The sequence below is a fragment of the Chionomys nivalis genome, chromosome 24, assembly GCF_950005125.1.
Source record: "Chionomys nivalis chromosome 24, mChiNiv1.1, whole genome shotgun sequence".
Classification (NCBI taxonomy): Eukaryota; Metazoa; Chordata; class Mammalia; order Rodentia; family Cricetidae; genus Chionomys; species Chionomys nivalis.
In genome coordinates, this window is record NC_080109.1 from 42,159,080 (window position 1) to 42,303,258 (window position 144,179).

Consider the following 144,179-nt stretch of genomic DNA (forward strand, 5'->3'; position numbering starts at 1 on the left):
CGGTGGGGCTGCCCTGAGGGTCTGAGAGACCAGACACTCCAAGAGGAGTTGTTTCCTAGGTAGAGGAGTCTGCAGAGCCCAGAGCTTCTCTACAACTAAAAAGGCAGGTCTTTTTTTTTTTTTTTTTTGGTTTTTCAAGACAGCGTTTCTCTGTAGCTTTGGAGCCTGTTCTGGAACTAGCTCTTGTAGACCAGGCTGGCCTTGAAATCACAGAGATCCACCTGCCTCTGTCTCCCGTGTGCTGGGATTAAAGGCGTGCATCACCACCGCCTGGCAAAAAGGCAGGTCTTATGGGAAGATGCTTTTAAAAAGTGGACTCATGAAATTGGAAGGAAAGATGACTGAGCAGAGCTGGGCACTTGGTACAGACTATTGAAACTAGAAACTCTGTGGCAAAGGGTATGGCACAGGGCCTCCGAGAGGTTGGCAGGCTTGGTGCCCTATAAGCCTCAGGGCAGGGCACCAAGGACAGGGAGGTGTGCAATAGCCTGAAGTTTGCAAGGATCCTACCCAGGTCAGTCACCCTGCCTAGCCAAGATCACCCTGACTCCAGGCAACAGAAGGATATCCAAGATGAGTCCTAGTGCTAGACCAGAACTGACAGTATTCAGAAACCCTGAACCTTACCGATGACTTGTGGCAATGAATATTTGCAGGTAAATTTGTTTGGCCAAAAAAATATACTGTGTGACACACTGCAGTTTGCAATGCCACAAATATGCGATGGAGAGGAGGGGAAAGGGGGGAATGGAGGAGTGCACATGCGTGGTGGAAAGAGGTGGAACTAGAGACGCAATGGCAGTGGCGGCTGAGGGAAAAGGCCGAGGTGGACCGGAGAGCACATTGTTGCCAAGTAGGACACTCAGGGTGCGCAGCAGCCTGGAGCTCACTTGGGCACCATTACCCTGGCTCTGAACAACGATCGGATGTAGAAAGATGTAGAATGGTTCATTTTCTGGATTGGGCCTCCTCCAAAGATGTCCATGGTCCATGCTGCCCCCAGAGGACATGTTGGTATCTGTGGTTCGAGCTACAGTGGGGGCACATGCTGTGGTGTCCATGGTCCATATGGCCTCCTTATGTGTCCTAGGACCTTATGTGTCCTGGGACTCACTGTGTAGCTGAGGATGGCCTTGAACTATTGATTAGTTGCCTCCACTCACAGGTGCTAGAATTGCAGATGTGTGCCACCATATCCAGCTTCATTTCCTTGTTTTAAAAGTTACTACAGATGTGAGTTTGGGGAGCGCCCAAGTCGGCCTTTTCTGCCCACTCACACTGCACTGTGCTTTCTGAGCTGCTAGTAACGCCCTGTCACCAGCCACCCACTGTCATGATCATCTACCGGGACCTCATCAGCCGTGATGAGCCGTTCTCTGACATCTACAAGATGTGGCAAAGCGCAGACAAGAAGTGCCTGGAGGTGGCGGGCCAGATGGTCAGTAGAACAGAGGGTTAGCGTCTGTGACTCACTCATTGACGGAAATGCTTCTGCTAAAGAGGAGGGCGAAGGCGCTGAAAGCACAGTAGTCACCCGTGTTGATGTCATGAGTCATCGCTTAGAAGAAACAGCTCTACCAAAGAGGCGACAAAAATCACAGCAAAGATTACACGAAATCACTCAAAGGAGCTGCAGAGCAGACTAAGCACATCCTTGCTGATTTCAGTAACCATCATTTTTTATTGGTGAAAACATGCGTCCAGATGGCATGGTTGCCCTCCTGGAGGGCATGTGAAGATGATGTGACTGTATTCAAGATTTTCTTGTGCAGCGATTGGGGGCACGTGCCTTTTATCCCAGCACTCGGGAGGCAGAGGCAAGTGATCTCTGTGAGGTCAAGGCCAGCCTGGTCTATAGAGCGAGTTCCAGGACAGGCTCCAAAGCTACAGAGAAACCCTCTTTCGATTAAAAAAAAATGTTCTGAGTAGGGTTTTTTTTTTTTTTTGGTTTTTCGAGACAGGGTTTCTCTGTGGTTTTGGAGCCTGTCCTGGAACTAGCTCTTGTAGACCAGGCTGGTCTCGAACTCACAGAGATCCTCCTGCCTCTGCCTCCCAAGTGCTGGGATTAAAGGCGTGCGCCACCACCGACCGGCTAGGTTGTTAAATCTTATTTCCCCAAACGGCACTGTATAATTTTAGTGATCGGTGAAATTGGCAAGGAGAATTGACCAGAAAACAGAATTCAAGTTGCGAAGAAGCCATGTTTCCAGTGCCCTCAGATACTTAAGCTGAGTAAGAACTTCCATGCCTACAATCTCGGCAAGCACGAGATACAGAAAAAACGCGGCTCCCTATACTTAAGAAACAAGTCCCAGAATCCCACCGGGACTCCAAATCCCAGAAACCCACGCAGGAAATCATCCAGGAAGCATAGCCGACTAGCCGCGGACGCGACCAAGTACAAGAATGGGGGGATCAACCCTGAGCGTGTGTGCCCTATAGGTTTTTCCATAGGGATATTTCCGTTTAAAAGCTTTATTTTAGAATTTATAGTGAAATTCCAAGCGCTCCCCATTTGAGAGCGTCTGGCGGTAGGCCGGCGGATCCCGTTCCCTCCCCCGTGAGGATGAGCGCGCCGGGCTCCGCAGCTCCGACGCCCGCCCTGCCGCGGAATGCGGCCTCGGGAGCGAGCGTGGTGGGAGGAGCCGCGGCGGGAGGCGTGTTGTGCAGCGCGGCGGGAGGAGCGTCGGGGTGCGGGCTGTGGCGGCGAGGCGCCTCTTCGCTCAGCGCCGCGGGCTAGGCGGGCAGGTTGGCCAGGCGGGCGGCCACGGCTTCCCTACAGGCTCGGGCGGCCAAGTCCCTCGCGGCGTCCGGCACTGCCCCGGCCCCCTCGGCCTCCGGCGGCGAGGCGAGGGAGTGAGGAGATGCCGACCCAGAGGGACAGCAGCACCATGTCCCACACAGTCGCGGGCGGCGGCGGCGGGGACCATTCCCACCAGGTCCGGGTGAAAGCCTACTACCGCGGGTGAGTGGCCGCGCGGGGCGTGGGCGGCCTCGGCCGTGGTTGGCGGCAAGGGTCCTAGCGATGGGGCTCGAGCGATCCCGGGGGCGGCGAGGGGCGCGGTTGGTGGCAGCCGGGACCAATGAGTGTAGGTCGCCAAGGAGTCGGCGGAGAAGAGTAGGTGCAACCGGAGGGGAGAACAAATCAGCTGACCGGGAGATTTGCAGCTGTGTCGGGACTGGGTGGATTGAGGATTTCGAGGGAACCTTCTGTTCACCGGCTGCTGTCGTTTCGGAAGCCTGAACTGCTCCAGTTAGCTGGCTCTTCCCATTACCGACAGGCCTGAAGCCTCCGATTTTTTAAATCAGATTTGTATCTGTCCTTCGCAGTGGGGAGAGTTCCTGAAGTGAGTCTGGACTACGGTCATCCAGCCAGTATAGGAGATAAACTTAGTACTGAAGTCGATGCTTTTTAAAAGGATGTTCACCGGCTCCTTAGACACGGTCAGAATTAAGTGGCAAATGTGCTGGTCCACATTTCGGAAGCGCTTAGTTAGGGCGAGATATCGAAAGGCGAGAAGACAGAGCTTTAAATCCTGTGAGCGTTACTCACTTGATTACCAAACGTTCAAACTAACGTGGCTGCCAGAGGTAATCCAGTTCTGAGATCACTGTGTCAAATAATTTTCTAGCATGTCTTGTAAAGCTCTTCCCTTCCTTGAGATCATTTCGGAGCACTGATGAGGTGAAAGGTTAGCGTGGACATGGAGACTGGAGAGTAGGGATTCACAGAAAGCCCCAACTACTTGTCTAGGCAGAACTAAATTGCTTTTGCAAATTTCAAGTACCACATGGTTCAAAGTGCTGTGCGTGCCTGTGCATTCCTGAGGGTCAGTGAGGATAGCAGACCTTCAGGTCGCTCTCTCTTCATTTCAAAGAGAACTGGAGCTCCACATGCCTTCCTGCTTCCATTGAAGGCCTTAGGCTTGTTATCATTCAGCCTCGGTAAGGTCGACTGACTTCAGGACTAATTTGTAGGACTTACAGTAGACATTGTTATTTTTCTTAAAGCATGGGTAACAGAGGTTTTGACTTTAAGCCAATCCCACCCCCAACACATTTTACTGTACTTTTTCTTTGAATTTTGAAGAAATTGGTAGTTTTCATAATAACTGCTTTGGCCATTTTGGTTCATGCCATGAACAAACTTTGCAAGATTTGAAAGAACCACAGCCCCCCCCACACACACCTCCAAGAACAAACCCTACAACTTTCTGATAATTTGAGAGATATTTTACTTTAGAACACTGGTTCTCATCCTTCCTAATGCTGTGGCCCTTTAATACAGTTCTTCATGTGGTGATCCCCAACCATACAATTATTTTCATTGCTCCTTCGCGACTTTAATTTTTCTATTGTTATGCATTGTAATGTAAACATCTGTGTTTTCTGATGGTCTTCTATAACCCCTATGAAAGGGTCCTGTAGCCTTTCAAAGGGGTTGTGACCCACAGGTTGAAAACCACTGCTTTAAAGTGTGTTCTATTTTCGAAGTTGGCAGCCCATGGCTATTAGGTGTAGAGGGTGAAATGCAGTGGATTTTAAAGGAATTGTCTGATTATTGATAGGGTAACAAACTAGAGTTAGTATGAATCCCTGCTCATAATAGGAAAGCACACGTTGTGTACAGGTGCAAAATAAAGTGTGGCTTTCCCTCTCTGTCTCCACGGGCTCTACTGTTGATGGTTAATTTGTGGTTCTTCTGAAGGTTGCATTTTTATGGGTCTGGAGAGCTGGCTCAGCCACTAAGAGCACTTGCTGTTCTTCCAGAGGACCCAAATTAGGTTTGAAGTGCCTTTTTGTTTATTTATTTTTAAAAATAATTTATTTAATTCTATGTACATTGGTGTGACAGTGTCAGATTCTCTGAAGCTGGAGTTATAGATATTTGTGAGCTGCCATGTGAGTGCTGGGAATTGAACCCTGATCCTCTGGAATGGTAGCCAGCGCTCTTAAATGCTGAGCCATTTCTCCAGCTTCTGGTGTGAAGTATCTTTATCAGGTGGCTCTCAGTTTTCTGTAACTCTAGTTCTATTGGACCTACTACCCTGTTCTGGCCACTGTGGCACCTCCATACACGTGACACACTTGTACATAAATAGAAATAAATCGCCAGAAAGTTGTATTTATGTTTTTTGAGGTATCATCTTTAGATAGCATTTGTTGATTACTTCCACTGAAAGATGAAAATTATAGTGTATGTAATTCTTATACTGTATACATCCTGTCTCCTGTGTATCTCAGATTTCGGTTGTTTAGCTATTGTTTTTAGTTTTTTACTTACTATTCTTAGCCACAGTGACTCAGTGAAAGAGGAAGGGATTAATGCTTTTTCATTTTCCCCATGTTTTTAATAATTTGACAAGTGCAAATAGGTATATCATGTAAATAATGTCCAGTATTTCTTTGGAAAGAAGTCAGTGTGTTGAACTCTTGAAATATAGGTATTCTGTAGGGATTTTCTTATTTATTGCTCTAATTATTTAAAAAAGAAAACACGAAAGTATGCATATGATTTTTCTGTTCAAAATTTCTTGAAGACATTCTAACTAATATCTTTTAAAATTTAAGAAGTTTTACTGAGGAAAGACACAAATAACTACATGCCATTAGTGCTTCGTAGTCAACAGAAACGTCCTCCACGCCTCCTCTAAGGACAACCTCTAAACTGTACCATTTTCTGTTCTCTGAGTCAGCCATTAAGATTATATGTTTATTAACAATAATCTAAACTGGTGATTATTATTCCAGCCAGCTGCTTATTAACGTTGATGAGACAAAGATGAATCACTAGCAAGGATAGTTAATAAATAAGTTGACAGCAATCCCATACATGATTAGAAAGTGGACTCCCCTTCCCTTATATTGGGAAATAAAGGAGGCCTTGCATTTGAAAAATGTTTTTTGGGCTGGGATATACTACCCTGTTGGTGCACTGCTTTCCTAGTGTGCCTGAGGCCATAGGGTGCATCCCCAGCTGCATAAACCTGCTGTGTGGTGCATTGGAACCCCACCACTTGAGAGGTAGATGTAGGAGGATCAGAAGAGTGAGGTTGTCCTTGTTGCATACTGCATTCGGGACCAGCCTGGGTTACACGGGATTTTGTCTCAGCAACAAAAACTACCCCCGAAGAAAACCGTCTTTTCATTAGCTTTTTCGAAAGGCCATATTCCTCCTAACAGGGTTACTTCCCAGTGAAGGCTGAACCTTTCTTTGAATGTGTTCAGTGGGTGAATAACCCTCTCCTTTCAAGTGTGCATGTAGTGTACTTAGTCTGTTAAACTTGATTTTGACGGAAAGTGTTTTCTTTTAGAAGAAGCATGCAATTTGAGTTTTTTCAGTTTTTAAAGTAGATTTTTCTAGATTTTAAAAGCACTGACAGTCTGGTTTGACTGGAGACCAACTAAGAGTGCCTGTCTCGTGGTCTGAACCCCTTTTTCCCCAACATGGAAACTCTTGTCGGTGGCCCTTTTCAGTTGTTGCATAGTGCTGTTGGAGGAAGAGAAACAGGTTTTTTTGGTTAGTGATAGACTGCCATTGTATGCTGATCCTTATGTAAAGGTACTTGTGGGAGAGAATTTAACCAGGTAACGTCTGGGCTGCTCATTGTTTACACTGTATGTGTACAGGAGTCATCGAAAGCGCTCTTTAAGCTGTGGTTGTTGTTTTTGAGCCGTTGTTCCTTCAGTGCACGCCAGCTGTTTTTGGCAGTGCAGGGGATCATACCCGCTCTTGCAGCCGCTCTCCTACTGAGTTATGTCCACAGCTCAGGATTGACTCTGCACATTTGGAATGTAGAGCTGTTTGCATTTTTTTCCTCTTACAGTGAACAAGCCCCGTCAGGTCTTCTTTTTAAGAGTATTGCAAAATTATTTTAGCTGTGTACTTTTGGGCATTGAAGCTGAGGATGTAATTCAGCTGGTGGAGTTCTTGCCCAGTGTGCACAAAGACCTGGGTTTGATCCAAGCACTACATTAAACCAAGTGTGGTGGTGCCTGCCTGTAATCCTGGTATTGTTGGTGCTGGGGAGCTGAAGGAATTAATGAGGCCCGAGAAGCACGTGCACACTGAAGGGCTGAAGAAGAAACAGAAAGAAGCAACTGTTTAGAAAATTCTCCCCAGAGGGAGACATTCATCCCTCCTTCCCTTCTCCTCCCCTTCTTGATAGTCTGGGCAGTTGGCTGGCCTAAAACTCACTGGTAACCCAGGCAGGCCTTGAACTCTCCATCCTCCAGGCTGTGACACCTGAGTGCTGGGATTACAAGGTGTTTGGTAACACCTGTGTGGTCTCTCTCCTTCTTTCCCTCCCTCTCTCCCTTCCCTTGGTCCCTCTCTGTTCTTACACAGGGTCCCCACTTGGCATATAGCTTACTCTTTAAGAGAGGGTGACTGAGCTTCTAGTTTTCCTGCATCTCTCTCGAGATGGAAAAACAGGTGTGTGCCACCACACCCCGCTTTTATGACAAGCTGGTGCTCTAACCCAGGCGCTCATGCATACCATGCCACCATTTCACCAAACTTAGTTGGTTTTCCAACCTATTTTTCCTTCTGATTTGTTGATGGGGCATTGACATTTTATTAGTAAAGTTGCCAGGCATTTCTCAGTTTTTCATTTATCTGTAGATTTTTCATTTTGTGTAATTAAATCTTTTTCCTCCTCTATATGTGCCTTCCTGGTTTGTTGCCTTAAGTAGATGCCTTTCTCATTTACAGGTGGTCTACAGTTTTGCTTGTGCAGGTTTTAAGCAGTCACCTTCTCAGTACTTTATTTTGGGGTATACTCATCAGTAGTTTTCTGATACAACTTATGTTTTAAAATTCTACTAGCATTTTTTGTAAGAGGTCTTTCTTTCACTGCTTTGAAGTAACCATTACTGCATTTCTCACAATGTACACAGATAACTGTCTATTCTCTACCACTGATTTGGGTAGAGATCTGTTTAGTACATAACACAACTTGATTATTACAGGATATAGTTTGATTGCGTTGGTAAGTCTTATTTATTTAATCTTCTATTCCCAGGGTTTTTGTTTTGGTTGAATATTGTGTATTTTACCAAGAAGTTCTTTCTTTCACAAATGAGAGCTTTGTTTCCTCTTATTTTGCATTGCTGTGACCAAAATAATCTAACAGAAGTACCTTAAGGAAGACGTTGTTTAGCGCATGGTCTCAAAGGGTTCAGCTCGTCATTCTTGGCCCCATGCGCGCAAGTATGACATCAGGGTGGCAGATGCTCGAGGCAGAGGGCAGCTGCTGACTTTACAGTGGACCAAGAAGCAGAGAGCAAGACTGGAGGTGATGAACTGTCACACAGGCCTCGCTGTGTAACCTACTTCTTGGCGGGGCCTCACCTTCAGTGTTTCCAGCAAAATAGTGCTTGCATGTGTGTACTAAACATTCAGACAGCAAGCCTGTGAGGGACCTTGCAGGCTTATTGTATCCTTTTATATTTTATTATTTTAATTGGAGTCTTGCTGTGTTGCCTTGACTGTGTTCCAGCCTCAAGTAATTCTCTTGCCTCAGCTTCCCTAGCAACTGGAATTACAGGGTGTGACGCTGTGCTCATAGGTGGTTCACTTTTGAGTTTTGGAGGAGCACACATTGATACCCCTGTCAAGTAGTACCACTCCTAATGACAGCGCATTTAAATATGTGAGCCCAGGGGGTCAGTTCCATTTAAACCACTACGTCCATCGACAGAGCAGTTGGCCGTCCCACTAGCTGTGTGTGAGTCTTCTTTCCACACACCCTGACAGTGTTCGTTGTTGCTTTTTTATTTTTTTATTATTTATTTATTTATTTTTGGCTTTTCGAAGACAGGGTTTCTCTGTGGTTTTGGAGCCTGTCCTGGAACTAGCTCTTGTAGACCAGGCTGGCCTCGAACTCCCAAAGATCCGCCTGCCTCTGCCTCCCAAGTGCTGGGATTAAAGGCGTGCGCCACCACCACCCTGCTTGTTGCTTTTTTTTAACATTAATTTATTGCTGTTTTGTTTCGTTTTTTTTTTTGAGACAGGGTTTCTCTTTGTAGCCCTGTCTGTCCTGGAACTCACTCTGAAGGCCAGACTGGCTTTGAACTCACAGAGATCCACCTTCCTCTGCCTTTTGGATGCTGGGTAATTTATTTTCATTTTATGTGTGGTAGTGTTTTGCCTGGATGAGCCCATGGAGGTCAGAAGAGGTTGTCAGAGCCCCTGGAACTGGAGTTTGGGATGGTTGTGAGCCGCCTTGTGGATACTGATGGGGACCTCTGGAAAATCAACAAGTGTTCTTCACCTCCAAGCCAGGCTGCTTGTTTTCTTAATGGTGGCCATGCTAACGGGGATGTCTGAGACCTCAAAATAGTTTTCATTTTCATGATGGCTGAGAATGGTGTACACTTTCCATGAACTTATTGGTCATTTTGATTTCTTCTGAGAACTGTCCGTTCAGTTCGTTAGCCCTTTTATTGATGGGGTGATTTTCTTGAAGTTTATTTTATGTTGTTTCTTACATACTCTAGATATTACTCTTCTGCCCAATGTGTTGTCAGCAAACAGCGAAGCTGCTTTTCCCCCATTTCGTGGGCTGTTTTTACTCTGGTGATTGTTTCCTTTGCTAAAGAGGAGGTTTTTAATTTCATGTGTCCCTGCCTGTCATTCTTGGGATTATTCCTGTGTTACTGGTATCTGTTTCAGAAAGTCCTTGCATTTCCTATATTTTTTTTTAAATATTTATTTATTATGTATACAATGTTCTGTCTGTGTGTATGCCTGAAGGTCAGAAGAGGGCACCAGACCTCATTACAGATGGTTGTGAGCCACCATGTGGTTGCTGGGAATTGAACTCAGGACCTTTGGAAGAGCAGGCAATGCTCTTAACCACTGAGCCATCTCTCCAGCCCGCATTTCCTATATTTTGAAGTTCTTTTCTGTAGCATTTTCAGAGTTTCAAGTCCGCTATTAAGGTATTTCATTCATTTTGAATTAATTTAAAAATGGTTACATTTATTTTTTGTTTGTGCAGCACATGGGGGGCACAACTGCTGTATGGTGGATGTGTGGAAGTCAGCGGACAACTTTTAGGAGTTGGTTCTCTTTACCATGTGGGTTCTGAGGATCGAATTCAGGCCCTTAGGCTTTGCAGCAAGCACTTTTACTTACTGAACCATCTCACTGGCCCCCATTTTCAATTGATTTTTATGCAGAATTACAGATAGGGATCTTACTTTAGTTTTCTACTATGTACTATATATTACTGTATACTAAATGTAGAAATCCAGTTTTCCCAGCATCATTTTTAAAATTTTATTTTTAAATTAAACTGTAATTACATCGTTACCCCTTCTCTTTACTCCCTCCAACCACTACTGTTTTCCTCACCTCTTGCTCCTTCTCAATTCCGTGATCTATTTTCTTTGTTACTGTTGCACACACACATATTCATATGCACACATGCATGTACAGATATGTGTATATGTATATAAATGCATAAACATATAAGTAGAATGTGCTGAATCTATAGAACGTGTTGAATCTGTCTAGTGTTATTCGTATAAATATGGTTTCAGGACTGACTGCTTTGTTTTGGATGACCAGTTAGGGGCTCATCCTTGGGAAAACTTAATTTCACCTCTCTCAGCCATCCTTAGTTGCCTGCAGTTCTTTGTCTAGGGTGGGTTGGCATGTCTGTGTGATGTCCTTCTTTAGGACTTGTCTGGTCAGCCATATTGTCTGAGGTGTAACGGGCTTAGCGTCCCTGTCATTTCTAGGAAGCAGTTTCACAGCGGTTCCTGGTCCTTTAGACCTTAGAATCTTTCCGTCTCCTCTTCTGTGGTGTTCTTGAGCCTTAGGCCCAGAACCATTTGTTAAAGAGGCTATCCTTTTTCTAATATGTGCTTTTGACACTTTGGTCAAGAATTAGGTGGCTGTATGAACTTGTCTTTATTGTGTTCGCTGATCTGCCTGTCTGTTTCTGTTACCATGACTGTAGTATAGAACTTAGAGACCGGGCACTGTGATACCTCTGTCATCACTCTTGCTGCTTAGGAATGTTGTGTTTCCATATGAATTTCAGGATTGTTATTTCTAGTTGTATGAAGAGATGTTACTGGAATTTGATGGGAATTCTACTGAATCTGGAGATTATTTTTGGTAAATAGCCAGTCATCTTCTCATTATTAATTCTGCCAGCCCATGAATGGAAGGCCTTGCCATTGTTCTCACGCCATCTCCAGTGCTTTAGTCTTTGCTGGAGAAGTCTTTCACTTTCTTGGTTAAAATTATTTTTAGGATTATTTATTTATATATTTATTTTTAAGCTACTATGAATGGGATGTCTTTTTTCTCCCAACTTATTTCTGCTCAAGTTCACTGGTATATAGAAAAACCACTGACTTTTTTTCTTAAAATCCTACTACTTATAGTAGAAGCACTACAATGGATTTGATTTTGACTTTCTGCTTTCCTGTTTGTGCCACTTTTTTTCCCTTATGGCTCTAGCTTAAAAGATTGAAAATTACTGCGTTGGAGCAGTGAGAATGGGCAGATTTGTCATGTTCTTAATTTTAGAGAGAATGCTCTCAGTTTCCCCCTTTAGTGGTTTGTCATATGCAGCCCTCTTTTATTTATTTGTGTGCATGGTGTATGTGTAAACGTGTGTGTGTGAGAGTGTGCTCACCTATGCGTGTGCACGTGGAGCTGACAGCATCAAGGATCTTCACTGGCTGGTCTCCATCTCAAGTAAAGGGTCTTACTGAACCTGGAGCTTGCCATGCTGGCAAGACTGGTTTATCAGCGAACCCTTAGATCCTCCTGTCTCCCAGGCCCATGGTGAGGGGCAGGAACAGCTTTTCCAAGTGTGGGGTGAGGGCTGGAGGAGGGGCAGCTCTCCCAGCTTTCTCATGTCAGAGTAATTGGGGTCCATTATCCCAAGGCCTGCGAGGGACAGTGTCAGCTCTCCCTGGGCCAATGAGGGGTGGAGCCAACTCAGCAAGGCCCTTATATTTTAACTCATGGTTCAACACATGGTCCAATACATGGTTCAACCCTGGATCACATGCGCCCCTGTGGGAACAATGGGCAGTGGTGTATCGTGGTACCCCGGGCCATGGACAATGGTATAGACCCCAGCTGTGGTAAGATAGTCCTCAGCAACTTCTTGAGCCCAGATGTCACTATGGCACAGGGTGACTGCACAGGCCCCTCAGATCGGCAAGGTGGCCCCAGGTGACAACCCAGACCTCGTGCAGCTGCATGGCCTTCATTGGTACCAGGAGCTGTAGATATTAGCACAGACCCTGCACAGTAGGGCCACAGACCCACTGCAGCCCAGGCCTGGGCATGGATGCCACCATGCCTCAGGTGTAGTTTATTCCGATCTGTATGATCCCTGTGACAACATGACCCTCAGGTCCCGATATGGCCTCTGGTATCCTGGGCATGTGTGCGGCCTTCGGTGATAGTAGGAGCTGCTGGCATCAAAATAAACCCTGGCTGTGATACGGCATGGAGCCAGACATGGCCCCTGATTGCAGTTTGGTCCCAGTTGGCACCCTGGCCATGGGTGGCAGTGTAGTCCACTCAAATGTCCCTTGTGGCAGATCAGAGCCCAGGCATCTGTGTGGCCATTGGACCCAGGCCGTGGACATCAACACAGACCTGGCTGTGATAGAACCATGGACCCAGACGTGGCCTTCAGCAGCAGCCCGAGTCCGGATGGCACCCCGACTGCAGGGTGGCCCTCAGACAGCAGCATGGCCCCAGGTGGGGCCCTAGATACTGGGCTCCCACCCAGTCCTCAGTGGTGACAGACACCTTGGCTATCAGCACAGATCATCCTGCCGTAGGGCCACATGTTCTGATTTTAATGAGTATTCATGGCTACTGACTGCCTTGGGTTTCCTGGATGTCCTGGAAAGTGCTTTCGTTTGCATTTGGTTCTAGAATTTTTTTTTCCCCCGAGACAGGGTTTCCCTGAAGCTTTGGAGCCTGTTGTGGAACTAGCTCTTGTAGATGTAGACCAGACTGGCCTCGAACTCACAGAGGTCTGCCCACCTCTGCCTCCCGAGTGCTGGGATTAAAGGCCACTACTGCATGGCAATTCTAGGAATTTTTAAACATCACCTAGATTTCCTCAGTATCTCACTGGTCCTATAAGAGTGTATTGCTCAGTCTACAAGTAATTGAGTAGTTTCTGTAGTTTACCTTGCTGCTGACTCTGCTTTCTTCCATTGTGATATGAAAAGGTAAATACTTTTGCCTTTTCTGAGACCTGCTGTGGTCTAGATTGTGGTCCGTGTTAGGGAAGGTGCACAGACTGCTGAGAATGTTTCTTTTCTTTTGGACAGGCTACTCTGTACATCTGTGAAGACCATTTGTTCTGTAGTCTAGTTTAACTGAAGTTTATTATTGTTATGTAGTTCGGATGAACTCTCTAAAGATGAGATTCAGTAAGTCACCGTCTGTTACTGAATCAAGACTTGTGGGACCTTTTATGCCCACTAGTGTTTTTTGCTTTTGTTTTTTTTGGGGGGGGGGCGGATTTAGTGCATATGTGCTTACAATTTTTACATATTCTTATGTATCCATTTAGTTATTTTAATAGAATTTCAGGTATCCCAGGGTGACCTGGAAACCTCTTGTGACTGAAGGTGACCTTGACTCTGATCCTCCTGCCTCTGCCTCCCCAGCACTAGGGTTACAGGCTTGCACACCATGCCTTGGTTTATGTGGTATTAGGTACCAAATCTAGGGCTTTAAAAACTATGCTTTAAAGTTTTATGTGTATGAGTGTTCTGCCTGTGTTGTGTGTATGTACACACCACGTGTGTGCCTGTCATCCAAGGGGAGGCCAGAAAAGGATGGTGTCAATCTGTGAATCTGTGAGTCCCTGGTGGGGGGTGCTGAGAAAGAGCAGCACAGCTCTTAGGGTGGAGTGCTCTCTCCACTCAGGGCTTGGTGCGCGCTGATCAGCTTCATACCCAGGCTTGCTTTATCCTTTTGATGATTGATTACTCCTTTTCCTCATAGGTAGTGCCCTTGTTTCTCTTTAGTTTTCTTTGAAGTCTACTTTCTCTGGTTTTGGAATCACTGCACCCGCTTGCTTTCAACTCTCATTTGCTTGTTTTAGGTCTTTGACTCGGCCTGTGGGCTCCAGCATCTTTCTCAGTCGATAACACTTGCATTCAGAGTGGAGCTGTGCCTTAGCAGAGCCGCCTGCTGCCTGCATCTTTTAGCTTGTCAGCCAGCATCCAGCTTCCAGCTCTCCACAGCTGAGTCCTGGGTTGTGGCAGGTTAAATCCAGGCTCTCTGACTGTGGTTGTTCCCATTCTCTGGTCTAGGTCCCCAGGGTAACTCAGTATCAATCAGCAATTTCCCTCTTGAGATGGCATCTCTCTTTGCCCTCTCAATCACGTAGACTGCACTGTGGAGTGAGAAGGTGGGTTTTCTCTCGGTGACTGTCCGCTCACCTGTGCAGACGAGCCTGCCTGCGCTGGTCTTGAGGCGGGGCTTTCTGCAAGAGCTGCTGTCTGCCCGTCCTGCTGCAGTGGCTCTCTTCTCCTTACTCTCAGCCTTGAGGAGGTTTTACATTTTATATTTCAGAAAATAAGATCATTGGATTCCGAAACAGTTGTCTTTTGGAGATAACTAACAAAATTAATGATGCCCCCCTTTTTTTCCTTTAAAAATTAAGTAAAACTACCTAAATTTGCCACTTAGGGACTCTGGTAAAACACAAATCTGTTGATCATCCATTAAGAATTTATGCTAACAACAGAGTAAAGCCAGAAAAACCGTGTGTGTAGATTGTGCTTTCCCTCTCCTGAAGGCTGTGTGCTCATCCTCAGCTCATGTTTCATTTTGTTATTGTGATTGGATCTGTTAATTGTGGAATGTTGTGAACAAGGTGCTTTCCCAAGGAGAAAAGTGTTTGCACAAACGCTCCCTAAATGCTTCAGCTCCTGGAACTTAAGGAATGGTAGTTAATAAACCACCCCTACACTTAGTCTCTTAAGGAAATATGCACTTTGGCTTTTTAAATATTACACAGATATTTCCCCAGCTGTCATGAACCCTAGATATAATCCTCTGACTTGGGAGGCTAAGGCAGGAGATTAAAAAATTCAAAGCCAGCCTGGGTTATATAGGAAGACTTTTCAAAGCCAAAAAAAATAAGTTTTATTTTTAAGGTTCTGCTTTTTTTTCCACTCATGAAAAATAAAGCTTTTCCACTCATGAAAACTCTAGAACTGTGTGTGCTTGACTTGTTTATTTTAAGGTACATGATGTTTTCAGGGATTGTGATGTATAATATGGGTAGGTTTTTTTTGTCTGAAGAATAGCCATTGTATGTTATATAACACTTATCCGTTCATCTGGATGGACGCTGTATTCCTCCCACCTCTTGGTTGTCATGAACAATGCCGCTGTGAATATGTTTTGAGGCTGTCGTGGAAGGTGTTGCTTCCTAGATTTCTTTTTTTAGTCAGTTTGTCATTTGTTTATAGGAAGCTACTGATTTATGTGTGTTAATTTTGTATCCTGCTTATTAGCTGTACAAGTTATTGGTGGAGATTTAGGGTAATACACTGCTACGGTCTGAATATTTGTGCCTACTCCCCGAATTCATATGTTGAAATTGACTCAAAAGATAAAATGTGGGGGTTGCATTGCCTCTGGTGAATGGGATTAGTACCTTTGTGAAGTGACCCTAGACTAGCCCTTTTTAAGGCCACAACTAGAAGTTTCAAATCTTTGAAACAGAAATTGGGGCTGAGCAGGCAGTAAACCTACAGTACCTTCATCTTTGACTTCTGTCTCCAGGATGGACAGATGGACATAAATTCATTCCTTTTGTGTGTGAGCTATCTCATGTGTAGAATTAAATCAGACTGAAAGAACCAAGATATACATTGTCTGGCTTCTGCTGTGGAAAGCCATAGTTCAGAGTATGAGAATGGGTGAGGTTTATTCAGGAGTAACAGTTACAGAAGAGAAGGGAAGAGGCTCTGTGAATCTGTTTGTTCTTCTGTAACAATATTATAGATAGCATAGTCTACAAACAGATTTGGTGTGTCTAGTTAAAGGTCTGATTTCTTTAGTCAGCATTGCTCTGTTTCACTCTGTTCTCCAACGAAGGCAACGACCCTCAACATTAGTGGAAGGGCCAGAGCGCAGAACAGGGCCCACGAAACCCTGCATAACTTAATCACTGTTCCTGGAGGCTCACTTCTCTTTTTTTCTGTTCATTTGTTTTCTTTTTCTTTCTTCTTGTTTTATTTTTTATTTTTTTTATTATTTATTTATTTATTTATTTATTTATTTATTTATTTTTGGTTTTTCGAGATAGGGTTTCTCTGTGGCTTTGGAGCCTGTCCTGGAACTAGCTCTGTAGACCAGGCTGGTCTCGAACTCACAGAGATCCGCCTGCCTCTGCCTCCCGAGTGCTGGGATTAAAGGCGTGCGCCACCATTGCCCGGCGTTATTTTTTATTTTTGACAAGATAAGGTCTCACTATGTAGCTCTGGCTTGCTTAGAATTTACTATATAGACCAGGCTGACCTTAAACTCAAAGAAATTCACCTGCCTCTACTTAGTGAGATTAAAAGCATGCACCACCATGCCCAGCATGGCCCCTCTTCCTCCTACCACCACAGTGATTAATAAATAGAGATTAAGTTACACCATGAGTTTTGGAGGGGACACACAGTCAAGCCAGAGCACAGGTTTAGGTAGAAAAACAATCAAGCTACCCTGAAGTTGAAACTGAAATGTCAGCATTCCAGACCCTTACAGGATGAGCTGGCGCACCTAAGGCCTTTATATTCCCTACGGTTGTTGGAGAATGGGGTGCATCTGTGTCTGCAGGCAAGGATCAGATTTTGAAGGGGCTGATAATGGATGGTGTAATGATGACAGCAGAAATCATCTTCTCCAGTACTGACTGGGGGTGGGAGTGCGGTGCTGGATGCTGAGGAGAGCAGCTCGGAGCATAGCATCAGTTACAGGATTTTTTAGATTAAGATTTGAAAATGAGTCCTTTTGCTACTGCCATATACTGTTGTGACTCTGTGATTCTTGTCTTTCAAAATCTGTCAGGTGGGCCTTAATGTTTAGATTTATAATTACAAAGTTTGAATAAGACATGGTTGCTTAAACATATGTGTATATTGTTGGATATGGTGGCCCACACCTTTAATCCTAGCACTCAGGAGGCAGAGTATTTTATGGAGCAAGTTCCAGGGCAGCCAGGGCCACTTTGTGAGACCCTATCATAAAGAAACAAGATGAAGTGTTTTGTGAATGTTTATAATAAAAAAGTATTCCATTGTCAAAAGTGTATTTGATGGAAAATGATTTTCTATAGAAACTTTTATCATTTCCTACATTACTACAATACATTCAAGCAAGATACTTGAGCTTAGGAGTATGAAGCCAGGTAGTGGTGGTGTACACCTTTAAACCCAGCACTCGGGAAGTAGAGACGGGTGGATCTCTGTGAGTTCAAGGCCAGTCTGGTCTACAGAGTGAGTTCCAGGACAGCTAGGACTGTTACACAGAGAAACCCTGTCTCTAAAAACAAACAAAGAGCCAAGATGAATATGTATCCAAGAAGTTTAGCTTTTAGTTGTTTTTTTTAACTTAGTTGTAGATATATTATTAAAATATGAATTAAGTAAAAAGAATGTAAAACAGATTTAGAATTATAAGACATTGTGTGGTTGATATATTTGTGATGTTGAAAATGCTTCTTATCAACTGTCAGGATTAGACTATAATGTAGGGTTGTGAGTAAACTAGTGTCTGTTGTAGTTATGTGTATTGGGAATGTATGATCAAGTTGAGAAAAGAAGTTGGAGCAAGGTCTAGAGTCTAAAATGTGACAGTAGTAACACAGAAGGTGTGTGGAGATACGGGCAAAGCGTAGAGTGTGAACTAAGTTCCAAAGGTGCTGTGGGAGGAGAGGCCAGATGAATATCTCCGAGAATGTCTTGTGTCAAAATGTAGAGAGCAAGAGACTTTGGAACACTCAGTTCCAAAATGGGATGTCTTTATCAAATTCCTCCCTTCAAGGACCAGACGAAGTGGGTGAATCCAAGGAAATTGTGTCTTCCAGACATAGCAGGACTGACAGAGGCACACAAAATCTTAGCACAGAGGAGGGGAAGTGGATGCAAAGTCCCACCCCAATTAAGAAGCTATTTACAGCTAATAACTTTTGAGAAAGGGAAAATTAGTTTTCTCCAATGGATCATTGCCATGGGGTCTGTCAGCCATACTCCAGGGCAGGCCCCATGCCCCAGAGTAGCTGGCCAAGCAAGATGGACTCTGTGATTGGTGTTTGCGGGCTTTTTGTTTTGATATTTCATCTTAATAGTTTTTTATTTTGTTTTGTTTTGATTTGATTTTTTTTTTAATTGTTGTTCTGGAGAGAAAAAATGTGAAGTTAGGTGGGGAGGATGTGGGAGGTGTTGGGGATGGGGGGTTATTAAAATATATATAAAAATCATCTATTTTTCTTTGCTTGAAAATAGATTTTTTTCATACAGTATAGTTTGATTATGGTTTCCACTCCCCCCAGTTCCTCCCCAGTTCCTATCCAGACCCATACCCTTTCTGTCTTTCTTTAGAAAATAGACACCTAGCCAGGTGGTTGTGGCACACACTTTTAATCCCTGCATTTATGAGGCAGAAGCAGGTGAATCTCTTGAGTTCGAGACCAGTTCTGATCTACAGAGCAAGTTTCAGAACAGGCTCCAAAGCTACACAGAGAGACTCTGTCTTAAAAAAACAAAAAAGAAAAAGAGAAAAAAAAAGAAAGAAAAAGAGAAAAAGACAGACATCTAAAAAGTAGATAGTAATACAATATAGTAAGGTAAATAAAAAACAAATCAAATATGGTAAAACAAATATGAAAAAGAGCCAAAGAAAATGCTGAAGAAATGCATAGATGCACACACACATGTTGGAAGACACAGGGATCCCATAAAACCCCAAACCAGAAGCCATAATATGTACACAAAGGACCTCGATTTGTTAGTCTTGTGCTCAACAAATTGCTGTGGGGTCGACCCTAAGAGTAGTTTCCCAGTGAGACTCCCCTGGAGAAAACTAATTTTTGGTTTGCAAGTGGCAATCAGAGCCTGCTTCTAGGTTAGGGGTGGGGGCAGTGTGTCCACTTCTTTCAGCAATAGGACCCCATCTGGTGTAGACCTGTGCAGGCCCTGTTTGTGCTGCCATAGTCTCTGAGTTCCTATGTGTGCCAGCCCTGTTGTGCCTAGAAGGCCTTGGTTTCTTGATGCCTTCCTACCTCTATTTTTCTTACACTCTTTTGCCTCCATTTCCTCAGTTCCCTGAGTCCTAAGGGGAGGGACTCTGTAGTAAATGGAGCGGTGGGCTGTGTCCCACAGCCCGGATAGCTTATACCCCGAAATAATACACAAGTTGTATTCATTTAAACACTGCCTGGCCCATTAGCTCTAGCTTCTTATTGGCTAACTCTCACATCTTGATTCAACCCATTTCTAATAATTTGTATGTCACCACAAGGCCGTGGCTTACCGGGAAAGATTCAGCATGTCTGACCTGGCGACTGGCTCCATGGCGACTCTCTGTCTCTGCCTTCTTCCTCCCAGAATTCTGTTCTGTCTACTCCACCCACCTAAGGGCTTCCCTATCAAAAGGCCAAGGCAGTTTCTTTATTTGACCAATGAAAGCAACACATAGAAAGAAGACCCTCCTATACCAGGATTTTATGGAGACGTCCCCTTTTAAGGATTAGTGTTCCAAGGTCTGCCACTCTCTGCCTAATGTCTGGCTGTGGGTCTCTGTATTTGTTCCCATCTGCTGCGGGAGGAAGCTTCTCTGATGCTGGCAGGTCCTGAGAGGCCGCTTGATTTCTGGGTCTGCCTTGCTCTCTGCTTCCTTCTCTAGATGACTGTAGCTGTCTCTTCTTTAGGCAGATAGCTAGTGGCTGCTGTGTTAATAATTACAAAAGATCCTTTGTGTTCTGTATTTCTGCTACCCAGTCTAGTCACAGCTCCCCTTTATTGTCTTTTCCTTTTCTTTACTGTCTGAGTTAAAGTTCCTAGAAAGAACAGTACCTTCGCCGGGCAGTGGTGGCGCACGCCTTTAATCCCAGCACTTGGGAGGCAGAGGCAGGCGGATCTCTGTGAGTTCGAGACCAGCCTGGTCTACAAGAGCTAGTTCCAGGACAGGCTCCAAAACCACAGAGAAACCCTGTCTCGAAAAACCGAAAAAAAAAAAAAAAAAAAAGAACAGTACCTTCCCCCAAACCTTCTACAAGCCTGATCCCCTGGTGAGGTCTTGGGTGACTGGAGAGGTTGTCATGTTGCAGGTCCAGAACCTAGGAAGAGTTTATCTTGGGCTGCTTTTAGCTCCCTAAATTGTTGTAATAAGAGCAGCAGGGCTGCGTCCCCGGCACCCGGCTGCCCGCATGGCTTTACCCAAAATAATTACACGGAAACTGTATTCTTTAAATCACTGCCTGGCCCATTAGTTCCAGCCTCTTATTGGCTAGCTCTTACATATTGATCTAACCCATTTCTAATATTCTGTGTAGCATCACGAGCTGGCTTACCAGAAAAGATCTTAACTTGCGTCTGTCTGGAGTGGGAAAATCATGGCGACTCACTGACTCGGTTTCTTTCTCCCAGCATTCTGTTCTGTCTACTCCGCCTACCTAATTTTCTGTCCTATCAGGGCCAAGCAGTTTTCTTTATTAATTAACCAATGAAAGCAACAGATAAATACAAGACCCACCCCCATCATTTCCCCTTTTTCTGTTTAAACAAAAAAGAAAGGCTTTAACTTTAACATAGTAAAATTACATATAACAAAACAGTTATCAAGCAAGAATTACAGTTACAATATTTATATCTACTTTATCTTTTATCATAACTAAGGAAAACTATAACTATCTATTTATTCTTCAACTCCATCAAAGACTCCAGAAGGATATAATATTACCTAAGTAAACAAGAAATAAGAAAACTCTAGAAATGACAGAGACATCTTGTTGCCTGGACAGTCATCCAAAGTTTCTCTGTACCGTTGGGACATCCATCTTCAGCCTACAGGCCCATAGTTTTCAGTAGACATTTTCATGAAACAGGAAATTTTAAAGACAGTTTAGTCACTTTCTGCTGTGTCCTGCAGAATGTCTCGTAGACTCTTTCATGAATCAGAAACCCCGAAAGACCAGCTCACCTTTAGGCAAGTTCAGCAGTCCTCTCTCTGCGGGTTCTTTGTGTCCAGTTTATGCATCAATCCATGCAAGAGCAGTTTCTTGCCCAAATGGCTATCAAACTCCTTAAGGAGCCTCTTTGGTGCCCATCTTCCTCTTGAAGTAGATTGGTGCTGCCAGGAGCAGATGTGTCTCATTATCATGAAAAGCCCTAAGTTATTAAAACATTAAATGCCATATTTTGCAGTCTTTGAAAGATACGAAGAATGCCTGTCTAGCTGAAATATATCTATGCACATCTAGAAAATCTAACTAACATGATTAAAAGCTTGACAATTATCGATGATTATCCATTAACAACCTATATACATTTTTAAATGAACTATACAATCACAATACCTTAATCAAGACTAGAAATACATATACATATAACAAAATTGACCTTAAAATCTATACCAATGCAAATTATTCATATCTATATCATATCCCCCTTTAAATGTAAAAGAATATTTATAAACAATATTTGGGAATATGGACGCAGTTGGGTGCCACTCTGTTGTAATAAGAGCAGCGGGGCTGCGTCACCGGCACCCGGCTGCCCGCATGGCTTTACCCAAAATAATTACACGGAAACTATATTCTTTTAATCACTGCCTGGCCCATTAGTTCCAGCCTCTTATTGGCTAGCTCTTACATATTGATCTAACCCATTTGTAATATTCTGTGTAGCACCATGAGCTGGCTTACCAGGAAAGATCTTAACTTGCGTCTGTCTGGAGTGGGAAAATCATGGCGACTCACTGACTCAGTTTCTTTCTCCCAGCATTCTGTTCTGTCTACTCCGCCTACCTAATTTTCTGTCCTATCAGGGCCAAGCAGTTTTCTTTATTAATTAACCAATAAAAGCAACAGATAAATACAAGACCCACCCCCATCACTAAATAACCACTCCTTGCCCATCTCTGTCTGACCTAACATCCTGGTGTCTAACAAATGAAATGTTTTGAAATGTATTGAGTGGCCGCTACGTTCATGCCGAAAGCTAAGTAAAGAGTGTCATCAGCGAGCATCTAGGCTGACAGCAGAGATGTCCGGCTTTGCTGGGAGTCAGCTCTCTGATGTCCCACCAGTGTGTTTGAAGTGTAGATTTGATTTAATGTCATGAAAATGTTACCATGTTGAACATGGGATTTGGGGTAACTCGAGTCTGTGTTTCGTGGTCATGACACTGATATTTGTCTCTAGAATTGTCTATCCTTCCCTATGTTGGGGTTCAGAGCTAAGTTTTGACAGTTAGGTATTCATCCTGTCCTGCATTGCCCTCAGGGATATCGTGAAGAAAATGTCTCAGCATTCGCTTTCACCAGTTTAATTGTACTCTGATTGGGACAGAGGGCAGACTAGAAACACGTGCTTATCTTACCCGTGGGACAGCTCTGCGGGCTATAGACCCGGATGCAATACCCTGATAAAGCAACCTAGGGGAGAAAGGGCTCCTTCCAGCTCTCTGCTTCACAGTCTATCCCACCTCCTCAGTCAGTTCTGCCAAGAAAATCCCTCCCAGGCATGTCTCCAGACCAACCTAAGCTAGACTGGTCCTCAGGCCTCTCTTCCCACATCCACAGCCAAGCTAACCATCCCAGCTACCTAGGGACATTAACTCTGACTCTGCATAGTAGACGCACTTGGATTTGCAGCAGGAAGTCATGGACTGTGTTAATTCTATAAAAACCTTAAAGCTAGTCCAGCACAGAGTGCTGTGTGGAGAGGCTGCCTAGAGGGGGAACACCAGACCTCTACTAGAAAACACTCAACAGGTTAAGTGATTAGCTGCTTATTGGATTTAAATGGTTCATCTAGTGCTAATATATTAATGCAATAATGGATATTGTTTACTATTTTTATATATTTATTAATACTTTTATTAAAAGTGTATTCCTGTGATTGTGGAGGAAGATTACCTATACTAAAGGAAGTTACCTTAAAGCTATTTTTGGAAAACAAGTTTTTTGGGGAAAAACTGAAAATGAGATAAGAAATGTAGAACTCATGCCGTACAAAGAATGATTGACAGGTTTATGGTGGGTTGTTTGTGTAAGTCAAGGCTAGGGGAGCCAGGGTAACAGAAGGACAGTCTCTAAATGAACGGTAGACTTTTGGGGGTAGGAAAATCTGGGGATGGGTTTGAAGTAGAGTTTAGATGAGAGCAAGGCAAATGCTTGCAGAGCGTGGTTGTGGAGGTGGAAGGCCTGTGAAAGTGGCGGAGCAGTGAGCGCGGCTTTCTCAGTGACAGGACACTGACTTAAGGTTTCCTTTAAATCTGTTGTTTTTGTATTGTAATTTTATTTCATTAATGTTTTAATTTTTCATGTACACGCAGAATAACTAGTCCGTCATCAGGTGTTCCGTCACATGTAGATCAGTATGACTTTAAACATGAAACCTTTTCTTTTTCAGGGACATTATGATAACACACTTTGAGCCTTCCATCTCCTTTGAGGGACTTTGCAGTGAAGTCCGAGATATGTGTTCTTTTGACAATGAACAGCCGTTCACCATGAAATGGATAGACGAGGAAGGTGAGTGACTGGGGGAAGGGTGCTACCTGTGTGCGCATTTGCTTTTAGATGAAGTAAGAGTCCCAGGAAAGTCGAGAGAAAGATAAAGTAGAAATTCAACGCCACGCTTGAGTACTTAGATTAAGATACAAGATTTAAATCAAAGTACACAGTCTTTGCCTTTCCCTCTCCAAAATGAAGTAAGGCAAATGTTTTATTGGTGTGACATTTTAACTTAATTTTTAATTTAAATGTCTTATATTTTAATATAAGAGTTTACTTGTTCTTAACTGAATGTACCGTAAAGAAAATGTCGGAGCAGTCATAGTGATTGTGATCATTTTACTTCAGGGCAATGTTAGTGACTTGTACCCACGAAGCCCCATGAACTGTTTGAGGATAGACATTGCTTGTCCTCACACTCGAGGCTCATCGCAGTGTTAGACAGGGTTCTGTTAAGGACCAGGGCTGATAGAAGGATAGAATGGGCATCTTCCTCAGGTCGAAGACATTGAATTCAGGCTTCTCACCCTCCTGCCTACATGTGTGCCTGGTGCCTAAGAAGACCAGAAGAGGGTGTCTGATGCCCCTGGAGGAACTGGCTGCAGAAGGTTGTGGGCCAGGAACTAAACGTCTACAAGAACAACAAGCAACAAGTGCTTGTGACTGCTGAGCCACCTCTCCGGCCCCTGGATTGACTTTCTTCTTCTTTTTTAAAATAAAGGCAGCTCTTGTTATGTGGCCCTGGCTGATATGGAACTTGCAGTGACCCCCTTCTTTGGTCTCCTTGTGTGAGCTGTTACCCCTAGTAACAAAACATTTTAGGTGAATAGTAATTGTGTAACCATTACTGCTGTATACTTACATAGAACAGGATATGATGGGTAGGATTTTTATTTTACTTTATTTTGTTTTAGTTCTCTGCATAGTTTTAAATTTTTTTATTTTTAACTGACGGAATATATGATTATGAGATGCAGTATTATGCCTTCCCTGTGTGTGTATGTTTAATGTGAGTAGGTGTTTTGCTTACATGTGTCTCTCTGCATCATGTGTGTCCAGTGTCTGAACAGGCCAGAAGAGGGCTCTGGGTCCCCTGGAGCTGGAATTACAGTGAGCTGTTGGCTGGCGTGTGATTACTGGGAATAGAAGCCTGGTCCTCTAGGAATGGTACTGTGGCTGTGACAGGCCTGACCTGTTTTTAGAAGACTGGGATTTTGGTCTAGAAAAGTTATATTTGAATGTTGTAGTCTGGGTTAAATAGGCCTCCTGGTAGGGTCTTGCAAACAGTATTGCTGAGAGCAATATGGATTATATAGGCCCAGCATTCAGAGAAACAATATTAAAAACTGGGCTAGAGACCATTCTTGTGATGTTTTGGCAAAAGAATGTGGCTTCTGCTGTGGTGTAGTGGGAAGTTTCTTTCCTGCCCACCAGTTCCCAAATAACCTACACAGAGACTTAATATTAATTATAAATGCTTGGCCAGTAGTTCAGGCTTGTTGCTAGCTGACTCCTACATTTAAATTAGCTCATATTTCTTATCTACCCTCTGTTATGTGGCGGTGCCTTCTTTCAACACAGCGTATTTATCTCCTGCTTGCTCTGCAGCTCTCACAGCTCCTGACTCCGCCCTTCTTCCCAGGATTCTGTTTGACTCTCCCCTAACCTTATCTTGTCCTGCTATGGGCCAGTTGGTTTCTTTATTAAGCCAATCACAGGGACATATGTCCAGAGTATAAAGGAATATTCCACACTGTAGTCCTAAGACTTTGCCTGAGGTTAAATTGCAAAGAAAATTTCTTGGAGGAGATTTCAGGACATGATATTAACTGTCATGTCATTATTAGTAACCACTCTTATGCAGGTCTACGGTGAAAAATAGCAAGTGGGTCAAAAAGAGTCCCTGCATGGAAACCCCCAGATGCCATTGTGTGAAATTCTGAAAGGGAAGCCTGGATTGTATTGGAGACCCCACGATGTTATAAGTACTGGAGCCATGGTTCTCTCCCAAGGAGATCACGGGGAGTGGAACCAGCGCAAGAGAGATGAGTATCTTGCAGGCAACAAAGCTTGAAGGGCAGAGGCACTAAAGATTTATAGTTTACAGTATTTCCTAACTGTGTCCTGATTCTTCCCTTTTTGAATGGTAATATATATCACATGTTGGAATATTTTGTTTCCCGGAAAGAGATTGCCTTGAGTCTCAGAAGAGACTTTGAACTTTGGACTTTTAAACAGTGTTGACCATGTTAGATTATGGGAGTTTTGAAGTTGGACTAAATGTATTTTGCATTATGATATGGCCGTGAACCAATGGGGGCCAGGAAGTGGAATATGGATTTAAATATAATGAGCATGTGACCTAAGTTTTGTGTTCTGCATCTTGTCAGGTTATTTTACAAATAGTTGGGTATTTCATATCTAACAACGGTTTTTAGAGCCTAATGATTATTTGTTTCTTTTTATAGGTGAAAAAAAAGTAGGTGTGGGGCTGGAGAGATGGCTCAGAGGTTAAGAGCATTGCCTGTTCTTCCAAAGGTCCTGAGTTCAATTCCCAGCAACCACATGGTGGCTCACAACCATCTGTAATGGGTCTAGTGCCCTCTTCTGGCCTGCAGGCATACACACAGACAGAATATTGTATACATAATAAATAAATAAATAAATAAATAAATAAATAAATAAATAAATAGGTGTATTGAAAACAAGAACAACCTAACGATTAATATGTGGGTTTTATCAATCCCTTAATTCTCTCAAAGTCAACTGCAGTGATCATATACTAAGAATGTTTTTGTGTTTATTCTATAAATTTAGATTTGGTGATAGAGTTAGCTTTGAAAAGTAGCTTTCCTGGTCATCTTTGTTTCATAATGACTTACAGAATGCTTTACCTATCAAACATGGTCAAAGAAAGGTCACACGTGACACACAGGCACTCAGTTCAAGAAAAACAAAAGAGATTGAATGTATTATCTGTGATGACTTCCTTATGGTTATACAGAAGTGCTAATACACTCTCCAAACCACCCAGAGCCTAATCCATTATGACAAAAGGTTCATAGTCCAAACATGCTCTTCTCATTCTTTGTCTTGTCCACCCGTGGTTTAGGTTCCTTGATTGCCTCTCTGCTAGTTCTGAAGACCTGTGGAGTACTGACTGCATAATAAACTAGAGACAAGAGAAGTACAGTACCTACTCCTGTCACAAAGAAGGGAGACTGAGTTAAAACAGCATATACCACCGTTCCTCAGGAAACTCTGCTGTTCTCTGGAAGTGGTTGGTCTTCCAGGACTAACGTTGCTTTGAGTCATCCTTCTCTTTCCTAGGCCATGGCATTTGTAGTTCAGTAACTTGCTTAGACTTTGTCCTGCAGAGTTGAAGTCACATGTTCATTTGAGCATTGTAGACCTTCTATGATAAAGTTAAAACTGCCCCATTAGGTAACAGCCATACCCACATAAATCTCTTTTAGACAGGAGCCCATCTACACGCTTCTGAGGTTTGAGAGGCTCTTATGCTTAGCTAAGATCCTGGTGTAGAGATGGCGAGGTGGCTAAGCAGTTAAGAGTAAAAACTGCTTCCACAGAGGACCAAGTGCAGCATCCATGGGGGGAGGGGCTCATAACTGCCCGTAACTGCAGCCCTCAGGGATCCAGCAGCCTCTGCCAGCAACTGCGCTGCAAACTCACTTACCTGGCCCCATATGCACCATTTTTTTTTACGAAGTCTTGGTGTTCACTAAAAGCTCCATGCATCTGATCTTTGCTGTCAGTATGTTTCTGATTTTTTATGACTTATAGGTTGAAATGGAGGAGAGAGGCAGCTTTATTCTCAGACTGAGCAAGACTTGGCAGGGAAAGGTTTTTCTTTTAGATACTTTTGAAATCCAAGTTTCACCAAAAATTATTCCGTTCTTGACATTTCTCTGTATCCATATCTACATAGGCGGTTGAAAGAAACCATTTTGGGGGATGGCTTAGTAGTTGAGGGCACTGGGTGCTCTTCCAGAGGACCCAGGTTAAATTCCCAGCACCCACATAGCAGCTCACACCTGTCTGTAACTCCAGTTCCAGCGCATCTGACGCTCTCACACAGACGCACATGCAGGCAAAACACCTACGCACATAAAATAAAAATGAATACTTTAGAAAAAAGGAAGAAGCCTTTTGATACTTTGAACCTTCTGTGTAGTTATTGTGATTTATTTCAACCACTGTTTTTAGGATTATTTTCTATGTTGCCTTCAGGGACAGTGATGTCACACTTTGTTCACTTTCCAGTCATTTTCTCTGTTCTCGGGGCTTCACAGACAGCACATGACTGCCGTCTTCTGCCTTTCATTAGATGGAAAAGGCCATGAAATTCTTTTCCTTTTGTTCCAGTTTCTGGTTTGGTTACCTATTTCTGTGTAACACTGTCTTACAAGTTGGTGGGTTGAAAACTTCCTTTTCACGGCTCTGTGAGTTATCAGGGCTAATGTTATAAATGCCCAGAAAAGATAAAGGGATTAAGGCTTCGGCAGCTGAGTTGAAGAAAAGAATAGAGACACTGTTTTCTTTGAGATAGTGTGGAGAGGAAATGACTTCACTGTGCTCTCAGTGTAAACTGAGTGTGAGTGAAGATTAGGCAGAATCAATGGCATCTAGCGGGGAGGAATGTTTCATGTAACCACAGCAGGGGGCCGATCCAGTTCAGGCCCCGGTTTTGCTCTGAGTGACTTGTTCATGGAGGAATGGCGTCATGCTGTATATATGTCACCTCTTGACTCCAGGAATGACTCAGCTCTTTGGTTAGTCAAGAGAGGCGTTTCTTCCTCGTCCGTGTTACTAAAATTTATCACTGAACATTTAAGAGTAACTCAAGCGGGTGTCCATCCCTAAGTAGAACATCTGTGACATCCTTCTCACCAAAGGTTCAGGGAACGTGGCAGAGGAGGGGCGTCTCAGAATAGGGGTGCGAAGAATGTGAGAGACACAGGATGGGGAGGGGTGCTGTGGAGTGCTGTCTTTAGGCTCACTAAAGCTGCGGTTACGTACACAAGAGTGAGTCAGCGAGATCAGTCATCATTCCAGCAGACAGTACTCATAGGCTATTAACAAAAAAAGTAGACATGAAAGGGAATAGGGATCTGTTGGGGTGCCTGGGAAGAATGGAGGAAGAGTTGGGGGCCCCTTGGAAAGTGCAGTTGGAGTGCACACTATCTGGATACATTGTTTATATGTGTGCAAAAGTGGGGGCTGCTGAAAGGAGGAGGAGGAGGCAGCAGACTGGCTCCTAAACGTCCCCATCTAAGTGAGCCATGCCAGCCTGAAAGTAGTCAGAGTAGATTTGCTACTGTGTATGTATATGTGTGTGCATGCACGCAACACACATGCACATTCATACAGTACAGAGGTGTTTTTTTTTTTTTTTTTTTTTTTTTGAGAAAGGCTTTTCTGTATTTTTGGAGCCTTTCCTGGAATTGCTCTTGTAGACCAGGCTGGCCTTGAGCCACAGAGATCCGCCTGCCTCTGCCCCCGAGTGCTGGGATTAAAGGCGTGCGCCACCACCGCGAGTCAGAATGGTTTTTATATGTAGAAAGTATGGTGTCTGAGCCCTGTGTTTGATTCTGTGCAGCTAGAACTGGATGTGATGTCATCTACTGCAGAGAATGTAGGTGTAAGGAAGTGTCTAAACATCTGTCCTCATCAACGTTCCTTCCATTACTGTTTATAGAATTTGCTTATAGTTATCCAACTCAGAGGGTGAAGATTGAGTTTTCTTTTGTGTTTTAGGAGACCCATGCACAGTGTCTTCTCAGCTGGAATTAGAAGAAGCTTTCAGGCTCTATGAACTGAACAAGGACTCTGAGCTCTTGATCCATGGTAAGAGAGCCATCTGCTGACTCTCCCAAAGCTGTGACTTAAACATAACTGTTTTTTAAAGACAATCTAGGTATCATTTATTATGTGTGGCCTTTTCCCTATGTAATTGTCCTCCAGCTTCTTTTTCCTGTGCTAGATGAAGTAAAATGAGCCTACTTCCTATAGTGTAGGAGAAATGTTTTACCTGGATATAGTCTTCCAGGATATTCAGATGTGATCTCCCATTGTTTTACAACTTACAACAGTTCCTGTACGGCTTTAGAAGTCTCTGTGTGAGTGTGTGTGCACGTGTGTGTGTGTGTGCGCGCGTGCACGTGTGTGTGTGCGTGCACATGTGTGTGCCTGCCGGGCAGGGACTACCCTTTTCTAGCATAAAATGTTAAAATGTTAGAGAAACAGTCAGTTATCCAGGTAGGTAGAGGCAGGAGGGTCTTGTGGTCCAGGGCAGCCCGGGCTACACAGTGAGAGTTAACTCAGTTATAGAGCACTTGCCTAGCACAGTTTCCTATTCTGGGTGCTCTTAACTCAATTATGGCCGTAATTCACCAGAGTACACTTAGTTAAAAAGATGTTTCTCATTATAATGGGAATTATATGCTTTATATCGTATGTTTGTAAATATATAGTCTGGAATATAAGCTAATATTTTGGAGATTTTGATACTATTTCTGATATTAATTCATTCCTAAATTGAGTACACATCTTTTAAAAACTTTGATTTTTGTCATTTAATTCTTTGTTGAAACAAAGTTTTCTACAACAAGGATGTTAAAAAGTAGTAGTTAGCTTCTTTAAGGCCCAAAAGAAGAAAAAGTGATTATTCACAAGGGTCAAGAATTAGTAAATCGAGCTTCTAATGTGTTACTTACAGACATACTTGTTTTCACAGAAAGTTGCTTTATATATAGCCTTGGTAAAAGTGAGAGCCTTCAGTAGACTAATTTTGGTCATGTGTTGGAATTCTACCTTGGGTAACTCAAGTCACTTTGAATTTTGGATTAACTTTAATTCTGTATAGTTTGTATTTTGTAAATATGCTGTTAACTAATTTAATTTTCTTTCAGTATTTCCTTGTGTACCAGAACGTCCTGGAATGCCTTGCCCAGGAGAAGACAGTGAGTATTTTTAATACTCTGTACATTTGAAATTCGAATTACTCACAGTAAAAAGGAACAGAACTTTTTGTTTTGTTTTTCTAGACAAGGTTTCTGACTGTCTTGGAACTTGCTTTGTAGACCAGGCTGGCCTCTGTAACTGGAAGGCCACTTGTTTGTCCTGGTCACCCAGCTAGCTTAGCCCTGAAATAACCACACAGAAATTGTATTAATTAAATCACTGCTTGGCCCATTAGCTCTAGCCTCTTATTGGCTAACTCTCATATCTTGATTTAACCCATTTCTATTAATCTGTATATCGCCACATGACAGTGGCTTACTGGCAAAGACTCAATACGTCTCTCTCTGGCAGCAGATCCATGGTGTCTCCCTGACTCTGCTTTCTTCCTCCCAGGATTCAGTTCCGTCTTCCCCACCTACCTAATTTCTGCCCTATCAACAGGCCAAGGCAGTTTCTTTATTAACCAGTGAAAGCAACACACAGACAGAAGGACCTCCTACACCAGGCCTCCACGGAGAGGTTCACCTGCCCATGCCTCCTAAGTGCTAGGATTAAAGATATGTGCCACCATGCCTGCCTTAAGAAATAGAACTTTTAATTTGTTCGACTTATTCTGTTTCTTCAGTCTAATTTAGAACATATTAGCAACTGCCTAAGCTGTGCTTTTGCCAAATAGACTTCATCTAGCTACATCTTACATAATTGTCTGTTGTGCATATAAAAACACAATTAAATTAAGTCGTGTTGCTTCATGTTTTTTTAATTTTGTATATTTTCAGATCTGGAAATTTTAAAACATCTTGGAAAAAGGGATACAAATCACTTGTTCAGATTTAACGGAATTTAACATAGTCTGTTTGCCACTGTACTTGCTTGTGTGCACACATAGTGACCCATCGTTGCGTTCATTCGTTTGCTTAGGCGTGCTGTATGATGTGAGAATAAGTGTCTTGGCACTCACTTCTAGATACCTCTGTAGATGTCACATTGTTAGGATTGCTATAGAATCTCATTTTCTTTTATGGTTTCTACACATAAACATGACTTCAGAAAGAAAAGTAATGAATGTTTTGCTTTGAATTATGCAACACAAATAATAAAAACCCAGAGACAGATATTGGGGTTCAAGCAGGAAAGCAAAGCAGTCAAGCCACTAGAGAAGTCTTATCTGTACCAGTGCTGGGCGACCACAGACTAAGCAGAATTAGCCTTTCTCTCCCATTTTATATTTTATATTCCCTCTAGTGCCGGGATTAAGATAGTGCGACTCCCTAGTATTGGGATTAAAGATGTGAGCCGCCACCACCTGGATTTGTTTCTGCATTGACCTTGTGTAGCCCAGGGCAGCCTTGAATTCACAGAGATCCATCTGCCTCTGTCTCCCAAATCCTGGGATTAAAGGCGTGTGCCACCACTGCCTAACATCTAGTGGCTTAGCTTTGCCCTTCTGATCTTTAGGCAAGCTTTATGTACTAAAACATAAATAAAATATCAGAATTATGTGAAATTCCAAGTCTAAGCTTCTGATTTTATGATTCAATGCTCTTCAGTGAGCAGGGAAACAAAGAGCTCTAAGATTCAGTAGATGTAATATGTTACATAGGAAGATGGGGAAGTAGAAGGAATGGGCAGGACACCCAGGCAGTGTGAAAACCCAGGTTTGATTTCAGCTCACAACATCTTGCTGGGGTTCTCATGGAAGGAGAGTTAAAGCCGTGTTGACTGTTTTGCAGAGCTCTGGAGAGAGCCTAGAGCCACTGTTAACAGAGTTGACACTGGCACACCCTGTGCAGGGCTCTGGGCCCGTGGGATCTACTGTAGGCATATGGCATGCTTTCTGGGTAAAACGCTTCCCGTTACACTGCACACTCATTGACCTTTTCAAAGTAGTGCTGGAGGTCTGACACCACCTTTTCCCAGTCAAATAAATGTTAAACTAGAGAAGAAAATTGATAACCGTGACTGTGGTCTCTTGGCCCTTTAAGTTCTTAGACAGCAGTAAAATATTTAAATTTAGGGTGTATAATCTAATTCATAAGAGCATCTGGTAAGTTAACATGTGCTGGCCCTCACTAGATAATGTAGCACAAACACAAACACCTGTGTTTAGTGTCAGGGGTCATGCTGCGGGGCTCCACTAGTGTGCAAGGCCCTGACTGTATCCCCAGCTCTGCAAGCAGAAGAAGAGACTTCTAAGAACATTGTAGCTGGTGCTTTCTAGTTAACTTGAAATAGTGAAGTCAGTGCCACATCTGCTCTAAAGTAGTTCAGAAATATTTCTTCCCGTTAACTAGCACTGATAAATATCACCAGTGGATAGTAAGTACAATGTCTAGTGGGCTGCAGTGACTAGGTAGTGCATGTCATAGTGAGGGATTGCCAGAATTACAAATGGATTAGATTAATCTGTCTCCCTATGCGTTTTAGCAACAGTGGTGGCACGTACCTTTAATCCCAGCACTCCGGAGGCAGAGGCAGGAGGACCTTTGTGAGTTCGAGGCCAACCTGGTCTGAGGAGTTTCCAGGACTGTCAGGGCTGTCACATGGAGAACCTTGTTTCGAAAAACCAAAAGAAAAAAAAGGTGTTTGCGGGAGCTGGAGACATAGCTCTTTGAGAGGACACTGGGTTCAGTTCCTGGCACCCGTGTGGTAGCTCAGAATCATCTGTAACTCCGGCTCCAGGGAATCCAACCCTCATCTCACCTCCAGAGTACTAGGCAAGCACATGGTATACATACATATACATGCAAGCCAAACACTGACAAATGTTTTTAAAAATTAAAAAGGATAATAGCAATTATATAAAACCTTTGGAGTGGGCCAGACCTGTGACTGTGTGGTAGAATGTTTATGTAACACGTGTGAGGTCCTGGGTTCAACACCAAGTATTGTACCAAAAACAGACCAAAAAGAATGAAAATTTGTTGTAGATGGAGTTATATAGAAGTATCACTTACAGATTAACTTTCATGAAGAAGATTTACCTTTCCAGTGAAGAAGAGATGCAGAGTCACTCCTGGTGAAGGTGTCTGTCATGGTGGGCACTGACGTTCTGATGTTTGTGTGCCTCTGATGGCATGCCATAAGAAAAGATCAACATTCTTATTTTTAATCGTATTTGTGCACATCCCAGTGCAGATGCCTGAGAAGCAGAGAGCATTTGATCCCCCGCCCCCGTGTGCTTACGCTGCCACTCTGGAGTTACAGGCAGTTGTGAGCTGCTTTTGACGAGGTGTTGGGAACTGAACTCTAGTCCTGTCAGAGCAGTGAGGTCCACTCAACAGCAGAGACATTCCTCTAGCCCCTCTCCTCTTTAAAGGCATCTCTAGAGTATTTTTGCTCAAAAGTTTATTTTGGTTTTTCAAGACAGGGTTTCTCTGTGTAACAGTCTTAGCTGTCCTGGAACTAGCTCTTCTAGACCAGGCTGGCCTTGAACTCACAGAGATTCACCTGCCTCTGCCTCCAGTGCTGGAATTAAAGGAGTGTGCCACCACCACCTTGCATTTGCTCTAAGTTTTAGCACTAACTCTGATTGTGAAGAGGCAGACTCTGCAACCCGGGGTATGGAACACAAAAATACTAAGACGTGAAGAGTAAAGCAGAGTGCATGGTTTTGAGTATGTTAGACGTGAAAACCAACCAACCAGACAGCCAAACCAGAGAAACCAAAAGCAATGCCTGAGTTGTGATTTGTTCCTGCGTAGTACATGACAGCTTTGAAAGACAGTTTAGGAACAGTTAAGAAAGAAAGTTTGTATCTGCGCTTTCTAAGATGCAGTGGTTATATTGTGTTATGGATGACTAAAGTGAATGTCATTAGTTTCAGACGCTGCATTTTCGGAATCATTCTGAGGGGACAAAAAGACTCTCTGTTTTTAATTTGTATTTGTCGAGAAGAGATTAGATATAACAAAAGAGTAAGTAGTAACTTGTGAATCAGATAAAGGATGCAAACATTTACTCCTTTAGCTTGTCCAGGAGCTCCAGTTTATCTCAGCTGTTAGGTGGGAATATCTTGAAAAGGAACTGTACTAATCATTCCAGTGTCGGTGCCCTGTGTGTTTGCAGCCAGCCCTGTAGCGAGCCCGTTCTATGTTTCAGTTTAGTTTGTGTTATTATGGTAATCATCACGGAAAAGTCAGATTTAATTAAGTGGCTTTTATTCAAACTTGCTCTTTAAACTCTCTCTCTCCAGAATCCATCTACCGCAGAGGAGCCCGCCGGTGGAGAAAGCTTTACTGTGCAAATGGCCACACTTTTCAAGCCAAACGTTTCAACAGGGTAAACTTGTTTTGTTGGATTCTAATACTTTGAGACATGTATTTTATTTATTTATTTATTTATTTTTCTCCCTATGAGAGAAAGATAGTTTGTTATTAAATCTTGTTAGTCCTTTTAAAGGAAGTAAGCAGCAAGGCCTTGATCTGCCGCCCTCTGCCGCCGGGCGCACAGCTGTTCTATCTAACCAGGCACACTCTGGTTAGAATAGCACTTCCTTCACTGCCCGCTTTTCTGCTGCACTCACAGCCTGCCGCTCCGAGAATGCTTCCGGCTTTTTAAGAAGGTCCTGATTAGATGAATGAATGCCGTTCGTCTTAGGTTAAACTTCTAATGTTTGCATCTTATTTCCAAATGAATCTGAAAAAAAATATGGGTTTTTAAAATTATAAGAAAATTATGTTTAAATATAATTCAAAGCAGGCAGAAATTATCAAAGTTTATTGTATAAGCCCTTTAATTCACTGTTTAGAAAACAGTAGTAGTAGCAAGGCCTTGGCTAGCTTTCACAATGAGGCAAATTTCCGAGTGCTCTCCCTGTGCCGACACACTAAATCCTTACTTGGCCCTGTGAAATAGGTACTGTATTTCCATTTTATAGATGAGAAAAATTAAGTCTTGTCTCAGCTGTTTAGCCAGTGAGTACAAAGCTGGGGTTTGAGAGCAAGCAGTCTGTTGGCATAAGCCCCTTTTTGACACAGGTTCTAACTGTGTTGCTATAGTTGACCTGGTACTTGGTATAGCTGAAGTTAACCAAGAACCCATGGCAATTCCTTCTGTCTGCCTAAGTGCGGGAGTGCCTGGTTTAACTTCTTTTGATAACTCTACATTTATGGATTTCATGTCTACAATTAACATCATGTCCTCAATTCATCAGTGTCACTAGAGATGAATGCCCAAGATCCCCAAACTCTTCTTGCCAGTGGCCCTGGCGTCACCAAGGCCTAAGTTCTCTAGGAAAACCGGGTTTGCCCTCTGCATAATCGGGAAGACTGTGGGCTTATTAGCCACTTTTCCTGTGTTCATTACTGTGAAATTTGTGTGAAGATGAAAACTTCTTGAATTTAACATCAGAAAGCAACATGGTGGTATATTCATGACTCTTTAAACTGACTATCTTCTCTTTATTTTTCACTGATCTTCAATAGCCTTTGAAAAAAAATTACGTGAAAAAATTTTGTTTCATCTGATTTTGCTATAGGCCGACAACTGATGTCATGATGAGGGAATTCAGTTAGAAGGAAAACCAGCGAGTTTTAAGTATCTTGAGGTTGTTTGTTTGTTTGGCTTTTTTTTGAGACAGACTCTTAGTATGTAGCCTTGGCTGGCACGCACTATGTAGACCAAGTTGGCTTTGAAGTTACAGATCAGTATGCCTCTGCCTCATGAATTCTGGGATTGAAGACGGAATGAGCAAGCTGTTGGGAAATGGGGTTGTTTTGTTTGAGATAGGTTTTGTAGCTCTGGCTGTCCTGGAACTCTCTACATAGGCCAGGCTGGCCTGGAACTTCTTTCTAGTGATCCACTTGCCTCTGCATGCTGAGTACTGGGATTAAAGGCCTGCACCACCACTGACTGTGATCAAATATTCTTGAACCTAATCTTTGCAGCGTGCTCACTGTGCCATCTGCACAGACAGAATCTGGGGACTTGGACGACAAGGATATAAGTGCATCAATTGCAAACTGTTGGTTCATAAGAAGTGCCACAAGCTTGTCACGATTGAGTGTGGGCGGCATTCCTTGCCACCGGTAAGGCTTAGAGAATTGTTTGTTATATTTATGTGTAGCATGCTTCATTTAACAGGGTTAAAGCAAGGAAGGTGTTACAGAACTGCATCTCAGAAGAGACAGTGTGCAGGAGTCCTTTACATTCCACTTACGATACGTAAACTTTGCAAGTCTTGAAGGAACCGTTATCAAATGCCGTCTAGGCAGTAGTCACATTTTTAGTTGTCTCATAAAAGTTATAATTTTTCATTCTTAATTAAGATTCAAACAGTTCTTGATTGATGTTTCTTCCATACTTTTTAAATTCCCTGGTTCCTCCTTCCTTCCACCTGTATTTTCCTTAGAATTTTATTGCAGGAGAAACAATTAGTTTTTGGTTATTTAAAGTATTTAATAATTTTGTTCATTACTTTGTGTGTGTCTTTTTTTTATATGCTTTTAGTAAAAGTGGTGTTATTGATGTACATCCTTTTCCAACTCATTTTTCTCAACAGTATGATTTGGTCATTTTTTTCAGATTTATTTTTTATTTATGTGTATGTATATGTATATACCCAGTGTGTTCTGGCCTTGGAGGTCAGAAGAGGGTGTCAGATCCCTTGTATGAGTGCTAAGAAATGAGCTCAGGCCCTTTGCGAGAGCTGAAGCTGTCTTTAACTGCTGAGCACTGTCCAGTCCCCTTAGCTATATCTTGTATCCGATTTTTATTCGTTGTTCTTTTGTGCGTGTGTTATGCACATGTGCCACAGCATCTGGAGGTCAGAGAGTAACTTGGGGGTTGTTGTCAGGTTTCAGAGGGAGGAAAGATAATGTAGAAGGGGGGGGGGGTCACAGTTTTATTTCTAGCTCACCTGAAATCCCTTGTGTATTTGTTTTTCTGTAAAAATTATGTCATTCATAGGAGTAGTGCATGGCTTTATATTGTTAGGTATTAAAATAATAATGTAACTCATATCACTTAGAGTTTTTCCACATTTAAGTTTTAGTATGATACATCCCATTGAGATACTGTCATTTCTAGGTTTATAGAGGTTTGGGGGTTTGAAAAGAATCTTCTAAGTTACTGTGTCTTTGGAACTGTTTGTAGGAACCAATGATGCCAATGGACCAGTCATCCATGCACCCAGACCACACACAGACAGGTAAGGGCAGTAGCGGCTAGAGACTGCTCTGGGGGGCTTTTTAAAGTCTAATTTCTCACATTAGACTTCATGTGTTTTTTTTTTGTTTGTTTGTTTGTTTTTGTTTTTTTTTTTTGAGTTAGCATACAGTGTATTAGATCTCATGGTAGCATTTTCAAATAATTCTTCTGTTGCTTCTCCTTCCCCGTTTTCTCCTACATTCCCCACCTTAGGCCTTCTGCCCCCAGGAGCCTCCTCGCCACAGTCGTGTGGTAGCCTTTTAAAGCCCAAGTTTAAAAACATAGTGTACATAAGCATATTTTGTGGTTGTAAAATTTGTCACAGTATTTTAATATACATATTTAGCATTTGAAAAAACAACTGTGTAAGCTAACAAATGACTTTCTTAGTTCAAATAATTTCTTTAAGAGAATCCTTTAAATTCAGCAAGCCTAGTTTTCACAGTGAGAAAGTACAAAGCTGAGTTTGGAGCCATGTTGACTGTTGAAGCAACTTGTTTTTCTTCAAATCCTTCCTCTAGAAATGTAGAGCCAGAGCGTAGCAAACTGACTATGTGGGCGAGTTAAGTACGTATCTGGGAAATGCTGAAGCTAAAAGAAAGGAGCTTGAACGGTCTGAGCTGAGGGCTGCTACTCCTCCACCCCCAGCAGCGTTGAGGAGCAGAAGCCCGACCGTGTCGGGTCTTCATCTCAGTAAGAGTCAAGCATTTCCAAGACGAAGGTTATAGGCCTGCCATCTCTGTTTGCGGGTATTAAAACATTTCAGTAGGATTTATAGTCCTCTGTAGAGAACAATTTATTCAGAAAGAAGACCACTACCAACTGGTGCGTCTTCTCTGCCTTCACTACTCTTTCTTTTTAAATGATCTTTCTTTACCTTATTTTTTTTTAAGATTTATTTGTTTTATGTGTATGAGTGCTCTATTTGCATGTATGATGACTTTATACCACAAGAGGACGTCAGATCCTACTATTGATGGTTGTGAGCTACCATGTGGGTACTGGGAATCGAACTCAGGACCTCTGGCCAGTGCTCTTAGCCGCTGAGCCATCTCTCCAGCCCCTTCACTACTCTTTTTTTTTATTTTTAAAGATTTATTTATTATGTATACAGCATTCTGCCTGCATGTATGTCTGCACACCAGAAGAGAACATCAGATTTTATCATAGATGGTTGTGAGCCACCGTGTGGTTGCTGGGAATTGAACTCAGGACCTCTGGAAGAGCAGACAGTGCTCTTAACCTCTGAGCCATCTCTCGAGCCCCCCCTTCACTACTCTTAACAAATATTAAGCTTTCTCTAATTACTTACTCATATGTGAAAACAAAGAAAAACCATCAAAAGAAAAATTTTAAGTCAAATTCATCATTGATTATTTTTCTTCTTTTTCAATATTTGGTTTTGAATTTTTAGTAATTCCATATAATCCTTCAAGTCATGAAAGTCTGGACCAAGTTGGTGAAGAAAAGGAGGTAAGATAATTTGTACTACTGTATACAGCATCATTCCTTCTTAGAAAGACACTGTCTCTTAGAAATGTAACACTTGGAGCTGCTTACCCACTAGACGGTAACAGTCAATCAAGGGAGATATTTAATGATTTTAGAGTTGTGTTTTTATTTAAATCTTTAATTTTAACTATGAAATAACTTGAAAATTTATTTTCACTTTAAGATAGCGTATGCAAAAAGTACACTATACATAGGAATAGCATTTAGTATTTGATAATATTGTTTGAAACATCCTGTTTTCTAGACTAATTGCTTAAAGTGTAAATGATTAAATACCTTAATTGGGACATAAAAATATTATTGTTAAGCCGGGCGGTGGTGGCGCACGCCTTTAATCCCAGCACTCGGGAGGCAGAGGCAGGCAGATCTCTGTGAGTTCGAGGCCAGCCTGGTCTAGAAGAGCTAGTTCTAGGACAGGAACCAAAAAGCTACAGAGAAACCCTGTCTCGAAAATCCAAAAATAAATAAATAAATAAATAAATAAATAAATAAATAAATAAATTATTGTTATTATTGTGTGTGTGGTGTGTAGGAATGGGATGGGCATACTTCTATATGCATGTAGAAGTGGAGCTGATACTCTAATACCTGCACATGGTTAGGCCTGGGTAGCAAACACTTTGTATTTCACCTGCTAAGTCATCTGGCTAGTGTTTTCTTTTTTTTCTCTCTCTCTCTATTAGGCAGTTTATTGGGTTTTAATATTTATTTTTGTATGTATCTGTGTAAGAAAATGCCACTTATGTGCAGGTGGTCATGGATGCCTCAAGAGTGTGTCAGGTCGATTGGAGCAGTAGTTACAGGCTGCTGGGAGCTGCCTGATGTGGGTGCTGAACTTGGATCTGCTGCAAGAGCAGCAAGTGGCCTTAACTGCTGAGCTGTTTTTCAAGTCCAGTTTTTTTTTTTTTCTAAAACAGAAATTAATTAAAACAATAACCAGTTTTAGAAAAGCTTTTGGTGAAAAAGAATGTCACGTGTTACCTGTTCCCTTTAGCCTCTTCTCGCTGTGTGAATAGTGTCTAGATCTCTGGTTTTGAAATGTGCGTCTGGCCATGGAAGATTAGTCCTTACCTCTTCTTCTTTTCACTTTTTAGTGCTTGATGGCTGTTCTCGTCCCACTTTTTATTATGGAATTTGATACAGAAGTAGCAGACAGGACATTGTAGGAAAGCCCCCTCCCATATGCACTACTCAGTTCAGTTATTGTGAACACACAGTGGGTGGTTTTGTCTCCTCACTTGCTTTACTCCAGCAGAATTTTGAAGTAAATCTGTTGATCCCGTATTTTTAATATGTTATCTTAGACTCTTTCTGATGTAGTCAATTACCTTTTGTTTGTTTTCTTTTGTTCTTTTGAGTCAAGTTCTCCTGTTGCCTGGGCTGTCCTAGAACTCCCTGCATATCTAAGGAAGACTCTGTCTCCTGGTCCTTCTTCCTCCCCCTCCCAGATGTGGGATTACAGGTGCTCCTGCCCTGCCCGGCTGCACCCCAGTCTCCACTCTGTTTCATCTACCCTTAGTCTTTCTTTCAGTTTTGTTCTTTAAGGCTGCATGTTTGCCTCTCCATTGCCCAGGTTGTTAGCATTTATAACCCGCTCTGCCACTGTGAACAGGTCTTCCTTGTTTTGTTGTAGGCTGATTGAGTCATATAAAGGAAGAAAACCCTAACACTAAAGAATGTGTCCTCTGCTCTTCCGGACTGTGTATTGCTCATATTTCTTTAATCTGTTCCTTGGTCTTTATTCCTTTTTTTGTTTTTTTTTTTTTTTTTTAGAAACGTGTTGAATTTTATCATTATCATTATTCTTACTGCTTTGGTGGTTATACCTTTTCAATACGTGTAGCTAATGCTCAGACGATGAGACGTGGCTAGATGAATGTTTGACACAGTGAGCACTGTAGGATAATGACACAGTGAGCACTATAGGATGACACAGTGAGCACTATAGGATGATGACAGTGAGCACTGTAGGATGATGACACAGTGAGCACTGTAGGATGATGACACAGCACTATAGGATGATGACACAGTGAGCACTGTAGGATGATGACACAGTGAGCACTATAGGATGATGACACAGTGAGCACTATAGGATGGTGACACAGTGAGCACTGTAGGATGATGACACAGTGAGCACTATAGGATGGTGACACAGTGAGCACTGTAGGATGATGACACAGTGAGCACTATAGGGATAACACAGTGAGCACTATAGGATGATGACACAGTGAGCACTGTAGGATGATGACACAGTGAGCACTGTAGGATGATGACACAGCACTATAGGATGATGACACAGTGAGCACTGTAGGATGATGACACAGCACTATAGGATGATGACACAGTGAGCACTATAGGATGATGACACAGTGAGCACTATAGGATGATGACACAGTGAGCACTATAGGATGATGACACAGTGAGCACTGTAGGATGATGACACAGTGAGCACTATAGGATGATGACACAGTGAGCACTATAGGATGGTGACACAGTGAGCACTGTAGGATGATGACACAGTGAGCACTATAGGATGGTGACACAGTGAGCACTGTAGGATGATGACACAGTGAGCACTATAGGGATAACACAGTGAGCACTGTAGGATGATGACACAGTGAGTACTGTAGGATGATGACACAGTACTGTAGGATGATGCAGTGAGCACTATAGGATGATGACACAGTGAGCACTATAGGATGATGACACAGTGAGCACTATAGGATGATGACACAGTGAGCACTATAGGATGATGACACAGTGAGCACTGTAGGATGATGACACAGTGAGCACTGTAGGATGATGACACAGCACTGTAGGATGACACAGTGAGCACTGTAGGATGATGACACAGTGAGCACTATAGGATGATGACACAGTGAGCACTGTAGGATGATGACACAGTGAGCACTGTAGGATGATGACACAGTGAGCACTGTAGGATGATGACACAGTGAGCACTGTAGGATGATGACACAGTGAGCACTGTAGGATGATGACACAGTGAGCACTGTAGGATGATGACACAGTGAGCACTGTAGGATGATGACACAGTGAGCACTGTAGGATGATGACACAGTGAGCACTATAGGATGACACAGTGAGCACTATAGGATGATGACACAGTGAGCACTATAGGATGACACAATGAGCACTGTAGGATGATGACACAGTGAGCACTGTAGGATGACGCAGTGAGCACTATAGGATGATGACACAGTGAGCACTATAGGATGACACAATGAGCACTATAGGATGATGACACAGTGAGCACTGTAGGATGACGCAGTGAGCACTATAGGATGATGACACAGTGAGCACTATAGGATGACACAATGAGCACTGTAGGATGACACAGTGAGCACTATAGGATGACCTCTCAGAAGAAAGATGCACAGTCACTCCAGACAGCTGCCTGTCTTTCAGCTTCTGATCACGGCAATCCTGTCTCCCCCTCCCCGTTCCCTAAAAGTAGCCATTGTCTGCGCCCCTTTATTTGCTCTTGTTCCAGCTGTAGAAATGACTCCTACAAAATGCATGTTCTGACTTCTTCCGTGTAACATAGATGTATGTATCGCGGAGCAGTACTTGAGTTGTTTTTATCATTTCCATTTATCTGGCCCACTTCAATTTTCCCTCTCAGTTTAAAGTATTATCATGTTAAGATGAAACGATCTTTAAGTGTGGTTTACTGACCCAGCTGATGAAAGTCAGTGCGTCCTCCCAGCTACTCAGGATGCTGAGGCAGGAGGATAGCAGAGCCAGCCTAGACAACTTAGTGAAGACCTATTTCAAATAAAAACTGAAAAAGGGATGGAGAAGTTTGAGAAGTCGAACATTTACCTAGCATGCATGAGGTCCTGGGCTTGGTCCTTAGTACTCCATAAAATAAAAATCCCACGCCCCACTACTTCATAAATAATTAATTATGTAAGTAAATAACAACTTTGGGGCATAGGTAGTAGATGTGCTGAAGAGTATGTACAGTCCACTGGAAGAGATTGTGGCCGTGGGCTTCCATTTGTGAGTTTGTAGTTCCGCCAGCAGTGTGAGAGTTGTGGTTGCTGCTTGTTCTTGTCCGCACTGTGTCTGGTCAGTCTCTAGTCAGCCAGTCCTTAGACGGTGGGGACGGTGGGGGCGGTGGAGACTCTTGCTTGATAACTGTTTTGTTATATGTAATTTTACCACGTTAAAGTTAAAGCCTTTTTTTGTTTAAACAGAAAAAGGGGAAATGATGGAGGTGGGTCATCTTTCTATCTGTTGTTTCATTGGTTAAGTAATAAAGAAACTGCCTTGGCCCCTTTGATAGGACAGAAAATTAGGTAGGCGGAGTAAACAGAACAGAATGCTGGGAGAAAGAAGCTGAGTCAGGGAGTCGCCATGATTCTCCCACTCCAGACAGACGCAGGTTAAGATCGTTCCTGGTAAGCCAGCTCGTGGTACTACACAGAATATTAAAAATGGGTTAGATCAAAATGTAAGAGCTAGCCAATAAGAGGCTGGAGCTAATGGGCCAGGCAGTGTTTAAAAGAATACAGTTTCCGTGTAATTATTTCGGGGCATAAGCTAGCCATGTGGGCGGCCGGGTGCCGGAGACGCAGCCCTGCCGCTCATACTACAACAGGAGACGGATGGTTTTTAAACCTGTTTTAAGCTTTCATCCTATTGCTGGTTTATATGGCTATCCTGTAGCCTTAAGATTCAACACAAGCTGTTGATACTTTGATCATTTTCAAAAAGATGCCCTTTAAATTAAACTTAGTACTTGACGTTCAGTCTTCTCTCTTCCTGTCTTCAGTGATATTTTTGTCATATTTTCATATTTTGATGTGTGTGGGGGGTTCTAAAGCAGTGTTCTTTATTTAGATTTCCCCACATTTACCCACTTTGTTTTCTATTTCTAGTGCCTGGCCTTTTCCACCTGATGTTTTTTTCTTCTTAAAGAACTAAATTGGTATTTTTAATAATGAGAATCTAATATTACAAAGTCTAGTTATTATTATTTCTAGTTTTTTAAATGTGAACTTTTAAAAAATATTTTTTAGATGTTTATTTTATTATGTGTATCAGTATTTTGCTTTCATATATGTCTGTACCACATGTGTGCCTGGTGCCTGTGGAGTTCAAAGAGGTCATCGGATGCCCTGGCGCTGAAGTTGCAGACAGCTGTGGGCTGCCATGTGGGTGCTAGGAATGGAACCAGGATCCTCTGGAAGAACAGTGATCCTCCTCTCCATCCCCATGACCATTCTTTTTAAACTATTGTTTTTAATTACATGTACGTGTGTGTGTATGTGGATGTGCACGTCAGTGCAGAGGCCGGAGGAGTCAGATCTGGAGCTCTTCTTCTTTCTCCTCTCCCCTTGCTCCTTTCCTTCCCCATCTGCCTTTCTTTTCTTGATATTTTTAACCATAAGATTCCTGCTTTATCTTTTTCTTTTTTTTTTTTTTTTAATTATTGTGGTGGTTTTTTTCTTTTTTTGAGACAGGGTTTCTCTTTGTAACTTTGGAGTTTCCTGGAACTCTCCCTATAGACAGGCTGACCTTGAGCTCATAGAGATCTGCCTCTGCCTGCACGAGTGCTGGGATTAACGTTGTGCCCCACCCCCGGCTCCTGCTTTCTTTTTATGGGGCATGGTCCCTAAAGGTGTTCTTTTGGCTTTGCAGGTATCGTGTAAAAAATTATCTTTGATGATCTGCATACATTGATGGATGTTTAAATTTCTAGTTTTAAACGAATTGAAAGGGTTCCTTTGCCATCCTTTAATATCAAATCTACTGCTATCTGTACTGCTTCCTGTTCATTTCCTGCCTGTAGCATCTCATACACCTTGGAGTGTGCCCTCTCACGGGCCAGGTTACATTTATCTAGTGTCTACCATTCCCTTACAGGCTCTTCTATCTTTTTTGGTTTTTCAAGACAGGGTTTCTCTGTAGCTTTGGAGCCTATCCTGGAACAAGCTCTTGTAGACCAGGCTGGCCTTGAACTCACAGAGATCCACCTGCCTCTGCCTCCTGAGTGCTGGAATTAAAGGCATGTGCCACCACCGCCCGGCTGACTCTTCTATCTTGATATTCTATTTTAACTTAAATTCTGTTTAGAAAACCAAACAATACACACAGCTGCCAGTGTTATCCTGTCCACATATGTTATCCTCCTTTTCATCATCTCTTCTCCCAATCATGAAAGTCAGTGTCATGTTTAATTCATGTGTCTCCATGATACTGTGCTTAAAACTTGTCAGGTCCTCAGATCAGCTGTGTTCTTAACACTTCTTTACTCACAAGCTCATCCTGTCTCTCAAAGATCAGATGTTTTAGATTTAGAATATGTAAGAAAAGAGTTAAGAACTTAAATATTTTATTATAGTTGGAACAGTTTGTTAGAAATAGGAAGTATTGAGCAAAATATTTCCAGGTAAAACTTTGTTGTATAAATGCTCTCAACAGGCGACGAACACCAGGGAAAGCGGCAAAGCATCATCAAGTTTAGGTCTCCAGGATTTCGATTTGCTCCGCGTTATAGGGAGAGGAAGTTATGCCAAAGTACTGTTGGTTCGATTAAAAAAGACAGATCGCATTTATGCAATGAAAGTTGTGAAGAAAGAGCTCGTCAATGATGATGAGGTAGGCATGGTGATGTGTGTGTTTTCTCTGCTTAAACCCCAGCGTGTCCGAAGCCCTGGTGTAATCCAGAGTGCCACACAGACAGACATAACAGAAGCGCACTACTTCAGCATTGTGCATCGTTATTGTGGTCTGCTTCTCTAAGAACATGCCTTAGGTAAAAATAACATCAAGGCGTATGTATCATTATCAAGGGGAGCACTTGAGCTTTCTGAGTGTTCAAGACTATTTCATAATACTGGACATTTTGTTACTGTATTTTCTCTTTGTATAACTTTTGTTTCATGACAGTGAGTAATTTTGATATTTAGTCAAATTATTTAACATTTGTGATGATTGGCTTGCTAAGAACAAATTTATCATAGTTTTGGTCATTTCATTTGACATAGATTTCTTTGGTGTTTTAAACAGGACATTGACTGGGTGCAGACAGAGAAGCATGTTTTTGAGCAGGCGTCCAATCACCCTTTTCTTGTTGGACTGCATTCTTGCTTCCAGACAGAAAGCAGGTGAGGTTAAAGTGGACAGAATGTTCCTGGGCTTCATCTGTTTCCTGTAATTCCTGAAGGAGCACTAAGAACTTCCTACCTCAATCAGCAATACCAGTCTAACACCAGTCACTAATAGAAAAGCAGAAAAGAAACAGGGAGAGAAAGGGCTCTTAAGACACAGCAGTAGATAGTAGATAGCCAGCCCTTTAGTGCCCTGCACATTCACAGCTTAGGACGTGATGTCTCCTTTACCTGACGTGACATGCAGACATGACTCACCTAGTCAGTAGCTCCTTACCCAAGCAGACACTCTAGAGTGGAGTCTGTGTAGTTGTGCCATGCTGGGCTCCTTTCTTGTGTCCGTGCCTCTTGTTCCCACCAAGTTCTTGGCGAGGACTCAATAAGCCCTTTATGCTGTGATTGCTGTTCTATTGGAAATGCTAAAACTGTACGACTCATTTTGACTTGTGTCCGCCTCTGTTTTAGGTTGTTTTTTGTTATAGAGTATGTAAATGGAGGGGATCTAATGTTTCATATGCAGCGACAAAGAAAGCTTCCTGAAGAACATGCCAGGTAAGCTTTTTGTTTGAGTTGGATTTGTGCCTCAGGACTGCCTGACCTTGTGTCTCCTAGTTGAAAACAGTACATAAACAAGTTATCTTGTTGTTAGTTTATTCTTTGTAAGTCATGAGGAGGCTGAACTAGGTTAGTTTACATAACAAATTATAGTATACCTATCACATATTAAAATCTGTTTGTGTTCACTGTATGCTTAGGGTTTTTCATGCAGTGACCAGTCGTAGGAAAATCATGTGTGTATGTTTTCTTCAATTTAAGGTTTTACTCTGCAGAAATCAGTCTAGCACTGAACTACCTTCATGAGCGAGGAATAATCTATAGAGATTTGAAGCTGGATAATGTGCTGCTGGACTCTGAAGGACACATTAAACTGACTGACTATGGCATGTGTAAGGTGAGAGAGCCCTCAGGCAGCTCGCGACTGTCAACTGAGTAACTTCATGTTCAGATGGGAAGTGATCACTGCCTTGTTTAGGATGTTTTGAAATTCCAGCTGAAGATGAGTGTACTCCCTGACCATTTGGATTCTCAGAGTTCCATGTCTTTTGTGATATATGTGTTATATATAGGGTTAAATATTTTTAATTGATTATAGCTTTTTTGTCTTGAAAGTTGATACACTTTTGAGAAAAATTTGGAAATAAAAATTACCTGCAATCCTCATGTTAACCCAGTATTTGCATATCATCTTCCAATCCTTTACTATTTAGTGGACCCTGAACCTACTTACAAATTTCCCTTAGGAGTCTGTTTTATATTTAAATTTCAAATCTCTGATATAAAGTAAGAAGAAATCAAATAAGCATTTTCCTTTGTCTCAGATTTTGTCTTTTTATTGGTGGTTTATTCTTTTGGCAACAGTGTTTCATTTAGAGATTTTGCCACAAAATGTCTAGAGAACTAACTGTTCTACTTATTAATGCTCCTCCAACAAAGCATCTCTGTAGAAGGAGCGGCGGCCGCCTGGCTAGCTTATGCCCGAATAACAAACACAAATTGTATTCTTTTAAACACTGCCTGGCCCATTAGTTCCAGCCTCTTACTGGCTAATTCTCACATCTTGATTAACCCATTTCTAATAATCTGTGTAGCACCACGAGGTAGTGCCTTACCCCGAAGGATCTTAACCTGCGTCCATCTTGGAGAGGAGAGCTATGGCGTCTGTTTGAATCTGCTTCTTTCTCCCAGCATTCTGTTCTGTCTACTCCGCCTACCTAATTTTCTGTCCTATCAGGGCCAAGGCAGTTTCTTTATTAACCAATGAAAGTAACACATAGACCCTCCTCCATCATTTCCCTTTTTCTGTTTAAACAAAAAAGAAAGGCTTTTACTTTAACATAGTAAAATTACATGTAACAAAACAGTTATCAAGCAAGAATTACAACTACAATATTTATATTACTTTATCTTTATCATAACTAAGGAAAACTATAACTAACTATCCATTCTTCAACTCCATCAAAGACTCCAGAGGATATAATATTACCTAAGTAAACAAGAAATAAGCAACTTCCAAAACTCTAGAAATGACAGAGACATCTCGCTGCCTGGACAGTCACCCAAAGTTCCTCTGTACCGTTGGGGCATCCATCTTCGGCCTACAGGCCCATACTATCCAGAGACATTTTCATGAAGCAGGAAATTTCAAAGGCAGTTCAGTCACTATCTGCTGTGTCCTGCAGAATGTCTCGCAGACTCTTTCATGAAGCAGGAACCCCGAAAGACCATCTCACCTTTAGGCAAGTTCAGCAGTCCTCTCTCTGCGGGTTCTCTGTGTCCAGTTTATGCAACAGTCCAGGCAAGAGCAGTTTCTTGCCCGAATGGCTATCCAACTCCATAAGGAGCCTCTTCGGTGCCCATCTTCCTCTCAAAGTAGATTGGTGTTGCCAGGAGCAGACTTGTCTCATTGTCATGAAAAGCCCTAAGTTATTAAAACATTTAAAATGTCATATTCTGCAGTCTTTGAAAGATATGAGGAATGCCTATCTGAAATATATCTATGCACATCTAGAAAATCTAACTAACATGACTACAAGCTTGATTATTATTAATGATTATCCATTAACAACCTATATACATTACATTTTTACATGAACTACACAATCACAATACCTTAATCAATATCAGAAATACATATACATATAACAAGATTGACCTTAACTTTATACCAATAAAGCAAAATTTATACCAGTGTAAATTATTCATATCTATATCACATCTCCAGGTGTGAGAGTGTATGTATGCACTGTGTTTATCTGCCTCCGAGGTGCCACCAGAGCAGAATTCCATGTTCTTACAGTAGTAAAGCACTCGAGTGGTACTGAGGATTTAACGTTACATCTGTACATCTTATATTAGAAAATAAAGCCTTCACACAGTGTGTACAACTCAACTCAAGACCCGTTTCCCATGACACGCTTTCATTTATTCTGTCATGTAAATGTTCATTTGTAGACAGTGAGAAGGTCTGGTCAGTGCACTCCTGTGCACCCTTCACCTCTGTGTAGGAGACCCTTTGCTCGGTCATTTTCTCCTAGAGTGCGTTCTCTCTCATCACACCAGGCGGTGGTGGCACACCTTTAATCCCAACACCCCTGATTTCACGACAAGGATGTCCACTCTCTCCATACCTCTTCAATATAGTGCTTGAAGTTCTAGCAATAGCAATAAGACAACATAAGGGGATCAAGGGGATCCGTATTGGAAAGGAAGAAGTTAAGCTTTCATTATTTGCAGATGATATGATAGTATACATAACCGACCCCAAAAACTCTACCAAAGAACTCCTACAGCTGATAAACACCTTTGGTAATGTGGCAGGATACAAAATCAACTCCAAAAAATCAGTTGCCTTCCTATACACTAAGGATAAGGAAGCAGAGAGGGAAATCAGAGAAGCATCACCTTTCACGATAGCCACAAATAGCATAAAATACCTTGGGGTAACTCTGACCAAGGAAGTGAAAGATCTATTTGGCAAGAACTTTAAGTCTTTGAAGAAAGAAATTGAAGAGGACACCAGAAAATGGAAGGACCTCCCTTGCTCTTGGATTGGGAGGATCAACATAGTAAAAATGGCAATTCTACCAAAAGCAATCTATAGATTCAACGCAATCCCCATCAAAATCCCATCAAAATTCTTCACAGATCTGGAGAAGACAATAATCAACTTTATATGGAAAAACAAAAAACCCAGGATAGCCAAAACAATCTTATACAATAAAGGATTGTCTGGAGGCATTACCATCCCTGACTTCAAACTCTATTACAGAGCTACAGTACTGAAAACGGCTTGGTACTGGCATAAAAACAGAGAAGTCGACCAATGGAATAGAATAGAAGACCCTGACTTTAGCCCACAAACCTATGAACACCTGATTTTCGATAAAGGAGCTAAAAATCCCAACACCCCACCATGCTTGTTTTTTTCTTTTTAGTTTTAGTTTTTAATCTAAATTTTTCTCTGCTTATTAGTTATTGGTATGTAGTCTGTATTTTTTGACATAGGAATGTTAGAATCTTATGATTGAAGACAATGAAATTTTCCTTTTTTATTCTTTTTTAAAAAAATATGTTAGTAGGTATACAGAAACTTATATTTGTTATATTTCTTCATGGTTGTTCCATTTAGCTAAGAGTGTTTTCTCTACTTAGCCTGTTTGTGCATTGTGCCTTACTGTTCACCAAGGCAGAAGACAAGCTCCACAGGAAAAGTGACCAGAAGCAAGAGCTGTAGTGTCAGCAGTCATGTTGGGTGATTCGTTTACACCAGAAGGCGGCACCAGATCTCATTATAGATGGTTGATTGTGAGCCATCGTATAGTTGCTAGGAATTGAACTCAGGACCTCTGGAACGGCAACCAGTGCTCTTAACCTCTGAGCCATCTCTCCAGCCTAGCAAATATTATTTTTAAAGTGGTTTTTATTTTGTTTTGTTTGAAACAGGGTTTCTCTGTGTAACCCTGGCTGTCCTGGAACTCACTCTGTTGACCATGGTGGCCTCGAAGTGACAGACCCACCTGCCTCTTGCTAAATTGACTTTAGCAACATCTGGTGTGAATAAGTTTTCTTTACACTTTTTAATAGCAGTCCCAATTTTCATGTTAAGATAACTGTTCTTAATGATATTTTTAGGTTTAATATTTTGCATATATATGGTGAGTTTAGACAGTAGATGAAGTACAAGAGAGGTAAATTTTTTTCCCTCCTTTTTTTCCCCTATGAAAGGAAGGATTACGGCCTGGAGATACAACCAGCACTTTCTGTGGAACTCCCAATTACATTGCTCCTGAAATTTTAAGAGGAGAAGACTATGGTAATAAATAAATAGGTGGTATTTTAGCTATTGCTATATTGGTAGTTTAATGTGGTACCAACTACAATATAATATACTATAGCATTTTAATACTCATCCTATTAATATGAATGTTTCTTGGTTCTGTTAACCTACATGAAGACTCTCAGGTTCTGAAGCCAGAGCCAAAAAGAGTTTGGTATTTGGTGGAGTATACATTTAAATAACATTTTACTAGTGACAAACACTGAGCAGTGGCAAGAACTGTTATAAATAATTAACTCTAAGCTCCCTTGAAATCTGAGGTTAGCATAATTGATTGATTTTATAAATGAGGGAACTGGTGCACAGAACAGTTTAAATAATATACCTAGATCACAGTAGCCAGGAATGGTGGAACTGGTGCACAGAACAGTTATAATAATATACCCAGATCACAGTAGCCAGGAATGGCCCACTGTGTGAAGCCAGTGTTGTGAACTCCTAGATTGTTCAGATCCCCTGGGATATTTCCCCTAGGGGACTAAAAGATGCTAAAGGCTAGGTCAGGCATCAGACAGTACATCGGCCCCCCCCCCCCAAGCCCCTTTTCTGAGTCAGGGTCTGGCTCCATAACCCTGGCTGTCCTGGAACTTGCTATGTAGGCTAGGCTAGCCTTGAACTCACAGAAATCTGACTTCCTCTGCCAAGTGCTAAGATTAAAATGTGCACCACCACGTCCGACTTCCATTAATTTTTTTTTTACATTTGTATTTATCATTTTTATTAGTTCTTTGAGAATTTCATACAATGTTTTGGTCATATCTACCCTGTCCCATTCCTCCCAAATCAAACCCCCCCCTCCCCACCCATCTTTGTGTCCTTTTCTTTTTCGCTCATGTCCAGTGTGTGCTGCCCACAGGAGCATGGTCAACTTAGAAGGAGCAACTCTCTTAGAGGAAACCCCTCCCCCAGCAGCTATCTCTTGCAGCTCCTCATGTCTGCCCACCCTTCCCACGCTGGCCTTTGGTCTGACTAGAGTTTGCACAGGGCTTGTGCATGCTATCCCAGTTGCTGTGAGTTCCTGTATGCAGCTGCCCTGATGTGTCTGGAAGCTCTTTTTTCCTTGTATTGGTCCAGCACCTCCTGCATTTATAGTCTTTCCCATCTTCCATAATCATCCCTCTGCTTGGGAAGAGGGATTCATATATAGATGTTCCTTTTAAGGTTGGACCAGTTTTTATGTAGTTCTTAGTGCCTACCAGACTATTTATAATCTAATTAGAATTTACATTCCATTTCATGATAAAGTAGATTTCTGGTTGCTGGCTTTTCATGAATACAGAGAAGATTTATTATTTGAATTTTCTTTCCAAAGGCTTCAGTGTTGACTGGTGGGCTCTTGGAGTGCTCATGTTTGAGATGATGGCCGGAAGGTCTCCGTTTGACATTGTTGGGAGCTCCGATAATCCTGACCAAAACACAGAGGACTATCTATTCCAAGGTGATTCTCAATGGTGTAGAGCAAAGTCAAGGCTTTCGAATACTCTTCTGAGTAAGAAAGGGAATAACTTGGACATACCCTTGTGACTTCCCGTTCCCACTCTAGTCTGTAGTCCGTGGGCAGTGCTCCTAACACGGCCGCTTGGCTTGTCCGCCGCAGAGACTGAAGCGGGGTCTGTGCCTGGAGAGTCTAATCTCTGCACGGGAACCGCGGCTTAGTGCCCAAGCTCAAGAGAAGCAGAGTGTGAGGATATCAGAGAGCCCAGAGGTGTTAAGGCTGCAGTGCCCACAGCGAGGAGTGCTGAAAGCTGAACAGAAGCAGGGGCCACGCACACAGGCTTCTCTACCACAAAGCGGTTAATATGAAAAGCCCCCGGCCTCACTGGCGGTTAGAATACACACTGAGTGTTAGTGAGCTGCAGTTTCATCCTGTGCATTTGACAGACTTTAGTCTGATGAGAAGTGCTTAGTGCTCGGAAGTATAGAGCAGCGGGAACTCGTCAGGACCGCTGGTGGGGTGGAGCATAATTTTACATTTCCTGGAATAATTCTGTGCTACATATGCAAGCACTTTCCCTTATTAACTTTATACCTTGTAAGAACCCTGTGAAGCAGCGTTGCTTCTATTCCTGTTTACAGAGGAAGAAACTGAGGCACAGCAAGGATATAAAAAATAAAACATGCTTGTAAATAGTAAATGCAGTGTTCAGGTGAGGGCCCAGCTCTGAGAAGGAGGGCTAAGGGATTAGAAAACTATATGAAGAATTTCAGTTATGTAGATAATGTGTTTTCTGCTGAAATGCCTTAAATATCTTGGCATCTAAAGAAAAAACTTAAATATTCCAGTCACATAAAAAGCTGAAAATTACTGTCATTCTTACCTTCCTAGTTATTTTGGAAAAGCAAATTCGCATACCTCGTTCTCTGTCTGTAAAAGCAGCAAGTGTGCTGAAGAGTTTTCTCAACAAGGTAAGAACCATGTGTGAGATCTGATGTGACCTCCATTCCCTACTGTGAGCCAGCCTGGTGAGTGGGGGCACAGGCAGTGCAGATAGGGTGGAGTTTACTCCGTGGTCAGCGAGACACGATCAAATCCTGACCTCATTATTCTTGCCACATGACCAATATAATTTACCCCCAGCCAGATTCTAGATTGATGCTTTTAGTGTAAGTGATACATAAATATCATATCAGTGGAGGAAAAATGGGGCCTTAGGAATAGCTACAGCTGCATTTTCAGTTCTGGTTTTATGTGTTTTATCCATAACACCCATTGATCACCATGTATTTTTTGAGCATGTGGTCAGTAGTATTTTCTACCCATTTCATATTAAGAACCCAATATCTAGATAAAATTCATAGGAAACGAAATGGCATCTTAAAAATGTAAGCATCAACTTGTGGTAGTTGGTACACTAGAGGAGTTTAGGGTCTCAGATTATGAATTTGGGATTCATAAATTTTATTTCACATAAATAGGGTAGAAAATGGGTTATATTTGCTACCTTGAGCAGATAATGACAAAGTTTAATAAAATTGGAAATTGGCACTTAATTTAAAGGGCTGTGTGTGTGTGTATTTGTATACCATGTGCATTACCGCATTACAGGGAGGCCAGAAAAGGGCATCACATTCCCTGGAACTGGAGTTAGAGTTGATTGTGAGCTGCTGTGTGGGTGTTGGGAATCCAACCCAAATCCTCTGGAAGAGCAGCTACTGTGCTCTTAACCACTGAACTCCTAAATGACTTTTTTTGAGGGAAGATTTAAACTGGAAAGCTTATGTTTCATACAATGAAATAAAGTTGAGAGATGCTAATCTATAAAATAAAATGCCTTTTATGAAAAAGAAAGCATTCCAATTCACAGTAATAGTAAAAGCCAAGGCTTTATGAGGTCCATCTCAGTCCAGTGATCAGGTAATTGCTGTCATTGTCTTAGACATTAGGGTTTGTTGCTGTGGTTGAGCACAGGCTGTAACACTGATCTAAACATAAGTGTGATATCGTTCACAGGGTTCTCAGTGATGACTGAACTCTGGCCCGTGAGAACGAGCTTGCAATGCTGCCCTTATTTTTCCTCACATCCCTTCCTTAGCAGGCTGGTGGTCGTACTCACTAGCCAGGCTGACCTTGCGTTCTGTGCCACAGAATGACCTTGGACTCCTGACACTCTTGCCTCCACCTCTCTCTTTAGGCCTTTGGGGGGCCCACCACCCAACTCCCAAATAAGTCACACACGGAGGCTTATTCTCAGTTATGAATGCCCGGCCTTAGCTTGGCTTGTTTCTTACCAGATTTTCTTAAATTATCTCAGCTACTTTTTGCCCCTGGGCTTTTCCTTTTTCCTACTTGTGAATATCTTACTTTCTCTCTTACTCCGAGGCTGGCTGAGTGGCTGACCTCTGATGTCCTTCTCTTGTTCTCTCCTCATTGCTATTCCTCTTTCTATTTCTCCTCGTATTTATTCTCTCTCCTGCCAGCCCCGCCTGTCCTTTCTCCTGCCTCGCTATTGGCCGTTCAGCTCTATTAGACCATCAGGTGTTTTAGACAGGCAAAGAATCACAGCTTCACAGAGTTAAACAAATGTAGCATAAGCATAAACAAAAGCAACACACCTTAAAATAATATTCCCCAACACCTGCTTTTTTTCATAAACAAAAATGAGAAGTTTTAACTTTAACATAGTAAGACTGTATTCAACAAGAACAATTACCAAGTGAAGATTACATTCACAGTGTACTGAATTCCAATTTTTCTGTGTCTGGTCGATTTAAAGAAAATACTTCAGTGGAGTTATAGGTGTTCACTGCCATGTCTCCTATCGAGTTCCCCACTTACTGCCATGAGTTGATGAAGAGCCAGGAGGAACCCTTACCTGTTGCACTCTAGATGACTCGCTTGGTGGTGGGCTTTCTAGAACTAGCTAGACATTTCCAAACGAAGGCACCATAAAACAGGAATCTCACTCATCTAGCCCTTGCAACACTGCTTCTGCTGTAGGACCCAAAGGAACGGCTGGGCTGCCACCCTCAAACTGGATTTGCCGACATCCAAGGACACCCGTTCTTCCGAAATGTGGACTGGGACATGGTATGACCTTTTTTGTTGTTGTTGTTGCTTGGGTTTTACTATAACCAAGGGCCAACTTTTATTATGCTAATGAGTTATTGAAAAGCTAAGATATTGTAGCTTAAATAACTTAAAACTACTCTATAGTATTTATAAAAAGCTTTAGAGAGCCGGACTTGGTGGTGCACACCTTTAATCTCAGCACTCACGAGGCAAAAGTCAGCCTGGCATACAGAGTGAGTTCTAGGACAGGCTCCAGAGCTGCACAGAGAAGCCCTGTCTTGAAAAAAGAAGATAAACAAGAAGCTTTAGAAACAGAAGAGAATATTAATGTACAGGGGCAGTTTGTAATATTAAGGCCCATATCGACGTTCAGATTAATAAGAAGTGGCCGTGGTTGCTGAAATGGTAGAGCAGCCAGGTGAGACGTGGGAGGGCAAAGTAAAGTGCAGAGGCACGGTGTTTCTGGGTGCGACCTGAGCTTCATGGGGTTATCTTTCAGATGGAGCAGAAGCAGGTGGTGCCGCCCTTCAAACCAAACATTTCTGGAGAATTTGGCTTGGATAACTTTGATTCCCAGTTTACAAATGAACCAGTCCAGCTCACTCCAGATGATGAGTAAGTAATTCCACACACTAAGATGTTTTAAACTTCTTTTGAAATCTAAATCTAAGGCTATTTAATTGTTGAAAATACTCTCTAATTTATATGTAACCATCCATAGCTGGGCTGTTTAAAACTCTAGCAGTGCTTCTATCTACTTACTTTGTGTGCAATTATCCCAGTTCTCACAACAGCCTTGTAAAGTGGGCATTTTCATCTTTACAGATGAGAAACCTAGGCTCAGAGAGGTTAAGGAGAGGTGCGCAGGTGTCGGAATTCGCACCTAGGGCTGACTGGCCAAGGCCTGTACTTAGCAGTGGGCTGCCCTGCCCCATTCAGATATGAGCATTTCTCTGAGTTTCTGGGTATTCCTTTTAAAAATGATGCAAGTCTCTCGTGTGGCCAGCAGGGGTCAGAGTGCTTGTTTGTGTCACTTCCTTTCAAAACAGGACTTTAAGTGATTAGAGATTGTTTTGATTCCCTCCCTCCCTCCCCCCTCCCCTCCCCTCCCTCCCTCCCTCTTTCTCCAAAGATTTTCTAATCTAAGGGGCCTTTGCTCTTGGTGTTCACTTCACTTATATCTCGGTCTGCACACTCTTGGCAGCTGTTCTTTAGAGCCTTCTCTCAGGGACTACTTTTCCTGACTCTGTGAGAATTTATCTGTCTCCACCACTGACTGGTGGAGGTGACTTGGGCGACTGTATCTCAGAGCTGTGACCTCTTTGGGCGACTGTGTGGTGACTTGGGCGACTGTGTCTCAGGACTATGACCTCTCTGGGCGACTGTGTCTCAGGACTGTGACCTCTCTGGGCGACTGTGTCTCAGGACTGTGACCTCAGGTGACTGTGTCTCAGGACTGTGACCTCTCTGAGCTACTGTGTCTCAGGACTGTGACCTCAGGCAACTGTGTCTCAGGACTATGACCTCAGATGGCTATGTCTCAGGACTGTGACCTCAGATGGCTGTGTCTCAAGACTGTGACCTCAGATGGCTATGTCTCAGGTCTGGGCCTCACTCCTCTGGGTCCTATTCTGCCTCCTGCTGGGAAAGACCTCACTCCTGGAAGGCCGCCCCTCCGTCTGGTCTGCCCTCTCCATTCCCAGCTCTTACTACTTCAGCACCTTAGTCTCCCTCCTGCCTAAAGACCCTAGTGTTGCTTTTCCACACACCTGAGCCCTCTGTGAGACAGCACGGTTTATCGCTTCATTCTTTCCTCTTCAGACATTTAAAGAGACACGTGATGCTGTTCTTAGTAAGGAATGAGCGGTATCTTCCAGACTCTGTCAGGGTGGTCAGCACTGGTAGACGTTTGTAGATGAGCTTGCTGCCTAACCTTTGGCAAGTGAGGGTGACGTCTTAGTTTCTAGGTTTCAGAGTACTGTTTGGTTAGTCCTCCTCTCCCCCGTGTCTGGGAAGGTATGGCGCTCAGAGCAGGGCCGTCCTAGTTCAGCTTGTCTCTGTGAACAGTTGTCTGCCATCCTTCTCTGGACATGGCCGCCTTCTGTTGCTGTATTCAGTTCGTGCCTTGGAGACTTCAGCTGGCCCTGTATGGTGGATGTTCCTGACAGAGCTGTGTATGAGAAGGAACAGGGGAGTTAGCCAGAAGAGGGGTGCTCAAGTCCCTGTTACTCTGATCTGCCGTGCAGCCTTCTGTAGGACTGCATGACTTCTCGGATCCTGTTCCTTCTCATGGTGTCCGCCTCACAAGAATCCTGTGAAGAATAAGTGAGGGTGTTTACTGAGCGTCTTGCTGCTGTCCACGGTCATGTCCACTCGATAAGGTTCCTATGAAGAAGCGAGGGTGGTTGCAGAGCGTCTCGCTGCTGCGCTGTGGTGCTCCTGAGCATGTCTGTCTGTCTGGCATCTCACTGACTGACCGATAAACAACCAGATAGCTCACTTTCTGTGCTGTCCCTCGGTTTAGGTCATGCCTTACGGCTGCCTTTTGCACCACCACCTATTCCTGTCGACAGATTCAGCTATGCTTGTCGATGTCTTTCAGCCAGCAGATTCTATACTACCCACTGCTGAGGCGGCTTTGTGTGTTTTCCTATAGCACTTGGATCTGAGCTTTCTTTTCTTATTCTGTTGCCGTAACCCGAGATCCAGTCTCACACATTATACCAAGAGTGTAGTCTCCCCAGATCGTTGATTCCTTCTCCTTTACTGTGTCTCCTATCCAGTGTGCTTCAGGGACTGTTCAGTTCCTCAGCCCTAGTCAGAAACCTCCCACATGACAACTGTCCACACCCCACCCCACCTCTGTCCCTGCCTTGCTTTTTAGCCCTAGCACTAAAACACAAAAGGTGTTTGGGGCAGTCTTTCTTTTCCTCGGTCATTTTCACCAGTTGAAATCTTCCTCTTTTTCAAAGACCTGAAATTGCGACCAGATCTGACTAGTGGAGGTGAAATCTCTTCATGGAACTGGTTCGTTAGTCATAAATGCAGCGCCGCTGGCCTTCCAGTGGCCCTCCCCTCAGTGCTGTTCCAGCCCCCAGCTCCAGCTCTGGTGCGTTCTTCGTTTCTGCACACTTGCCCGCCTTTCCAGTTCCGTATGCAGTGTAGTGAATGCCGACTGCCGTGATTTCTCCAGCTTGGTGTTGCCCTCCCTTTCCACGTGTGGTTAGAGAGGACTCAGCTGTGGGAAATATTGCAGACAGTGGAGTTGGGAGATGGCTGAGTGGTTGAGTGCTTGCCATGCAAGCATGGGGACCTGGAGCTGCTTAACCATCCTTCCAGATCGTGAGCTCCAGGTCCAGTGAGAGCCTGCTCAGAAAGTAAGGTGGGTGACGGAGGAAGCCACCTGCTGTCCACCACAAGTACTGCTTTCTCTTAGAGTTTTACAGTGTTGTGCTTGGCAGTGTGGTACGTCCCTTCAGGTCCTGGAGTGCTGGATGGTTTTGCTCTCGCTGGGCACTAAGCTAGGTGTCCAGGGTGACGCAGTGCCAGCCTCTCCCTTTGCTCCAGGTCTCGCGCTGCACTTGTTTCTGTTGCCGTTTCCTCTGGCTGACTTCTTCCTTCTCTTCACCATCTGCCTGGCAAAGTGGTTGCCGAACTGGATGTTAAATTAGACCTGCCTATTTACCATAATCAAGAGTTCTGTTCAGAGTAAAAGTTAAAATACCTGGGATTGTGATAATTTCTTTTTTTTTTTCTTTTTTCTCTTTTTGGTTTTTCGAGACAGGGTTTCTCTGTGGCTTTGGAGCCTGTCCTGGAACTAGCTCTGTAGACCAGGCTGGTCTCGAACTCACAGAGATCCGCCTGCCTCTGCCTCCCGAGTGCTGGGATTAAAGGCGTGCGCCACCACCGCCCGGCTGATTGTGATAAATTTCTGTGTTTTTAAAAATCCTCAGCCTGATTCTGAGCCCTCTTGGCTCTCAGGCTGCTTGTGGGACTATTAGCTTTCCTCGTGGACTTTTTTTTTCTTCTTAATTGTTCTAGAACTCACTTTGTGATTAATCTAATAATTTGTTTTCTTTCCACAATTAAAATCATTTAGCTCTGTTTTTTTTCTTTTTAGTTGTATTTCACTTTTTAAAAGCTAAAAAAATCTTAATTAATTATGATGAAAATAAATTCACTTTTCTTTCAACAGTGACATCGTGAGGAAGATTGATCAGTCTGAATTTGAAGGTTTTGAGTATATCAACCCTCTTCTGATGTCTGCAGAAGAATGTGTCTGACCCTCGCTTTTCAGCTGTTCATTTGCTTACTGCCATTACTGCATGGATCCGCCTGTTAGCCTGGCCATCGTTAGCGTTTTGTCTTGTCACCTGCAGAATCTCCCAGCATCCTCTTATAGATGATAGGACTCATAGAGCTCGCTTCCCGACAGTCATGTCAGACTTGAGTTTCGCTTGTTCTCCGGAGTACTCAGCAAGGAAGTACCACAGCTTCTCAAGCAGAGCCTCTGCTGCGTTGGCACGCAGGGTGGGATTACATCATCAGTCGCCCACAGCTGTTGTCATCGTGGGAAGTCACCGGAAGGCCTAATTGTGTAGTGGAGGGTAGCTCACAGTACATCTCATACTAGTTTCAGAGTTCCTTGAAGAGTCCTATAAATTTTCTCATTAGTTCGGATAATTATTGATATTTAAAGGAACGGTTATCAAATTGATACACTATTGACTTGTTTTAGTAAGAATTGGATTATAAATTAGCTGTGTTTGAAAAATTGGCTCAATGATTTATTTTGTGGGTTGTTTGGTTTTTTTTTTTTGCTTTTTTGAGACAGGGTTTCTCTGTAGCTTTGGTGCCTGTCATGGAACTCACTCTAGACCAGGCTGGCCTTGAACTCACAGAGATCCGCGCCTGCCTCTGCCTCCCAAGTGCTGGGATTAAAGGCATGCGCCACCACCGCCCGCTTATTTTGTGTTTAATTTTTTTTTCTTTTTAGAATAAGGGGTTAGCGTCTGAGCTTGCCCTCTCAGAGAGAATAGCATATGCAGGTCAAGGACCCAGAGAGCATACGAACAGTTGCTCAGTACATACAAAGGAAAAAGCAGGATGATAGTAATGTTTTATTTTCTATTGGGAATGAATCCTACACGTGCTTTTGAGATTTGTTTTAAATAATGAGGAAGTACTCACTTCTTCCCAAACTTAGAAAAGCATTCCATTCCTTCAGGGGAGGCAGAGTATATATATATACATATATTTTATTACTTAGTATGCAGGAAAATAATTTAAGTAGAATGTCTTAACTACTTACGATTCCTTCCCCAAAGTACATTGTTTGTACTTTTAGGACCAGTTAATGGCGTCTACAATGAAATTCCAGAACAGTAGTTTATGTATGACATGAGTAACTGTAACACACGTGTTTGCAGTTCCTACTGAGTTTTATGTCTTAGGTAACAAACATAATACATAATAGAATGCATTTCAGAGGCAGAGTTCGTCAGTTCTCCACAATATTTTTATTAATATTAGTATTTAGCAACATTGTATTTAAAGAAGTACCATTTAACATCATTCTGCTGTTTATTTTAAATATTTTTATATAAAGAACTTTAAAATAATAATCTAGATAAAGTACAATTGTCAAATCAGTAAAATTTAATTTTAGGGATGCTATCTAGTGTTGAGCTTATAATGATTTAAAACATGTAGGTATTTAAAAATTATCCTTTGGGGGATGCTATGTTTCATAAGAAGTGTAAGTTTTCCCAAGTCTGTGTCATGCATTTTCTTTTCTTCAAATAACTTAAGGCCGAGAGCACTGGAAACCTCCACTGACTGAAGCTAAATAAGGGACAGTGAAGTGGCTCAGCAGGTAAAGGACTTGCTGCCCCGCCTGATGGCCTGGCTTGGATGCCACACGGTGAAAGAAAAGAACAAACTCCTACAAGCTAGCACACCATGGCACACGCACACCTCCCCTGCAATAAAGAAATGGGTGGGGGCAGCCAAATACATGCAGTAGACTGCATATCAGCAAGCAACTGTTTATCTACATGTCCATGTTTGTCTCGTGTTTGAGAAGTGTGCTTCCCCAATACTTCGGTTTATTTTAAGTTGTGAGGCAGCCTCGCATGCGTCATAAACTGGTAGAGAATTCTGGAGTGTGAGGACACTTATGACCATTGAAGGGTGCTGTCCCTCGGGCACCTTGGAATTACAGCAGTCGCTAAGAGTTTGTTTGGAAATGCACATCCTTGGGCTACCTTCGGACTCTTTGGAGACTTCGTATTTCATTTTGAAAAACATTTTCTTCGAGGTATTCTTTTTATATGTGTGACAATATTTCTTATGGGGTGTGAGTCTACTTTCTGTGGTGAAATAGTTCAAGAAAGATAATCAGTGAATTATCCCCAAATTTGTCTACGCATTAAATGAACTAATCCAAGTTACCTACCTTCCCTGCCCTCATCCCCAGTAAAACCCGTTTCCTGCCACTGCTGTGCAAATGAGCAGTTTTCTATCATGAGGTCTCTTATTAATGGTGGTCTTTGTTTTTAAATCTTTTTTTTTAACTAATAAGATTTACTGTGTGTGTTTTATACAGAATTATTGTAAATGTCTTTTAGTTCTAGTTTTCAGTCCTTAAGTGCCATGCCAACTCTTTATACGTTATGTAAAAGTTCTCTCAAAATACTCATCAGGGGCCTCTTGATGTGAATGAGCGGAGTGATTGGCATTTGGTGTCTTAGAAATCGTTTATTTTGCATAAACTGTGGTCGGATCGTTTTATCACATGCAGCTGGATTGGATGTCTAGTTCCATGTGTCCTCAGTGCCGGTACATTTGGTTTAGAAATGTTTTTATTTTTTGTCATGTAGAATATTGTCTTGTTCACTATTAATGTAATCTGTATTTGTATAATTTTTTACATTCAAATCTTTAAATAAAATGTTTAATACCTATGAGGAGTGGACCATTTTTAACAAGTGCCACATTGGAAAAAAAAAATTGGTGGGGCACCCCCTTAAATCCTAGCTCTTGGGAGGCAGGTGGAGCTCTGTGAGTTCAAGGCCAGGCTGGTCTACAGAGCGAGTTCCAGGACAGCCAGGACTGTTACACAGAGAAACCTTGTCTCAAAACCAACCAACAAAACAAAAACAAAAACAGGCCTGGAGAGATGGTTCAGCGCTTAAGAGCACTGGCTGCTCTTCCAGAGGTCCTGAGTTCAATTCCCAGCAAACACATGGTGGCTCACAACCATCTGTAATGAGATTTGGTGCCCTCGTCTTGCCTGCAGGCATACACACAGACAGAACATTGTATACTTAATAAATAAGTAAATCTTTAAAACAAAGAAGTTTTAGAACTAGACTATCAACATTTGTTACAGAATTTCTGTAATTCAGACAACATTCTAGTAGTGTGATTAAAGGATTCTAGTACATTTTAAACCTTTTCCTCAGTAGGTCTTCCCATGTGAAAAATAAGAGATCAAGTGAACACGGAGTAAAAGCTTATCCAGACATTAGTAGCAGGTCATCCCTCTGTTAGGCTTCACACTGACCTGTTGTGTTCCCAACGGCTGGAACTTCACTCTCTGGATCATAGCTGGTGTCCCATGGACACAGTCTTCACTATATAACGCTCCTTTCTTCGTGGTAATTACATCTTCAGTGCCTTCATCAACAGAAAGCAGGGAACTGTATATTGAAGCCCTTCCCCTGTGCTCATCCTGACTGCAACCTTTGTTACTAAGGAAGTGCCTGCCATCAGACAGTTCCCTGTGTCATTAACACTCGGTGCTGGCTACATTTCCAGGCAGTCCAGCGAGGACCTTGGGGTTTTAGGGGAATTTTGCATGAGACATTGAGCCACTGGGATAGCCAGCTTTTCCGTGGAAGGCAAAACGGGTCTCCAGCCCTTGACACCTTGACAGCTTGTCTCTGAACAACACCAAGCAGTGTGCCTATGGTAGAACTGGGCTCTTTCCTGGACTTGCTTCAGGAAGGAATGGAATAAGAGACCCAAGACCATGTAGTCCCAGTAGGCGGAGCCATAGATCTCATGCAACACACTGAGTCATACTAAATACAGCTAATAAGACTGAACGTCATTGACACTGACAGGAAACAGACTTGCAGTGTTCTCTGGTCAGTGAGAACGACCAAGGAAAGGCAGTAAGTACACGGGATGTGGCCAGTTTGCTGTCACATAACACAATGAAGCTCATGGGTTTTGACTTTGTCTTGTTGCTCTATGGCAGACACTTATTAGATGTAGAAGTAGGCTCCACAGAGCTTTCTTGCGTCTTGGAAATCCACAGGAAGAAGAAACTCAGATCATGGGTGCTCTCCCCCAAGACTAAGGTTAATTTTGCACTTCGTCCTAAGAAATGATAATTGGCTTTCCCCAGTGGAATGGGAGAGCAAGCCGCCAGATGCTTCTGATTGGATCGATTGTCTTTGAGCTCAGAAGGAAAGATTTGGGGATGTGAAGTGTGACAGCGCCATCCTCACCTGGCAGTTCAGGCTCTGCCGACACTAGCACCTATTTGCTCCAATTGCTATTTTTAGTATTGGAGAAACAGAGTTGACTATACTTATCTAAGAGATATTTGGTATGGTGTTTTCTAGGGTATAGAAAATTTAAAACTATCAGACGCATCTAAGTTGGAGAGTTTGTTAGCTCATTTACACCACAGTAGATAGGCGGTACAGACCTGTGTAAGAAGCGTCCTGTAGAAGCTGGATGGGGGTAGCACAGGGCTTTAATCCCAGCACGCAGGAGGCAGAGGTAGGCGGTTCTTTGTGAGTTCAAGGCCAGCCTCGTCTACAGAGTGAGTTCCAGGACAACCAGGGCTACATAAATCCTGTCTCGAAAAAAATTTTTTAAAAAGTGTTCAATATCCATGTCAGGGAAATGTAAATTAAAACTACTTTGAGATACCTCCTGACCCAGTCAGAATGGCAGCTGTCAGTAAGTGACAACAAAGGGTTGGGGCAAAAGTAATATAGCCATTATGGAAATCAGTTTTGAGATTCCTCGAGTAATTAAAAATAGAATTGCCATAGGACCCGACTGTTTCACTCCTGGATCTATACCCACAGAACACCATAGCCTACCACAGATAGATGCACCTCTGTGTTTATTGCTTTCTTCCTCGTTCACATAGAATGGGAAAGAACTGGAATCAACCTGTTTGTCCATCAACAGATGAATGGACAGTGGAAATTTGGGAGTAGTGAATTCTCTTCACTCTAATGAAGAATGTTGTAGTGAGGAGCTGCGGGCTGCGTTCCTGCAGCACGGCTCCCGGCCGCCTGGCTAGCTTATGCCCCAAAATAACAGCACACAAACTGTATTTATTTAAACACTGCTTGGCCCATTTCTATTAATGTGTGTAGCACCACGAGGTGGTGACTTATCAGAAAGATTCTAACCTACGTCCATTTTGGGTCGGAGCTTCATTGCATCTGCCCTGGAGAGGGGAGGCATGGTGTCTGCCTCACTTCCTCTTCCTCCCAACATTCTGTTCTGTCTACTCCACCCACCTATGTTCTGACCTATCGGGCCAAGCAGTTTCTTTATTAATTAACCAATGACCTTCCCACATCAGAATGTGATCGCAACATTTATAGAATAGGCAGACTAATATTTTGTGCAGTCACAATCTCATAAAAAAAAGCATCTTCTCTCTCATAGGTGGTACCTAGCCAATATGACATGTATTTTTGCAAACAAATGTATGTTTGGGTAGAGTTTACCATGCATGAAGAGAACACGGAGGCTAAATATTAGGGGATGAAGGACTGGAGGTGATGAGAATGCGTTATGTTCGGGTGTAAATCTTGTTTTTCTAGTTCCACTCTTGCCATGGATTTTTCACTTTGGGGGAGGATAAGTGCACAAAAATATACTCAGTTGTGAACAAAAGAACAAAGTCCCACTTAAAGCATCACTGGTTTTGTTCCAAATGGACGTTCTAAATAGAGAAGTTCATTCGAGTTATGTGGCCTCAGTCTGGTTAATCTCAGCGTGTGACGTATTTTTATTTGCAACATTTTTCTATAATATAGTTTCAAAAGGGAAAGTGTTAGAACCGTATGGCTAGATTTCAAACTCAACACAAGCTGGGCATGGTGGCAAACAGCTGTAATCCCAGCACTTAGGGGTTGGAGACAATAGGATTCTCCTGACTATATTGAGAGTCAGGATCAGCCTATGATAGAAGACCTTGTCTGGAAAAATGGTTGGGGTGGGATGGTTCAGTAGTACAGGCCCTTGCCAACAAGCTGACAACCGAATCAGATCCCTAGACCTAGGTTGTGGAAGTCAAGAATCGCCTCTTGAAAGTTGTTCTCTGACGTCCATACAGTGCTGGGCATCATTCTTTCCCCGGATAAATAAGACGTGAAAATCTTAGGTGTTAGTGAGTAGTTTTGTGACTTTATATTATTGTCTAGGAATAAAATGTAGATTACCAAAATTTAACTTTGAAATTCTGAGTGTGCTTGCGGGGTACACAGGCTGTCAACATAGCCCTGAGTGGTTCTCGGGTCTCTCCTTTTGTTTGCTGTTTTTGTTTTTAAGATGAAGTTTCTCACTGGCCTAGAGTTTTACCAAGTAAGCTAGTCTAATTGGCCGGTGAGCCTCATGAATCCTCCATCTCCATCTCCCCATGTTGGGATTACAAACACATGCCACCTCGCTTGCCTTTTTATGTGGTTCAGGGCATCAGACTCATGTTTGTAAGGCAATCAATCGCTTTACTGACATCTTCCCAGCTCCCTGACCTGACCTTCCCAACTTTACATTTTAATGGATTCATAGGTATGTGTGTATGTGTATGCATGCGTGAGTGTACATGCGTGTGTGAGAGCACGTGTGGGCATGTGTGTGCATGCATGTGCATGCGTGAGTGTGCATGCCTTGTGATGTGTAAGTACGTGTGATGTGTGAGTGTGTGTGTGTGTGTGTGTGTGTGGTGTGCTGGGAACTCAAACCCAGGGCTTTGATCATGTTCGGCAAACACTCTTAACTCTGATCTATATCCTAGCCTGGAGAAATTTTGAGCAAAACTTTTTCCTGTCATTGGAGTTTTACTTAAAGGGGATGTTTCGATGTACAGATTGATACGAATTTGTGGACTCAGCTTTGCTGTTTGGATTTTTGTCTGTGTTGTTACCGTTTGACTCACAGTTTCATACATACTGGGCATGTGCTCAGTAGCCCTGAAATCAGAGTCAAAACGTCAGCCTTGATGTTTTGCTAAACTTTCCTTATTTCCTGCGCCGCCCAAGACAGGGTTTCTCTGTGTAGCTTTGGAGCCTGTCCTGGAGCTCGCTCTGTAGACCACGCTGGCCTCAAACTCACAGAGATCTGCCTGCCTCTGCCTCGATTGAGAGATTTTCTAGCATAATTTTTTTGTTAGAGAATGTCATGCATGTGTACAATGTATTTTGGTCATAAGCCCTGCACTCCCCATTCCATCTCCCCTAGACCCCTCCCCACAGCAGGTACCGCTCCCTACTTGCCTTCCTTCCCCTTCAGAACCCATTTTAGTGTTGCCCATACGCTTGTACCCACACCCCTAAAGAAAAATACCCCCCAACCCTTACTTGAGCCACCACTGCCAGAAGCTCCTGAGCTAGGGGTGGGGCCTTGTGAGCCGCTGCCCCCTCCCACGCCTGCGCTTCTGTTTTGGAATTTTGACTGGCTTGACCTTGGACAAGTCTTACCCGCAGGTAACTACAGCTGTGGTTAAGGAGTACGGTGGCCACAACGCGTCCAAAAGCATTTCACAGCACTCGTCCCCATCCCCTGGCCTTAACATTCTTTTCTCTTCCTGAGGCGTTTGCTAATCTTGGGGGTAGGCTTGGGGTATTGATACCGATGTCAGATTTTGGTGGCTGAGCACGCTGAATTTTGAGTTCACGTTCACTGACGCCCACTGCAGAGAAGAAGTTCGGCTGTCAAGGAGGAGAGCGGCGCAAATCTCCGGAGAGAATTGCTGGCACGGCTGCTCTGAGTTGAAAGGTGCGGGCTCTCTGGTCCCTCCAGCTCTAGCAGATTCCTCGGGGTGCTGAGTGAAAACTTGTTTTTTCCCCCGCGGCTCCAGGGTTCCAGAGTTTCTGGTGGGAGCGGGTGGGGGGCGGGGAGGAGAGGGTGTGTAAATCCTTTTCCGGTAGTTCCCTCCGACCTGGCACTCCACCGCGTCCTGCAAGTCTGTTTGGAGGCTCCATACTCCTTCCATGGGAGTAGAAAAAAATGCAATCTTAAGGCACTTTTTTTTTTGATACTATGAACAATTGTATTGCAGAAAAAGTTGCCTTAAAGCGTTTTTTTGTTGTTGTTGTTTTGTTTTGTTTTTTGTGTTTTTATTTTTAGCATATACATGTGTTTATGTAGGAGATATTTCCTGGATTAAAATGTTCTTTCCCTAGCAGAGTGGTTCACGGCCTGAGCGAGAGAAAATGGGGGTTGACAGCATTGGGTCTTGTTGGCTGAAGGGTGACGTTCTACTTCGCCACCACTAGGGGTCAGTCTCTTGCCTAATGATGGTCAGTCTCCCCTGTGAAGTGTTTCATATCCACCGGCAGGCCAGTGGCCAAGACGTTCAGGATTTATTGGTGTCTCGATTTTATTGAAAGTCAACATACTAACCAAATTGCTCTTCAAGTGAAATCTACGTTATTTGGGAGTTTGGCTTTAACAGGATTCTTTTCCCTCTTTAATCTAAACACGTAATTTCTGTATTATCTTGTGATCTATATTAACTGTGAATAAGAACCTCCTCTGTGTCAGGCAATGGGGAAATATACACAAGGGTTTAATTATACCATGTTTCTCTTATGCAGAATACTTCTATTTGATAATAAAACCAGGGAGGGTTGAGGCAGCCATGGCGGCTTCCCCTGACCCCAGCCTGGGTTACATGAGACCCTGTCTCAAATAAATAAATAGAAGCTAGAACTGACTTTGGTTATTGATGTGTACAGGATTTCAGTTTAAGGGGCTGGAGAGATGGCTCAGCGGTTAAGAGCACTGACTGCTCTTCTCAAGGACCCGGGTTCAATTCCCAGCACCCACATGGCAGCTCACAACTGTCTGAAAATCCAGTTCCAGGGGATCTGACACCTTCACACCAATGCACATAAAATAAAGTTAAGTAAACCATAAAAAAAATTTAAAAAAAAAACAACAAAAAAAAAGGATTTCAGTTTAAAACAACCCAAGGAATTATATTGTGAAGTTTCTGCATTAAATGTTACATGGCATTAAAGTGGTGTCCTTTACAGACTTAACCCACAAATTCAGACACTCAGGGAGCCAGTCACTTATACATGATTTTAGCTGGGGCTACAGCTTGCATGAGTCCCTAGTTTTAATCCCAGACACTGGCAGGAGAAAAACCCAACCAAACATAAAAACAATACGGTTTGAGTTGGGGAGAGGGCACTGCTCTTCCACAGGACCTGGGTTCAGTTCCCTGATGGCTCACAACCATTTACAAATCCAGTTCCTGGGGATCTGATTCCCTCTGTCACCTCTGCTCCAGGTACTCCTGGGGTGAATGCAGGCACATGCAAACAAAACACTCATACGCATTTAGAGAAAACACACATGATTTCAGAAGCATTGCCTGGAGCTTAAGATTTTTATTTTACCATTATTGTACGTGTGCATGTGTGGGGTGTGAGAATGTCACAGTGTGCATGCTGCTGGCAGAGACACCTTCCAGGAGAAGCTTCTCCGCATCCACTGTGTGTTCCAGGGCTGGAACTCGGGCCACCAGGCTTGTCTGGCTGGTGACTTACCGACCGGGTTTGTAAGTGTGAGATGCTTGTGTTGTGGGCGGAAATCAATAGCTTAACTGCCAAGAAACGATATTTTTCTTTCTAACCCTGTTGACAACTCCTCCTACCACTCCTCAATTCAAAGCCGTTTATTCACTTCATTGTCCAAAACAACTGATTGTAAATGCACCATAAATTGCTTTAAACCGCTTCCCACCTTCTCCTTTATAGGTTTTTAGTCAACACAGTTTTAGGTTTGTGGTGTTGTTGACACCACTTCTTGATCTGCAGTTTGTGAAGAGAACGAGCCGGGAAATAGAAACTACGCACACTCCCAGAGGACTCTCCAAAGCAGTAAAGGTTTCTCTTTGAAAATAGAGGGCAGCACTGAGCTTTATTAAAACGGCCTGCTGTTTTTTGATTTGTTTTGATTCCCAGAACTGCTACAGATATGTAACTTTCCCAAAGGACATCATTCTTCATGTTAGGGCCACCCAAGTAGAAATATTACTACAGATGATTCCAGATGACCCGGGTCTGCCGTGTGTAAACATTCTATAGAACTGTTCAAAACCAGTGTGAGCCAAGCCCAGAGGGAACGGCCTTATGTAATCCGGTATAAAAGAGGAATTTTAATATCACTCCCACCCGACTCTCCCTCCCCACTGTCCTCTGTCCACCTTTTTGTCACCTGTGTCCCACTTCGACCCACCAGGATCTCTCCTCTCCCCCGCCCTTAGCGGTCCCTTTCTAGGATTCTGTATTCTAGGGCTACTCCAAGTTAAAGACACAGATCTGACGCTTCAACACTAAGATTCCCATAAGAGTGATGACCAACTGGGCGGTGGTGGCGCACGCCTTTAATTCCAGCACTTGGGAGGCAGAGGCAGGCGGATCTCTGTGAGTTCGAGGCCAGCCTGATCTACAGAGCACATTCCAGCACAGGCTCCAAAGCTACAGAGAAACCCTGTCTCAGAGAACCAAAAAAGGGGGGGGAGGGGGCTAATGACAGTTAGGCAGAAGGGATGGGGAAGATAACTAACACTGGGGACGTAGTCACGTAAGAGTTGAGTTAGAATTACCCTACAGGATTATGCTTCTCACAGAAGTCATGGTTGCCAAATGAAAAGCCCAGGGTCGGGTGTAGGGACTCTTCCCTGAGTTGTTGTTTAAAGGTGTCCCAGAGACCCCCCCAAAAATACACATTACTGTCACTAGTATTGGCTGCCCACCAGAACTTGACATTAAAGAGGATCCTGTTGCTGAAGACACCACACACTTTGGTCACAGGACATGAAAAAACAAGCTAGGACTGACCAGGAAAACCCCTCTCCGCTGACTGACTCTCGGTAGTGGGAGGTGTTCTGTAGCACTGAAGGAGGTCAGGACAGGAACTGAAGCAGGAGCTTGAAGCCACATCTCTTTGCTATCCCACACAGCACTATTCCTAATCAAAGAACGCATTCCCAGCCAAGGAAAAACAGCAGAAACCATAGACGAAACTGCTTGGGGGGAGCTGGCTTCCTCACAGGCTCACACGCTCAGCTGGCTTTCTTACATAGCACAGGATCATCACTGTCCAGGGAATAGTGCCACCCACAGTGCGTTGGGCCATCCTACACCAGTTAACAAAAAGACAATCCCCAGCAGACATGCCCACAGGCCAACCTGACCAGGGAAATTTCTCAACTGAGACTCCATTCTCAGTGAGTTGGCCCCGCCTATTTTCTTTTTTTTTTTTCTTTTTTTCTTTTTTTGGTTTTTCAAGACAGGGTTTCTCTGTAGCTTTGGTGCCCGTCCCGGAACTAGCTCTTGTAGACCAGGCTGGCCTCGAACTCCCAGAGATCCGTCTGCCTCTGCCTCCCGAGTGCTGGGATTAAAGGCGTGCGCCACCACTGCCTGGCCCCGCCTATTTCTTTTGCCCTTCCAGAACCTAGAACAATGCCTGGCACAGAGACTCCAGAAATACCTACACATGAATATGCAAATGAGTGCATGACAAATGTCTCTGTGGGGTTTGGGAAGGGATCCCACTGTCACATGCTTCCGCCATGAGCAGAGTGTGGCGCCATGAACCTGTCACTGCTCCGGCAGGACTGGGGCTGAGGGAGCAGCAGTGTTGGCAGACCACCCAGATGGCTTGGATATTTCGATAACGCTTGGGGGGGAAACCACACAAAGGAAAGGCCTTCACCCACACATTAAGTGCTGACCTCGGCTAGACCTGCCTCTGCCAGGAAAGTGAGTCACTGTGGGTTTCTATGGCATTCCCCAGCACTGAGGCAAACATACACCTCAGCCAAGGCCGCGGTGTCCCAGGTGAAATCCTGGAACTCAAGGGAAGGGGACGTCTGAAAACCTGTAGCCCACTTCTCACTCCTTGCTAGTGTTTCCTTTTGGCTTGTGCTGTGACCTTAGGAGCCGTTAGCTTTTGTTTCGTCTATGATGTGAGTCTTGGAACAGAGCTATTCCAGCACATAGACTGCCTCTGCTGCATTAGCCAGATCAATACACTTGAAAACCCTCAGTGGCAGATGTTTGCTACACCAGCGATAGATATTGTTCTCAGAAATGCTGCAAGGCTTCTTGGACTGGAACCTGATGCAGGTAGACTATCTAGAGAATATATTGGCTCGGGATTGAGGACAGGGACCTGATGTGAGTGGAACATCTGGGGATGCTGGCTCAGGATTGTGGACTGGGACCTGATGTGGGTAGAACATCTGGGGATGCTGGTTCAGGACTGTGGACTGGGACCTGATGTGGGTAGAACATCTGGGAATGCTGGTTCAGGACTGTGGACTAGACCTGATGTGGGTAGAACATCTGGGATGCTGGTTCAGGACTGTGGACTGGACCTGATGCAGGTAGAATATCTAGAGAATATTGGCTCAGGATTGAGGACTGGGACTTGATACAGGAAGAACATCTGGGGATGCTGGCTCAGGATTGTGGACTAGACCTGATGTGGGTAGAACATCTGGGGATGCTGGCTCAGGACTGTGGACTAGACCTGATGTGGGTAGAACATCTGGGATGCTGGTTCAGGACTGTGGACTGGACCTGATGCAGGTAGAATATCTAGAGAATATTGGCTCAGGATTGAGGACTGGGACTTGATACAGGAAGAACATCTGGGGATGCTGGCTCAGGATTGTGGGCTGGGACCTGATGCAGGTAGAATATCTAGAGAATATTGGCTCGGGATTGAGGACAGGAACCTGATGTGGGTGGAACATCTGGGGATGCTGGTTCAGGACTGAGGACTGGGACCTGATGTGGGTAGAACATCTGGGGATGCTGGCTCAGGACTGTGGACTGGGACCTGATGTGGGTGGAACATCTGGGGATGCTGGTTCAGGACTGAGGACTGGGACCTGATGTGGGTAGAACATCTGGGAATGCTAGTTCAGGACTGAGGACTGGGACCTGATGTGGGTAGGACATCTGGGAATGCTGGTTCAGGACTGAGGACTGGGACCTGATGTGGGTAGAACATCTGGGGATGCTGGCTCAGGATTATGGACTGGGACCTGATGCAGGTAGAACATCTGGGGATGCTGGCTCTTGGCATTTGCATATAAGTACTCCTCCTCCCAGATACCTCCATCTGTTTGACTCCTTTTGAAAATTCATTTTTATTTTTTAATTCTCATTTTATTTTATGCATATCTTTTTGTGCACAATTTGTGTGCAATACCTGTAGAGGGACCCCTGAAACTGGAGTTACAGAAAGGGTGAGCTGCCAGGTAGGTGCTAGGATTGAACTCAGGTTTTCTAGAGGAGCAGTCAGTGTGCTCTTAGACACTGAGCCACCTCCTCTTCAGTGACTTCTTGAGATGACTTCTGGAGGCAAACGTGACCTCCTGCTCTTTGGCTTTGGCCTACGGACTTCATTTCTGCTCGGAGAAGAGACGCTGACCCAGAAGACATCCGATTCCTCCAGCAGTTGTTCTCAAAAGCAGTACCTTGTCTCTACCATCGGCCCACTGAACACTGTGACGCAGGAGGAAGGGAGGGATGGGAGTTCTTCTAGGCCGATGTTCAGAGAACCCAGGAAAGTAGTCACCTACTCCAGGGCTGGGGTCATGGGGTCGGAAATGGAGGCTTTGCACCTTGGCTCAGCGTTGTTGTTTCTAGAAGCAAAGTGAACGACAGGGTTTCCTTCCAGGCTTTAGGGGTTCTCGCACGGGTGCCGTCTAAGATAGCCTAGGCCATCAACCCGGAACCCACCCCTCCCTCACACACTCCATACTCGTTACCTGCCTTCTTTGTTCTTTCCCTACCCACCCCTTCTTTCTTTTCAGGGTCTCCCTAGTATCCTGCTCTGGTCCTGAGCTTGAGGTTGCCCTGCCTCAGTCCCCCAGAGTCCTGGAATTACAGATATGCCCCATCTCCCACAACCCGCACCTCTGCTGCCACAATAGACAGGGTAAACCATTGGGTTGAGAAGGACAGAGGAAAAATCAGAATTACCTTAATTTTACTTGTGGATTTTCCTTTAGTTTCGTCACTTCTGAATTCCTTTAAAAACCATCTTGCATCATTGGTATTAACATCCTATGCTAGCTCAGCCTATGACTATATTTCCAATTTAAATTCTTTGTACCTGCATGCTTCTGGGGCTTTGGGACTTAAAGGACCTGCTTTTAAACATGGGGAAACATTACAAACTCCCTCTACACTAATTTTGACCTGACAGAAGAAACTTCTGATGGTCCCTCCCACTTTCCTGTTTTGTTCCTTTACGGGGTGCAAAAATACACCCTTTCTCCCTTCTCTCTCCCCTTCTCCCCTTCCCCCAACCCTACCCCCACCCCTACCCCACCCCCATGCTCCCAACTTTGGGGGAGTGGGAGGGTGGAGATGGAGGAAGGGCGGATATAGGAGCAGATATCTACATTAAGGGAGCCATTTTAGGGTTGGCAAGAGACTTGGCTCTAGAGGAGTTCCCAGGTGTCCACAGGGATGTCCCCAGCTAGGTCCTTGGGCAGCAGAGGAGAGGGTGCCTGAACTGGCCTTGCCCCACTATCACACTGATGATTATCTCGAATATCACCATAGAATCTTCGTCCAGCTACGGATGGAGAAAGAGACAGAGACCCTCATCAGAGCAATGGACTGAGCTCCCAAGGTTCAGTTGAAGAGCAGAAAGAGGGAAAAGATGAGCAAGGAAGTCAGGACTGCGAGGGGTTGGTCCACCCAATGAGACAGCGTGCCTGTTCTATGGGAGCTCACCAAATCCAGCTGGATCCGGACTGAATGAGCAAGTGATCAAACCAGACTCTCAGAATGTGGCTGACAATGGGGGCTGATTGAGAAGCCATTGATAAAGGCATTGGGACTTGTTTCTACTGCACGAACTGGCTTTTTGGGACCATAGTCTATTTGGATGCAAAGTTTCTTAGGCCTGGAAATAGGGCCTTAGACTTCCCACAGGGCAGGGTACCCTGCCTCTCTTAAGGAGGGAGGGGGAGGGAGGAGGGAGAGTGGGGAAGTGGGAGGAGAATGGGAGGAGGGGAGGAAGTGTAAATTTTTTTTTTCTTTTTTTTTTTTTTTTTTGGTTTTTCGAGACAGGGTTTCTCTGTGGTTTTGGAGCCTGTCCTGGAACTAGCTCTTGTAGACCAGGCTGGTCTCGAACTCACAGAGATCCGCCTGCCTCTGCCTCCCAAGTGCTGGGATTAAAGGCGTGCGCCACCACCGCCCGGCGGAAGTGTAAATTTTTGAATGGGAAAAAAATTCAAAACAAAACAACAACAAAACGATGAACAAGGGGCCAGCCAGACAAATGAGTGAAAAGTTGCTGGCCCTCCTGTCTTGAGTGGATCCCGAGCCCACACGGTGGAAGAAGAGAACGGACACCCCCCCCCCTTATTCTCTCTGGTCTTCACATTTGTATCATGGCACTTGGGTACCCCCATACAATAATTAAATTTAATAAACAAAAGGCAAACAATATCACCATGGAAACAGTCTCTGTGTGTCCGTGAGGGCTCATGTATGTAAGATACATAAGACAATGCCTTGTGGCATTTCTCTATGTGAGGATCCTCCTGTGGCTCAGGCAAACCTGTAGTCACTCTGAGAGGCACTGCTCTCACGTGGACGGAAGCTTGGCTCCTCCTCTCCTCACAGTCCAGGACGGATTGCAGCTCCACGGACAGTCAGGGGTTGAGACCAACCGTGGCTCTAGACTTGTGGTTTTCAGGAAGTGGAGAGGCTGGAATGCATACCCAAAGAGGGTTTACAGTCCAGGCCTGGAACTAACTGCCTTCACCTAGGTTTGGCTTCGGAGGGGCTGAGGAGGGCCAGCTGGGTAGGTGTCTGGGAGGGAGAGGTACGAAGACTTGGTGTCCAGCAGCTGCAGTACACCGGACCAGAGTCTTCCGAGTGAGTAGAGTCAGGGAGAAGCCCTGAACCGACCAGGAAAGGGCCGTGGCGTAAGCTTTAAATTACGACAGTGGATGGACAGCCTTCAAGTCACAACCCAGGGGACACCGCACTTCAGGTCCCTGAAGGTCCCACTCTAACTTCTTCATCTCCTTCCTCTGCCTAGCCTCCTGAACACAGCCCTCCCTACCTTACCAACCATGTCCATTCCTCCGATTCAGCCACCCCTGGCCTCCTTGGGTCTTTGCTCACATGGCCGCCTTTCGACTGTGCGCTCTCAGCGTCTGAGCCCTGTCCTGCTGTCCGTGCCCAGGATGACCCTCTTTAGCGCTTCCCCTAGAACCAGCTCCTGCTCCTCTCACCTCCATCCAACCTTCTTTCTCCCTGGCATTTGATTTGCTTTAATTTTTTTAATTAAATTTTTAGGATGCTAAGGATTGAACTCAGGGTCTGTGAACGCTGGGCAAGTTCTCGACCATTGAGCTACACCCGCCGAGACCCTCCCCCCGCACCCTGCCCCCCCATTTGTGTTTGCGCATGCGTAAACGCACGTGTGCGTGCTTGTGTGGGGGCACACAAGTGAAGGGTGACTTGCACGTGTAAATGCACGTGTAAATTGGTGTCAGGAATCAGTTTTCATTGTTCTCTACCTTGTTCATTGAGGCAGGGCCTCTCACCCAAACCCAGAGCTTCCAGCTATGACTAGTCTTGCTAGCCACCTACTCTGGGGCTCGCCCATCTCTGCCTTCTGAAGCTAGAATTACAGACAGGTCTCCATGCCCACCTGGTATTTTCCTGAGATCTGGAGATCTAAACTCCAGTTCTCACAGCTGGTTGGCAAGCACTTTAAGCACTGAGCTGTCTCCCCAGGCCTTCTTGGTGACAAAATCCCTCAGGTAATCAATTTAAAAAGAATAAAGATTTACGGCTGGAGAGAGGGCTCAGAGGTTAAGTAAGAGGGACTGCTCTTCCAGAGGTCCTGAGTTCAATTCCCAGCAACCACATGGTGGCTCACAGCCATCTGTAATGAGATCTGGTGTCCTCTTTTGGCATGCAAGCATACATGGAAGGAATGTTGTATACATAATAAATAAATACATCTTTTTAAAAAAGAATAAAGATTTATTAGGCTTATAATTACAGGTCTCACTCCCCATGCAGAGAGCTTGGCTGCCTTCGGGTCTATGGCAAGGCAAATGTCATGGTAGTGAGTATGTATAAGAGGAGGTCTGGCCACCTGGGAGAGATTGGGGGCAGGGTCCCACAACCCTCTTCAAGGCCACTCTCCCAAAGTCCTTCCCTCATTTGGCCCCACTTCTCACCGACCCCAGTACCTGCCAGTAGTGACATAGGCTGGTGACCAAGTTTTCCACACATGGTTTTTGTGAGTCATTTCGGTTCTGAAACTTAACAGACGCTAATGACGTGACAGAGATTTGGGGCTGGCTGACAGCGGACAAGATGTGTGCTATGGTTTGACTGCGTCCCCCCAGAAGGCAGGAGCTACTCCTTAGTGCAGTAAGAACTGAACTCTTGGCATTCTCGAGGAAGAGAGTTCATCTAATGACTACAGCAAGTTCCTTTCCACAGGTCAAATTCAGCCCTCTCCACCTTACTACAGAAGGGTGCGAGGTGAGCACCCGGGACCTTGGATGTCTGGGTTTGGGAACTGTGAGGTACAAACTTCTGTTCATCGTGAACTACTCCTATGTTATGGCACACAGCCCTGCGGCGTGTTCAGACTGTCAGCCCAGCCCTCAGCCTTGAGTGGTCACCAATGTCCAAGGAGGAAAACAACCCTGCTGGAGATAATGGAGCCTCCAAAAAAATCCCTAATGGTTCAGAAAACTTCTAAGTAGCTGAGCACCTGAGGGTGTCTAAGACAACATCGGCAATGCGCCCTGACTGTGGACGTCATCAGCAAAGCACCCCAACAGCCTGCCTTCCTGTACGCCCCAGCTCACAAGAGAGCCCTGCCCTGTGCACCCTCTCTCCTGTGATAGCCATTCCTTTTTATTTACTTATTTTCCAATATACTTATTGACTTGAGATAGGGTTTCTTTTTTAAAAAATATTTATTTATTTATTATGTATACAATATTCTGTCTGTGCATATGCCTGCAGACCAGAAGAGGGCACCAGACCCCATTGCAGATGGTTGTGAGCCACCATGTGGTTGCTGGGAATTGAACTCAGGACCTCTGGAAGAGCAGTCAGTGCTCTTAACCTCTGAGCCATCTCTCCAGCCCTGAGATAGGGTTTCATATATTCAGGGTGACTTCAAACTTGTATGTAGCCAAAAAGAACTTTGAACTTGGTATCCTTCTGCCTCTGCTTCTGGAGTGCCAAGGTTACTGCCCCACTAATGCCAGGTTTTATGCGGTGTTGGGGATGAAATGCTTTGTGTGTGCTGAGCAAGCACTGTGCCATGGAGCCACGTCCCTGGCACCTACAATGTCCCTGCTGATAAATGAGGACGCACACGGGTTCGGCTCAGTTTTGAATAACACGATCCTAGTAAACTAACGGGAACAGCCAGGCCATAGCCAATCTATCAGAAGCCTGGTCCACAGGCTGGCATCTGAAATGGGAGCAGATTTATGAGGCTGAGTCCTAATCCTGTGGGCCTGAGCCCTAATCCCAAGGAGAGCCTGTCAGGCTTGAAATAAACTGTAAGGAACCCAGTGTGTGTGTGAAGACCTGACTGGCAAGGGCCACACTTGTTGGTGTCCAGGGAGAAGGATCTGTGTTGAGTACTGTATTAATTGTGTGTAAGAGTGCCAAAAAATTGTTTTTCTTCTTTTCCTTTCCTTTAATTTATTCATTTATTCTGAAACAGAGTCTCGCTGTGTAAGTTAGCTGTCCTAGAACTTACTATGTAAACCAGACTAGCCTTGAACTCACAGAAATTTGCCTGCCTTTACCTCGTGGGTGCTGGTATCAAAGGCTTGCACCATCAAGCCTACTTTGGTTTTTCTTCTTTTAAGTGTGATATCAAATGCTTTAAGACAAGTTAAACACTAGGTATAGAAGAAAAAGAGAAAGCTAGATATTTACGTCTTATTCTGAAGATCCGTCAGTGCTGGGTGCAGAACCCATGGCCTTGTATGTACTAGGCAAGCACTCTACCCATGACGACACATCCTTAGGACCTTAACTACTACAACATGATAATCTGGCTGGTTTAAAACACAAAAGATGTTTTTGGTTTATCAAGACAGGATTTTTCTGTGTAGTTCTGGCTGTCCTGGAACTCACTTTGTAGACCAGACTGGCCTTGAACTCACAGAGATCCGCCTGCCTCTGCCTCCCCAGTGCTGGGATTAAAGGCGTGGGTCACCATGCCTGGCAAACACGGAAGCTTTAAGGAGACACAGTCATATATACATCCTAAACGTTGGTCTGATGAAGAAGTTCTCCAGAGCCTCATTTATGTTGTCTAGAAAATGGGACCTGGAGAAGAAGCTGTAAGTTGGTAAGGAGAGTCAAAATTTAAAAAGAGAAAGCTGTTTTTTTTTTTTTTAAATCTTCACAAGACCTGACTCACTTGAAATGAGAGGAAAAACTGATAGAATGGTTTAAAAGGAAATGTTTGACTAAAGCTTGCCTGCTGTACCCATAGCTACCTGCCCACAAGACTGTGGCTCCCTGGTAACAGCTGCACTAACTATAGAAAAGCAAGTGGAAGATGAATTACATAAATTTACATTGACTGAGGATCCTGCTGGAACATTCGGGAATCTTCATTATCAAAATATGAGGATTTTCTTACATTGAAAAGCAGTTAGAAGACAAAGTGTAACTTGCTATAGTCTTAGGATGAGATATGGGTCAGTCAAAATAACATTGAATCATCGTAAATTACTTGGAGGTAACAGCCATTTTGTGAATTTGATAGGAAGCATCAAATGGCTTTTGACTTAAATTTAATATATTTTTAAAAATAAATATTATTTACATTTTCTATAAATCTCCATTGGTAAGTAAAATAGAAACCTTCATGTCCTCTGCTTCATTCCAGTCAGTTTTCTTATTTTTGTAAATTGTCAACCCACTTTAGGAATTTTACTAAAATCATGGAAATAAGAAAGAATAAAAAGCTTCCTTAAAGCTGAGCGATGGTGGCGCACGCCTTTAATCCCAGCACTCGGGAGGCAGAGGCAGGCGGATCTCTGTGAGTTCGAGACCAGCCTGGTCTACAGAGCTAGTTCCAGGACAGGCTCCAAAGCCCCAGAGAAACCCTGTCTCGAACCCCCCCCCCCAAAAAAAAGCTTCCTTAAAAAAAAGTCAGGGCTACTCTTCCAGAGGTCCTGAGTTCAATTCCCAGCAACCACATGGTGGCTCACAGCCATCTGTAATGAGATCTGGTCCCCTCTTCTGGCCTGCAAGCATACAGACAAACAGAACACTGTATACGTACTAAATAAATAAATCTTTAAAAAAAAAAGTCAGGGGAGTGGGAGGGAAGTGGGAGGAGGGGAGGAAGTGGGAATTTGGACTGGTATTTTTTTAAAGTAATAAAATAAAATAATAATAATAAAAAGAATCAAAAAAAGTCAGGCTTAATGTGTGTATTTGTAAAGGTAGCTATGAAATCAGATACCTTAATAAGAATGTGTAACACAATTCTTCACACGTTGAAATTTTAATAAACGCAGTCTTAGTGAGCATGCTAGCAGAAGCAAATGAAACTGGCATTTAAAGTGTTTCTTGGGAAAGCAGTATTCAACATCTAATTGAACATGCTGTAATTTAAAATGAATCCTTTTTCCTTCTCAGACATGTTGGGAAAGAAGCTGCACTGTACTTACCGGCTCCTCTCTATCCAGACACAGAACCACGACAGGGAGACCAGCTAGATGCTATTTGCAGTGTCTCAGCAAGGGTAAGGACCAGCCTCAGAAGCACTCCCTGCCTCACCGGGCTTAGAAAGCCACATTAACTCAGCTCTCCTTCCTCAAGGATGTGTCGGCAGCCCAGTGGGGGAACGCTGCAGTCTTCCTCCAAACCCGCATCTCTCCAGATCTGTGCTGTATGTGGATAAAGAACATGGGTGATGTGAGGGTTCCCACTTGTTCCCACTTACCCCTGACACAGCACTGTGATCGGGGAGGTGCCTTACAACATGAACTAATTAAGAGGAATGATACTGCTTCAAGGTACTTAGCAGGATGCAAAAATGAAAACCCACAAGCCAGCCAGCCAGTGTAAAGCAGTGAACAGGTAAAGCAACACGGCCTAAGGCAGCGGGGGCTCTGCTCTCTTTCTTGCTGGAGGGTCTTTGGGGGAATCTCAGGGAGCTATATTTGAGGTCAAGGTGTGTTGTTATTTCGGGGCATAAGCTAGCCAGGTGGCCAGGAGCCGGGCAGCAGGAACACAGCCTGCCTCTCCTTCTACAGCCCCAGCTTCTGGAAGAGGGACTGGAACACAGCAGACTTTGCACTAAGGGAAGTGGATAACTAATAAGAACATGTTTAAGATACAGTGTTCAAATTTCATATCTTAAGTTCATCAGTTTTTTTGGGGGGGTTCTGTTAACAAAGAAATAAAATACTGGCCACGTTTGTCTGATGTTGATTTTCATGGGAGATCATGGCGTAGTTGCTAGAGGGAAGCAAAATAAGAGGGTGGGGAGAGCTTCATCCATAAAGTAGTTCCATGTATGGTCAAGAGCCAAGTTCAATCCCCAGGGCACTGTCACCTATATCTGTAAACACAGCACGGGGGAGACAGACAAGCAGATCCCTGGGGCTAGTGAGCCAGCCAGTTTAGCCTCACAGGGAAATTCCAGGACAAAGAGCGATCCTATCTCCAAGCCCAAGATGGACATTTCCGTTGGGATGACATTTGAGGTTGCCTTCCAGCCTCAACATGCATCACACACACATGCACAGGAACATGAAAACACACACGCATGGAAACAAAAGTAAGCACTAAATTTAAGTACATACTTCTAAGTATACTCTTCGTGTACTTTAAATTTTACAGTTACGGCTGTAGAGAAGTTTACATTGGTAAGTGATGCTTCTGTATTGCCTTCAAATAGCTCTGATTATTACTTTTAAAAGTCTGAAAATACCCTTCCAAATGTATAGTTTTATGTTTGTAAATATATTTTATGCATATTAGAAACCCTGTAATCGAAAACAAGAAAGAATGAGAGAAAATATATGACAGGCCTTATCTCTCCCTATCTGCCCCAGGGTCTACACATACACTCCGGGGCTGTACACAGATCACCCCAGGATCCTCATGTACCCTAGGCTGTGCACAGACAATTGCATGGTCTTCACATACACCCCTGGACTGTGCACATATCGCCCCAGGGTCTTCATGTACACCCCCCGGACTGTGCACATATCGCCCCAGGGTCTTCATGTACACCCCCGGACTGTGCACATATCACCCCAGGGTCTTCTTGTACACCTCTGGACTGCACACAGACCACTCTGGAGATCGCCACCTTAGAAGTAACTTTCGATGAAGTCAGTGCCCAGTTTGTCACACTGCTGGGAGAAGAATTTGGTGGTTGCAATGGGAGAGCAGCAGTGACGGCACAAACTGTAAGAGACTGATGAGATGGCTCATCGGGTGGCTTGCTGCCCAGCCTGACAAGCAGAGTTCTGCCTCCGGGACCCACATGGTGAAGGGAGAGACCTGACTCCTGCAGGCTGTCTTCTGACTACCATTTGTGTGCATGTCATGTCCCCTTCCCCCGAGGAAATAAATGAATGTTAAAAAAGAAAAGTGGCTGTAGCAGCATATAGATCAACAAGTACAACTGAAGCCAGAGTTACAGATGCTAACACAGTAGGAAGGATCCTGGAGTTCCCAGCTCCCCCTGCTGCACTCTGCTGTCCTGTGAGCAGGCACCGCCTAGGCACGCTGCTCTGTGAAGATGCTCTGTGTAATACGGAACTGCAAAGAATCCGGAGGTTGCCATTTGGGACAAGGACAATGGCAGGCTCAAGCTGCTCTTGGCGCCCTCTTTCCCCATTTCCTCGTGGTAAGATGTGAGCTCCGGGTCTCAGAAACTTCAGTGAGAGGAAGCTTGCTCTGAGGGTCTCTGAAGTGGGGGTGGTGAGGGGATACTAGATGGAGGAGGTGCTGAAGAAAACGGGACTAGAGCCCAAGGAGGAAAGGACGCATCTATCTGTGGAGAGCCAGGAGTCCATACGGGGTTCCCAGGAGGAAAGGACACGTCTATCTAAGGAGAGACAGGAGTCCATACGGCGTCCCCAGGAGGAAAGAGTGCATATATCTGAGGAGAGAGAGGAGTCCATACGGGGTCCCCAGGAGGAAAAGACGCGTCTATCTAAGGAGAGAGAGGAGTCCATACGGCGTCCCCAGGAGGAAAGAGTGCATATATCTGAGGAGAGAGAGGAGTCCATACGGGGTTCCCAGGGTGACAAGGCTCCCTACCTACTTCTTCCCTTCCACCTCCCCTTCTATCTCCCCCACCCTTCCTCATATTCCACCTCTCTTTCCCGTTTGCCTTCCCTCTACGGACAAGGTCTTATGTGAACCAGACAGACTGGCTTAGAGCTCAGGATCCTCTTGCCTCATTGTCCCGAGCAGCCAGGGCAGCAAACCTTTCCGGTGAGAGGTGTTGGGGGCAGGGGGGCGGTGCTAGGCTTTGAGGGTACATGTGACGATCTGAGTTTGAGCCCCAGAACCCACATGACAGAAGAGCAGAACTTACTCCCACTTGTAGTAGGGAGCTGTGGGCTGTGTTCCTGCTGCCCCAGCTCATGGTTGCCTGGCTAGCTTATGCCCCAAAATAATGACACATGCATTGTATTCTTTTAAGCACTGCTTGGCCCATTTCTATTCATGTATGTAGCACCCCAAGGTGCGCTTACCAGGAAGATTCTAGCCTACGTCCATCCTGGGTCAGAGCTTCATCGTGTCTGCTCTGGAGAGGAGAGCATGGCGTCTGCTCCAGAGAGCAGAGCTGTTGAGTCTGAACTCACTTCCTCTTCCTCCCAGCATTCTATTCTGTTTACTCCACCCACCTATGTTTTAACCTATGAGGGCCAAGCAGTTTCTTTATTACTTAACCAATGAAATCAACAGATTGATATATGACACTCCCACATCACCCACTAAGTTGTCTGACCTCTGCATGTGCACTGTCCCCCATCACACACACACACACACACAATAAGAATGAAAGCCCTAAACAAAACATACAAACAAACAAAACCCACATCAACTACAACAACAAAAACCCAAATTAAAAAAATGCTTTGTCATTCGTGGCGGCTTGGAGACTTTGAAAAACCCATAAACAAGAGGAAATAGTCAAGCTAGCTGCCTTTCCTGAAACAAGAACAACAATTATATTTTATGGCAACCAATAAATGATAAGGAATCATACTTTTAAAAAAATTAATTCTAGTTAATCAGTGAAGAAGGAACAGCTATGTTGCCACCCTGGGGAAACATCACTGGCCCCTGATTATGCTCATCAATGGCTGTCGAATCTGCTGTTGAAAACCAATGGGGGACTTTCATTGTTTGTGTTTTGTTTTCTTTTCTATTTTTTTGAGGGGGTGCGTTTCAAGTCAGGGTTTCTCTGTAGTTTCGGAGCTTGTCCTGGAACTCGCTCTACAGACCAGGTTGGCCTCGAACTCACAGAGATCCGCTTGCCTCTGCCTCCCAAGTGCTGGGATAAAAGACATGTGCCATCACTACTGGGCTCTAACAGGGAATTTTATAATGGACTCAGGCTGACCACACCTGAGCACACTGATCATTCTTTTTTTTTTTTTTTTTTTTTTTGGTTTTTTGAGACAGGGTTTCTCTGTGGCTTTGCAGCCTGTCCTGGAACTAGCTCTGTAGACCAGGCTGGTCTCGAACTCACAGAGATCCACCTGCCTCTGCCTCCCGAGTGCTGGGATTAAAGGCGTGCGCCACCATGCCCTTGTACCTCTGATCCTACCACCTACACTTTCCCATTGCCGGGATTGGCGTGTTACCACCACGTCCAGTATCTGCGGTGATGAGAACACAACCAAGAGCTGACGACTGTGAGCAAGTGCTGGGCCAGCTGAGCCGGACCCACGAGCACAAGTCTCTAAGCTTTGACTATCACTATCTGGAAAATAGGAGGGACCAGAATGTGGCACCTGAGAGCACAAAGATGCAGCCAGCACAACTATCCAGACTCAGAATGTGGGGGCTTCTGCGGGAACTGTAAGGAAAACAAGGTAGGTAGACAGATAAAGAGCCTCGGGAAACACATGCACGGGCGGTGTGTGTGCTTGATTCGAACACACAAACGTGAGTCTTCAGGAAACAGCTAGAAAACCGAGCACGGACAAGAGACATGAAGATATTTCTGAATCCTTGTTCACCACTGAAGGCAGCACCGGCATTTTGCACGTGTTTACGGGGAGCTCTTGCTGTCTAGAGACAGCGTACAGAGAAGTTAGTGTGGCCCAGCACTGGGGTCCCACCCAGTGTCACCCGCAAGGTAGGCTCTGGTTACAAAACTGGGGAGCTGTCATGGGTGACCAGGTCGTTTGTTCAGCCTGAAGAAACGGAAGCTCAGCCTAGGTCTGCAGAGCCGAGGAGACCCAGGGGAGCTGGTTATCATGGTTGGTACTAATTGCTGGGTATGAAAGTGTCTGCCGGAGCCAGTGACAGGGACTGGTTGTGGCCAGGGCAAATCAAAGAGCAACCTCTATGTGAAGGCATTCAGGTTTAATGGAGGAAGAAGAAAGTGGGAGGAGAGGTGGGGGCGGCAAAAGGAGGGGGAGGAACAAGAAAGGCAGAAACAGACTGGAGACAGCACCACCCCGGGCTATGTCTTCTGGCCAAATTCATGATCCCTGCTTACCCAGAAAGTTATACTTGAATCAAATCCATATTTTTCTTGGAGGCACAGCTGTTGAGCACACTGATCTCTTTGATAGGCACTAGAAATCTCCAGTGCTCAGTCAAGGTGGAATAAAAAAATTAGCACGCTTATCAAATCGACAAAGTAAGAACGGGCAGGAAATGCTCTACCAGGAATAAGCTGTCCCTGGGGCAGCCCGGCTGTGTTGGTTTGATGATAAGGATCTGTGCACCAAGGTTGTCGTCCTCCTCAGGCAGAGAGCAGGGCTACCAGTTGGGACTGATGGCCTCTGGCCACATCGATTGGCTCCAAAGGGCATCTCTTAGACCCAGGCAAAGGGCAGCCTATCTAGATTTCTGGGTCACAGAGGTCCCTGGTTTCTGAATGGGAGCAAAGGGCAAGGGCTAAAATGGAAGAAAGAGGCTGGACCTCTACTTCTTCACACCTAGGACTGGTTGGTTTTCATTTCATTTAAGACAGTTCTGGGCCTGTAAGCTGGCTCAGTGGGTAAAGATGCCTGCTGGGAAGCTTGACCCGAATTCGATCCCTCAAATCCACACGGTGGAAGGAGAGAGCTTCTCCAGCAAGCAGACCTCTGCCTATCACATGTGAATTAAAAACAAAAAAAGGGCAAAACTAGAAAGCAATCCTGAGATCTCCAAAAATCCTAGATAAATGGCAGAATGTGGGGTTAAATCACTGCAAACAAATTAGGATTTTAGGATTTTACCAGATAGGAAATATTGCTTATGTGTTGGATTTGCAGAGAGACTGACTATATCAGATTTTGTATTATCAAGACTAAATATCTTTTTTTGAGTGGGAGGTTTGAGATAGGGTTTCTTTGTAGCTTTGGAGCCTGTCCTGGAACTCACTCTGTAGATCAGGCTGGCCTCAAACTCACAGAGATCCACCTGCCTCTGCCTCCCGAGTGCTGGGATTAAAGGTGTGTGCCACCACCGCCCAGCTAAATATCGTCTCGAGACTACCATGTAAAGGAACTGGACCAAGGCCCATGGAGGATATGGTTTTGGAGAATTTTCTCTGACAGATTTTTATACCACAGCAACCTGAAGAATTACACAAAACAACTTTAAAAGCCTCCACACATTTCCCTCTTTTATATACGGTCTTGATGCTCAGAGTGGTCAGTCTGAGACGTCGCAGAGCTGAGAACGGACTCACTCGAGCGCTGCAAGGCAGTCTAAAGGTTTAAATGGGAGGAATTCTTTTCTTTTCTGTCTCGTTCCTTCACAGTAAATGGACATGTCAGTGTATCCCCCCCGGAGAAACTCCTTTTAAAAAATGTTTTCTTGCCTTGCTGGGGGTCAAAACCAGGGCTTTGCACAGGTTTAGCCAATGGCCAATGCTGCATTGCTGATCCACACCCTCGGCTCTGCGCTCAAGGGCTTGTCTTACTATTCCATGATATACTCTGCTATTCCATCAGGTCAGGCAAGGGGTCACCCAGAGTCTGGGAGGCTGACATAGCAATGGTCTGATATAGCGAGCTACATTTGGATCCAATCAGAGTCTTTGGTGGTTTAAATATCGGGACACAGACAGAATTCAGGTCCAGTACCACATATAACTGAAGAAAACCAGGTTGCACTAGGCCACTGAGAGCCTGCAGACTTTCCGGTTGGTTCCAGTTACAGGTCTCTTTATGACCCCCCACCCTGAAGTGACTTTGACCAGATTATCTCATTCCATTATATGGAGAACATGAAAGGATGTAGTAAGACATTGTCTTGTTTGTTTCTGATACTCTTATGCTACAAGTCTTCTTTTGACATTCTTGAGAGATCCCCTCCCCACAGCCCCGAAAATTTTCTTAGTGTTTACATGGTGGACATTGTCCTTACATTCACATGTAAGAGGGACCAACAAATAATACATTAGCTACCATTTCCAGTCTTTTCCTTCTGTCTTGGACGTCTCTCTCCTGCCTCCCTTTCCTCTTTCCTCTTTGTGGATGAAATGAGCAATGGAAAACTTATTTTTAGGAAATACAACCAACCCTGGGTAGAAACAACATCTAACTGTTGCTGGGAGATGGTCTATGGAAGGAACAATTGAGCTAAGGAACTTTGGAGGAAAGCTTAATCGCAATCATTTAGACCTGTAGGACAGAAACAAAGTAACTGCCCCCAACCCCATAAAAACAAAACAAAACAAAACAAAACAAAAACAACCCAAACCATTCCCACAAGCCCTTATGAAGGGAATACCGAGGAGGACTCTCAACCAACAAACATATGCAGCTCTTTATTAGAAACCCCTCCCCAGACAGGATCCTCTTCAGGTGGGAGCTCTCTCTGCTTTGTGTATGAACCTCTTCCACGGTCTAAGAAAAGACTCCAGCTCAGATGAGTGGCTGGCCTTTCTTCAAGACACCCTTGATGAATCAAATATCGTTCCCCACAAAGGTGCCCGCTACGATTTCAAAAGCAAGGTCTGGGGAGCTGGTTCAGTGGGTAAAATTCTTGCCACAAAAGTATCAGGCCCCAAAATCATTTCCCCGGAACACATGTAAAAGAAGTTGGGCACCAAGGTGAGTGTCTGTAAGCCCAACACCAAGGAGAGAGAAACAGGAGGATTCCTGAGACCGGCAAGCTTAAGGTTCAGTGAAAGACAGCTTAAAAGTAAGGTGAAGCTCGGTGTGTGCACGTCTTTAATCCTAGCACTCAGAGGCAGAGGCAGGCAGAACTCTGTGAGTTCGAGGCCAGCTTAGTCTCCAACTTGAGTTCTAGGACAGTCAGGGCTACAGTAAGGGGGGGTGCACATGGTGGCACACCCAGCACTTAGGAGTGTAATTGTTGCAGTTCTCGGGAAAGGCTTCCCCAATGGGAGGGTTGCAGCTCTGAAGAGACAGGTTTCTCCTCTGTGTCACAGTTCTGAGGGGAAAGGTATCCTGCCAGTCGGGAGCCAAGGGATACCACAAAGTCACACTGCACACCAAACCTCCCACAAGAGATTTATCGGGAAAGACACAGGTGGTTGCCTCTGCTGGGGAGAAGCCGCAGAGAATTTAGCAGGAGGCAGGCTTATTTATTCAGGGTTCATGTTGGGGAGGGGTTTTCCTGGGTGAAGATTTCCAGGATGAGGATTGGTGAGGTTTCAAGCCAAATCCGGGGATTGGTGGCATTTTGTGCTCAGGGATTGGTGTGTTTTGGTAGACTTTTAAACCTGGAAGTGGGCTTGGATCTTTTACCCTACAAGAAGGCAGAGGCAAGAGTATGTCCACGTGTTGGAAGCAGGCCTGGTCTACAGAGAGTTCTACCAGCAAAGGGCTAAATAGTGAGACCCTGTTTGAAAAACAAACAAACGAACAAACATTGGAGAAGTGATTGAGGAAAATATTTGATATTGATTTTGGCCTTACTCCCACCCTCATGCCCGATCCAGTGGGACACACACACACGCCAATCCAGAAGGCAGAGGTCTGACACAGCTGACCAATGGCATGTTTCTGTTAGTTGGTATTTTCTGGAAGCCAGGCAGACTTGGAGAGGGGCAGCAGAGGAGCTTCAAGGAGAGGAAGAGGTCTCAAGGGGCCCTGAGCAGGTGTGGCACCGCGGGTGAGGCCGCAGAGGCCTGCTGGGGGCTGGACACTTCTTTTCTATTTACTTTGGCTGGGTGTGATCTCTACTGTGTATATTTCATGAATGGCCCTGCGAGGGTTCCTCAATACAGACAAGTGTTTACAGCTAAGTAAATGTTAACATCCATTAGCAAGTTCTCCACATTCTTAAAATTATGGCGGCGTAATATTTATTCTATCTACTTTTGAACATGTCAGATATTTAAATATTGAACACCGAATGCCTGTCCCTTGTCCCTCCAAGAGAGGGGTACCGAAACACACGAAGTAAACATTATATAGAGCTTTGTTTGACGGGCTGATTTATTTCAAAATCAACAAGCTGGCTGAGGGAAATTCAGGGTATTAATTTCACATTTTTATTAACTTTTAATGAGCCCATGTGGTTTCTTCAAAATCTATATTACCTGTGCAAAGAAGTCTATTCACTAGCGACTGAGCTTCTGATCTGAGTACAGAACCAACATTCATTTCCTACAGAGGCCAAATTGGGTGAGGGTAAAAATCCAGGACAGTTAACCTCACGAGTAGAAGACCTTATGGTCCCACCATTTCCCATACTGTCCATCCAACGCATAAGCTGAGCACACACCAATGTTAATAATAGGAGACGGAGAGGGGGATGGGTAAAGTCACAGTGCTGTTAGTCCTTCCCTCCGTAAATTTGACACACAGAGTAGGCACATTTACAAGTAATTATTTTACTGGCTGGGTGAGTATTTTACTTGTATATTAGTAAATATAAAATTATTTATTAAAAAGGTGTGTTTCAGATTAGAGAGACGGCTTAATGGGTGAAGTGCACGCTAAAACAAGTGTGAGGATGGAGTTCCACGCCCAGCACCCACATACAAATACCAGGACTTAGAATCTTGCCACTGGAGAGGAGGAGACAGGTGGGTGGGTCCCTGGGCTCCCTGGGAAGCCAGCCCTGTCCAGCTCCTGAAGAGTGATGCTGAAGTTGACCTCTGGCCTCTGTGTGCATATGCTCACACGTGTACCCACAAGAGTGCAGACTCATATGAACACACACCTGCGTAGAGAAAGAAAGGAGAGACCAATTCCAGTTAACTGTCTTTTATGATTAGCTCATTAAGAGAAAGTCTGGTTGGCTGGACACAGCCATTTAGCCAGGCTTTCTGGGTCAGAAAAAGTGCAGGCTGGTCATCCTATGGTTCAGGATGTCATTCTTTACTCAGCAAGAGACTATGGTCAGGGTGGTTTCTGTTAGAGGAGGGGTTTCGAACATTGAGAGTGATGTGTTCTGTATGAGGACATCTCTGATTTTCCGTGTGGGAAATGATGCCAGTGTTACTCGTCCACTAACTTTGTTCAAATGAATTCTAAAACTACTGAGTCAACGGGGATGGGAAAATGCTGACTTACTATTAGCAAGATTTTTTTTCGTATTAACTGATCAGTTTATGTGAGTGCGTGTATACTTGCGGTGTATACACACGTGTGTACAGATACAGAAGTCAGAGGAAGAAGTCTGGATTGTGCTTGACCACTCTCCATTTCATCCCTCCCTTTGAGACAGGGTTTATCACTGAACCTGGAGGTAGCCAATCCCTTTGAGACTGAACCTGGAGGTAGCCAGCAAGCCCCACTGACCCTCCTGTACCCATCACCCAGCCCTGGGTTTACAGAGATGTGAGTGGCCACCTCTGAAATTTTAGATGGTGCCGAAATCAGAACTCAGACCCTTGTATGTGCACAGAAAACCACCCTTACCCACTGAGATAACTACCCAGCCCTTATATTTCCTTGATTTTTCTATTCACATTTCACTTACCAAACAACAATATAAATACGACATTTCTTTTTTTCCATGTTAGAAAACACGTAGGAAATAAAAGTTTTACCTTTCCCCTCTCCCCCTCTTTTCTATGCTGGAGTCAAACCCAGGTGTCACCTTGCTAGGCAAATACACCACAGCCCAAGAGTGCCGCTTTGATGATCACATCACACCCGTGGTTGAACCCCACAACCTTGTTCTATTCTTATCTTTTTATGCTTAGCTTAGCTTGAACACTTTTTTCATGTTTGCTTTAGTTTTGGTTTTTTGAGACAGGGGTTCCCTGTGTAACTCACTCTGTAGACCAGGCTGGCCTCAAACTCAAGAGATCCGCCTGCCTCTGCCTCCTGAGTGCTGGGATTAAAGGCATGCACCACCACACCCTCCACTTGTTCTTTATTTTTCTATAGACTTGTTTAGGAAAGAGTTTCAATATTATCTGGGGAAATATTCATATCTCTGGAACATTTCTACTCTAAGAAAAGGTTGGGGCAGCTCGGCTGCTGTGAGGGAGGTAAGCTAGTATAGAAGGGGAGAATGAATATTCTCTTTTGACTTAACTTCCCATTTCTGAGAACAAGTGTTAACAGATTGCTGTTGGGGAGACTTAACTTCAGCAGATGCGGGAGGTAGAGTTGCCCCTACCCTTAGGTAAGTCTGTCTCTGTCTGCAGGACCTGTGCTTAGGCCCCCTGTAGCTGACTGCAGGCAGAGAAGGTTCTCTGCCTTTTCTTTACCCTTCACTTAGTGCTGAGTCTCTCCAGCTCGGGGGCAGAAAGGTACCCGGAGCTAACTAGAAGGGTAGATTCCTGCATCCTGACCCTGGAGTTTCTAATCTGGAAGTTCTGACATGCTAGGAATTCATTTTTTGTTTGTTTGTTTATTTGTCCCCCTCATCACCACAGGGTTTCTCTGTAGCTTTGGAGCCTGTCCTGGAACTAGCTCTTGTAGACCAGGCTGGCCTCGAACTCACAGAGATCCGCCTGCCTCTGCCTCCCAAGTGCTGGGATTAAAGGCGTGCGCCACCACCACCCGACTGAAATTCATATTTTTAATGTGTTCCTTGAGGGATTCTGGGAAAATCGCATTTTGAAAGATCTTGTATTGGAAACTCGATAGGTGTTTTTGTAGGGGTGGAGTGGGTGGAGTGGGAGGACATCTAGAAGAAACACTCTATTTAAAAATATCGGGTTTTAGCTGGGTGTGGTTGTGCACACCTGTTATCTCTGCTACTCAGGAAGCTGAGGTCTGGGAGAGGAGTTCAGGAGTTTGTGGCCGGCCTGGGCAACATAGTGAGTTTCAAAATATTTAAAATGGGCCTGAGAAGTTTGTTCAGTCGGTAGAGTACTTGCCTTCCAAGCGTGAGAACTTGAGTTCTATTTCCACACTCCAGTTTTTTGTTTGTTTGTTTGTTTATTTATTTATTCTTTTTTCTTCTTCTTCTTCGAGACAGGGTTTCTCTGTAGCTTTGGTGCCTGTCCCGGAACTAGATCTTGTAGACCAGGCTGGCCTCGAACTCACAGAGATCCGCCTACCTCTGCCTCCCGAGTGCTGGGATTAAAGGCATGTGCCACCACTGCCCTGCTCTGTTTTGTTTTTTAAAGAAGGGTATAGTGATGCAGGCTGGAGAGAGAAGCTCACTGCCTGCTTGGCGCATCCAAAGCCAGTGAGAAAGCGGTCTCAGAGATTCAAGGTGGCCTGCTTCTGACATTTTCATCTAGCTTGCACGCACCACACACACCTAAAACATGGGCTCTCCGACTCTATCAGCAAGCCAGGTTTCAGCAAACACCTTCCTTACGAAGGTTGAGGGGCTTGTTCCCCAGTGTTTCCCCGCTGTTGCTGATCCGGGAAGGTTCCTTCCTCTTTCTCCCTCTTCCCCTTCTTCTCCTCTTCTGCCTTCTTCTTCTGGTTAAAGCTATGTTATCCCAGCTTGCCTCACGTGTCTGAGCTCAGCAAGTCTCAGTCTTAGCCTCCTGAGTAGCTGGGATGCACACGGCGCTATCCATTGTAGTGAATGCATGGATCTGACCGTCCTTCCGTGTTCTTATGTTCTCATTAGGACCTTCTAGAATACATCTAGAATCTCGTTTCCCCTCCTGCTGCTATATTAGGAAACACTAATTTGAGCGTATGTCCCTGAGACAGGTCAGGGAGTGGTGGGGAGGTCTTTGGGCATCTGCCAAGGGCCTGACTGAGCCGGAATTATAGGAGTTAATTAGTACCTGGCTTATTGCCTCGTAGGTTCGAACACTCGATTTTTTGTCAACAAACAAGATTGAATCTGCTCTGTGACGAGGTTCACATTAACCAAACTCATAGCACTGTGAACACACAAGCCTCACGTCACGGATTTGTTTACAGTTAACGAAGGAACTAGAACATTTGCATTAATGTGGAATCTCCCCACACACAAGGGGTTTGGGAAGCCCCATTACAACCAGAAAGCTGCTTTGTGGGCAAGTTAGAATAAGGGAAGTCTTTCTGAGGAAACTGGGCCCTGCTTCTTCGATCTCCACAGTTGAGATGACATTCCTGGCCTTGGCTGAACTGTGCCTTCTGAGGGGCACGTTCATTTTGTGAATTTGTTAAAACAATGAGTTAAATTTCACTCTGAGAAGCAAATAATTTTATTTCTTTAAAATGACTTTGCAGCCGGGCGGTGGTGGCGCACGCCTTTAATCCCAGCACTTGGGAGGCAGAGGCAGGCGGATCTCTGTGAGTTCGAGACCAGCCTGGTCTACAGAGCTAGTTCCAGGACAGGCTCCAAAACCACAGAGAAACCCTGTCTCGAAAAACCAAAAAAAAAAAAAAAAAAAAAAAAAAAAAGATAAAATGACTTTGCAGGCCCATGAGAGAATGCCCGCTATATGAGTCTGAACCCTAGAACTCATATAAAAAAGCTGGGCGGGGTAGGGCTTATTTGTAATCCCAGGGCTGGGGAGGGGGAGAGAGGAAATCACTAGGGCCTCCTGGCCAGTCAGGATAGCCTACTGTGCAAGTTTCCGATCAGCGTGGGACCGGGTCTCAAAAAGCACGACCCTAAGGCGCCAGAGGAACCACACCCAAGGTCGATCTCTGGCCTCCACACCTGTGCGCACAGGCACACGTATAAACAGAAGTGACTTTACCCCCACCCCACACCCGTATAAACAGAAAAGTGACTTTACCCCCACCCCACACTGTCTCTGTCTCTGTCTCTCTCTCCCTCTCCCCCTCCCTTTTTCTCTCTTTTACTTTACCCCCTTTCTCTTCCTTTTTGTTGGTTTTGCTAGTAATTCTTAGAAAGTCATCTCCATTAGTTCATACCCCGTTACTAATAACACAACACCACAGGCTGGGTACGTCTTAAAGAAAAGGGTTTTTAGCTGAATGTGATAATACACACCTAATTTCAGCACTCGGGAGGGAGCAGGAGGCACAAGAACTGCCGCAGGTTTGAGACCAGCCTGGTCTACAAAGCAAACTCTCGGCCGGGGGGCGGGGGGGAGTATGGGGGAGGTGATCTATCTATTTTGTCTCATATTCCGGCCGAGAGCATCCGGTTGAGAAGATAGTCTTCTTGATGGCAGAGTTCTCTACATGGGAAGAGACGAGAGGACCTAGATTGTGTTTCCTGGTTCCTTCCTCTCGTCTTATGAAGACATCAGTACTCAAACCTAAGCCTAAACCCCTCCCAAAGGTCCCATAGACACTGCAGGGTTTTTAGTACCTCCCAATAGGCTTCGAACCCCACCATGGGTTTGGAGGGTACAAGCCCAGGACCCCCACATTATTCATTTCCTAAGCTATTGCACAGAGTAAGAGTTTGGGGGTCCTCGGTCAGTTAGTGCACAGCTACCCCGTAGTGGATTCTGTAACTCCCACTTTTCAAAGAAAATCAAAAGATGCTCAAAAACACAATACCCCATTTCTTTTGCCTTTGGCACAGAATATAAAACATTTCAGGATATTCATGTTCCTTTTATTTTAAAAGGTTTAATTTTTATTTTGGTGTATGTCTGTTCACAGGCATGCAGGTGACTGTGGTCGCCAGAGGAGACCATCAGAGCTGGAGTTGAGCAGTGGCAGGCAGTTGTGAGTCACCCAGTATGGGTGGTGGGACCCGAACTCAGTCCTCCGCAAGAGCAGCAAGCGTGTTTAGCTTCAAGCTCTCCCTCCAGCCCTCATGCCTCTTCTTAGATGAAGGCGTCTCCAAAGCAGAGTTCCCGACAGAGCTCCCTGCACTGACGGTGGGGCCTGTGCACTGTGCTGCCGGCCGAGCTGCTAGCCCTTGTGTGGCGTGGGACACTTTAGTGCGTGATGAAGAGGATGCACTCTTGCTCTAATTCTTTTAAACGGAAGGAGCTCTATTTGCACAGCACAGCTCTCCCACTGCTAGTGGGTTCTGTCTGTGCTAAGAAGCAAGCGGCACTGCTGGAGCATAGCCACAGGCAGGCATGCTTGTCAGCACGCTGCAGACCCTGCATTGGTCCCCAGTGCTTGCTGGTTGGGAGGAGGAGCAGACAGCATTGTCCGTGTCTTGACCCCTGCCCTCCAGGTATTTCTTGGATCCTGGCCCCTTCGTTACTTAAGATGCTGCAGAATACAGATATCAGAAAGTCACTTTGGTCCAGTTTGAGGAAGCAGAAACAACCAAGGGCATGAAATCAGCTCCACCTCTGGAGTCAATGATACATTTACACTTAATGGACACCCATTTTACCCTTTTCTGTGCTGAATCTGCCTCATTTGGTACATTTGGCAAATTGGCTTACTATTTTTCCACCTCACAGCAGCGAGCATGGCCACACAAAGTTCCTGCGATTTTATTTCCTCCACTCAACATACCAGCTGGGCTGAGGCTGCGTTTGTCAGCGTTCCTGCCAAACACGTCTGGCGAGGTGCCAATTGCCCTAGGGTGGCCTAGGTGTGCAGCCTTGCTCTGGATCCCTGTGATGAGGACAGGTCAGCCTGAGCTCGATGAAGCTCTGTGTGGCTCAAGAGGAAAAGGGACCAGATAAGAAGTGGGGCTTGGGTAGAGAAGCCCATGGGCGGTGACCACAGTTGCTCACCCAGCCACTTGGTGACCTGGTCTTTTATGTGTCTCTCTAGCCTCCTTTGCTGGAAGTCTCCTTATCTTGTGTTCCATTACACAGGACTCTGCTGCTAGGTGACTAATTAATCTGATACAGGCAGCAAACGACAGCTAAGACTCCGAACATCAGTTTCCTCACTGAGCAAGTGAGGACAAAATGGCCTACCTTGAGCCAGGTGTGGTGAGACGTACCTTTAATCCCAGTACTTGGGAGGCAGATTTCTGTCATTTCAAGCTCTATAGAACAAATTTAGGGATAGCCAAGGTTATTACACAGAGAAACCGTGCCTTGAAAATCAAAAATAAAAACAAAAAAGGCCAGCCTGGAAGTGGGGGGTTAGAGACTAGTAATAAAAATTAATGTCAATAATACTTATTTCCTCCTAATAAAAATATTTTTCAGTTTAGTCTATGGATATCAATGAAACTGACTTGTCTTCTGGGTCATTTGACATGTGTCAGAATGCAGTGAGACACAGACTCTTAGTGACCCTCAAATCATAGAGCAGAGTTCCATATCCTTTCAAATATTAACGTGTGATTATGTGAATAGATGCTGTGTGCGCGTGGATGTGTGTGCCACAGCACACATGAAAAGTCAGAGGACAGCCTGTGAAGCTGGTCCCCCTTCGACTTTTTTTTTTTTTTTTTTTTGGTTTTTCGAGACAGGGTTTCTCTGTGGCTTTGGAGCCTGTCCTGGAGCTAGCTCTGTAGACCAGGCTGGTCTCGAACTCACAGAGATCCGCCTGCCTCTGCCTCCCAAGTGCTGGGATTAAAGGTGTGTGCCACCACCGCCCGGCTTCCCTTCGACCTTTACATGAGTTCCAGGTACCGGACTCAGGTCAATGGGTGTGCATGGCGAGTGTCTTTATCCCGAGTCATCTTGCCAACTCTGTATTATTTTTAAAAATATCACCAAATTTATCCTGCCTATAATTCAGATTTGAGAAGAAAGGATAAACCATTCTCATATTCAAGGGTAAGAATCTATCGAACTGCAGAGACCACAGAGATCTATAGGGACCCACGGAGACCCACAGAGCCCACAGAGATCCACAGTCAAATATGGGGGTGCTGAACTCGGGGAATCCTGCAGAAGAGAGGGAGGGAGGACTCCATAGGAGCCAAAGGAGTCAAGAACATCACAAGAAAACCCACAGAATCAACTAATCTGGTTTATAGGCGCTCACAGAGTCTGAACCAACAACCAGGGAGCCTGCCTGGGGCTGATCTAGGCCCTTAACATGTATGTGACGGTTGTGATCTACTTGCTGTCCCTGATGCTTTGGCAGGCTTTGGGGGACCATATTCCTCACACTGGATTGCCTTGTCCAGCCTTAATACAAGGGGAGGTGCTTAGTCTCACTGCAACTTGATATGCCATGCTTTGTTGATGTTCATGGGAAGCCTGGCTTTTTCTGAACAGAAACAGAGGAATGGATTAGGGGAGGGGGTGGAGGGGCACAGAGTGTGTATGTATGGAGGAGTGGGGAGAGGAGAGTTGGGGGGGACTGTGGCCAGGATGTAAAATAAATTAAAATTTAAAAATGTACCAAACTACAGGATCTTGAGAACAACTTTTTGCCAATGTCCTGATCTGTAGAAAAGGGAATAATAGCTGCAGTCATAGGATTGTCTCAGCAATTAAATTCATTACGTTCATGAAGTGCTCAGAATAGAACTTAGCAGAAGGAAACACCATATATGTGTTAACAATTAATATTACTTTTTTAATTTATGGTTTCTTAAACTTTAAGTTATAATATGTCAGCAATGAATGGAAATGCAAAGATGGATTTCTTTCAAAACAAAACAAAACACCCACAAAGCATTAAGAAGTCAGGCATAGTGGTCTACACTTGTAATTCCAGTTCTTGGGAGGCAGAGGCAGAAGGGTTATTTTAAGTTCCAGGCCAGCCTGATCTACATACCAAGTTGCCTTCCAGCTGGGGTACCACAGGGAGACACTGTCAAAAATTTTAACTTTAAATTTTTTAAAAATGATCTATTTACTTTTGTTTTATGTGCATTTTGTTTGTTTTTTTGCCTGAATGTATGTCTGTGTGAGGGTGTTGGATCCTCCTGGAGTTACAGGCAGTTGTAAGCTGCCATGTGGTTGCTGGGAATTGAACCCAGGTCCTCTGGAAGAACAGCCAAAGTTCTTAACCACTGAGCCATCTCTCCAGCCTATTTTAATTTTTAATGAAAACCACTTTATTGTAAAAAATTTCAAATATAATATCACACACCTAGATTGACTTAGCCCTTCAAACAAGCACTTTCTTGAACCCAAGATCTCTACATCCCAGTAAACATCTACACAGTTAGAAAAAAATGCGAAAAGAAGCACAAAGAAGTGCACTGTAAGTAATAAGAGTACATGCCGCTGAGGGCTGTCGTGGGGGTTTGAAAGAAAATGGCCCCAGAGGAAGTGGCACTATTGGGAGGTGTGGCTTTGTTGGAGGATGTGGGTCACTGTGGGGTGGACTTTGAGGTCCTCTATGCTTGGTACACTCAGTGTGGCACACAGTTGCTTCTGCTGCCTTCAGATCAAGATGCAGAACTCTCATCTCCTTCCCCAGTCACCAAGTCTGTCTGCATGCTGCCATGTCATCTGCCATGACTAAACCTCTGAAATGTAAGCTATCCCCAACTAAATGTTTTTCTGTATAAGAGTTTCTGTCGTCATGGTGTCTCTTTATAGCAATAGAAAACCTAAGAAGCTATGAAATATGTGCCCAACCCATGAGTTTCAATATTTGTCTTTTTGCCTATTATGAATCAGTCCTTATCATTTATTTGAATTCCACCAAGAAGAGAGGGAAGGAGAGACAGAAGCTGCCCTGCTGCTGGTCAAGTGCCTATGGTTCTGACTCTGGTTCTGCTCCCCAGGAGGGATGAGTTTCCAGGTGATGACCTAAACTCCTTCAACTTCCTTTAGTTCAAGGAGCAAATTATGAGCGCATATCTAGAAGACTATGTGAAGCATCTTGAGCTACTTATCGAATCCATCTCTCAGCCTACGGGTTGGGTACTGGGATGTGGCAATGTCATAGGGCCAACTAAGATCCCCCTCTTTTTCAGATAAAAAATAATCACGGGTAAATGTTTGATTTATCCTCGGGACAGGGGATGTTTAGGTTGGTGAAGTGTTTTCCCTACAAACATGAAGACCTGAGTTTGATTTCCAGAGCCCACCTAAAAACAAAACAAAACAAACAAATAAATAACCCCCCCAAACACTGTTGTAGTGATGTGTTCTTGTGATGCTTGTACTGGGGAGGTAGAGGCCTCAGGGTCCCTCGGTCAGCCTTGCCTAAGCAGTGAGCCCCGGGACAATGAAGAAAAAACAAGGTGACCGGCATCTGATGAAGGACACCTGAGGTCGATCTCAGATATATGTTCGTGCACACACACAAGTAGTCGTACAATCCCTGGAATTAATAATAACACACATTGAATGTGACTGTGACACTACTTTTAGTTTTTGTTTTTGCTTTTTTTTTTTCAATTTAAAAATTGAGAAGTTGGTGGTTAGGGATTTAGCTCAGTGGTAGAATGCTTGCCTAGCAAGTGCAAGGCCTTGGGTTTGATGCAGAAAAAAGGACTGAGAAGTTAGAGGCTGGAGAAATGGCTCAGTAGTCAAGAGCACTTGCTGTTCTTTCTGAGAGAACCTGGATTTGATCCCCAGTACCAGTAGGCTGCTTACAACCATTTGTAAATCCAGTTCCAGGGCACTGACGCCGTCTTCTGGCTCCTCACGAGCCAGGCTTGAAAGTGATGCACAAACACACATGCAGGCAAAACACTCATACACATAAAATAGTAAATATAAAAAACGGAACAGTCTAACATCTAGCAAGACTTTCTCTTTTTGGGTATTCCTTGTCTGTCTTCTCTTCCTTCCATTCTGGTTTTAGGATGTTTAGTTAAAACCTGGGAGGGGGAGGAGTCTGTTGCACAGTATTCAGGGAGAGGAGGCTAACTTTCTCATCATTTGTTTGTTTTTAAGGCATAAAAGCAAGAACTGGGGCCTTGTTAATCCAGTTCTGACTTGGCAGATAGGAAGAGGCCATGCAGGGAAGAAAGCCTGGGCAGTGATGGAAGGAACCTCTCACTGCTGAGGATGGCAGCACTGAGCAAATATGGGAGAGAGGATTGTACAAGGAAAAGGATGGGAAGGGGAGGGGGTGCTGTGCGAAAGGCAACATGCACCATTCTCACAAATCGTCCTGACACATGGGTAAATGAAACGCTACAGGAAAAGTCAGCGAGGTGGAAGGGACAGGGTGCAGGACCTCCAGCACTGATGCTGCTGCGAACAAGTTTTTCCAATGGAACATGCTGTCGTTGGGGAGCAAGAAGGATTCGAGCCTACAGCTGACTTCTCTTTGCAAAAGAGCAGAGGTACACACACACACACACACACACACACACACACACACAATTTTCTTCTAGACAGGTGTAGCCGTAGCTATCCTGGGAACTTGCTCTGTAGATTAGGCTGGCCTGTAGACCAGGCTGGCCTTGAACTCTGCCTCCTGAGTGCTGGGGTCAAAGCTGTGCACCACCACTGCCCAGCACTAGAAGATACATTTTTAAAAGACAAATCACTGTTTACAGTTTTTAACATTTGACGTTTCTTCCCCCACCATTATAAAAACAAAACTGACTTGTGCCACAATTTCTCACCTTCATATTCCTTTAAACTAATATTACTAGGTCATTATCAATGTGGTGGGAGAGTGGGGGAGGGGAGAGGAAGCACGATCATTATGAGAGAATGACAGAGTAGGGCTGGGAGCACAATCTCTAGCTACGCAACAGGGTATTCAAGAGCCCCTGGGATCCTTAGAAGGCAGGTGCTATCTATGCAAATGACCTAGAAAGATGTTTCCTCCCTCTCTAGCCACTTCCATTCTGGGGAGTGCTTTTTTTCTTACTTAATACTGTTTCCGTTTCTATCGATACCCATGTGTGTCCCTAGTCCTTTTGTTGTTCTTCTTCTTCTTGAACACCAGATCCTATAAGTTTCAGGGAGAGCGCCTTTGGACTTAGAGCCTCATCTATAGCATCGATAACGAGCAGCATACTTTATCTTAGCTAAAAGGCCAAGGAAAATAAAAATGAGTAAATTAAGACAAAGGGGAAGTATTTGCCCCAAACTATTAGGTCATAATGAAGCAGGGAGAAGGGCTGTCTTCAAGTGTGAAGGAGACATTCTGCTTCAGCTGTGCACTACTCAGGTGTGAAGAGTCCTGGAATGCTCAGGGTCATACTCAGTGGCATGAGTCCTTACCTCCCAAAATCTAAGAATAAAATCCACAGAAAGTAAGAAGAGCAAGTTTACAAGGTAGTATCATAGAGAGAAGCTTCAAGAAGAAAGATTGCAGAGAGCAGAGCTCTGGGTAGCAAACACAGCTCAAAAGGCCACCCAAGAAAGGTTGGATTAGCTCTAAGGGAATGCAATGGAGGGAAATTTATTGAGATGTCTGTCTAGGGGTGTACACTTGCTTCTTTCTTCTTTCTTTCTTTCTTTTTTTTTTTTTTTTTTTTGGTTTTTCGAGACAGGGTTTCTCTGTAGCTTTGGTGCCTGTCCCGGAACTAGCTCTTGTAGACCAGGCTGGCCTCGAACTCCCAGAGATCTGCCTGCCTCTGCCTCCCGAGTGCTGGGATTAAAGGCGTGCGCCACCACCGCCCAGCCTTCTTTCTTCTTTCTTTCTTGCTTGCTTTCCTGCTTGCTCTTTTCTTCTCGTAGCACAAACTAGACAAAGAAAATTTCCATCCAGATTGGTTAATGCTCTGAGCATACCATAAGCTGAGCCAGTACAGAGCCCATGCCCTGAGCTAGCCTGAGAGATGATCATGGACACACATATATGCTCAGGTAGGGAGTAGTCACAATCTGAGGCCCTCTTCTGCCCGTCTCTGACATGCTTTGTCCATCTTTGGCTCCTGGTCATTAGTTCTGGCAGGCATTCCTTGTCCGACATTGCAGGTGTCCTTGACGGGTCTGCTAGCTGCTTATCTGCCTATGCTCTTTCCCCTTACTTACTAGGCCAGCTTGTAGTTTACCACAGCCCTTTCCCTCCACTGTCTAGTGATAGCTAACATCAGTGACCAGATGAGGCTGTCGTTCTCACTGGTCCCCTCGTGTCACCTCCTCATCTACTCGATGACCGTTTCTGGAGTAGGCGGAAGCTTTCTGTCTGAAGCCATCCTGCAGTCTATATCGTCAGCTGCATTAGAAGCGAGACTACATGAAGGACGACAGTGTCTCGTGTATGTTTTTCATACATACATACACGCATGCATGCATACATACACACAGGAGCCAGCCAGCCTACAAGCATTGACTTGGAGTCCTGTGCTTTCTCTTGTCACTTGGTCATCTCCTATCCAGCCTTAAACCTCGTTTTACCTTCCTCAGGGTTCCCAACCTCACCGTTGTAACCCTAACCTGTATTTGCCATACAACAGGACAGAATTTGCTTCCACATTTGTAGCTTCTAGACTCTTGGTGTCCACTAGCACCAGGTGGCCACAACTACTGATGAAGGTATTCTAAGGTGTCTAGTCCCAAGCCTTTGAGATCTTTTCTGTACTATCTAATGGGGGAGACCCAAACACTGGGCAAGACCCCTCTCCATCACTTGGAATTCTTAGAAAAACACTGGCATGCTGTCACAGATGTCTGGCTCAGCTCCAGCTGGCAGCCATGAAGGTGAGTGTAATCTATAGGATGCTATTTACTGGCCAGTACTTAATTTTTCAACACTGATGAAGACTACCAATACGTGTAACCATAATGCTCATTGCCTCCTGATACTTTTTTCTTTTGTGTGTGGACATCTTCCCTGTGTGCAGGTGCATGTGTATACACCTGCATGTGGAGGCTGGGGATTGACAATGGTGTCTTTTCAGTGATGGTTTGAATAAGAATGGCCCTCACAGGCTCATATATTTGAATGCTTACTCGCCAGGGAACAGACAGGGAAGGATTAGCAGGTGTGGCCTTGCTACAGGAAGTGTGGCACTGGGGGGTGGGCTTTGATGTTTCAAAGATCCAGACCAGGCAATCCCCACTCTGCATGCAGATGAGGAAGCTCTCAGTTGCTTCTCCAGCACCACGCCAGCCATGCCTGCCATCATGCCCCCTTCCCACCATGATGACAAGGGACTAAGACTCCGAAACGATGAGAAAGTCCACAATTAAATGCTTTCTTTCCTAAGAATTAGTTGCCTTGGTCACAGTGTCTCTTGACAGCAACAGAACGGTGACTAAGACATCTTCCTTATTTTCCACCTTATTTTGGGAGAGTTTTGTCTGTATGGATATATGTGTATCACATGTATGCTAGGTGCTCCAGGTCAGAAGAGGACATGTGATGCCCTGGAGCCAGAGTTACAGACCACGGTGAGACACTGTGTGGGTGCTGATAACTAAACTCAGGGCCTTTGTAAGGACAAGATGGCGCTGGTGAGCCATCTCTACAGTCCTTTCACCTTGCTTTTCGAGACAGGATTTCCTCCTGAGCCTGGAGCTAATGGATCCAGTTAGGCTGGGTGGCTGAGCTCCAGGGTTCTGCCTTCTCCGTCTTTCCTCGGTGCTGGGGTTACAGATGAGCATTCCTCTGCCTGGGTTTTATGTAGGTACTGGGGAAACCAAATGCAGGGCCTCAAGCTCATACAGTACACACGACACAAATGAGTTCTCTCCCCAACCCCGACGATTTTCCCACAAGGCCTGTATTTTCTCTGTCCAGATCTGTTCTGGAATAATGAACCATCATCATTTGTTTTCAGGAGATATGGTCTCTGTAGTGTAGGCTAGCCTCTTTCTATGTAGCAGAGGATGACTTTGAACTTCTGATCCTCTTGCCTCCACCTCCTGAACGCTGGGATTACCTGTTTGTGTAGTGCTACGGTTCAACCCACGACTCGATATGTGCCAGGCAAGCACTCTATCAACAGGCTACATCCACAGCCCTAATTTTACATGTGTACATTTTATTGATAATTTTGAAAGATGTGGTTTAGAAGAAGCCTACCGGTCTGCAGCAGAGTTATGCAGACTGGCTCTGCTTAGGTTCACTTGTATTTCAAGCTGGAATTCATGGGTAAAGGGAATTTTATTTTGTAATTGAAGAATAATGTTGCAAATGCCCCCAAAGCTTGGTTTTGGTTGGTTCTAGCCACATAGCTGTGACTAGTTTCTCAACCATTATATACCTAAAATCAGACACAAAAGATCCTTTCCTCAAAAATAGATTCCTGGAGAGAGCAGGAGAACAGCAGGAAAAATGTATTTGATTTTCTAAAATGTCTATGTCCAATTAATTTTGTTTCTCAGGCCTTTGGCCATGGTAGCAAGGAATAACTTTTATGGGTGATAAGAGGACTACTAAATAATTGAAGTTTCAGAATCGCTCAACACACACACACACACACACACACACACACCCTCAGTTATCTTGTTTTCTAAGTTTGTTTCTTCTGGCCCGATACAGAGCCAGGTGCAAGGTGACCAGATGCTTAGTCTCAGGACTGTCCTGGCTTTCACCTCGGCTCTCCAGGCAAACCTCTGAATATTCCGGCGGTTAGGGAATCTATTCCCCTAGACTCGCAGATGCTGCTCTCCCCCCACTGGCTCTGCACAGAACATCATTATCTTTGCTGAGCTTCTGTCTCTATGGCAATAACAGATGGGAAGTGCTGTGGAATTATTCATGTTCACACAGGCAAGCAGTCAAGGAGCGGAGGGTAGGAGGTGGGAGAGGGGCATGACCTGAGAGCACGGAGATGGGGGCCGACAGGAGCTGGGGCGGGGGCGGTGATGAGGCGAACATTTGTTAGATTATTGGGGGTGGGTGGGAGAAAAATCTTTGAGCCCCACAATACTCCCAATTGGACAACTGCAAATGTGGACCTAAACATGAGTAACCCCGAAGCGGTAAAAATAAAAAAACTGGACGGAAAAAAAAGAAAAAAGAAAAAAGGGGGGTTGGGGAAAGAGCGCGGCCGCTGAAGCTTGAGTTCCCTAAGTCTGCGCAGTGCTACTCGCTGCACTATTTCAGTTCCTGGTCCTGCGGTGGGGTGGAGAAAAGGGGATTTCTTGGTGTTTCGAAATGTGACGGCCCAGCTCCACAGAGTCGAATATTCGAACTGACTACCCTGGGTACGTTGGCTAGGAAGTCCCCCCACCCACCCCCTGCCGCCCGCCCGGCGGGGTGGCAGCCGAAACCTCCAAAGTGGTTTATCTTTCTCCTCCTATCGTCTCTGGAAAAAAGAAAAACCTGAAAACCCCAAACGACGCGCTCAGTGAATTAGAACGGGTCACTGTGGAGGGCGAGAGCAGCTGGGGCAGTCAGGTCTGTCCCGGCGGTGCGGAAACGGCGGCGTTTTTGGCGATGGCGGCCGCCAGGCGACCGGGCGAGGCCACCCCAGCGCGACCAGGCGGGGCTCAGCGCCGGCAGCTGGCAGGGCGGCCGCCGCGGGAGGCCCCACGGGGGCGAGGGGCCCCGCGACGTCTGCGCGCCAGACCGGGGGGGAGGGGGTGGCGCGGGGGTCGCCGGCTCCGGGCGGGGGCGTCTGCGCGGCCGGCTCACTCCAGGGGTCGCGGCGGGGAGCCGCCCGCGGGCCACCTCCGGGGCGGGGTCGGGCAGCCAGCTGCGGCCCGGAGGGGGGGTTGGGAGGGTGGCCGAGCCTGACCCCGGGCGCCGCCAGCTGCCGGGGTCGCGCACAGTGCAGCCTGCCGCGCCCTGCCCCCTCCACCCTCCTTCACCCCCCCTCCCCGCCCGCCGCGCGGCGGCCCAGCGGCCAGGGCGCCCCCGGGTCTGGCCCGTCTCCACACGGCGGCGGGCGTGGCGGGGGCGGCCCCAGACAGCCGGCTGGGCGACTCGGGGAAGGAAGGAGGGCGGCGGGGGTGGGGCCGAGGGAACATCCTGTCTGCGCCGGGCACCGCAGACAGCGCCGTGCGCCAGCCGCCCAGACGGCGCGCCGGGCAAGCAGCGCGGGGCACGCGCGGGGGAGGGGGCGGGGGAGAGCAGGCGCACGCGCGTGCGCGGCGGAGGCGCCAGGCGCGCACCCCGGGGGGGGGCCGGAGAGACGTGAGCGCGCAGCCCGCGAGGAGCCACAATAGGCCAGACGGCGCGCGCGCCCGAGGGACTGGCTGGCGCGGGGCCGCGCGACGCCGCTGGCTTCGTTCCCTCCCCTCCTCCGCCCGCCGCCCTCGCTGTCCCCCGGGCGGCCGGAGACGGCGGCGGCGTCTGCGGGAAGCCGTGTCTCCGCAGTGACGTGGGCGGGCCGAGGGCCGGGTGACGTCAGAGGCTGTGTGTAGCGATGTGTGTGGGGTTCGGAGCGGCGCCGGCACAGCGAAGGCGGCGGGCGAGCGGCGGCGACGGCGGGCACAGGTGCGGCCGCAGGTCGCGAGGGGACGTGAGGGGCGTGCGGCCTCAGGGGACGCTGAGGCGGCGGCGGGGGTGATGGGGAGGCCACAGACCCCGTGGAGCTTCCCGGGGCGCGGAGGGCCGGAGTGGAGGGTCCGGGATGTGTGGGGTCCCGGGCGGGGTCGCGGGCACGGGGCGCGCGTGGGGGTCCCACGGGGGTACAGGCCTCGCGGATCCCGGGACGAGTCGGCTGGCGGGGGATAGCGCTGCACTTGACCCGAGCGGCCGGGAGACCTGGACGCCGGTCATCGCCGCCATCCCCCTGCCGTCTGCACTCGGCGGGGATGCCCCGGGCTGGCCCCAGCTCTGAGCGTCCGGCCACGCGAGCTTGCGGGCTTCCGGACTTGGCGCCCAACCTGTCCGCGCCCCCGTGGGTGCCACGGCTCGGGTTAAGTGTGGGGGGTGGCGCAGCCCCAGGGCGCCGAGGTAACCCCGGAGAACTTCCCGGGGACGGGCTGCGTGGGGGATTTCCATCGGCGGCCCCCGCGGTGGGGCGATGTGGGGAGGGCACTTGGGGTGATCCCAGTCTCGGGTGGGGGTTGGGAGGACTCCTCCCTCTACTTCCCTCTGCCCCCTCTCACCTCACCAGACGTCCGGAGTCCCCTGCTTTTCTGTCCTTCCTCCTTCTGTCGAAGATGGGTGGGTGTCTGCGTGGGCGCACGGCTCTGGGGGCGCCCCTGGGCTAGGTCATGCCTCCTGCCCTTTTCCTTGGCTCGCCTTGGGCTGAGGTGTCCCTGTAGTGGCGAAAGTCACGGCACGGCGGCTAGGTGGCTTTCGGCGGTAACCCTTTGGGTTTGTGTTAACATAAATTGCTGGGAGTTTAGAAGGCAAGGTTTTCTTTTATCGGCTGCTGTTGGGTCTTTCTCCCCGGAGGGAAGTGGAAGAAGACTCTTTTTTCCCCCACTCTGCCTCCATTTGCATTCTTTGTGAGGTCTGTCTGCCTTGTGCTTTTTTGTCCCGGATTAGTCTTGCTCAAGGATGGAGATTTCCAGGCATGGAGTCTTAACAGCTTTTGGCTTCCATTAAGCAAATTCGGTAACCTTTTAAAGGGAAAGCTTAATTCCCCCCCCCCCTTCATTTCAGAGAGGTAGTTTATATTGACTAGATGAATTAATCCACTTGAGACTAACTTAGTTACATATGGTAGGCATATTACCATGTATCTGGTTCTTTATGAGAGCTGAAAATACAGGCTTTTAAAAATGAGATAGACGATTACTTTTTAATTAAAATGGCATAGTTGGGAAGCCTCTGGTACTGAGTTTTGTTTACTGCATTCTAAATTTGTACTTTTCCTCATTTGGAGGGATATTTAATGCTCCTATTATCCACCTTCTGGGCTGCTTCCTACTTTTTAGATAACTGGTGTTAGATGGAAAAACGTCACTCAAGTGTTACCTTTGGTAAAGTGAACTGAGTTTAAGATTAAGAAACTGGTTTTAAATTGACCCTTTGGCCTCTGGAGCAAATTCAATTGTAACTCTTCCCCACCCTTTTCTCTCCTTCCAGGTCAATTAAAAGAAGAGTGAACTGTAATCCTTGAAGATAACCAGGCAGGGTTTTTTGTTTTTTTTTAAAGTATATATAATTTTTTTAATTGTAAAAGTTCAGGTGGAGTCAGGCTGTTACTGGTGTAGAGGTTTAGACTTTACCACATAGCAGCGGACCACCATTTTCATTGAAGTTATCCGCCCCCCCCCCCACTTCTTTTTTGGTGCCCTTGGCATAAATGAAATCCGTTGCATCATTGTAACTCATGCTTGGGTGTAGTTTTAGGATATAGTAATGGCAGAACTTTGCCACATGCTTTCCTTCGAAGACAGAACCACCAAATGCAGCCATTACACCGAACTTCGGGCAAATTGAATTGAGGAATTAGCCTTATTTTAACACAAATATCCGAAGAAATCAAGAAAACAAGATTTTTCTCAGAAGTCTGCTTATGATTTATTAGAAGCAAATCAGAAATTTTGTAGTGTTTTCTGTTATATCCTAAGGTATAACTAAACCAAAACCAATTTGCACAAATTTATTGAGCAAGAAATTCATCTTTGGAAACTAAACATTTTCTAGGGAGTCATAATCTTTGTATACATTATCCTTTTCAAATTAGCAACTGTATACAACATGCCAATTGCAGACTTAATTATTTAAAACGCCAGTGTAGTCATGGAAAACCTACAGTCCAGTTTCTCCTTAGTTCAGGGTTCAAATAAAAAAGTGAACGGAATGGATGATGATGGCAGCCCTCCCATGAAAAAAATGATGACAGACATTCATGCCAATGGAAAAGCACTAACCAAGGTGAAGAAGGAGCATTTGGATGACTATGGAGATGCATCAGTGGAGACCGATGGAGAGCTTGCCAAGCGAAACTGTACTTCCATGCCTGAAACTTTAAATTTAAACCCCAGTCTGAAACACACACTGGCACAGTTCCATTTGAGTAGTCAGAGCTCTTTGGGTGGACCAGCAGCATTTTCCGCTCGCTATTCCCAAGAAAGCATGTCGCCCACTGTGTTCCTGCCTCTTCCATCTCCTCAGGTTCTTCCTGGCCCTCTTCTCATCCCTTCTGATAGCTCCACAGAGCTCACTCAGACTGTTTTGGAAGGGGAGTCTATTTCTTGTTTTCAAGTTGGAGGAGAAAAGAGACTCTGTTTGCCCCAAGTCTTAAATTCTGTTCTCCGGGAATTTTCACTCCAGCAAATAAACACAGTGTGTGATGAGCTCTACATATATTGTTCACGTTGTACTTCAGACCAGCTTCACATCTTAAAAGTGCTAGGAATCCTTCCCTTCAATGCCCCATCCTGTGGGCTGATCACGTTGACAGATGCGCAAAGACTCTGCAACGCCTTACTGCGGCCGCGAACCTTTCCTCAAAATGGTAGCATAGTTCCTGCTAAAAACTCTTTGGCCCAGTTAAAGGAAACTGGCAGTGCCTTTGAAGTAGAACATGAATGCTTGGGCAAATGCCAGGGTCTCTTTGCACCCCAATTCTATGTTCAGCCTGATGCTCCCTGTATCCAGTGTCTGGAGTGCTGTGGAATGTTCGCACCCCAGACATTTGTCATGCATTCTCACCGGTCACCTGACAAGAGAACTTGCCACTGGGGCTTCGAGTCAGCCAAGTGGCACTGTTACCTTCATGTGAACCAAAAATATCTAGGAACACCCGAAGAAAAAAAACTGAAGATAATTTTAGAAGAAATGAAAGAGAAGTTTAGCATGAGAAATGGAAAGAGAACCCAGTCAAAGGCAAGTTTCTTTTTTTAAGTAGCGATTTTTGAATAGTGGTAATGATTTCTTAGTTCTGTGTCTATTCATTGTATTATGAAGCTGTGCTTCGACTTACTCATGTTTGTGAAGTTTTGACCCGTAATGTTTTTTCCTGTATAATCTCATCTGAGAGAACTAGGATCATTCCCATTTTACAGGTAAGAGAATGACTCTCAGCCTGGAGGTGTTGTGGCTTCTCTTGGCCAATCTTTCACACATCCTGCAAATTGACTGAATCTGTCACCGAGGACTCTTGCACTTAGGTGTTGTGTTGTCTTCGTTCACAAATGGTACAGCTGGCTAGAACTGGTTTGGTGAGGATTGGTCTGTACCCAAGTCAAATTAAGATATTTGAGTAATTTGGTATGAGTAACCAGGATTTAGGTTTTTTGTTTTTTCCAGACAGGATTTCTGACTGTCCTGGACTTCTGTAGATCAGACTGGTTTCGAACTCACAGAGAGTGCTGGGATTAAAGGCATGCGCCACCACTGCCTGGCTCAGGATTTTGTTTTTAATACAAAAGAAAGGAATGCTTTTGAAAAGTTGTGACACAGGAGCAGAATAAAGATTATTTCAGATTAACAAACTATTGCTATAACAAGCTTTTGGCAAAGTGATCTTAAACTTTACTCTTTCTACAGCGCTATCTGCTAGGCTAAGATAACTAATTATCTTATGCCTGAATGAAAGATGAGGTTTGAAGTGTTAAACCTTGATGTGGTTATTTTATATATTTTTCTACGTGGTTTAAAATTAGTATGTAATATACCTAGCACTGTTTAAAATGTATTGAGTGTTACTCTGGAGCTGTATTTCATGTATAATTTTATTTAATAAATTCTTATGGCAAGATTGTTCACATTTTAAGAACACAAGAAGACAAAATTGATCACATTTTAAGTTTTCCACTATTTTTTCTTTTCTCCTTTAAAGTATCACTTTCTATTTACGGAGGAAAGTTTATTAAATCTCAAGGTTGTTCACAGCAGAGTTAGGTAGGCTTACATTATAATTTAATATTGGGTGTTCTGTGCTTGAGCTCTTGAACTTCAGTGTCTTTTAAGGCAGTAGTTTGCTGCTGAAGCTCAACATGGAGAGAATTAAATTTAGACCTTTCCTTCCTTACTCACTGCTGTCCCAAAAGTTTACACTGAGACTCATCGCCAGCGGCCACTAGATAAGTTTTATTCAGGCGCAGTGTTAACTGGTTTTAAAGCAGGATTGACTTGATGCCATTACTTCAAAAGTGTGAAACTCGCTCTAGCTCTGCTTGTACAGTGCCGGAGTTCCTGCTCAGAGGGCTGTATTTGAAAATGAAGGATGTTTCTTTTGATACTTCTTTCTTGCCCTAGCTAACTAGGGCCACTACCCTTCCATGTCTGACTGGCCCTGTTACTGCCAGGGACTCTTGCTCAGCCCCTTACTCCTGACAAGTGGTGTTGTGCTTGGGTGAAAACCTGTCGAGAAACATGGCTGAGTTTCTTTTGAAAAGATAAATTTACTGAAACAATTGAAACTGTCCTTCACTTGGGATATAGTAATATAGATACATTTTTTTATTTGATTTTGGGAAGGGATGAGAGTCTTCCTTATTTTAGTTTTTTTGTTTTGTTTTTCTCAGAGTTTGCTGGAGGTTTTGTGCCATGTTTGCAGTTTTATGTGAATTGAAGGAAGTTGGGGGAATTTAAGAAAATTTCATCAAACCTTTTAGAAAAAAATTAGGGTTTGTATTTAACAGTGCTTAAGCAGTTTTAAAAATGTAATTACTGCAGTTTTAAAATCTCCTCTAAACATGGAGAGGTAGATTTTAAGGATCTGTGAGGGAAGTGACTTGAACTTTTGTCTTTTGTACCTGGTGTGTATCTAACTGGTGCCTGGTAGGAGGAGCTGAAGGTAGGTCTGACTTCAAGGCTAGACATTTCCCTGAAGCAGCAGCAGCTGCATTTGAGGAATAGTACTAGAGCTTAGTTTAGCACATGGCTCTTAAATTTTTTATTGACTGCACGAAACTGTAGTACTTACATGGGAAGATAGTCGGGTTGGACAGCGTGTTTGGGTATTCAGGGAATTTTAGTTGTTGGTTGTCAGACAAACCAAATTGATGAGCAAACTCATTTTAAAACGGCAAATCAGTCTTTTGTTTAGCTCAAAGACTGTGCTGGATATTTTAAGCTTCTATATGAAGGAAATTATATTTAGTGTGACCAATGTAATTTGATATGATTTATGTAGTCAAAATACTGGTTTTGGATTAGAATAAAAAGAAATCTGAAAATAGACACTTGTTGGAAATGTAGGAACTTATTCTAAATAACAGAAATTACATTAGTAATGACCAACAAGCTGTTTATTTGCATAGCTAATATTTAATTTGCATAGTTAGCTATATTTAGATTCTAGGAATGAGTGGGGTAAGTGTTCTTAGAGCACTGAGTTTATCCTAGAACTAAGCTTATTCTTTGTAGAAACTAAAACATTCTGGAACTTTCTTAGGTTGTCAGAGATAAGCATGATGGGTCTGGATACATACATAGTTTAGTTGGTAGAGAGCTTACCTAACCTGCACAAAGTCCTGGGTTTGATCCCCAGCATTGTATAAGCTGTGGGGGAGGGGTAGCACCTGCGGTTTTGTATTGGGAAGTGGAAGAAGGAGGGTCATCCTTCAATATAGGGAGATTGAAGGACCTTGTCTCAAAAGAAAAATAATGCATATAAGTTTAGATATGCTTGGCTTGCACTGTAGAATGGGTATTTCCAGACTGATAGTAGGTTTTTTTTTGATGTGCTTTTTATTTTAAAAAGTGGTTGTTGTGTTTTAGAATGCATAACTAATATGCAAAAATACTGTTTTCCTAATTCGTTTTCGCCTTAAGTTGGTATTCAGACAGATAAGAATCAGATCGAGTCTCTGCTTTCAGAGCAAGGCTAAGTAAGTACATCATTGGCAGATAAACCTGAGGGATGATGCTCATGACTATTTCAAGCACATAGGAAGAGGTCATTTTTAGTTAGCTTACCACAGAATTTTAGGTGAGTCTTCACTGGTCATCTCTAATTCACTAGTTAAAAATCGGTATATGCCAGGCTGGAGAGAGAAGAGCGTTAGTTGCTCTTACTAAGGATGAAGCTTTGGTTCCCAGCACCCACATGGCAGCTCACAGTCATCTATAACTCCAGTCCCAGGGGGTCTAAATAAAGCCCTCTCCTGGCCGTTGAAGGCAACAATATTCAAACAAACACTCATACAAAAATTATTTTTAAAAGGTTGTATATGTCCTTGAAGTTTATTAAAATTAAGATTTCTAAGTTAGACTCATCTACTTACTCTAGTACGTTAGGATAGTTTTACTGTATGCAAAGGGAGTACTGGTTTTTAGGTTATTTGTGATGCAGACAGATTTCCTAAAGATAAACAACTTATCTTGTCCTGGCTAGTAGAGAAAACGGGTAGCTTGTGTTAGCCCTGGGTTGAGCTTCAGTACACCCCTCCCCGAGAAAACATGAACCGTTTCACTCCCTGTAGTTTGGCATTTTTGTTTCTGTAGTGATTACTGGAACACATTTCTCCTCTCTTCCAGAGTGTTTTATATGTGTGTGTGTGTGTTTTGTTATACCCCTAATGATGGAAGTACACAAATACGTTATTTTGATATTTGGTATTATATTTTTTTGTAGTTCTGAGGTCGAACCCAAGGCATGTGTTCTACCACTGAAGTAGTAAACCTCCCTAGCCCAAGGAATTTTTTTTCTTCCCAAGACAGGGTTTCTCTTTGTAACCCTGACTGTCCTGGAACTTGCTCTGTAGATCAGGCTGGCCTCAAACTCAGATCTGCCTGCCTCTGCCTCCTGAGTGCTGGGATTAAAAGCATCCAGCAGGATTTTTTTTTTTTAAATAATGGCTTACCCTTTTATAATGTATATAGTTTATATCTACAACTTAGTGTAACTCGTCAAATGAGAGAATGAACGTGAAAGCCTTTTGTATAGAGATATCAGATGGAATTGAATGATTACTGAAATACTAATGTATACATGAGGATTCCTCCTGCACATCTTCACTTACCAAACATGAAACAGGTCTGTCATGAGAAGCAGAAACATTTAGATTATTTGTACTAGTAGACTGCAGCCCAAACAGGCATGTCGATTGGTTCCCTTGGAGATGATGCCCATTCCTAGGATAGTTGATTACTTTGAGGTTTTGGATAATGGAGCTCAGTACAGACTTGTTTGGATTGGGTCAAAGTTTGGTACACCATTTTCTTTGGTAGTGACTCTTGATGGGGAGTTTATAGTGGTTGAGTTTTCAGTTTAATCTTTTAGTAGTAGGGGTTCCTTGATTTTATAGTGAAGTTTTAGAATGCTTTGGGAATAGTACTGCCATGTTTTAATGAAAAAATAGGATGTATTAATTTTTTAATTTAAAATGGAATTGTTAGCATTTTTTAAGAGATGCGATTTAAGAAAAGTTAGATATCGGTTCTTTTTATCTTGAGTTCCTTTTCACTACAACTTTTCCTCTGTACCTTTTTCTCCTGTGAGGCTCCATGAGAGAAGTCAGCCCTGCAGGAAATGCCTAGGGAGCGGCTTTGCCAGTTCTCCCAAGAACAGTGTGGTGTGCCAGTGCCATTCCAGCCTGCTGGAAAGGATTAGTTCACCACACACAGTCAGTGTCTTGGCATTTTTAACCTTCTTCATAACCAGGTTGAGAAGGTTAGAAGGAAGGAGCATGAAATCATTTTAGTAGGTCATTAGTATTTTACAAAAAGCCAACACAAAACAGAATAAAATAGAAAATTGAGGATATTATACACAGTAAGGCCAATTTTCTTTTTGTATTGGTAGTGAACAATATTTGAAGGCCCAAATCAGACCATATTTTTAAAATGTATGTGTTTCCAACTAAGATAGAAAAATAAAGCCTTTTATTTTTAATTTTAAAAGCACAAGGGGGACAAATGGAATACTAATAATAAGAGGGTAGACGGAATACAGTGATATTAATAATAGCAGCAAATGTAAATGATCTAAACACTCCCATTAATGGCCAGATTTACTAGGTTGGCTAAAAATAGCACAATTATGTGCTGCCTAAAAGAAAACAATTGTAGGGGCTGGAGAGATAACTCAGTGCTTAAAAGCTGCTCGTTCAGAAGACATAGGTTCAATTCTCAGCACCCACATGGAAGCTCACAACTGTAACTCTAGTTCTGGAAAATCTGACACCTTCACACAGACATACATACAGGCAAAGCATCAATGCACATAAATAATTAAAAAAAATTCAGATACAGAGTCAGTGAAATTAAAAGTTGAAGCATGGAAAAAGATGCACCCTCTGAAATCTTAAAGAATTATTTTGCATCTGGAGAGCTGGCTCAGTGGTTCGTTAGACCATTTACCGCTCTTGCAGAGAACCTAGGTTTGATTACCCACAGGTGGTGATTTACAGGCAATTGCAGAGGATCCATTACCCTTTTGCCCTTCTGGTACCCACCCATACAAGCAGAAAGCCTTAGGTTTATACATGTTAAACATTTTGACAGATATTTCAGTGAAAATACAGTTATGGCATTGAGATTACTGCTTTCCTTAGTTTACTTCAGCTGCCAGGGTTATCTGAAGGAGTCTGAATTGGGGGATTATCTCAATCAGATTGGCCTGTGGCTTGTCTTTGGGACAGTTTCTTTATTGCTAATTGATTGGGAGGGCCACCCCCTGGGCAGATGTTCCTGGCTTGTAGAAGCAGGGAAGATGAGCAGGCCAACTTTCCTGCTTCATTTTTTCTGCTGCCTCGATTCCTGCCTGAGCTGTCCTGAGTTCCCTCAGTGGTGGACTGTGATTTGGAAGTGAAAGTTACATAAACCGTTCTTTCATCCCCAAGTTGTTTTCCATCAGTGTTTTGTCACAGTGACAGAGAACAGACTAGAACTCTTGTCTGCTTAACTGTCTGAGGATGTGACTCAGTGGCTGGAGGCTTGGCTGGTGTGTACAAGGCTCTGGGATTGGATCCCAAGCACCTGGGGCGGGGGTCCAGCACATTGATGTTTGTAAAGTTTATAGCAATAGTTACAACATAACATTTTTTCTTAATTTCTTTGTTAATTCCTTGACAAGAGTTTTATCAGTTCAGGTTGCAAAGGGACAACTGTGCTACCAACTTCACATGAAGTGTAAGACAATGACTATATATTTACTATAAGAAGTGTAAGACAATGACTATATATTTACTATAAGAAGTGTAAGACAATAACTATATATTTACTATAAGAAGTGTAAGACAATGACTATATATTTACTATAAGAAGTGTAAGACAATGACTATATTTACTATAAGAAGTGTAAGACAATGACTGTATATTTACTATAAGAAGTGTAAGACAATGACTATATATTTACTATAAGAAGTGTAAGACAATGACTGTATATTTACTATAAGAAGTGTAAGACAATGACTGTATATTTACTATAAGAAGTGTAAGACAATGACTGTATATTTACTATAAGAAGTGTAAGACAATGACTGTATATTTACTATAAGAAGTGTAAGACAATGACTGTATATTTACTATAAGAAGTGTAAGACAATGACTGTATATTTACTATAAGAAGTGTAAGACAAGCCGGGCGGTGGTGGCGCACGCCTTTAATCCCAGCACTCGGGAGGCAGAGGCAGGCGGATCTCTGTGAGTTCGAGACCAGCCTGGTCTACAGAGCTACAGGCTCCAAAGCCACAGAGAAACCCTGTCTCGAAAAACCAAAAAAAAAAAAAAAAAAAAAAAGAAGTGTAAGACAATGACTATATATTTACTATAAGAAGTGTAAGACAATAACTATATATTTACTATAAGTAGTGTAAGACAATGACTGTATATTTACTATAAGAAGTGCAGCCTTTGCTTTCCAGCCAGGCTTTTGTCGGGTGTGTGGGAAGTTAACTTCAGTGTGAGCAGCAGGCACTGATGTGACTCCCTGTGATCCAGGGGATCAGCCCTCGATAAGTTAATACAGGTGCTTAGATCATAGTGCTTCAGTTCTGCATTGGGTTAATTCTCAGTCAAGTGAGGCGTAAACGTAAGCCTGAAAAACTCCTAAGTAGCTGTTTGCTATCTCATAACACACGTTTCTTTCAATTGTTGACACGCTCATTCACAGCATGCTGGGCACACTGAGGAAACTGGATACCATTTGAGGGATTGGGTTTCTTTCAGTAAAAGTTGTTGGCAGCTATTGGGTAGGAGGTGCTTTGTATACTTCTGATATCCTTTATTGACCACTTGAATATCTTTGTTATATATGATCTGAAGACCCAGTGCCAGGGATACCATACCAAAGGAGGCATTTCTTAAGCGATAGTGTCTAGGTTATCTAGTGTCCTTGGTAAGGTTGCTGACAATTGATGTTGAATGTATTACATAATAATGCGCATTCTATTTTATTCTTTATATAAGTATTCCATTAAGACTTTTGGTTTTTTTCGAGACAGGGTTTCTTTGTAGCTTTGGTGTCTGTCCTAGAACTAGCTCTTGTAGACCAGGCTGGCCTCGGACTCACCGAGATCTGCCTGCCTCTGCCTTCCGAGTGCTGGGATTAAAGGTGTGCATCACCACCACCTCGCATACTTGTGCATTTAAAACAACCCTGCTTTTAAAAGATTTTTGGGGAAGGGGGCAGCAAGATGATAGTGTGTAGGGGCATTTGCCATCAAACTTGAGTTCAGTCCCCAGGTTACAAATGGTAGAGAGAACTGTTTCATGAAAATTGTGTTTTGAACACACACACACAACACAAATACAGTCTTACACTCACTCTAAATGTAAACACATTAAAAACTTACAATCAGTGTTCATTACAAATTAAAGAGTATAATATTAATCTGATGTTATAATTGAAACCAAGCATACCACTTAAAAGCCAAGTTTATTCCTGAATGTAGGTCAAGTCCTCTAAGGACTTCAGTGCAGTGTGAATACAAGAAGCGCTGAACAGCTGGATGTGCTTTTGTATTTAAAGTCATTATTTATTAAAAATATATTGGGATCCTTTCAGTTTTGTATTGGTATCTAGTAGAAAAAGAAACTTTGGATTGAAATAATGTATCTAAAACTTTGCTTGTCTGTCTGAAAGGATGACAAGTGGGACAGCCCAGCTGTAGAAGCATTCTAAAATAGGAAGACTGCCTTAAACTACACACGATGTCCTTCTGTCTGCCAGGGGATGGAATGCTTATTGTTTAATGTTTAAGTACAGAAAGGAATAAATTGTCCCACATTGAGTGGTAAGATAAAAGGCTCCCGTTTTGATATCTAATTTGTATTTCTGATCAGGAGCATTACTCTGTTCTGTTTAATTATATTCTTTCTTTCTGAAAACCTAATTTGTATGTTGAGACAAATGTAGGCTTCGGAGAGAAAATCTGGCATGTCTGTGAATGTTTCGTTTTGTAATACGTGCTTAATTGTTTTTAACATGTAGTTAGGATAATTTGTTAGATGTGTTTATGGCTTACCGCAGCATTTTAGGCAAAATTAACTTGCAGTACTTCATCACTGTTGGCATTGTGCATTTTCTTTGGACTTACATTATTTAATTTGTACATCGGAGAAAATGTAGCCAAACATGTCCAGCTAAAGATGCCAAATGTGACGACTGTCTTTTGAGATTCACGGTGGCCAGTAACCGTGTCCTACTCCCTCTCATCCTTTGTCCTGCCCTCCTCTCCTGTTTCTTGGTGTTGGAGATTTAATCCTCAGCCTCACGTATGCTGGGCAGATACTTGGCCATGGAATCATTGAAGCTCCTTGCCACAATACCCTTAGAGTGCTATCCTGGAATTACTGAGCTACCCTGTCATTCAAAATCATTCAACAAATACTGCATGGTAGGCGGGTGCTGGATACGGAAAATACAAAAGCAAAATTGTGCTTGACTTCAGGTTACTGTCAGAGTCTGGATAGCCACTTACTAAGGTGAGATTGGCAGTTCTGACATTGGCTAGGAACAGTCTAGATAATCATTAAAGAGAGTTCTGGTTAGCTTCAGTTGTCTGCTTGGCATAGTCCACAGTTATCTGAAGGAACCTCAATTGGGGATTGCCCAGATCAGATTAGCCTGCCTGTGACTTATCTGTGGGGCATTTTCTTGATGGCTAATTGATGTAAAAGGGCTCACTCCACTGTAGGCAGTATCAGCCATAGCCAGGAGATCTTGTGCTGTATAAGAAAACTAGCTGAGGCCGGGCGGTGGTGGCGTACGCCTTTAATCCCAGCACTCGGGAGGCAGAGGCAGGCGGATCTCTGGGAGTTCGAGGCCAGCCTGGTCTACGAAAGCTGGTTCCGGGACAGGCACCAAAAACTACAGAGAAACCCTGTCTCAAAACAAAAAAAAGAAAAAAGAAAACTAGCTGACAGGGAGCAAGACAGTAAACACCTTCTGTGGGTGTTTGCTTCATTCAGTTCCTGCCTCAAGTTTCTGTCCTGACTTCCCATGGTGATGGACTCGTAATTGGAAGCGTGAGCCAAATAAATCCTGTTCCCCAAATTGCTTTTAGTCATGGTATCTAGCATAGCAGCCAAAAGGAAACTAGAACATGGGATATGCTCAGAATGTGGTCTGTGACTCTGTTGGTTGATTGATGTGAGAATAGGAAATAAAAAATAGAAATTGAGGGTGAATGATTAAAAATAAACAAATACAGCTACTTAAGGTAATGTTTCAGAGATATTGCTGAAATAACGGCATGACCAGGCATGGTGGCTCGAGCCCTTAATCTTACCTAGTACTTGGGAAGCAAAGGAAGTAGATTTCAGAGTTCAAGACCACCCTAGTCTACATAGTGAGCCACTGCCTCAAAAATAAAAAAAGACATATTGTGCTCAGATTATGAATAAAATTACCACACAAGTCAAAGTAGAGCTTTGAAATCAGATTCCAGCTCAAGGTTTTTGAAAACTTTTTGCAAGCTATTTTGAAGATTTCAGATTCCAGATAAACCTTTTAAATGTGTGGTTCAGTTGAGTGGTTTTAATTTTAAAAAGTCTGAAAATGATTTAGTGAACAGTATATCAAAAATGGTTTTATATATAAGATTAATTAAATGTTTTTTAAGTGAGTTTAACCAAAAAATTATATTTAATTCAAGGTAATCTTAGCTTTCTTTGGTTTGTTAGAGTAATTTACGGATGCTTATCCACACATCCACTTATCAAATAAGTTGGAATGCAAAATATTTTGCCTATTAAGCTACTCTTTTAAGAATTACAATGTTTAAAAAAAATTAAAGGCTTTGGAAATAAACTTGCCATTTGGGTTGTTTTTTTAATTTTTAAGGTTTACTTTTTCTGTGTATGAATGTTTAGCTTGTATATATTTATGTTTGTGCACTTCATACATGCTTGGTACCCTTGGAGATCAAAAGAGGATGTTGGCTCCCCTAGAGCTGGAGCTGGAGATGGTTGTGAGCCTCCTTTTGGGTGTTGGGATGAACCTAGGTCGCCTACAAGCGCATCCAGGGCTCTTAACTGAGGTGCTCTTCAGATCCCTAAAAGTGTAAACATTTAAGATGAATTTAAGTGTTTCAAGTAAGATCTAAGTGGTATACAGAATATAATTTGATGTCATCTGGATTCAAGACTTAAGTACTTTATAAGTGCTTTTAAAAAAGTTTTTAATATTTAATCCCAGCACTCAAGAGGCAGAGGCAGGCGGATCTCTGAGAGTTTGAGGCCAACTTGGTCTACAAGAGCTAGTTCCAGGACAGACTCCAAAGCTACAGAGAAACCCTGCCTAAAAAAAACAAAAAACAAAAAAATGTCTCTTAATATTTGAGGAATATGGTTTACTGATTCTTATTATCAAGCACAGTAGTTTTAGATTTAATTGGCCAGAGTATAGAGTGGTATCTAGCTAAAATTCTAGAAAGTGCTGTGCTGTCAGGTAGCGGCTGGGTATGATTGTGAGCAAGAGTGAGCGAGAGTCAGAGGTTCTCAGTGCTGTGTATTTTCAGGGTCCTGTTATATTATTTGAAATCGATTCCCAAAGTGTGAAATTGTTTCTGTTAAGCCATGCCGTTTGAGTGAACATATGAGAACTTGAGACCAGATAATAGCAGTTGCTAAGCTTTAAGAAATGAGACGGCACTGGGAGAGCACTCAGCAGACAGTGGCTCTGAAAGGTGTGGCGGGACGGCGATGAAGCCCGATTCAGAGTGCTTCCATGACACGGCCGAGGCCCGGGCTAATCCGTGGCTTCTGTCCCTTAAAGACTCTACACACAGAGGAGTTACCTTTGCGCTCAGTAACGTTCCTTTCCACATACTCCTACAGACAGATTCACCGTCAGGAATGGAACTGCCATCCTGGTATCCTGTTATAAAACAGGAAGGTGACCATGTTTCTCAGACGCGCTCATTTTTACACCCCAGGTGAGTGAGTTTTCATTGTTTGTTTGCTTATGATTTATTAACAGCTGTCTGTTAGGTATCATTCTGAGGAATGAAAACTGAAATCACTTACCTTTAGGTTTTCCCTGATAATAGACTTTGAAGATTCAGAGTTGTTTCAGACAAGTACATCAGGATTGAACACCTTTGCTTGTTTTTAATCATAGGAAAGTTGTTTAGCTATTTTATTAGAAAAAAAAAAAACCATAGAGTCTAAAGTGAAGTGAGTTGTAAAATTGTATTGAACATTATTACAATAATCTTTATTGTTTTTTTTCTAGAAATATAAAATTTCTACTTTAAAGTAGAAATTGAAAGAATTAATTTATTTACCTTTAAGAGGTAAACTGACTCTTCAAGATTGTGTTACTTTGCTGTTTTGTTTTGTTGTTTTTTGTTTGAAACAGATTCTCACTAGGTAGCCCAGGCTGGCCGCCTTAGATAGTCCAGGCTGGTCTTGAACTCATGAAATCTACCTGCTTCTGCCTCCTAAGTGTTGAGATAAGAGGTGTGCACCCCTCCCCCTAGCCTTAGTTTGATGATTATTATTTTTTTTTTAAAAAAAATTGGCTATGAAACTTGGAGATTTTATAATAACCACATCTTTCACAATCCAGTGTTTATATTTCAATAAAAATGCATCCTGGTTGTCAGTATTAGTTTATACTTCACACATGCCCCCCATCACAGTCATACAGTTCCCAAATAAGTCTTCAGGGCACTGCTAAACCTATGAGAGGTTCTGTTGGTTTAATTTTAAAGCAGAATACCAAGTATTCAGAACCAGACGTAAAGAGTAGTAACATAACTATCCTGCGTACAAAAAGGGAGATGTAAACGGACACTAAAGTGCAGGGCAGTGTTGGTTAAGTGACCATAAATCTTTTCATGTGTTAAATAGCTCAAATTTGTTACAAGAAGCTTGCATAAAATTACCTAATGAGTAATTTTATTTGCACTTTGAGAAAAGTCAGTAGTTCTTTCAGCTTTAGTTTTGTATAGTTTATTATTTCTGCTTTATTAAAAATTGGTTTTGTAGGGGCTGGTTTTGTGCCGACTTGATACAAGCTAGAGTCACTAGAGAGGAAGGAGCCTCAGTTGAGGAAATGCCTCCATGAGATCTAGTTGTAAGGCATTTTCTTAATTAGTGATTTATGGGGGAGGGCCAGCCCATGGTAGGTTGTTGGTGAGGGAAGTCCTTCTGTGTTGCTTTCATTGGTTAATGAATAAAGAAGCTGCTTCCAGCCAATGGCTTAACAGCATATAGCCAGGCTGAAACAGATAGATAGATATATAGAGAGTAGGCAGAGTCAGGGAGAAGCCATGGAGCCACCAGAGGACAAAGACACAAGCCACTGGGCAGAACCTTGTTGGTAGGCCACATGGTAAAAAATAAAATAATAAAAACAGGTTAAGCAAAGATGTAAGAGCTAGCTAGCAATTCACTTAAGTAATTGGCCAAGCAGTGATTTAAACAATACAGTTTCTGTGTGATTATTTGGGTTCTGGGTGGCCAGGAATGAACAAGTGGCCTCCTACAACAGGTGGTGCCCTCCCTGGGCTGGTGGTCCTGGGTTCTATATGAACGCAGGCTGAGCAAGTCAGCATCAGCTGCTGCCTCTAGGTTCCTGTCCTGACTTCCTTTGGTGATGGACAGTTACCTGTGGATAAGAAGACAGGCACCAGAGGAGCCTGCACTGTTCTCTCCCTGCAGCAAGCCTCACTCAATGAAGCACAGCGGCTAAGAAGTTCCATGAGGAACTTCATGCCTATAGTTATCTGTGTCTTGAGAAAGGCTCTCAATGTCAGCCTGGGGAAGCAAGCCTGGAGTTCACCGTGTTGCCCAGGCTAACTTTAACTCATGGCAAGTTCTCCTGCTTCAGCTCCCAGGTTTTGGGATTATAAATGTGGGTTGCCATACATTAGGTTTCATGGCTTTAGTTCTCAGGTGCTTTTGAGGGAAGAGGAAGAGACTCACTTTTTCTTCAGCGTCTTTTTGGTATTTTGAAATTACGCATAAAATAACAAAAATCCCTCAAAGTTTTGTTATCCATAAGTCCTGACTTTTTTCTAAGAAATCTTTTTGTGATCTCTGTTCTTTGTATTTTACATTGATTGTCCTAGTAGCAGAGAGTTGTTTATACAGAGACACCACGTCTGGATTTATACTTAAGCATGATATGTAATGTGTGTTTTGTTTCACCTCTCTGTTTCCAGCTACTACTTGTACATGTGTGATAAAGTGGTTGCACCAAATGTGTCACTCACATCTGCCTCCCAGTCTAAAGAGGCCACCAAGACAGAGACAAGTAAGTTCATCTCCACACAGGCAGAAAAGCCTCATGGTAGTAGTAAACATCAAAAAACAGTGTCTTACCCAGACGTCTCACTTGAGGAACAGGAGAAAATGGATTTAAAAACAAGTAGAGAATTATACAGTCATTTAGGTAAGTATTTAGAAGTTATATTTTTAAAATCAGCTGGTTAAGAAACACATTTAATCATTATTTTAAAAGCCTTTTCTATTTAAGGTAATTTCCCCCCATATAATCACAGCTTTTACTTTAAAACAGTTTTAACTTTGAAAACTCAGGGTGATTTCTTGCACCTCAGTTGTGAGCTTTCTAGAATGGTGGCAGCCTGTGGAGGCTAGTGAAGAGAGGAAGCGGCACGGCTTCAGTGCAGAGGGCTTTCTCACTCGTCCTTTCTTCCTTCCTCTTGTTGGTAGCATCCTTTAGCACTTCCTCGTCTTTTTTCTGATTTCTTTCTGTGAGCTGAGATGCTGTTTATGTGATGTTAAGTATTTAATATTGGACTCATGGTTCAGGAATACAGAACTGGGGCTGCTTACACAGTAAAACAGACGGCATTGATGCAGATGCTGACTTACCAGTGTGTTTCCTGTACCTTTAAAAATGCCATGGACTGCTGGGTGGTGGTGGTGCACACCTTTAATCCCTGCTATTGGAGGCAGAGGAAGGCAGATCTCTGTGAGTTCAAGGCCAGTCTGGTCTACAAGAGCTAATTCCAGGACAGGCTCCAAAGCTACAGAGAAACCCTTAAAAAAATTGCCATGGACCACAGGAGACGTGTGCATGTATGTGTTGCCCTATCCCATTGGACATTGCAGCTTTGCTCAGTGCCATGCGGTTGAGATCATTTGGCATCCTGCGAGTTTTCAGGCAGTCTCTCTGTTATGCTATACTACTGTCAAAAGTTTGACAGCTTCCTGTGTTTGATCTGCTACTGTTGTGACTTGGTTTCCTCTGGATTGAACTATGATGGGACTAATTCATATATCATTATATTTTCATTATTTGGTTTCCTAGTTTATTAGATGGCTCAGTGATTAAGAGCATTTATTGCTCTTTGGGAGGACCTGGGTTTGATTCCCAGCACCCACATGGTAGCTCACAACTTACCTGTAACTCTAGTTCCAGGGAATTTAATCTCCGTTGCAGGCAAGACACTGGTGCATATAAAAATTAAATCTAAAAAAAAAAGTTACCTTTGACATACCATATAACTTAATTGTGCAATTCATTTGTCTTAAGTGTAATGACCGTGTTGTGAAAAGCCTGATACTGTTTGATCTCGAGCATTGTCGTGGCTCCCATACGCATCCCCGGCGCCCTCTGGCAGACACCCCATTCTCCTTTCCCTTAGCTCCTTGTCTATGTGTGGTCATAGGATGTGCTTATTCAGACATTTTAGATAAAAAGGATAATGTGTGTTTTTATTAGGCAAGGTTTCAGTGTCTGCACATCTGTGTCAGCACGTGTTACTGCCTGTTCTGGGTGCAGGCATTGCAGTGGTTATGGTATAGAGTGCATCTGTCAGCATGTGTTACTGCCTTGTTCTGGATGCGGGCATTGCAGTGGTTATGGTATAGAGTGCATCTGTCAGCATGTGTTACTGCCTTGTTCTGGATGCGGGCATTGCAGTGGTTATGGTATAGAATGCATCTGTCAGCATGTGTTACTGCCTTGTTCTGGATGCAGGCATTGGAGTGGTTATGGTATAGAATGCATCTGTCAGCATGTGTTACTGCCTTGTTCTGGATGCAGGCATTGCAGTGGTTATGGTATAGAGTGCATCTGTCAGCATGTGTTACTGCCTTGTTCTGGATGCAGGCATTGCAGTGGTTATGGTATAGTGTGCATCTGTCAGCATGTGTTACTGCCTTGTTCTGGATGCGGGCATTGCAGTGGTTATGGTATAGTGTTGTATGTGATTTTGGTTTGTAATTTCCTAATGGTTTAGATAAAGTTGAGAATCTTTTTATGATTTTCTGGACATTGGATATTTTATTTGAGGAAAAACTCCAATTTGCTTGTGTTTAAATTGGGTTGTATCTTTCCTGTTAAGTTCCAGTAGCTCATTTTATAATTTGGTTCTTATTAGATATACGATTTGCCATTCTGAAGTTCCCTTTCACTTTTTTATTTAGTGATCCTTAAAGCATATGAGGTTGCAATTTTTATGCAGTTCAGTTTGATTAATTTGCCTTCTTACCTCAGGTGTCATACATAAGAAAGTGTTGTCTAGTCCAAGGCCAGGAAGATGTATACTTAATGATTTCAGCTCTTACAGTTAATTCTTTATCTCATAATTAGGTCATTTTGAATTGATATTTATACCATTTGGGGGGCTTCGAGACAGTATTTCTCTGTAGTCCTGGCTGTCCTGGAACTCGCTCTGTAGACTAGGCTGGCCTTGAACTCACAGAGATCCTCTTGCCTCTGCCTCTGGAATACTGGGCTTAAAGGCATGCACCACCACTTCCTGGCCTTGAATTACTATTTATATACTGTGGGGAGTCCCACTTTTGTTTCTTAACATGTTAGTACTGCTGCTCACTTGTTGAAGAGATTGTTCTTTCTTGGTTGAATTGTTTCTTTCCTGATTGAATTGTCTTGGAACAATAGTAACAGCAATTGATGAATGTATGGATTTCTTTCTGGACTCTTGAATTCTTGGGAATTGGTCTTTTGAGACAAGAACCTCCCAGGTAGCCCAGATGGGTCTTGAGCTTGTGACCTACACCACTCTCCTGTGTGTTGGGATCACAGGTGTGTGTCATTTACCATTCCTGGCCTGGATTCTGATTTTTGATTCTGGATTCTTTTTGTTAGCTTTTTAAGTTAGCATAAAATAGTAGGGTCCATTATTATATTTTCATACATACTCATCACTATATTTTGCTCTAAAAATAGGGAATGCTTCACAAGTTTGCATGTTGTCCTTGCTCAGAGCCCATGTCTAATTTTGAATCATTCTGCTTTTAGCATATATGCTATTAAAGTGAGCATTTGGACTCTGAATTCTTTTTTCCTGATTTCAGTGTCTAGTCTTGTGTCAGTAACAATTTTGATTGTGTGTGTATGTACAATGTATGTTTGTGTACATGTATGTGTAGTAAAAGGAGCGCGGGCTGCTTCCCGCCGCCTAGCTTTTGCCTGAAATAATCACGGAGATCTGTATTAATTAAATTGCTGCCTGGCCTATTATCTCCAGCCCCTTATTGGCTAACTCTCACATATTAATTTAACCCATCTCCATTAATGTGTATCGCCACTTGACTGTGGTTTACCGGCATGAGCCTAACCAACATCCATCTCGGAGAAGAGGGCCATGGTGTCTGCCACACTGCCTTCCTCCCAAAATTCTGTTCTGTCTACCACGCACATCTAAGGGCTGCCCTATCAAAAGGCCTAGGCAGTTTCTTTCTCTTTTTTTTTTATTTTGGTTTTTCGAGACAGGGTTTCTCTGTGGTTTTGGAACCTGTCCTGGAACTAGCTCTTGTAGACCAGGCTGGTCTCGAACTCACAGAGATCCGCCTGCTTCTGCCTCCCAAGTGCTGGGATTAAAGGCGTGCGCCACCACTGCCCGGCGGCAGTTTCTTTATTTGACCAATGAAAGCGACACATAGAAAGAAGACCCTACTACACGATGTATGTACACGATGATTGTGTGTGAGGACATGTGGAGGTTAGAGGACAACTTTGGGTATTGGCCTTCACCTTCCACTTTGAGGCAGTGTTTTTGTTATTTTTCTCTTGAGCTTCTGGGATTTGTCTGTATCTGCCTTTCTTTTTGCCAAGGATTCTGGGGATTCAAACTCAGGTCTTCACTTAAGTGGCAAGCACTTTACCGGCCCCACGTTGTGATCTCTGTAGCTTGTAGGAAGATAGGAAATTGGGGGTTGTGAGCCCTCCACATTTATTACTATTTTTCTAGATTGTTGTAGCAGTTTTGAATTTCTCACATTTAAATGTGAATCTTAGAATGAGCTAGCGGTTTCTCTGAAAATAGAGCTGGGTTTTGCTGTGGAGTACACGGAGTAGGTAAAGCCTTTTAGTTGATGAGCATTGTAATTGTCATTGTATGCATTTGGCGCTGCTTTTGTTAATATTCTTCCCTGAGTATCTTACTGCTTTTGGGTGATTTAGAAATGGAATTGTTTCTTAATTTTGCTTATGGATTGTTCCAGAGACTTTTTACCATTGATATTAATACTTTTTTTCCTTCTGTTTCTTTCCAAAGATCCATTGATCTCAAATAATTCTGTGAGTAAAAAGAAATCTGAGTCTACTGTTTGCAACTTAGTGAGAGACATAAGCAAGCTTGATGCTGAAGCTTCGTCTCCGTTTCTGGTCAGAGATGTTACTTGTGAGGACGACAAGGGAAAGATTATGGAAGAAGTGATAAGAACCTATGTAAAACAGCAGGAGAAGCTGAATTCAATTCTGCAGAAGAAGCAACAGCTTCAGATGGTAAATTGACCTAAGAAATAGTCATTATTATGATAGTTTTTCATGTTGAGAAAGTCAGAATGCGATGCAGCAGATGGACTTAGGGTGGTGCAGTTCTATGCTAAGAAGGCGTACTTCACGTCAGTCACTTCTCTGTAGCATGCTACATAGCTGACTTAGGTTTTCCTGAGGGGATGGAAATAAGGAGTTGTCACTATGTTACAGGAAGTGGAGATGCTGAGCAGCTCTAAGGCGATGAAGGAACTCACTGAAGAGCAGCAGAATCTACAGAAGGAGCTTGAGTCTTTGCAGAATGAGCATGCTCAGAGGATGGAGGAATTTTATATTGAACAGAGAGACTTGGAGAAGAAGTTGGAGCAGGTGATGAAGCAGAAATGTACCTGTGACTCAAACTTGGAGAAGGATAAAGAGGCTGAGTACGCAGCCCAGGTGAGAGCACCAGTCACTCAGCATGGGTGGGCACTCGCTTCCCAGGCCAGGCTTCGGAACGGAAAACTACTTTAAATACAGCTTTATGTTCTCCACTAAGAATGCTGGGATTTAAGCATTTGGCTTCAGTAAGATTTTTTTTTAACCTTTATTATTTTCAGTTTTTATTGGGATTCTGTAATTTAGTAATTACTGTCTGTATGTAAAGTTTGCATCTTTTTGGGCTAGGGATATAGATGAGTATTAAAACACCTTAACATGCATAGGACCCTAGGTTCAATCTCTAGCACCATATAAATAAATAAACAAATAATTAGCATATAGTTTCTTTGTTATTTTGATATAGTATGATGAGTTTTTGTTCCAAATTGGCAAACCTGAGTAATTCTGTTACTGTTATCACAAATATGGAGGAGATGAGCACATTATCATAGCAGCTGTGGAGAGAGTTGGAGTGAACTAGAAGCCTTTGGGGAATATGTTGCATGCTCGTTCCTCTCCTGTTCCTAGAGTTCAGTCATGTCAGATGTCAAAAGGACTGGTGTTCTGAGGTGTGCATGGGCATAGTTCATTTTGTAAAAGCAAATGGCAGTTTGTTTTGTAACCACGGTAAGATGATTCAATGGAAATGACCAAAGGGATGGAAACTAATAGTCTTTTAAATCTATAGTTGGCAGAACTGAGGCAGAGGCTGGACCATGCGGAGGCGGACAGGCAAGAACTCCAGGATGAACTCAGACAAGAGCGGGAGGCGAGACAGAAGTTAGAGATGATGATAAAAGAGCTGAAGTTGCAGATTGTGAAATCGTCAAAGACCACCAAGGAATAGAAGAGATGCGTCTGTATTTGGTTGACAGAGATTTATGTTTGTTGCTTGCTTTGGAAATTAAATTTTATCATCTTATATGAATGAAGATAACTAGACATTCTGTTCATTTGTAGGGCAGCAAAGTGCAAAGATTATATATTAGTACATCAGTTTTTCCATTTTCCAAATGAATGAACATTTGCTTCTTTGTACATTTTTCAGTCAGCTCGGTAATGCTAACCGATGTGATTTCAGTCTGTAGACAGTCTACCTGTATTTCTGAGGCAAGCCCAACAGTTACATACTTTCCACAGCTGCACTGTGTGGTGGAAGAGAGCAATGTCAGTTTTGTGTGCTTATTTCAGTCTCGAGTTTAGATACAGGGTAATGTTTATTATACAGAGCCAGCCGACTCTGTGTCTTCCTTCTCGTTACAGAATAGCTTATTCTTATTACAGAATCTCCTCTTTTTAGTTTTTCAAGATACGGTTTCTCTGTGTAGCCCTGGCTGTCCTGGAACTCACTCTGTAGACCAGACTGGCCTCGAGCTCAGAGATCCAGCTGCCTCTGCCTCTTGAGTGCTGGGATCTTCTCATTTTTATATACCAAGTTTGTGTTTATTTTGTTCAGGTTGTGGAATGAAGTTCCTCCTAAGAGGAATCTTACTGATGGGATGATAGTAACACCCCATAATAGTACCACCCCACATACACTGATGGAATGATAGTACCACCCCACGTACACTGATGCAGTGATAGTACCATTCCAATGTACATTTGTGGGGGAGCATGCTTTGCTGTACCCTCATGCTGCACACAAAAGCAGTTGTAATTTGTCTTTTGGTTTAAGAGTGGCTATGTCTAGATGTGTGTGTGTGACTTAAGAAAATTAAAATGATTGCCTAACTTTTATTGTTAATGGTGTGAGAATATTCATCTTCATGAGGAAAATGGATCCCACTGATGTACATTGGTTCCTCTTGTACAGTTTTTATATGTAGTCTTATAAAGGGTCTTACTGAAATTTATATAATGGATTTTTTTCTTTTAAATTATAAAATGTTAAATATCTTGAAGGTTATTTTGGACTTTTGTATGTTTAAATGTTACCTTAAAACTTGCACGAATGGACCATTATGACTCTTTAATCTTAAAATCAGGAATTTACAGTCAACTAATAATATCTGATAGCTTAATAATCCACCATTGAAGTATCTGCTACTAGCAGGAATTTTGGATGAACTTTAGATGACAAATGAATTCCATGATTTGGGGAAGGGCAGCCTCTGCACTTTTGTTTTTATTTTTTTGCACATTAAAGTCTGATATTTTTGACCAGCGGCTTTCCTATTAGTTGATGCTCAGTTTGAAATTTAGTAGGGAGAATTTTCAGAGCATTGTGGTTTTTCTTTTTGTTTTGTTTCCCCTTTAAATCGCAGGGTCCCTCCTGCCTCTGCCTCCCAAGTGTTGGATCTACAAGTGTGGGCCCCACCACACCTGGCTGTGTGTGTGTGTGGGGGGGGTGGTTTTAGGGAGGTTTCCTGAAAGCAGCATTGGCATCATCACCTCAGTTTTGTGTATCCCAAGCTGTCTCATGTCACTACATGAAGGGACTTGGTGTCTGTGCTTATGAATAACTTAGAGTTAAGGCTGTCACTGCTCTTTCGTTTCTTCATACATGTTTCTTGATACATATAAAAGCAACTTTTCCAAAAGGGAGTTTGCTTTCTAAATGTATTTTGACCGAAATGTGGATTTACTCCCCTGTTAGCTTTATAATTTAATGTGTTGACTTTTGTAACCTCCTTGAGGAGAAACAGATGTTAAATTGCACAGGGACCATATATGTCATTTTATTTAGATCTGGGGAAAGAAAAATCACAGACATTTGTAAAATAGCTTTAGCTTAGTTGTCACTTACAGCGCAGCTGGGCTATGTGGGAGGCAAACTTACACCATTTATTTTCTGATTACTCAAAAGTCTTCTACTTATGTGCTACTAAAGCACATGTAATTTTTCTAGTCTTTGAATGAAACCTGGCCTCATGACATTGTTTAGCATAGCCTTTACTTTCCAGAAGATGAAAGGATGTGCCATAGTTTTTTGTCTGAACTTCCTTGAAAATAATTTTAATCAGCTGTAAATATTACACCTGCTACTGTTGAAAGTAACTTTTAAGTTACATTGCACCATATAGCTTGAAAACGAAATTGAAACTCTGTCATACTCCCAAAGTGACCTCTGCTTAAATTTCCATAGGAGACTTATTTTATGCATGCTTATTTTGTGTGCTGGTTGCTATCTTAAAGTTCGTTCTGGTGTTCAGTCTTGTGCATTGTGCCAAGCTTACTAGGCAAGCAGATACTTCCTCAGACTCCGTGTTCTGTTAGGAAGAAAGGAGACCATGTGCTCTGAAAACCTGGGTTTAGGAGTGCACTGCAGAATTTCTAGAGTGCAGGAAAGACGGCGAGTGATGCTTGCTGTGGTGGTGATGGTTTCTCTCTGTGGTCCAAGTGTGGGAACTGCTGCCCTCAAGGAGACTCAAACCACCTGCCAATCAACCAGGACTTTTGAACACCAAAAGAGTTGACCAACAACTTAGGTTTGGCTTGGGCTTTAATATTTTTGAAATATATTCTTTTGCTTGAATTTCTTGTGTTTTTGAGGATAAGGATGTTTTATGCTTCTTGAGCTAATTTTATAACATTTAATATATAACCTGTTTATATGTAAAATCTTTTGTACAGGGGTGGGAAGGAGTAATGAGAAACTCATTTGTACATATGAATTATAAAGCAGACTGAAGTGGGGAACAGTGAGCAGCACTTGGTTCGCAGGCTCCTGTGTCCTTTGAAAGTCACATCAAAGCAGCCAGTTTCTCTGTGTGTCTGTGGCTTGTTTGCAAAATGAAAAGGAAACACAAGTAGTAAGAAACGTGCCCAAGGTATTTCCCTAGAAACAACTGCGAAGCTGGTCCTGCAGGGCTCGGATCCACTTCTAGAAGGTGTGCTCAATGTGTTATGCGTTGAGTGGGTCGGCAAGAACGTTAGTTTCTATTTGTCCGTTGTGCATTTGATCCTTAGGCCAGGGCGTTCCAAACCGATGACAAATTGTGTTCATCATGTACATCTGATCCTGCTCTTGGACCTACTTGTTCACAGTTTCATGGAAGCAATCAGCAATACATGATATGAACTGCTCGTTATATACTATCCTTGTGGAACTGAGATATTTAAACAGAACTTAGGTTTTCCTTTTTCTAGTGTAAGATACTTAAGCATTTCCACTATTGGAAGAAAAACATATGGGTATTTTGTATTGTATCTTGTTTGAAAGGACAGTCTTTTTTAATCTTCCCACTTAAATGGCTTTTAAAAATATATACAATTTGAAGCTTGTTTAGAAACAGAATTAAATGTCATATATAGTGTTAACTTTTGAAATTAGGAAGTAATCAAATATAAAACATTTTAAAAATTAAGCCCAGAGCCGGGCGGTGGTGGCGCACGCCTTTAATCCCAGCACTCGGGAGGCAGAGGCAGGCGGATCTCTGTGAGTTCGAGACCAGCCTGGTCTACAAGAGCTAGTTCCAGGACAGGCTCCAAAACCACAGAGAAACCCTGTCTCGAAAAACCAAAAAAAAAAAAAAAAAAAAAAAAAAAAAAAAAAAATTAAGCCCAGAAAACAAAATAGTGTTTAAAGTTAGTTTAGTATAAAAGGAATTTATAAGATTTTTTTCTTCAATATAGATACCTCACTTGAAAAAAAAGAAAGCACAGCACGTTTAATTCTCATGAAAACACCCTACTAAAATAATCGCTAAACCTAGGACATCGTTTGAGTTGTTAGAGTTTGTGATAAATGTAGTTGCCATTAGCTTTTTGCTGGAAATACTTATATTGGTAATTTTAAGGCAATGTAACAGTCAATTACTCCTCAGTTTTAACCTGTGAAGGCAGTAAGTGAATGGTCCCTTCTGCAACTACTAAAGCAAATTGACTACATTGAGCATAATTCAACTGGTAATTTTGCCAGTGTGTATAGTTTTATGATTAAAATTGCTGTGGTTGGTTGCATTACATGACACACAAAACTGTCCTCTACCTCACGTGAAATAAATATTTTATATGGTTTTACTAAAAAAAATAAGATTCATCTATCTGGTTACTTAGTTTACAAATTTTGGATTATATTTATTGAAACATGACATACTGTGCTCTTAGCTTATACCTCAATTGTATTTTGTGCTGTTTTCCATTTTCATGCCTTGTATATAACTTGTATAGATGGTGGATGATATTCCCAATAAAAGCTTTTAATGCCCATGAGATTTGGTTCAGGTCGTCTCGGTATTAACTGCTAACTTTCTTGCTCCCCTAAGATGGACATTCTCCTTTAATTTTAAATAAATTTGTTTCTATATGTGATTGCTTGCACGTATGTATGTTTACCATGTGGATGACTGATGCCCATGAAGGCGGGAGAGGTGGTTGTGAGGTGGGTGCTGGGAACTGAACTGAAGGCTTCTGTAAGAGTATCCAGTGCACCTAACTGCTCAGCTGTCTCTCCGTCCCCCATTTTTCTCTTTCTGTACCTTACTCATAATGCACAGATTAACATGGAACATTTTATGTAATACTTCAAGTGTTGAAAATGCCAGGCAGCATTTTGTGATTTTTTTCATTATTTTTCGTTGCTGTGCCACTCGCACCCTGCCTTTAACATTGCCCCTAAGTCCCTGGCACGTTATTTCTTAGCACCACACATTCCGTAACTCAGGGCAAGCTGGCAGTTTCTGAGAGTCAGACAGTAGGTGGACTGGATGTTTTGGCTTGGGGCCCAGAAGGATGTCAGAGCTTGACTAGGCTGGAGGGCCTGCTTTAGGTGAGTGCATGTGGGTATTGACAGGCAGTCTACACGGGATGTGTCTGCGGCTCTTGATGGCATAGCAGTGTGGAACCTGACTTACCCAAACAAGAGACCAGGAAGAAAGCAACGCCGCTGTTTGATTTTGACCAGAATTCTAAGTCACTCAGTCACTTGCCTCTCCTTGTGTTAGAAATGGGTCACAAGTTGAGTGGGGGTGGCTTTTATTCTCAGCACCTGGCAGGCAGTGACAGGTGTATCTCTTAAGTTTGATGCCCGTCTGATGTGCAGAGTGAGTTCCAGGACAGCCAGAACTACACTGAGAAACCAACCAAAAACCAACTCCTCTCCCCTCTCCCACAAAAATAAAAGAAATAGGTCACTGAGTCCAGCTCATACTCAGCAGACAGCGGTCGCTAGAGTCGTGGTAGAGTGTGGACACACTGTATAATGTCCCTTCTGTGGCATGTGTAGACACATCAGCCACTCTTGGAGTGATTCGCTGCCGCTGGGTGTGCCCAAACTTGTGTCTTCATCATTTCCAGACTGTGAGTACTATTGGGCCATAGTACTTTGTATCGTTTGCTGCTTCTGGTGCTTAGACGGGGTGAAAATCCAGTAGGTGTGCTTTCAGTATCCACATGCCCCACCTCCAGCTCTTACTCCTTTCCATGTTCCTCTCATAGTCTGCCCTTTGCCGATAGCTCTTGGGTGTGAATCATTTAAGTTCATGCTTCAACTGTTAATTTTATAACTAACTATTCAAGGAGCTGGCAAATACCCACCGGGCTATGCCTTACACATCCACCAGAAAGGCAACATAACCCTGCCAGCTTCTCCACATCCTTGTGATTATGTGGGGCTTTTCATCAATCACAGTATCCGCCGGCATATGAAGTGTGGTTTCATTGTGGTCTGACCTGCATTCCTAAAATGTGCCCCCTTTCATGTGTTTATTAGCACTTGTATATTTTTTGAGACATACTGCCAAGCCCTTTGTTCATTTTAAAATCTGTCTTCTCTTGTGCTCTGTTGACTGTATATAGTCCTTCGTCTTAGTCCGTGTTTCCTTCCTTTGCTGCGGACTGAGCCCAGGGTCTCTTGTATGCTGAGCATATGTTATTCTCTGTCTTATTCTTTTCTGAATGTGACTTGCATGCATTTCCTATCTTTCTGATTTGTCTTTTTCATTGTAGTCTTAACTTGTCTTGGTGCCATGATAAATGTCAGACCAAAGCCACTTAAGAACAAAGGTTTGGCTCACACTTCCAGGGGACGCAGTCCATCAGTTGAAAGCATGGTGGCAGGAGCTTGAGACGCTGTCATTTTACATCTGCTGTCAGGAAGCGGAGAGGCAAATGCCAGTGCTCAGCTTGCTTGCTCCTTTTTATTCAGGCTGCGGCCTCAGCCCTTGGGTTGATACTACGGTATTCAGGGTCCTTCCTCTTCAGGTAGACCTCTCTGGAAATACCCTTACAGTCATGTCCAGAAGTTTATCTCCATGGTCACCTTCCATCTTAGATTGGCCCAATGAATCATCACATCTTTGACTATATTTTCAAATTTAATAGCCCAGTTTATTTTTCCCTGTTATTTGTGTTTTTGGTGTCATCATAATTGTTGCCACTTAATTTTTGTATATGATGCAAAAATTCCTTCTCCCTCCTCCTCCCCCTCCTTTTTTACATGTAGATATCCAGTTTTCCTAGCCCTCTTGTTGAAAAAAAACACGAAGTCCACCCTCTCTCTTTCCCGTCAAATGGTTGTGGTGCCCTTGTTTGAAGTCACTGAACCCTATCACTTAAGCATATTTATGGGCTCTTTCGTATCTGTCCTCACACCAGAAGTACAGTTTTCACGTGGAACTTTGAAGTAATTTTGAAAATGAGGAGTTGTGAATCTTCTAAATTTTTTTTCTTTTTAAAGCTGAGTTTCACTGCATGGCCTTGCTGGCCTGGAACTCAGAGATCTACCTTCCTCTGCCTCTCCAGTGCTAGGATCACGTGTGCCACCATGCCTGGCCCAAATTTCTTACTGTTTTGATAATTTGGTGTCCTTTGGGTTCATAATCTAGGGAGTGCTTTGTGTGGTAGCGCCATTCTAATGAAATTAAATCTTAGGGAATGTGAACTTGAATTGTCTCTCCACTTAGGTCTTTAATTTTATTCAACATTTTTTTTTTTTGTAATTTTTGGTCCACAAATCATTTTCTTTCTTGCTTAAAGTTATCCCTAAATAATTCTTTTTGATGCGTAGAATAAATTAATTTTCCTTGTCGTATTCTTTTGTATTAGAGTAAATGCAACTGAATTTTACATGTTTATTCTATAGCCTGGCACTTTGCCGAGTGGATTTATTAGCTGCAGTGTGTGTGTGCATGTGGTGTGTGTATGTGCATGTGTGTGTGTGTGAAGTGTGTAGTGTGTGAGTGAGTGTAGTGTGTACGTGGTGCATGGGTGGTGTGATGTATGTGTGAATATGTGTAATGTCTGAGTGCGTGGGTGTGTGTGTATGTGGTGCATGTGTAGTGTGTGAGTGTGTGTGTAGTGTGTGTAGTGTGTGCATGTGTGTGTATGTGTGGCTGAGGTCCTTGATGATTCTTGATGACAGACTTTAATGATTCAGTCTTGTCACTATCTGTTCAAACTTTTCTATTCATTATTTTGTCTTGGTGGATACATGTGTCCTATAATATACACATTTCTCCAGTTTATTACCATAGAATGATTGCACTTAGTCTTACAGCCTTTGCATTTCTGTTGTATTGGTTGGAATGAATGCATTTTTCATTTTGATTTCTTTCTACTTTTCTTAGTCCAGCTGAAGTTTCATTGATTTTTTTTTTCCCTCTAACCAAGGAATGATTATTTTTGAGGGTATCCAAACCTATTTTTAAAAATAATTTATTTGGCCGGCCGGGCGGTGGTGGCGCACGCCTTTAATCCCAGCACAGAGGCAGGCGGATCTCTGTGAGTTCAAGGCCAGCCTGGTCTACAAGAGCTAGTTCCAGGACAGGCACCAAAAGCTACAGAGAAACCCTGTCTCGAAAAACCAAAAAAAAAAAAAAAAAAAAAAAAAATTATTTGTAGGCCCATATTTCAGAATGGCACAAGAGCCATTAGCCCGGTCTGAGCTGATCACATAACTCTGCAGACAAGCTGTCTCTGCCTAACAATAGCCAGGATGTGCTGCTCCTAGTTTCTTTTGTTATGATGTAGATTACCTGAGAAGAGGTGTTGGCTAAAGCTGATGACTTAAGAGTTAAGAGGTTCGGTGCTTCCTTCCTTTGTAATTTGGAGGATGTCTTATAGAGATGCTAATTCATGGCCTACCTGACTGCTAGATGAGGAGGTGACCTGAGTCCAGGCACCTGGTTGCCTAGGAGACAGCCTAACGTGTTCCCGCTCAATTTATGTGATGATATATAAGGTGTTTGAAGAATAAACGAGGGATCTTTTTGGAGAGATCTTGCCCTTGAAGGATGACCGTGTAAGCTGTGTCTGAGTATTCCTCGCGACTCCGTTCCAGTCCAGTTAGGGAATTTGTGTTGGACCTACACGGGCTCCGACATTTATTTATTTGTATTGCCTGCATATATGTCTGTGAGGGTGCTGGATCCTCTGGAACTGGATTTACAGACAGTTGTGAGCTATCACGTGGGTTCTGGGAATTGAACCTGGGTCCTCTGGAAGAGCAGCCAGTGCTCTGACCCTCTGAGTCATCTTTCCAGCCCCAAGGGTATCCAAACCTTCTATGTTTTTTTTTTTTTTTTTGGCCTCTTAAAATCCTTCCTCATCGTATTACCCTGTTCTTTCTACAAGCTTCAGGCTTCTCTTAGCCATCTTTTAGGTATCAGATACAGTGTTAGGTTGTTTGGGATCTTTAAGATTAAGAAACACTTATGTTTGTGTCTGTTACGGAGCTCAGTCGAGGACAGAGGACAAGTGTGTGGTGGTGTTCTCTTCTTCCTTTTTTTTTTTTTTCCCTGAGTTTTGAGGATCAAGCTCATGTTGACAGGCTTGAGACAAGTGCTCTTACCTGCTGGGCCTCTTGCTGCCCTAGGGACAGCAAGAGGTTGTTGGTAGGTATTTAATGTTGGTAGGTATTTAATATTGGTAGGTATTTAATGTTGGTAGGTATTTAATGTTGGTAGGTATTTAATGTTGGTAGGTATTTAATGTTGGTAGGTATTTAATGTTGGTAGGTATCGCCCTAAACTTCCCTTCTTGGCACTACTTGGGCTGCAAACATGAGTCATGGGCATTCGGTGTTTCTATTTTCATTTGTCTCAAATGAAACATTTTTAATTTTCCTTTTATTTTTCTTTTTTGGCTCATTGGAATTTTGTTTGTTTAGTTTTTATTTTAGGAACTATATCTGGTTTCCACAAACTGGGAAGTTTTTGAAATGTCTCCTGTTACTGATTTCTAGTTTTACACTATTGTGGTTAGAAAAGATTGTTTTTACATCGGTTTTCGTATGCATGGGATTTTGTTTTCCCTTCCCCATTCCCTTCCTTCCTTGTGTGCTTATTTGTGCATGTGTGCCTTATGGACTGACCAGGGTGCCATGCTACACACACACTCTGTCCACTGTTGAGCAGCTCCCTTGGTCATCCTTGAAATTCTTGGCTGTGTCTGTGACCACGACATGAGTAAGTACTATCAATTGAGATACCCTAGCGCTTAAGAATTATCTTTTTTAAAATTGTGTGTGTGTGTACGTGCGCGTGTGCAAATGAGTGAGGGAGAAGGTGAAGAGGCCGAAGAGGGAGAGAGTTAGAAGAGTGCAGGTATCAGACGGGGGAAGAGGGTTCAGATCCTCTCTAGAACTGCAGGATGTTTTAGCACCCAGTGTGTGTGCTGGCAACTGAACTCTGGTCACTGCAAGAGCAGCAAGTGTTCATGGAGGCTGGGGAGATGACTGTGCATCTCTTCAAAAACACTTGCTGCTCTTGCAGAGGACCTGGGTTCAGTTCCCAGCACTTCCATAGCATCTCACAACCATCTGTAACTCCAGTTCCCAGGGTTCTGGCACCCCCAGGTATCGCATTCATATACATACGCAGGGAAAACATAGAAACATTTTAAAATTTATTTATTTAATTACTTAAATTATATTACATCCTGACCGCAGTTTCTTCCTCTTCCCATTTCCTTCCCTGCCCACCTCTTCCCTTCCCCCAAAAGGACACTTGCTCAACTATGTTCATAGTAACTTTATTTGTAATTAGTCAGAACCTGGATATAACCTAGCTGTCCCTCAACTGAAGAATGGATAAAGAAAGCCGGGCGGTGGTGGCGCACGCCTTTAATCCCAGCACTCAGGAGGCAGAGGCAGGAGGATCTTTGTGAGTTCGAGACCAGCCTGGTCTACAAGAGCTAGTTCCAGGACAGGAACCAAAAGCTACAGAGAAACCCTGTCTCGAAAATGGATAAAGAAAATATGGTACATTTACAGAATAGAGTACTACTCAGCTGTTCAGATATTCAGTAATATCAGAAAATTTGAAGGCAAATGGATGGAACTCAAAAAAATAATCCTGAGTGAGGTAACCCAGACACAGACAAACACAATATGTACTCACTCCTAAGTAGATATTAACTGTAAAGGATAAACAAGCTACAATCCACAACCAGAGAGGCTAGGTAACAAGGAGGACCGGGGGGCACACGGATCTCCCTGGGAAGGGGACACAGACATCTCCTGGGTGGACTCGGGGAGGGTGGAGTGGGAACATGAGGGACTGACTTGAGGGGTGGATGGTCAAGCAGAGTAATGAAAAAAAGATGAGAAAGGGGTGCATCTTGGGGTCAGGTAGACACATAAACATTTTTTTTTTTTTTTTTTTGGTTTTTCGAGACAGGGTTTCTCTGTGGCTTTGGAGCCTGTCCTGGAACTAGCTCTTGTAGACCAGGCTGGTCTCGAACTCACAGAGATCCGCCTGCCTCTGCCTCCCGAGTGCTGGGATTAAAGGCGTGCGCCACCACCGCCCGGCTAAACATTTTTTTTGAAAAGAGCAGCAGCATTCTTCACCAGAGTCAGCTCTCCAGTCCCCTCTGAGTCTTTATTGGAGAACTGAATTCATTACACTTAAGCTATACTGGTAGGTAGGAACAGTTGGGGAGTGGTGTGGTACACATACAGATATGGCAGGAAAATTAATACACATACACATAAATAAGTCTTAAAAACAAACAAACCTGTGAGCCTTGTATAGGTAATCAGGGCTGCTATGAATTCAATAGTGCAACAACCACGCGGTGCCTGGAACTGAGAATCTACACCACTTCCTGTGTGACATCTTGTTTGTGCTTTAACAAATAAAGTTTGCCTGAAGATCAGAGAAGCAGAGCATCCAGCCACTAGTTCTTACCTCTACGAAATCCTCAGCCAGAATGGGGCATCCCGTCTCTACAAGTCTTAAGACTGAATGCCGTGAGCGCCTGTCTCCTCCTGCCAGTATTCCTCCGCCACATCCCTTCCGGTCTCCACCCCTAGTGCTGGGATTAGTGTGTCCACCACTGCCTGGCCCCCATGGCTGACTTGTGTGACTAGCTCTGCACTCTGATCTTCAGGCAAGATTCATTTATTAACGCACACACAGAATATCACATTCCCCCAACCTCTTCCTTTCTACTTCTCCACCATGCTCACTGAGCCTTAGAGGGACAATACTGGATGTCCCTTTATGTCCGGGAGGTCAACAGTTACTTATCAGTACTTTGACAAGTTATAAGTCTCTGCAGTCACCATTCTGAAAGAAGAAAAAGTTTCTCTGACTAAAGCCAACAGTAGCTTTAATAATCTGGGAGCATAAGCGTAACTATTTGACAGGTACAGCGTGTCAAGTTGGCAAAACATCAGTAGTTTCTCCATAGACCCATCCCCTCCCCAGCCCTGGGTTTTGCTTGGCTTACAAGCACCAGATGTGAACTTCCTGCCTGTGGAGTGCGCCAAAAGTCTAATCACAGAGAGACCGTTTGCCCCCATCCAGTCTTGCGTCCTATGCACCAGCGGGCTCATCCTATCCGGGTGGCCAGAACCTGTTGTACAGGGTCCGCAGTGAAGCAGGGCCGACGACTCTCCTCTAGCAGTCTGCATAGAGTATCCTGGCACTGTGCGGGCCAGCCCCTGGAGAGGAAGTTTCCAGACCGGTCCTAGTTGATTTCTCTGTGCCCTGAAGCAAAGGTATGTGGTGTCCCCAGCAGCAGGGTCTTACTATCACTTTCTGGCGGACAACCAATAGCATTGGCACCTGCCTGCATTATTATTTGGGAACCTCTGGGCCTCCCTAGAAAACAATTTGAAGGGAGGTGGCCCACTCCGACTCTGTTTTTTTTTTTTTTTTCAATCTTAATAACCAGGACTGTTGGGTGCAGCTTAATCTACCCACACATGGTATCTTTGCCAAAACTCTTAAAATTTAATTTTTGATTACATTTTCAACTATTGCATAATTTTGTCTTTGATAACACACTTTACATTTTTTACATTGTATATCTCTCAACAAATCATTGCAGATTTTATTTTTTATTTCTTTTTTGTTTTTTGAGGCAGGGTTTCTCTGTAGCTTTGAAGCCTGTCCTGGAACTAGCTCTTGTAGACCAGGCTGGCCTCGAACTCACAGAGATCCGCCTGCCTCTGCCTCCCAAGTGCTGAGATTAAAGGCGTGCACCACCACTGCCCGGCTGATTTTATTATTTTTAATAGCTTTATGCGTTGAGCTTTTTTAAAATCAAGAATATGTTATTTATTTGTATGCCACCATTGCAGTACTTGAGTATACTGAATTTGAAGTGCCCTTAATTTTTCTAGTGAGCCACATATTTTCAAATGTCTAAACATCCTCCTCTTTCCATTTGAAGAACTCCCTTTGCAGTTTTTAGTCAAGTCTGGTGGTGATGGAGGCCGTTAGGTTTCTGTTTAGGCAGGTTTTCTTTCCTCCGTCATTTCTGGGGACAGCTTTGTTGTTGGCATTCCACCCCTCTGAACACGCCCTCCTCCTTCCTTCCCGCCTTCCCATGTTCCTTTTTTCTCGTGCAAAAGCGTCTCTTCACTTCTCTTTGTTTTCTTACCTGTCCCATCTCCAGCGCAGTTTCTCCCGCATGCCCGAATCAGCGCTTTGGCTTTATTGTACTTTGACTCTGTGATGCACCCTTGGACTCCAATGCTTGAATACTTGCTCTCCACTTGGGGGCTCTGTTAAGGCAGACTGCGGAACCCTTAGGATGTGGAGCTTTGGCGGAGGACATTCTCTGGGTGGACCTTTATAAACCAGCCCCACTTGTCCGCTTCCTGATGACGGCACAGGGTGCCTATCCAACTCAGGCTCCCCGCCGCCATTGCCTCTCCACGTGATTAGCTGCTTCCCTTGATTTTAACCCAGAGAAAGCCCTCTATAAGTTGATTCTGTCAGGTCTTCTGGTCACAGGAACGGAAAGGCGAATAATAACATCACGTCTTCACTGGCCTCTCTTTCTCCAGGGATGGTTCTTAGTGATCTTTTCGGTGACTGCTTCTTTTTATGAAACAGGGTCTCCCTGTGTAGCCCAGGCTGGCCTCACACTCATGGAGATCTGCCTGCTTCTGCCTCCTCTGTGCTGGGACTAAAGGCATGTGCCGTTATACCTGGCAGATGGTTGCTCTTTTGAATGGGTAATATTTCCCTGTTTTTTTGGTATGTCTTACTGAGTTTTGTTTCTATTTGAAAATTCTAACTTGGTAACTCTGGAAGTTAGATACCCTTTTCCTCCAGGATTTGTTGGCTTTGTTTGTTTGATTTTTTTTTTTTTTTTGATTTTTCGAGACAGGGTTTCTCTGTAGTTTTTGGTTCCTATCCTGGAACTACCTCTTGTAGACCAGGCTGGCTACTTTTTAAAAAGATTATTTATTATGGGGCTCACAATACTAAAGTTTCTATTAATTTTTATCATGTTTAGCTAAGGTTTTGATGGTTTTCTTAAAGAACAGGAGCTAAACCAAGAAAGAAGAAAGCAAACAAACAAATGAACAAAGAAAAATCCAAAAAAAACCAGTAAAGAATTACAGAAAACCAAAACAGATTAAGAAATGCCCAGCTGCCGGGCGGTGGTGGCGCACGCCTTTAATCCCAGCACTTGGGAGGCAGAGGCAGGCGGATCTCTGTGAGTTCGAGACCAGCCTGGTCTACAAGAGCTAGTTCCAGGACAGGCTCCAAAACCACAGAGAAACCCTGTCTCGAAAAACCAAAAAAAAAAAAAAAAAAAAAAAGAAATGCCCAGCTACTCTCTGGGCACTCCTTCAACTCTCAGCAGAGCGTGCTGAGATCCTAAAGGTCAGCCTGGAGTTGCCTTGCCTTACTTAGCTTTGGGATTAATCCAAGATGAACGCTTGAGGCTTTCTCAGATCTTTTCTAGGATGTGTCTTGTCTGGGCATGTGTGTTGCTTTCCAAACTCCTTTACAGACACAGTTCTTCTGAATGTGCTGTTTGTCAAAAGAACTTTTCTCCAACCTCTGTGGTCCTTAGGCAGTCTTTAAAAAAAAAAACCAACCAAACAAACAACAGCCAAAAAATAGGGTCTCATGTAGCCTAGGCTGTCTGTACGCTTGCTTTCAAGTCAAGGGATTTACGATTTGGGTTTACGATTCTACCTCTACTCCCAAGTGCTGTGATCACAGGCACCTGTCACCACACCCAGGTT

At 43.7% G+C, this 144,179-nt stretch overlaps 2 protein-coding genes and 1 pseudogene across 4 annotated transcripts; all 3 read left to right on the top strand.

Annotated features, from left to right (window-relative positions):
• Window positions 1-1,333: 1,333 nt before the first annotated feature.
• LOC130865830 (translationally-controlled tumor protein-like) lies at window positions 1,334-2,740 on the top strand (annotated as a pseudogene).
• Window positions 2,655-62,903, top strand: Prkci (protein kinase C iota). Its single transcript, XM_057757066.1, has 18 exons — window positions 2,655-2,965; window positions 23,643-23,764; window positions 29,525-29,614; window positions 30,679-30,729; window positions 34,926-35,011; window positions 36,619-36,759; window positions 37,826-37,880; window positions 39,294-39,352; window positions 45,842-46,018; window positions 46,430-46,527; window positions 46,996-47,082; window positions 47,347-47,482; window positions 51,316-51,403; window positions 52,740-52,865; window positions 53,754-53,833; window positions 55,866-55,955; window positions 56,437-56,552; window positions 60,133-62,903. The coding sequence occupies exons 1-18, from the start codon at window positions 2,865-2,867 to the stop codon at window positions 60,218-60,220; spliced, it is 1,791 nt and encodes a 596-aa protein (XP_057613049.1). The 5' UTR covers window positions 2,655-2,864; the 3' UTR covers window positions 60,221-62,903.
• A 42,832-nt stretch (window positions 62,904-105,735) lies between these two features.
• Skil (SKI like proto-oncogene) lies at window positions 105,736-134,049 on the top strand. 3 transcript variants are annotated; one of them, XM_057756951.1, is made up of 7 exons: window positions 105,736-105,819; window positions 108,406-110,158; window positions 121,505-121,598; window positions 123,834-124,063; window positions 128,163-128,392; window positions 128,597-128,821; window positions 129,492-134,049. In XM_057756951.1, exons 2-7 carry the CDS (start codon window positions 109,066-109,068, stop codon window positions 129,648-129,650), a joined length of 2,031 nt encoding a protein of 676 aa, XP_057612934.1. In that variant the 5' UTR covers window positions 105,736-105,819; window positions 108,406-109,065; the 3' UTR covers window positions 129,651-134,049. The 3 variants fall into 3 exon arrangements, with proteins under 3 accessions (XP_057612934.1, XP_057612933.1, XP_057612935.1); XM_057756950.1 differs by lacking the exon at window positions 105,736-105,819 and adding an exon at window positions 106,705-106,860; XM_057756952.1 differs by lacking the exon at window positions 105,736-105,819 and adding an exon at window positions 106,705-106,860 and having other exon boundaries at window positions 123,834-123,925.
• Window positions 134,050-144,179: the final 10,130 nt, after the last annotated feature.

Coding starts and splice junctions, on each gene's coding strand:
- Prkci (XM_057757066.1), top strand. CDS start 2,865: ATGCCGACCCAGAGGGACAGCAGCACCATGTCCCACACAGTCGCGGGC. Junction 52,866..53,753: donor AGAGGACTATCTATTCCAAG/GTGATTCTCAAT, acceptor TTACCTTCCTAG/TTATTTTGGAAAAGCAAATT. Junction 56,553..60,132: donor CAGCTCACTCCAGATGATGA/GTAAGTAATTCC, acceptor TTCTTTCAACAG/TGACATCGTGAGGAAGATTG.
- Skil (XM_057756951.1), top strand. CDS start 109,066: ATGGAAAACCTACAGTCCAGTTTCTCCTTAGTTCAGGGTTCAAATAAA. Junction 124,064..128,162: donor AGAATTATACAGTCATTTAG/GTAAGTATTTAG, acceptor TTCTTTCCAAAG/ATCCATTGATCTCAAATAAT. Junction 128,393..128,596: donor AGAAGCAACAGCTTCAGATG/GTAAATTGACCT, acceptor ACTATGTTACAG/GAAGTGGAGATGCTGAGCAG.